Below are 144,179 nucleotides of genomic sequence, written 5' to 3' on the forward strand. Positions count from 1 at the left end.
ATATTGTAGTAATATAAACTTGTACAAAACATGAAGTCAGATTGTGGAATACAGGACAATCCTGTAAAACAATATGTCTGGGATAGAGAAAGAGATAGCAAAGAAGAAGAGAGAAAGAGAAGGAAGAGCATGAGAAAGTGAAATGATATGATGAACCTTTACCAAGCACAGTGTCACAGCACAATGGAAGCGTACAGTAATTTATTTTATTAAAAACATAAACTTGTACTTGATACAGAGTCTGAAGAAGACCTTGCTAGAAGGTTGAAATGATACGTTTAGTTTATGTTTTTAATAAAATAAATTACTGCCTTGGTCAGCATATTTAGTTTTTCATAATCATGGAAACAAGGCTTAATGGTGTTAGAATTCTTTAAAAAATATGTTAACTCATATACGGAGGATGTGTAAATAAATATACATGTTAACATGTTCTAAGTAGCCTGTACATAATGCTGTGGTGCTCTACAGGTATTACAAGTAAACTGTACATTAATTTATTTAAATGAAAGCAGCAGAAATTTCTGAGAATTTTGAAGGAAATAAAATAAGAGCCATGGTCTGGTAACACTGAAGATCAACACTATATTTTTCAGACTCATCTTCGGGAGAGGCACAGGATTGGGTGAAAGGCGGTGGTGGAATAAAGTACGCTTACACAATTGAACTTCCAGGCTTCAACTATGGGTTTGTTTTGCCAGAAGAAGAGATAGCAGGGGTTGTGGAGGAGACTTTCGAGGCTGTACAAGTGTTTGCCAACTTCGTTGCACAACAAAAGGTAGCACCATAACCTTTGGCTTCACTTAAATCAATAAATACATTCTGAGTTACCATATTCGGTGTTTTATTTCCATCTACTCTACTTTCCAGGACAAACTTTACACTATCACTATTTTAGAAAGTACAAGAACAATAAAAACATTTTTTGTGGTCTGATAGACGTGTACCAAATAATTGCGCATTACAACAAAATTCAACTCGATTAGTCTGAGAGAGGCAATAATCGACCTATTGATATCTCGGAAACTGATAAGTACGAAACTAAAATTCTCCACAAATGAAGTAAATACTAGTTTAACGTCACACGAATTCAATCTAACAATTGTGACACACAGTTAACACACAATATCTTTGAAACCTTTCGAATTAAAAATACGAAATTCGATGGGCTGAAATAATTGTCGATATCTGTCAATTGTTTGGAAATTAATGCACATAGAAAAATATAATTTCATGAATTTCATTAACTAAAAGAATACCAGTTGCTGGTATAGTGACGATCGATCTGTCCATCTGTCTCTCAATGTGGGTCAACCATTTATATCAATCGGCATTATAACGACCTTTAGGTAACCAATAAAAGAGCTAGAAGAGAGAGTATTTTGTGTGGTAAAATTCAGATAAGATAAAACGTGTCATTCAACATAAATTATTGATTTGGCTTTATACATGCAACAGAGACGAAATTTGGTATGGTGATGTTTAAATGCAATTATCCTCATTAGAGATTCGTTAGAAATGTATAACCAACAAACCGGGTGATGTACAGTGGGATACATGAGTATTACCGTGCAAATTATCCACCACCACGTTCGTGCACTTTATTTGACCCAATAAGAGCTTCGAGAATTAAAAGAAAACTCAAAACAAGCTGTTGACAACTTTTGCACCAGCATACAGGGTGGGAAATAACCTTTTGCTAGGGGTCTGCAGGAAAAAGTAACAACAATTAAGAAATTATGGTAATACCAAATGTTTACTATGACAATTGTGGTTAGAAAAACAAAATTAAAAGTTAGTTCACGACAAAGCACCTTGTTTCAAGGCAAATGCTAAAACCAAGACCTTCTTCGGCGAAGTGGCATTGACTTCTTCAATAGTTCTGAATGGCCGGGTGCATCACCGGACCTGAATGCAGCGGAGCATTTTGGGGCTATTCTGAAGGACGCAGTTGAGTCCTTGATGATAGTGGAACGCGGACCGGACCGCTATTCCCGGCCAACACTCCTTGCACATCTGGAACAAGTCCTCCGTGACATGGAATGGAATACGGACTGTTTGCGAATCTTCTGAGCTCCTACCCTGATCGTCTTCGTGCTGTGAGAGAAGCAAACTGCGGACATACTAACTTTTAATTTTGTTTTTGTAACCACAATTGTCGTAGTAAACATTTGGTATTACCATAATTTCTTAATTGTTGTTACTTTTTACTGTGGACCCCTAGCAAAAGGTTATTTCCCACCCTGTACATAAAAATCTATCGTTTAAAAACACATAGGATGTAAGAGAAAAATTAATGAAAATAGTCATGGACAATTTACACGGTAATATTCATGGATCCCACTGTAACAATGTACTGATTAGTGCAGGAGCGATTTGCGGTTAGTACATTTCGTCTATATCGTTAAAATTCTGCCTTAGTTGACAAGTATGCTAATTGATGCACACATAACCTAAGAAAATTATTGGACTCTAGTCCCAACTTTAAAGTGGATATATAGGCTATAGTCCTTAGTGTGTCTTCATCAATTTCTTTGAATCATCACTCATACTTAATTTGCCACGAATAGCCAAAACTTGCATGAAAGCTATAAAGCGATTCTTTAAAATACATTTGTTTGTTTGTTTGAGTTGGGTTTTTAAGACCACTGTATGCACATATAGGGTAATCGAGACTGGGCCTACGGTTTAAAGTGGGACACGAACCACTGTGCTATGTACAGTGGGATCCATGAGTATTACCTTGCAAATTGGCCATCACCATGTTCGTGCACTTTATTTGACCCAACAACAACTTCAAAAATTAAAAGAAAACTCAAAACAAGTTGTTGACAACTTCTTCACCAGCATACATAAAAATCCATCGCTTAAAAACGCATAGGATGTAAGAGAAAAATTAATGAAAATAGTCATGGACAATTTGCAGGGTAATACTCATGGATCCCATTGTACCTCCACCGGGTATCGAACTCGGGATCCCTTGATTATAAGGCGACGATGTTACCACTATACTCCATCAGGGAGGCCGTTTTAAAATACATGTATATAATAGAGCTCATATTGTTTCGTCTAGTTTTTGTTTAGGACAACAATGTTCATTTATGCTCCTTCTCAAAAAAGGGAGGAGATTTTCCTTGAAATATATGATTGTTTACTTCTCACACCTAAATCCAACTAACGATGGTGTGCGTCTCCAAAGCAGAGTTTAATTCACACTGCTTGTGCATTTCAATGCATCGTGCGAATTGCATGCCTGGAAGCAGACTCCAAACGATGAAAGTGGTTGAGAGAAGAAGAAAGTTCTCGTTTCCTCCCCCGAAGCATACGCCTGTAGAAAGCAACATGTTACTACAGCTGAAGGAAGCTCCCGATAAAATCAGCTCAGGCTTAGAATACATAACAAGACAGTCTCGGCCATCTTGTGTGCAAGGGCAAAAGACTTCGAAATCAAAACAAACGAAGATCGAGAGGGAAAAAAAGCACAATGTGGGAGGATATCGCGTAATCTGACTTCCTCCGAACATGCCCTCTTAATTGTGGTTCTTTAAATCGTCTACTCGGTAAATGCAATGCAATTGTTCAGCCTGCGGTGGGAAAACCAAACAATTGACTGCTAAGGTTGTGGTCCCACGATGCGAAGGAAGCTTTCGAAAGTGACCTAATAAAGACACGGTAATTCTCGTTTTCTTTCTTTTTTGTGTCACTGTGTTACCGGCTTCCACGACAGTGATCTCCAGCTGTGTATGGAAGAGTAACGTTGTGGTTGTGCGGTGTGACTTGTCATGGATTCACTGTTGTTTTTTAAGATCCTTACAATTTTCTTCTTTCCCATACTGGCTGAGTACAAGTCGTATGAAGGGTAAGATTCTTATTGTTATTTGTAGAAAGCATGCTGAAGGTTTAGGGTTGGTATGTTTTGAAGTTAAAATGTTTGTTTATAAACTTTACCGTGGCACATGTTAATGCAATGCAATGTTTGCGCATTAGCCACAGTGGCGTGTTTCAGAATAGCTATGATGGTCATTTTAGGTATCCGTTCCCCATTGCCTCGATCATGTGATGAGTTTTCGAAGGGCGACGACTACTCATGACGTTAACTCGCGACTTCCGGAAGACGTGATGGTGAGGGCCAATAGCGTACCCAGGATTTATTTTGGAAGAACTGAACCTGGGGCTTCATTATATCGTACAGAAAGCGCTTGTAAAAGTTTCAACGGTGTGTGTGATTCTTGTATGTTGGTTTGATAGATTGAGTTGGTGTTTTAAATCCACTTTATGCATAGTAAGGCTAATCGGGACTGGACCTACAGTTTAAAGTAGGATCCGAACCACTATGTGCCTCCACTGGGTATCGAACCCGGGACCCCTTGATTACAAGGCGACGACGCTACCACTGCGCTATCGGGGAGGCTCTTGTATGTTGGGTGGGAGGAACTGTAATTTTGTACCAACCCCTGCCTGTTCTGGTATGATCCCTACTGGCATAATGCCCGGATTAAGTGATAATCCTTTGTTGACTTTTGGTTACCTGGAGTCCATATGCTCGCTCTCTCTCTCTCTCTCTCTCTCTCACGCTGTGATAGCGTAAGAGTAAAAGCACTTTTCACAAAAAATGTAGACTATTGACTCCAACCAAAATGTTTCTGTTGCGCAATATCTTATTTTCCAAGATATGTGTACTATTTTAAATATAATGTATGCAACATTCCAATTTAAAGAAATGTTCATGGATTTGGGGGCTGCAGTCACTCCAGCCCATTCGTTAGGTACGCCCTTGGTGAAAACGGAAGCAACGTCTCGACATGGTGAGAGGAAGGGCGAATTTGAACAGTGAGAGTGAGGGAGAGGCTACGACGTGGGTTTGTGAGCGCTTAAGGTCGAGTTTGAGCGGAACGGGACAAGGTCAAGTCATGAGAATGAAGACGATGGAAGTTAAACCAGAATGAACACCTTCTTTTGTTCTTTTTATGAACTTTTGGGCGTGATAGTGTTCCCAGCGAACGAATTTTTGTTCATAAGTAAATGCCAACTAGTTCCAAATCTCAGAAGACACTGAAACAAGACTTGTGACAAAAGCAAAGAGATCGGAGTTAAGTAGCGTTATCAATTAACTACACGTTAATGCTGAAAACAAGAACTTTGTTTGTGAAAAGTTAGGCATAAGAGAACCCACTTTAAAAATAATTTTGAATACTTTTAGAATTCTTGGTCGATAATTCTCGACATAAAGACCTGATCAGCTCGGTGCCAAGTTGCAAAATCATATAATATAAGCTAAACCAGGAAAATGACAACTTTATGTAATTTTTCACTCGTTCACGATGCAGCTGACATGAATGCTACTCAAATTCGAATGCAGATTTTAAACCATCATCTTCAGAATTATTGATGATAAATTGCTTTTACGTACGCTTACGCAATGATGACGTGACAAATAAAATTGATATTAGATTAGAGGTCTGTAGGAAGGGATTCATAAAATTTGAACCCTTGGACTATCCTTTTAACAGTTTTGTTATCATGGTAATTCACCTCACAACAAAAATCAGTCTTCCTGCAACACTGATTTTAGCTCTTGCTAAGACTTGTTGGTAAATTTGCTTTAAAAGTTCTTGATGATGTACTGGAAGGTGCAGCAAGATAGGTCATTGATTACTACAGTCCGGCAGAATTAACTTGAGAGAAATGGTCGCTCTGTGAGTGATGCAACTGCGCTCGAATTGGCTAGAACCGGGGACTTCCCGCTGTAACGGGCCAACTGAAACTCTAATGTTCGGGCGCGCGAAATGTTACCAACTGTTGAAAGTGACTGGTGAAGCAAGCGAAGCGGCAGTGCATAGAGCCTCGGTGTTTTCAAATTACGGATTAAGGTAAAGAATAAACTGTTTATCCATTTATTGTGTAAGACAGAATACTTATAATGCTTATGATTTTCTTAGCATGTCCTCTCAATACAGTGATCTTTCCGTTACACAATGTACAATTTTTCAAATCTCCCATCTCCCGTTAGCTCATTGTCCGTGATTCGCGAGAGTCAAGCGTTCGCTGTAGGTTGGTACTCCTGCAGCGGCGCCGGCAGCCATTTGTCTCAAGTTAATACTGCCCGACTGTAGGTTCAACGTAATTGTAAAGTGGAAATATTGCCAGAGGCAACTTACAGATAATTTATAATAGCATTACATCATCTTTAACAAGCTTTGACAATGCTATCCATCAGAGGCGTCTCGTGAACACATGCGTGCGTGCTGCGCATGCGTCAATTGTGGGAAAAAGGACAGCTTGCTCTGCGACGACATTAATGAGCATTTCTACATTCTAATTTCTTCATATAGGAGAACTAAGCTTATATTACATTTCTAGGATCTGAAGTGAAAGAAAGTAATAATTCTTTTCCCACAATTGACGCATGCGTCACTTCAGAACCAAGAAATGTAATATAAGCTAAGTTCAGCGCTCTAGTGTAAAATAAATACTTCTCCTATAATGAAGAAATTAGAATGTAGAAATGCTCATTAATGTCGTCGCAGAGCAAGCTGTCCTTTTCCCCACAATTGACACATGCGCAGCATGCACCGCATGCGTTCACGAGACGCCTCTGCTATCCATTATTGGTAACAAGTTGCATTCAATACATTCGCGTTGTTCCTCTAAAAAGCTGATCATCTTAGGTTATGCTGGCATGTATGCATTGGTGGATTTAGTGGGAGGGGCACGGGGACTTGCGCTCCCCGAAATGTATGACTAAATATTTTAAAAATTATTGATATTATGTTACAACGAAGAAAAGTATTAGAGCAATCTCTTTCCAGATAGTAAAAATGTAAAACAAAGTTTAGAACAAATACATTAAAAAGGAATATATTTAGTGGGCACTTAAATAAATCGAACCCGGCACTTATTGATTACAAGGCACTGCTGGACACAAATCCAGTCTCTACTAGGTCAAATTTTGCCTTGAGGAAATAAATCATCAAAATATCACCTTCTGTAATCATTGTTAATACCAATGACGTAGAACTACTATTATTTCACAAAAATCTACTAATGCTTTCCCCTTGTAATCAAAATCGAAAGATTTTTGGAATCATTTCCTGGTGGAGGTACATCGCACAGTGGTTCGGATTCCACTTTCAAAGTCCAGTCTCGATTTGTTTATCTGCCTACAAATTGTATGTAAAATAAACCCTTATAACGCTTGTTCTGATGTTAATATTACATATCACATGTCGAAAAATGTGTTATATCTTATATGTGATACGTTCTAAGTTTTATTAGGCGTATTATTATTATTGTTAGATTATTGTATAATATTTGTTATTATGACGTTATATTATACTTATTAATAATAACTCAGTAATATTCAGCGGTGAACGATGATACTCGGTGAAGTACACAGACTCCTCTCAGGTACAGGGATAGTGTTAGGCAAAGACAATACTTCACAGCACAGAGTAATAAAACCACATTATTGCAGTAGACAAAACGAAAGGATTTATTATTTATTTATTGCAATTATATTCGCGATTAAAATTACCACCTGAGCGCTAGTGTCGCTTCCAATATGGCCGCTCTAAGTAGGATAAATCTTTCTTTACATTCAGCACTAGTACAAAATAGCAGCGTGTTGTCATGACTGGTATGGTTGAAAACGTTTAAATTACGCATTATTCTTAAATATTGCGAATGCGATGTGAATTCCTGGTACTCTAACAAACTTGAAACTGTACTGAGAACGAAGCATTTAATTATGATAGGCAAACATAACACGGAAAATGCAGACGAAACTAATGTATACGCACTGGTTGTCCAAAGCAGTACTGTATCATCTGCACGTCATGTTGTAACTGGGGTTCTCGGAAATTATTTGAAAATACTTTTAAAGGAATTGAAATTGACCTATACTTGAAAAGCTGGGACTGGAGAAAATTGCGAACATATCGTTGCAGTTCTTTCTCGAAAGAGAAATACTGGTTTAATAATAATATTCACGATTTCATGACCAGGCTATACTCACTGAAAAAGGACATCGTACTGAATGAAACAGTAACATTAGCATATCCACTTTCTTTTCTGGTTATATTTGACATTAATTCATTCTCAAACTATTTTCATCTTCTCTCTTAATCGACTTGCACTTGCACCAAATTTCACACATACGTAATACCGGTAATACATGGACGCATTGGGTAAGACGGTTCATGATTTCTCGAAAAAAAAGCTTTATTTATAAAGTACAATTTAAAACTTTACTTTCATGGTAATATATATTTATCTCTCGAAAAATAAAGTAAGCAGACTCGTGCATTCTTCGTAATTTCCTTGCCGAATTACAGTGTTATATCCCCCATACCAATCTTCTGTCAATTACGTTTTCCCTGATTTATTAACAAATTTCATTTTGTTGATTCCACGGGATGGAAACACATTACAACTTTTAATTTGTTCTGACCCATAAAACTATTTAGAGCAAAAAAAAAAAAACCTGAACAGTAGACCTTACTCTCTCGCATATTCCCCATGCTTTAAACGACTTCAACAAAACGTATCCTACTTAGAGTACTTCCTGAAAATCCCACCAGATGGCATATCTGTTAATTTTAATCGCGAATTATAACGTAGACAGGCTTAGTACGAAGGTGAGGATTTCGCTTTGACGATGTCTTGACTCAACTAAGACGCATAAACTCAATGCGTGGCTATCGGCATGCCTATGGTCACATAGGTTTAGCTTGCGCCCCGAACTACCACACCAAGAGATATGCAATAATAACTGAGCCAATGTTTGCTCTTTAGCCTTTTATACTAAATTAATCCTTAAGCTAACTTTATTTCTTAACGTAGAATGGTTGCAGAATTGTGCATACATCTTGGTATGGTAGTTCGGGCTGCAAGCTAAGCCTATGTGACCATAGATATGCCGATGGCCATGCATTGATGCTATGCACAATACTGCACCATTCTACGTTAAGAAATAAAGTTAGTCTAAGGATTAATTTGGAATAAAAGGCTAAAGAGCAAACATTGGCTCAGTTATTATTGCATATCTCTTGGTGTGGTAGTTCGGGGCGCAAGCTAAACCTATGTGACCATAAACATGCCGATAGCCACGCATTGAGTTTATGCGTCTTAGTTCAGTCAAGACATCGTCAAAGCGAAATCCTCACCTTCGTACTAAGCCTGTTTGCGTTATAATATAATTGCAATAAATAAATAATAAATCCTTTCGTTTTGTCTACTGCAATAATGTGGTTTTATTACTCTGTGCTGTGAAGTATTGTCTTTGCCTAACACTATCCCTGTACCTGAGAGGAGTCTGTGTACTTATTTATTTATTTATTTATTTATTTATTTATCGAACTCAACAGGTACATACCTAATTACAGAGCCCATGTGAAGGATACATAGTGAATACAATTACATATATTTCTGTAATATATATATATATATATATATATATATATATATATATATATATACACACACACACACCTACATAAAATACATTAAAATTATTTCCTATATATATATATACACACACACACTTGATCACATATTATTTCATTAGGAAATTATGTGTTTAAGCTTAGGTTATTGTGTTAATAGTGGCTTTACTGAGGTCCCTTAGGTTCATAGAAAAGATGTCAATGGTGTTATTCTTGATTAGCAATTTATTGTAACTGGTGCACATTCTCCATGGTACTACCCTCAGAAGAAATGCATACTTACCCCAAGCATTGTTAAAATAATACATTGATAGTTTACAGACAAGGAGATTCGAATCTTGCAATCGGTCAAGCTGACGTGACGACCACCCCAACCACAGACTAGATATGAACCGCCCAACCTCCTCACTGCATCGTCAGCTGTTTCGTACCCTCGGCGAGGCATCGTTCCGCGCCACCCAAGAGCTGGCCTAACCAAGTTGAAACACGTGAGAAGTCTCAGCGAGTAACATTTCCACCATGAGCCGGGAAGAAGGTGGCAGGGGGTGGTGTTAGCCAATGGGGTTAGCCCATAAGACACCAGCCGTGCCCGTTTTCGCTTTGGCACAGCGAGGGAACTTTCGCAGTGTTGACACAGTTGTAATCTTCAGAGATAAGTCGCTAAATACGACGGATTTGTAAGACCCGTTGGAGAAGTAATTCTTGAAATAGGTACTATCTACTTTTCTGCCAATTTTTGGAGAAACGAACCTAGTATTTTTCCAAAGTTAAATGAACATTTTGATAATAGATAGACGCGCCTAGAGGGCCATCCAGACTTTTTAAAAATATAAAAGTAAAAAATCCTATGGTGATGCGAGTTTTCTTTGGCATTTCGACAATTTCTTTTTACATCAAATGTCTAGAATATTTTCAACATCCAGTTGGAATACGTGTGCATGGGGGAGGAGAAGGTGAGAAGATTTGTTTTCCCTTCCTCTTGTAATTGTGTTTTTAGTGAAGTGTCCTGTAGTGTATAAAGATAGGTTAGTGAGTGAAGATGAATCGTATTAGTGTGTTATTACTTAAACCCATACTGTTTTCCACGTTACCAAACGAGGATAAACATCTTGGCCAGTGGGGCAACCTCAAGGAGGGAGCGGGAGCATTGCGGAAGTTTTTTTTTTTTCGATTTCTTGATCACGTTAGCACTAGCCATCATACTTGCCGCCGGCCGCCACTGATTATAACAATCCTTGTCTTCCAAGTTCACAGGAAATAAACAACCACCGCTTATCTTACAAGTGCTAAACAAATATATATATTCACTATTTTAGTACTTGGTAAGTTTTTTGGAAGGGGTCCGGACCCCATGGATCTCCCCTCAAAATACGCCCTTGATCCTAGATTCGCTTATGCATGCATGCTACTCCATTGAGCGCTGGAAAAGCTAGACAGTAGAGACACTTTCAGTAACATTGTCGTAGGAGGAAACTTGTACAGCCTACGCCCTCTTAAGCCTCATTATGTCTCTGTAAATAGCAAGAGGAATTTTAAAAAAAAACTATAGTGCTGTCGTAAAACTCTTTCCCATAAATGGCCTGTGATGATATAATCATTCTTCAGACACATTTCGTAGAACGATAGCAGTGTGTGTAGAAAACACGGAACTAAGTAAATAGTAGGACACTCAGCATTCTGTTGTTTTACGGACGCGGACCGGAAAGAAGCCACTTCCTTTGTTTAATGCTGCTTAGGTGCAGAAGCTATCACGAGCGTCTCTTCCTATGAGTGGCGTTGACAGAAGATTTTCTTGGGGGGGGGGGGGGTGGATAAAGAAAGCTGCTGAGATTCTTTCTGTCTTGCTCTCCTTTATCTTGATGTTCTTTTCGTCTTCCATTGATATTTTCTCTCGCTTTCCTTCCTTTTGTTAACCTCTTTCGTTTCTCCTTCTTCGTATTTTTCTCCCTCTTCTTCTCTTCGTCTCCTTGAGCTTTCTCCTTCTTACTCTTTTCTGGTTTATCTCTCTGTTTGCCGTTTGCTTTCTCATCTTTTTCTCCATTTGCCTTTATCCATCTTCCCAGTCTTTTTCTTTCTTTCTTTCACTGTATCAGTCCTTTTCTCTCGCTATCTCTCTTTCTACAAGTTCATTTATCTCTCTCTCTCTCTCTCTCTGTCTTTTCCTTTCTCTCTCTTTCTACTAGTTCTTTTCTTTCTCTTTCTCCCTTTCGATCAGTCATACATTTTATTTCTCTTCCTCTTTCTACAAGTCCTTTCTCCCTTTCTCTCTCTTTGTACCAGTTCTTTTTCTCTCTTTTCTCTCTCTTTTTCTACCATTCCTTTTCTTTCTTTCTCCTTCTACTAGTCTTTTGTTCTCTCTCTCTCTCTACCAAACATTTTCTTCCTGTCTCTCCTCTCTCTACCAGAATTTTCCCGTCTTTCGCCTTCTAGATCTAATAAAATATTAACCGTGGTATGAAAATAACTGATATTTAAAACATTCATGTGTTTCGATGGGTAAGACTTTTCATGGATTTTCATTAAGCATTGTGGATTTTAATAGAAAGTAAAGTATTAGATTATTACTTTAGAACGTCCGTAGATCAGTCCAGTTCATATAATCTGTGCTTTCTTGAATATCAGGCAATGCCAACAGTGATCATCGACAATATTCGTTGCGAGCAGTGGGCGTATGTAGGATTTTCTTTCCGGAGGGGGTTGTTGGAATTGTATAGATGGATGCTTTCTGTGGGGGCAGAATACACAGTAAGATATTTCGTGTATTTATATGTCTCCACTCTCAAAAATGGCAATCGGGGGTAATTTTGTATTGCATTTACCACTTTGGGGTTTCACGAGTTATTCACTGCTTTTATTTGAAAATGTTGAATTTTTCACAATTTCGGAGGGGGCTCTAGCCCCAACAGCCCCCCCTTCTGCGTACAGTGGTTCCGAGTAATTAGAAAAAATGAATGCATATTTGAGATTTTGAGTTTTTAAGTCTACCAATCGGGACTGCACCTTGAATTTTTCGTGAGATCGGAACAACTATGTGCCTCCACAGGATAAGATAAGATAAGATAAGATTTATTTCCATCCACTTGATCATATAAGTACAAATATCACTATGATAAGGGGTAGGTCAATTACAGGCATAATTTTGAGTACAAAAGAATAAACACATACTTATGCATGTTAAAAAATATAAAAGAGTATAAAATAACATAAAAAATAGAAGAAAAATCCAGGTTATGTCTATTAATGAAAAATATGATCTAAGTACTCCTCGGTGCTATAAAACAAATACTTCATTAGCAAGCTCTTTACTGTCATTTTAAATTTAGTTGGATTATGATTCTTCAATTCCTCTGGCAATTTGTTATAAAGTTGTACATCTTGAAATCCTGGGCGTAAAATCCTAGATCGAAACAGGGACCCATTGATTACAGGGTGCTGACGTTACCATGTAAACGTAGACGAGCTTTTGCTTCATATTTCGATCCACAATTGTCAGACATGCAATGGTGAAGTTCCCACCGAACTAATAAAAAATTGATGCGTGACAGTTGATTGATTTTTTGGTTCCTGAATCCAATATTGTTAAATCAATGGGGAATTATTGCAATACGGCACGAATATTTGCATAATCTGGCAGATAATTTTTAATTTAGTATGTATTATCAAAAATGTTCCGTCAAAAAGGCAGCCACCATCTACCGTACGACCGCGGAATAAGCGAACCGGGATGTAGGTACAGTAGGATACATACATATTACCACGCATGTTGTACAGTCACGGACACTGCCGGCTTGTAATGAATACATTGACTTTCAATGGAATCGTTACAAGCCGGCAGTGTTCGTGACTGTACATCACCACGGTTTTTCTCTTTGTACAGTCACGGACACTGCTGGCTTGTAATGAATACATTGACTTTCAATGGAATCGTTACAATCCGGCAGTGTCCGTGACTGTACATACCACACAGAAACTAAGGAAGTCCTAACTTCAAAACGCATGCTCCTTTATAACTATAATACCGTTTCTATTCTTTAACTAAAAGATAAGCAGTTTGGATTGCTAGTTTATTTTTAAAAAATAAATCTAAGGGTAATTTGATTTTTTACATGTACACAATTTCATTTTTCAAAACAAAACTCATTGCAGCTACCTGGTTACACATATTAATTAAGGAGCTTAATTAATCATTCTTATTCTTCAAACATGCCCAATTTTAATATAAGATCGGTAGAATGTTTACCAGAAAAATGTATGTAGATTGTGATGTTAATTATTTCAATATGTAATGAACCTGTTTTCTTTTTCATTGTGATAGGTATAAAGTGATTCGTGTTCCAGTGCGGGACAATTCGACAATGCAGTACCTTATGTCCATCTACTACGATTCGGATTTTGACTTCTGGACTGTTCCAGCCCTGGGGAGACAGGCAGACATTATGGTACCCCCAGAGCACTTGGACCAATTCCTTGATTACCTCGATCGACATAATATCTCGTACACTATAATGATGGACGACGTTCAGAAGTAAGTAATCTGTGATTCTCGTTCTGTATTTGGCCGGCCCACGTGGCAGAGTGGTTAGCACATCGCGCTATGAATCCTAGTCTGGGCATGGATGTTTGTGAGTGTCTATTCATCAATTTCATCATATCATCACTCATCCCCATCTTCGCAAATTAGCAAAAAGTGGCACAAAAGGCGAAGTAAAATAAAGCAAATCAATCAATCAATCAATCAATCGTTCTGTATTTATAGACGTACAGGGTCAACGAAGTTAGTAATAAGTTGTGTTTTATACAGCGTATATTGATACACCTGTAGATTGAATTGTATCTTCTGCAAATATGCTGTATAAAGAAACAAACTGCCGGAGTACTAATTGAGGCGAGAGCACATGAGTATTACCATGCAAATTGTCCATGACTATTTTCATTAATTTTTCTCTCACATTCTATGTGTTTTTAAGCGATGGATATTTATGTATGCTGATGCAGAAGTTGTCAACAGCTTGTTTTGAGTTTTCTTTTAATTCTTGAAGCTCTTATTGGGTCAAAGAAAGTGCACGAACATGATGATGGACAATTTGCACGGTAATACTCATGGATCCCACTGTACACTAAGAACAATGATAGTATCGAGATTTGGTCTCGCCTTCAATCGCGATATATATATATATACAGGGAGGTTATTTCAGTCGTTCACCGCCAGCGTGTCGGCCGTTCGGCGGACTCTTCATGCAACAGGTCCCGGCAAATTGCGTTCAGGAAGTCCGTAATAGAAACCGCTTGTTTTGTAATGTTTCCACTTTTCACAATTACAGTTACAATTACAATTGAAATAAGCACGTACCTTGTCGCAAGGATGCTGTGTGTGTGTGGAAAAGGTGTCCTCCCAAATACAAATATTTCTGGCACCTTATTTCTGACAGAAAATCTTAGATTAGACATCGTTACTTTATCGTCAGTTGTCAGAAAGGGAAGACAGCATCCCGGCGCATAAAGCAAACCGAAAGCGTAAAATGATATTTAAAAGTAATAATAATGATGATCACTAACCTCCTGTGTTATAAGAGATGTTGAAAATGAACTCCTTTAACAGCAATACAACACGTTTCTTAGGTTCAAGAGATCCTGTCTATCGTAATTCCCTGACCACTTTTCTGCAAGAATTCGTTTTCACGTAATTATCGTACATAAAAACTCTCTGTTCAAGACTATATTTGTTTAACGACATAACTAATGAATGAATAACAATTAACACACAATAAAGCACTGGCCATGAGTAGCACATTACAATAACACAGTATAAGCAACACGTGTACTGATAAACGCAAACAGAAGTGAACATGAACGTACACTGACGTCTGGTAGCCGACAGTGTTGCTAACCATTTTTCGGCAATGTCCCTACAGACGTAGTCAAAATGTCCCTACAACTGACCAAATGTCCCTACGCCAAGTAAAGCGACTAAAAAAATTATCACCTCATGAGCATGCAAAACAGAAGATAAAATAAACACATTTACTTACCAAATCTTTCTGCTCGGTGCTTCCACAATTAATGAAGGAGCGAATTTACATTTGCCTATCCTAACTTAACCTAACCGTACCTGGAAGCGGCCCCGGCGCCTACCCAGCGTCGAATAACATGGGTACCTGGGGGAAACCCTGGGGGGTAAAGGCGGTCAGGGGCGTGATGCTGATCACATCACCCCCACTCACGACCGGATCAAGAAAGTGTGGGGCGTTACCCTCACACCCCCTATACGCCTTCATGGCGTGGTGCTATGCACAGGGGAACACTTTACCTTTTTTGTACCTGAATGGTTCGTGGGGCTACCCGTTTTTCGAGCCCAAATTTTAACTATGTTTGCCTTGCCTAACCTAACTTAACCTAACCTTACCGAGAATGCTCAGTGGGGCTATTCCTGAATGGTTTTGCGGTAATTGTGATTACGAACCGATAAAAAATATTTTTTTCGTAGCACTTTAACATCATCGAAGACGCCATTTTAGTATCCTGTAATTTTATGATTGATGTAATGTTGCCAAATTTACCTGTAATCAAATCAGTTCTTCTACATCGTGATTGTCGCTGTCACATGTAAGCACGTTCTTTGGGCAATATACTGAAATGAATAAGTTTATTAATTAGCCCTCCTGCACACTCCACCTAACAATCTGTATAACATTAACAACTTTTTTACTGTTCTCTTCCGCTATTCTTACACAATCCATGCTCTCCAAGTATGAAATCAACAGTGTGGCAACGCTGTAGACAGCGTAACTAATTGTAATTTGTTCATATCAACAAATATGGCTACCATACTTGTATACGGAGAATCATTGCGAGAATTGAAATGCTTATTTTACAACTTCTACACGTTAATTAACATTTTTCCCCCTCACCCCAACATGTTAACTTGAGATAAATCATCACGAATAATTATTTCGTGAGTATAAGACGTAGCATAGAAATTACAGAAGGGTCCGGAATTGTAAATTCTTGCCTTAATGAATAATAGGGGTGTGCGGGACAGAATTTTTTGGGTCGGGACGGGATCGGGACGGTAATTTTTTTAAATCCCGACATTCGGGACTGAAAAATTTGCAATTTCCCGACCAAGTCGGAAAATTTTCGGGACGGGAAATGTTCGAAATTTCCCGAAGCACTGGAAATCTCGAATTTTACAAGTCATTTTCACTTTAAGTGATTGTTTTTGCATTTCTAGAATAAAAACTTACAATTTTCGATAAGTTCCAGAAACTTACAAGGCAGAAAACGTCGAGAATTAACGACTTTTTAAAGTAAAGGATCCCGCACACCCCTAATGAATAACGTTGAGTCGTTTACTGTTGATTATGTTATTTGAAGTCATACATGCTGCTGCTGTGCAGAGATAGATGTTGGTTGGTGATGCTGTATTTCCTGCAGTCTTCTTCACGTGCCTTAAGGGAAGAATTTATCACTAGCAAAGAATTTAACAATTCTGGTTTCATTATATTTATCTTTTTCTGTTTTTGTATCACTTAACATTGAAAATATTACTTCCGTTTCTGCGTTAGAATGTGGCAATGTTAGCACTATTTTCGCGAGAGTGGAAATGTTTTCAAAAAGGAACTTGCCTTGAAAGTTTTTGGTAACCGATAACATGTTCCAAAATTCTGATGGAGATTTGTTAGTTAGTTCTTTTTTCTCCTCTTCGCTAAAGTATCCACATAAACTAATTCATAAAATGTCATTTACCAAGATTGAAAAAAGTACCTACGTTTTCCCTCATTTGGCAAAATCTGTCCCTACGTTCCTACGCGGGCGAAATTTAGTGAAAAGTCCCTATGCTTAGGGACATGTCCCTACAGTTGGCATCACTGCCGACACGTGCAGTATGAAGCGCCTTCTCGCGGCTGACAACTCACCCAACCCCCGATAAGCTGCCGGCGCTGTCGCGACAACTGAGGATAAAGTAGCGATGACTAATCTAAGATTAGATGTCAGAAATAAAGTGCCAGAAATATTTGTATTTTAGAGGACACCTTTTCCAGCATCCTTACGACAAGGTACGTGCTTATTTAAGTTGTAATTGTAACTGTAATTGTGAAAAGTGGAAACATTACAAAACAAGCGGTTTCTATTACGGACTTCCTGAACGCAATTTGCCGGGACCTGTTGCATGAAGAGTCCGCCGAACGGCCGACACGCTGGCGGTGAACGACTGAAATAACCTCCCATATATATATATATATATATATATATAATGTAAACAATTCTTCACAATGGAGTTTTCTTTTTGCTCGATGCCTTATTGAGACCATCTTCACGAGTCTCGAAAGGGATGTTCTCGTTAATGTTTCGACGGGTCATTTCGAGACTTGTCGAGGTGGGACCGAGATCGAGATTGATGGGTGTAAAGTCCAGCGTTCCCGACTTTGGAGTGGTATTTGGAAAATGTACAGTCAGCAGCAAAAAAAAGGGTCATCTTTATCCTGAAATACTCGCTACCCTGCAATGCGTTATGTGTGTTGTCTATCTTTGCGGCGATAAGTAGATTCTAATAGCAACTTTTCAGCGGCAAATTATGTCATCCCCGTGGAGTTAGGCAACACACAACGCATTCCAGGGAAGGGAGTATTTCAGTAGGTGTCCCATTTCTATTGGCGGCGACTGTATCTAAACCATTCACTTTAATATGCGCCTTCTTCAGATATACCAAGCGGTTATCTACCTGATTATTATAGATAAGTAATATATTTTGTTTTACAGTAATCGCAAGGTCAATCAATTAGTGCTGAATTCGAGCCTGTTCAGTTTTGATAAAATGTCGTTTTCCGAGTGTTCTTAGCATCGAAAAAACGCTTCAAACAGGGAGAAAAAGGTATAGAGGATGCTGGGGCTCATTTGAACATTGCGAATTTTCTGGTAATACGTAGAAATTGTGCGGAGTTGACAGCAGTGGCAGTAGATGACAGAACTGTATGTGCGCTCATTGAGAAAAGCTGACCTCTGTGGCGTGGTGGTTAGCACAGCGCCTGACAACGTCAGGATTCAGAGGTTCGAATCCCGGAGTGGGCATGGATGTTCTTTGTGAGTGTCAGTGTAAGTTTGTATTTACAGAGAGCTATTAAAAATATCGAAATAAGCAATTAAGCAATGCAATTTTGAAATAACTACAACCATTCGGTGCAGGGGGGGACAACCAGCACTGAAGCATTGAAATGCTTCGATGTCGATTGTAGCATTTTGAAAGCTACAAACGTGTAACATATTAAACATTGCGTTTCCAATAAAATTAATAAAAACAAGACATTGTGCCCCATATCTGTCCAAATGTGCTCCATGCATGGGCAGATTTAAAATATTACCGATATTTTGTTTAACGCATTTAAAATGGAAGTTTTTGTTTTTGTGTGAAAAATATGTTTATATGTACTAGAAGACTGCTTTTGGTTGTTTTTCTATTCGAAAGCAATAAAACAATGTTGACTATGAAATAAGGCAATAAAATCGGTGGTGTTCAAATGTGCCTCAATCTCCTTTACACTCTGAAAGTTAAAGAGTTAACACTCTGTATAGAAAGTTTATACGTATTATATATTCTAGACCCGAGACGGAGTATTGTAAGTCGAGACGAAACCGAGTTGCCAAATCTCGTCTCGTCTTGCCTCGATACCATCCTTGGTCAAATACAAAAGATATGCAAAACAGTGGCGATTTCTCTGGGTGTGTAAGTCGTGTGTCAACGGCCAAAGGAAAATGAAATAAAGAAGAAAGTATCTGTACTTTTATAAATTACGATTTTGAGCGTTTTTCTTTAATTGTCAGTTTCGAGCGCCCGGTAGTTTACGAACGCGGCGCAGCGCGCAGTGGTTGTCAGGCAGGCAGATCGGTCCCAGACTGCCAGGACGTTGGAGAGGAAATACAACGTCTTACCACTGCCAAAACATAGGATGACCGCGCATGCGCATCCTGCCACCCACCACCATGGTTAGCTTCTCAAGGCGTTGTATTTGTTCCCAACGGTTTGGCTTTCATTCACCCCCGCGTTCCGCGTTGCTTTGCTCGTGATTGTTGTGCATTATTTTTTAAACGTGTGGTGTGAAGTGATGTGATTATTTTAAGATGGAGAATAGTGAAAGTGTGGTGCAAAACTATTTAAATTATTCGTTTTCTTCGCTTTCGTATTCAGAGAAGAAACAAGTGATTGACAATGGTCGACCATGTCCGAATCTCACGATGTCAACATATGTTAAAGGAAAAAGTGGTGCTGGAAAAGGTTTTGAGAGACATTTTCGAAAAGAACTCTATGAAATTTCAGACTGGCTTTGCGGGTGTGATGTGGTGAATAAATTTTACTGTTGAACATGTTTATTATTCTTAGGGGAGTGCGGGATCCCGAAAAGTCGGCACCGGGATCGGGAAAAAAATTTCCTGTCCCGATCCCGACTTCGGGAAATGACTTCCCGACTTTTTCGGGATCCCGAGCAGTCGGGAAATACCGAATGGTCATTGTAAAAAGTTGTTAATTCTCGATGTTTTCAGAATTGCAAATGTCTGGAACTTATCGGAAATTCTTAGTTTTTGTATCAGAAATGCAAAAACAATCACTTAAGGTGAAAATGACGTGAAGAATTCGATTTTTCAAGAGCTTCAGAAACATTTCCCGTCCCGAATGTCGGGATTTAAAAAATATCCCGTCCTGACTTTCGACTAAAAAAGGTGTTTGGAATTATCAAGGGTATGCGGATTTGAATCATCTCAATACTGCAGTGAAGAAACACAGTGAGCCTGAATTTCATCTTTCTAGTTTCTTTAAATTTAGTAGTTTTGTTGCCACCCCTACTAGAATTGACGGTCTTTTGGATACTCAACGAAAATCTGAAACAGAGGTACACAATGAAAAAGTAAAAAAAGAACAGGGAAATATTAAAGAGGTTGATTAACGCCGTCTACTATTTAACAAAGCAAGAACTGCCATTCCGAGGCCATGAGGAAAATGCAGCATCTCTACTAAATAAGGACAATTAGATGGAATTCCTTATTGCAAGTGTCGAGTTCGATCCCTCATTAAAAGAAAATTTATTAAATTCTACAGTTTTTCGCGGTACTTCGGCAGGCATTCAAAATTATTTAATAAATTCAGTTTCGATGTTCTGAGAGATGAAATCTACAATGAAATTCAAACACAGACTCTGTGGCTATCATTGTCGATGAAACATCAGACTTTAGCAATAAATCTCAGGTGTCAACGATGTTACGTTTTTTTTCGGACTCACAGAAAAAAGTAATTGAAAGATTTATTGGGTTTCATGACATGAGCGCCGATAAAACTGCAGGAGCTCTTTTTAGTCACGTGACTGAAATAATGGATAAATATAAGTGTGGGGATAAATTAATTGCTCAGACATACAATGGATCTTCTGTAATGAGTGGTCAGTTGAATTATCTCCATCGAGAAAGAATTACTTTATAAGCTGAGAGAAGGGGATAAATCCAAATTTTATGAAGCGGTGATCAGCGCATTTCTCTTTAAAGAAAGAATAATAGAGCTGGAATTCAAGTAACTGTAAGTAATGAGCAGTTAATTTTTCAAAATTTACTTTTTGGAAGGATAAATGAAGGGTAAGGGGAAAAACCGGGATTGTGCATTTTAGCGATTTTTCAATGAACGGGTCATTCTTATGTCCAGGGTGTTTTTTGTAGGGGTGATGGGAGTTCCACGAACCCCTCTGGTTGCAAACTGCTGCTTTAAAAATTAATTGTATGGCGAAGTATTGAACATTAATTTTCTCGTTTAAACAGTCCTTGCTTGTCCTTACCCTTCAAAAATATTAATATTTAAAATGAAGTATTTACTTCATTTTAAATAATTTATGTAATTTAATGTTTTTCTAAATATTTCTAAATTTGCACCAAATATGTTCGTAGAAAATGAGTAATATTAGGTCAGAAATGAGAGGGGGAGGGGTTAACATTCCTTCTTTGACAACGCCTTAAGTTCACGGTCAGGAGACGCCACTGATGCAAAATCTTATTTTGTAAAGCACTCCCGCATATTATTGATGTCCTAACTGCAATGTAAACGTTGAATGTGAAGATTGAAGAGAAATACAAATGTGCATGAATAAATAAAAATCCCCAAAATGAAATTGCACGTACAGTACATCACTGGCTAAGATAATTACAGATTTGTCAAGTGCTCGTCTACAAAAGAGTACTTTAAGCCGTGACTTCCTTAACAATGCTCTATTGTACTTCAACATTCAAAGTATTCATTGTCGTAGAAACAGGACAATGCATCACGAAGAGGAGTTACACAACTCGCAGTCATTGATTACGTCATTGAATGTTTGCATTAAATGCAATTTACAGACCTCATGTTGCGTGGGCTGTCGAGGGTAACCAACAACATGCTATTAAGGTAAATGATGATGCATTGTTGCTGATGCATTTTAATTTGTTGTTTCATTAGTTTAAACAACTTACGAAGCCTAAGTTTTAAAACGTAGCCTAATGAAAATATTTGTTACAAACATAACTACTTTTTATAGGAAGTAATATCAGTGACAAATATATTGTTCTAATGTAAAATGTACGATGGTTATTATCAAGGGGCGACCCCAGTGGTTAGCACAGCTTCTAACAGTGTAGATTTTCTCGTTTTATAAAAGTATTGTGCAGTAATTTACTAACATATTGGTATTTTAGCCAACAATAACAAGTACTTAAAAATCTTGAATATTTCTTGAAATAATGGATTTGGTTTATTTTTTACGTCCCATTTCTGTCACATTTGGCTAATCGGGAAGATGAGGTTGAGTGATGGTATGATGCAAGTGATGAAGAAACACTCACAAAGAAAACTCATGCCGGGCGGAATTCGAACCCGTGACCACTGGCGTCGTAGCGCATTGTGCTAACGACCCCGCCACGGAAGTCGGAACACATTTTGTTGTGAATGTAACAAAATAAATTGGACATTAACAACAATGTACATTAAGTGTGGAACAAAACTGTTTCATTAATATACTATTCAATTGTAGAAATGCTTTAAACACTTGAAGAAAAATAATCCGTGTTTTAAGAATTTATATAATTTTGTTTTAAACATGCCAACACTTTAACTCGATATAATATCTCCCATAAAATACTTTTCAAAAGATTATGTGAACTTTTCAAAAATTAAACTACGGTTTTAAAAACAAACTTCAATTACAAATGACGAATACAAAGAGAACTAAATGAAGTATGCTATTTAAATAAATCCTCAAACAGCTCTGTGAACACTAAAGGTCTCACGCACGCTAATCAATCAAAAAAAAGAAATACTATCCAGGTAAATGATAGAAACCCCAAAGCTATTATGAACATTATTTCTACTAAATGGTATCTTTGCAGAGCAGTGGATGCAGAAATGACACACCACACGCGTACAAGAACTCGTCAAGCATCTGGAATCACCTTTGATAGATTTTACAGCTTCGATGAGGTTAGTATGTAATATTATATTTTTGTATCAGGCCACATTTATTAATTTAGTTCAAACATTCGTGTGTTCGACATCGCTTTTCTATACCTCTCTAGATTAATCGTGATGACAAGGACGAATTATTGAAGTAGATGCATGGGAGAGCCTTCGACGAAATAGACTATGGCGTGACCTTGAGACGCGACTCTGTGTTGAGTGATTACGTGTGCCACAAACATGGACTCAGATGAACAGCGCGTATTCATTGGTCGTGAACAGTGAACACTGGCGAGCGAGCAAAGGTGATTTCGGAATACTTATGGCGAAGGAAGTAATATCATCAAAATTCTGTATTCACAAACTGATAAACTGTATTGTAACAAAACCTGACATTTAACATTTAAACTAGAGTACTCCATTGGACCTCTTTCGCTCGAAAATAGAGGACTAAAAGTGGTAAACGTTGTAAGTGCCAAAAGCGAAAGTGTTGATAAATCGCATCCTTCCGCACATCAGCCCGCAAGAACGTGCACACTAGTGACCTCTTTACACGTCCTTCGAACTACTTAGAAGGCTACCAGCCACATTTCACGTTTACCACATTATAAAGCATGGCACATTTCACAGTTTAACGTGGAAAACGGTGTTTGAATTATTGTGGCACTTACAGCGTTTACCAATTTTAGTCTTCAATACTCGATCAAATCTCCCACGCTCGAGCGTGATTCGCTCGACTATATATAGAATATCAGATATCATTTCAGTGGGACAATAATTGTACAAATATACGTGTAAAAATCCGTCCTGGTACTTTCAGCCCATAATCATCTATTCATTTTCATATATTGCTATGTATTAGTAAGATAGGCTAAATTACATTTTGACATGGAGATGTTCACTTTAGTTTGAATTTCACTTGGTCTATAACTTCACAATACATACTTGAGGGCACACTACTACAAACTGCGGTGATACGTGAACTACTGGGCTTCGAGCGTATACCGGTCGTTTGAGTGTTCGAGCGTTATTCGCTCGAGCGAGGAAACCGTCCATTCCGTAAGCCATCTAGCGTCATCCGTGCGAACTATTAGACGATCGAGAAAAAAGGATCGATGCAGCACTCTAATTTAAACCCTTGCATGAAGTAGAAACATTATACACCAATAATTTCTAAAATTAGTAATGCACGTGTGTTAATTGAAGTTTAGAAGTTCCAGACCGAAAAAAAATCAGATTACATGTAAGCATTTTAGATACAAACAGGTTAAAATTGACATTGTCCATAGGCGTTCGTGAGGGGGGGAAGCAATGGGGTTGGTTACCCATTCTAATAGTCTCACTTAGAAATCTAGTGTAGATATATCTTATTACCGTTATTAAACAATATTATTCTCTTTAAAAATGAAGTATTTTCAAACCTACGAAAGTTCCAAGCAACTACAGCGGGTTTATTTCCTATGTAATTGAACTATCTCACTTCGTTCTCCAGCAAATTACTTTTTTATTAAAACTCGCGTATTTTTTTGTTAGCCTAGTTCTGTTACACCTATGTGGTCGCAGAATAAATTGATCACACATTGGAAATTAATAAATTATGTGTAGTTGTTTTGAATCTGCTGTACGAAATCATGTTTATGTGTAAATTTGTTTGAACCACAGAGAAGGAAAATGACCTCCGACTGTACTTTTATCAGAGGGTCTGCGGTCACGCCTATGACATTGTTTTTTTTTAACCAATAAGTACTTAACGACTTTCATAAGGGGTGGGGCCTAAAGCTCTGCAGAAACATTTTGATTGCATTATATTCTTTGTCTCTGCATGACCACAGATCGCATCTTACCTGAAGTACTTAGCGATGAATTTTCCTCATCTCGTAACAGCCTGGGACCTGGGAAAGAGCGTGGAAGGACGCAGCATATATCTCGTGAAAGTATCGAAATCTGGACCAAATAAGCCGGCCATCTTTATGGATGGAAGTAAGTAGAAGTAGTAATGTAGTACAGTCCGTTCGAAAAGTAACTACGCACCTATAATAAACACGATTATATGTTGAGGGATTGCACTCCGTGCGCTGCGAGTTTTCTGCAAAGGTTGGTAATCCTGCGTTGCGTGCAGTTTGCTTCCGCGAGCCAATCAGGCTGGTGCTTTCAGACGAGAAGGTGTGTCTGGTTCTTTGTGTGTTCGTCGCATGACAGGTGTATAGTTACTTTTCGAACGTGCTGTATATACAACAGATAGTTCTAAATTAGAATAAAAATACAGTACCATGTTTTCTATAAGCAGGGAGACAAATTTATGGTAAATAAAAACTGAGGGTAGCGGTAAATAAAAGGTTAGATCAGCGGTATATACCAGCGGTGGAAAAAAAAATAGCACACACTTTTTCATTATGAGAGGAAACAACATACAAAAGAGCCATAAATTGATAAACTACTTCATTTTTATATACTGTACACATACACAAGTACTTAGCTGTCCCAAAAAGAAAACACCAACACAAAATCACTTCATTTCTAAATTGCATATCTCAAGTGATTTATTTATTGTATGTATTTAAAGGATATCCTAGCTGTCCAACAAATAAAATAATCACTACTGCACATACACAAACACATTTTGAAAATCACATGATGATAAACAAAATTCATTCATGACTGAACACAAATGACACCATTGTTTCCTTTGATGTGCGGGAACAGACTAATCTTATCGATGCTACAGCTAGCAAGTTCAATGAAACTGGAAGTTGAGTAGACATTCGGGGGAAGAAAGGAATGCAGCTCGACAGGGAGCGAAGTTTTCGAACTGAGATTATGTGCATGGGAAATCCCAATTTGCATCGTCTTCCTGATGTGATCGAAGATAAAACATTCTTCAGGTGCAAGTGGTAGGAAACTTTAGGCAAACGTTTCGTTACAAATCGACAGTTTGCGCGCACAACCTCACTTGCCGGTTTTTGTGTGTTTTCTACTTAATTGATGATATTTCACGGTTATTTCGCGAAAAAAAGTTCATTTCGTGGAAAAGCACATATTTCGCATTACTTCGAGAATAAAACTCATGCATATTTCATCATTGGGGTGTAGTTACGTGCAGAATGTTCAAAATTGCATCTGTTTCTCACATTTCGCGATTTCGCGCATCGCGAAAATTCAATGTCCCTATCTATAAGTCAATAAACACTGAGCATTTTCCTAAGACGAGAGACCAATCAGAACAGCCGAGAATCGCAATTTTAGAAACATTCTCGAAAACAGTTCTTGCTCTACTACATACGTTATTTTATCCGCACTTGTGCCGGTGTACTCTGTCCTGGGAATCTTTGGAGCGAGCGAACGAAAGCAAGTCTTTGCGCAAGTAGTGACGCGAGAGGGCTTGACCAATGAACACGTCCGTGGGAACGGGATTGCGTGGAGGGGAAAAAGCGACTGCAGCTACCAGCCTTTGCAGCACGATGTGTACTGCTCCGCTCCGCCTACTAGCTTTCTCCCATTCTTTGCCGCTATACGCGGCCTTGCTCCACAAATTCTTGGGATAGAGTATAGTTGTGTTGCAATCAGTAGTGTGTCCAGAATTTTTGAAAGGGTGCGGATTACGTATACTTATCTTGGTAGCCAGTCCTCATTTTGCCATCTTTTGTTGACTTTGACATTCTTTTTTAGGAATACTGGACCATATGGGGGGATGACCCCACCAACCCCTTCTTGGGCACGCCACTAATAGCAATTGTCTCTTGACAGAAAAATGTAGGATTAGGTTTCCAGTTCAGTAGCATATTATATTTGTGCACATATAAAATATCTGTAGTAAGTAATCTTGATGCCCGATTGGCTAATCGTGGGTCTTGGTTTCAAATCCTGGGTAAGCCATGGGTATGCCTGTTTATCTGTCCTAATGAACAGTACAGGGTGGGAAAAAGTCATGATCAGAACACGATAAAATATTAGTATTGTGAAAGAAAATGCAGCAATATATGCAGGAACTGCATTGAACTGAACAAGATACATTAAAAACGGCAATGTGAGAAGAATAGTAGTGACATTAATGTAAGTGAAGCTCTCAATTGCCGCACTGCTTTCTCGTATAACGTAAGCACACACTTTAACCTCAGAAGTCTTATCCTGGAACCGCTACCGCCACTCTGCGTTCTCTCGTCCGCTGGAAGACGTTGTCAGCCATCACGTCGGTGCTTCCACCCAATAAGAGGAGCGCTGGACACAGCACGTGCTTCGTACTCTGCCAACCAGAGCTTGCCGTTCCCTTTGCGAGGGAAATTTGAACACTTGTTTGCTACATACACACCGGAGGGAAGGGGAAGGCAACCGGCACATACGGATGTATTGTATTTCAGATGGCGAGAGGATAATAGTTCGCCCTTTTAGGGCTTTAATAGCTTATTGTTATCATTTGCTTTCTCATTTGAAGTCTACTCGTGCAACGATACTGTCATGTTTGCACGATGTCCGCAGACGACAGATATTTTCTTGACGGGAGCTGTACCAGAGCATAAAGTTTCAGCCTCTAATACGTTTACAGCAGATACCCCTGAACCTAGAAGCATGAAAATACTTATAAAAAATCCTTAACAGATGGGGCTACGTTTATTAAATTTAATTAAAGCAGGCGAGTCACTATTACTCACATATGTAAACGCATGGTGTTTATTATAATTTAATGAAAATAATTATTAATTTAATGGAAAACACGAATACAAAGTAACAGCACACTAACAGTTCATATAAGCAACATGTTCTAGAAGTTTTAGCCTATCTAGAATAAAGTGACGACAAAAGTAACTTGCCCGACCCTGTGGCCGAGTGGTTAGCACATCGCGCTGCGACGCCAAGGGTCCCGGGTTCGAATCCCGGTTGGGCTTGGTTGTTTGTGAATGTCCATTCATCAATTTCATCATTTCATCACTCATCCGCATCTTCGCAAATTAGCCAAGAGGCTCAAAACGCGAAGTAAAATAAACTAAATCAAATCAAAATCAAATCAAAAGTAACTTCAAACTAAGTAACAACTCGTATTTGCGTAGTGAGTTAGGTATATACTTTTGAAAATGAGTAACTGTAACGAAGTTACATTTTAGCATTACTTGTAAAAAGTAACTTTCTAAGATTTGATATTAATTCATCCCCACTCTACATTTCCAGAAAAATGACACATCACTTCACTTGTTTTCAGCCATTCATGCCAGAGAGTGGATATCGGCGTCCACCACCTTGTACATCATCCACCAATTGGTGGAGCGTTATGAGGAGAACAGAGACTTGGTGGAGAACCTCGATTGGTATTTCATCCCTGTCCTGAACCCCGACGGCTACAATTACACATTTACTCAGGTAAACATTACTGAACATTTTAAGCCAAAAGCGGCAATAATTAGGGACCTAGATTTTTCGGTGTTATTTTTTTCCAAAATTGGTGGATTTTTTTTATTGTAATTGATTTTCGCGTCAACTTCGTTTTTTGAGCACAAAATGAGTTCAAATTCCCTCACATTTTATGCCAAATTCGCTCTACTTGGCCATTTCGACTTACTGACTTAATCCCTGTTGCTAAATTTGGGGCATAGGGCATCTGTGAAACTTCTCCATCTGGTCCTTTGGACAGCCATCTTCTTAATTTCATTCCATGATTTTCCCATTTCCAAGGCTCCTGCTTCTATTGATTTTTTTTCCACGTCTGTCGGCCACGTCTTCGGTTTCCCTGAGGATTCCAGTCTAATGCAGATTTCTCTATGGATCCAGCAAGTTTCCGAAGAGTATGTCCAATCCATTTCCACTTCCTTTTTATATATGGATATCAGTTGTTTGTTGGTTGGTGACTTCCCATAGGTCTTCATACGTTATTATATCAGGCCATTTTATATTTAATATCCCCCGTAGGCATCTATTAACAAAAGTTTGCAGCCTATGCATAATCTCTGGATCACTTTCCATGTCTCGCAAGAATAGAGCAAAACCGACTTAACTGTCTTATTGAAAATGCGGATTTTTGTATTTCTGGAGATATTCTTATTTTTCCTATTGGGTATAGTTGTAAGAAGGCTTCATTTGCTTTTTTAATTCGACTTTGGACATTATGATCTACTTCACCATTTTTGGTGACTACACTTCCCAGGTATACAAACGAGTCGACCTGTTCTATCTCAATATTGCAGAGTTTTAGCCCTTCATTATTTTTGTTATTTAGCCTCATCTCCTTTGTTTTATTTACACTGAAGTGTAATACAGCTCTTCTTGCTACCTCTTCAAGTTCTTTTTGCCTCCTAGCCCAAAAATTCAAAGACATGGATGAAAAAAATTAAAACAACTTCGCGATTTCGAACGAATGGAAACTTTCTTCAGATGTCACTGCACATAAACACTTTTTCAGCAATTAACATTTTTCAGTGTTTTAACTCATACTCATCTTCGCAATTAGCCAAAAGTGGCAGAAAAGCGAAGTAAACCAATCGAACCAAACCAAATGAGGGGATATGTGTCTTTAATGCGTGTCTTCAAATACACAGATTTGACTTGGGTGAGCAACTCAACCCCCAAAGTTTTCAAGCTTATTAAAAGTTTACAATTTTTGTGTACTTTTATATCCTAGCACCTGAGGTTTACGTCCTGCCTCCTCCAATAGGCCCCAAGTTACGCCGATGTTCAAATATACTTACTTTAGTTTATAATACATAGATTAATCTGAAAAATTGATTTAACTTTATCCTCATTGTTTTATAGTTTATTTTCAGCGAACTTTTGTTGAGTTTCATAATGTAAAATGTCAGCCATATTTAATAAATCATCTCTAGTTAGCAGTGTTATTGTTCTTCAGGACAGGTTTTGGAGGAAAAACAGAGCATTCAACAGGGATTCGGATTGTGTTGGTGTAGATCTCAACAGGAACTTCGATTATCACTGGGGAGGTAAGTTCATATTAATCCCTCAATTTTGTTCTACCGAATTCTTATTTAACAACGTCCGAAAGAGGCAATGGTTTGAATCTCAACCGCCAGATGGCGACAACATACGCTCTGCTACTAGAGTGCGCGTCAAATCTCCTGCATATGGCGACTGCCAATGGCAGCGCACTGCAACGGTGCCATGTCGAAATCTCACACGGAAAAGGTACAGCGTGGTTGAGCGAAACGCCTTGTTAAGGAGAGCACGGCAACGCCGCACGTCTGTGATTCGCTGGTGCTGTTCAGCCGTTCAAGGCCATATGCAGGAGATTTGACGCGCACTCTAGTCAAACCAACCTTCAGTTACAGCAATGTTCCATCCATAGACAAAGTAGAAGTATTTTAGGCTTTCAATACTTGAGGGAGATTTCAGACCGAAGCGACACGCGACACATGTCGCTTGGTAACGAGCCAATCAAGAGGATGTTTCACGCCGTACCGGCATAAGCCACACAAGCCTGCGTTTGATTGGTGAAATACTCACGTGTGCGTGTCGCTTCGGTGTGAAATCTCCCTAAAACTCACATAAATATGAACAAGTGATAAGCCACGGAAAGGTTGTTAGAGTAAGGAGTATAAGCTGGATAGGTTGTATGGATTTTGCTTAAAACCCTACAACTTTTCAAAGGTCTCAAGTTAGAAAAATTAAGCTAATCGTGTCTGGCTGGCTGTTTGTAAATAGGTGTCATTCCCACAAAATAATATTATTAACTTGTTATTTGATCACTTCAGTCATCTCCCAGCAACTCTCAAATTTACTAAATACACAGCTTTTCATTAATTGATAGAAAAATGATTATAATTAAAAAATAAATACTTCTTAAAAGTATATATCTAACTTACATGAATTTGACAAATGTGTCAATTGTTTACGTTACATTTCTTACTATCATGCAAAACATAGTAATTCAATGTTTTGCATCGGTAAACAGAAAATGTTACACCTCGGTGCAACTTGTGATAATATGAAGCAATAGATACTATTGAAGAGATTTCGAAGGATGAAAACAAATCACATTCCAGGAGGAGAGAGATAAGGGGGGGGGACTTTCCTCCTTCATTTCTGTTTTTACCGTGTTACGCGAGTAAGTGGCTTATACTCTGTACCAGGAGCCTGTGGAGCAAGCGAACGAAAACGAGTCGTCTGCGCAAGTAGTGACTGCTTTGCTCCGCCTACTCGCTTTCTCCCCTTCTCTATCATTATGTGCCACTTTTCTCCCATCACTCTGGTCAAGTTTCTCCCTTCTCTCTGCTTCTTCTCCGAACACAGTGGCCTGGCTTCAGTGTTGCCAGTAGCTTAAATACATACTATTTATATTCATTTTACGGATTTTATATTAAACTAATATACAATATTTTATTCTGATTTTGTCGCTCTATAGCTTTTCTTGACAACCACACTGACGAATGTTTATTGTTTAATCAGTCGCTGGAGTTCATATATATCATTATCCTCCCCTCACATGAAAAGAACGTACAGTTGGTTATGAACTTTTGGATCCTTTTTTGTTTCGTTTTGCTTCTGAGAACTTTACAATTCTCACCCAATCAACTGTCTTTGTTACATAAATATCGAGGAGTTGGTACAAAAACAATAGACCAGCAACACTGATCCTAAGGCCCGCTTTAGACGAAAGCATTTTTACCTTAGCATTTTTCGTAACATTTATGCCATGGCATATTTCATGGCATTTCTCAAGGATAGGATCGGAATCCTATTTCCGTAGCATTTTTCGTAGCATAACCAATCAGAAGTGACCTCTAGGTCACGAGCGCAGTTGTGATGGCGGCCGCGTGAGATATTTATCACTTCACATTTTTAAAAGACGATAACTATTCAACCGAGAGGAATAACGTTTCGTATTAAATGGTTTTAGGTACAAAAGAATGGCGCTGGTTAAATACATACTGTTTACTGTAGACGCATGATAGAATATTTTAGTTTTTTCAATTGTAAACACCGTGCACTCTCCATAGATGGTGTAACCCGACGTGCCTTTCGTGCTGTATGTATTATACATTGTATTCGCGAAAGCTAACCGAAATGTTCCATGAAATGCTTTCTTGTATTGTACTATCTTGTATAAGATTTTTGGAAGCATTTACATAGCATTTAGGCTAGCAAAAATGTTAAAGGAAATGCTGTCATCTAAAGCGGGCCTATGTCATAGTCATGTCTACTGTCTTTGGGCTCGAGTATTGTGCAGTAAGGTCTCATGCAATATACAGGGTGAGTCAAAAGTCCCTTAACACCACCTTTACATTTTATAGGGGTTGTTAAAGGACTTTTGACTCAGCCTGTAGTACTTTTAAAGTGATTTTGTCGTGTAATAACACTTTCCTTGTTCTTTATAGGCACCGGTTCTTCAAACGATCCTTGCACTCAAACATACCGTGGACCAAGAGCATTTTCTGAGCCCGAGTCTCGGATTCTTCGAGATACTATTCTTGCTCTTAGGGGCAAGGTGATACTTTATATCACTTTCCATAGCGCAGCTCAGGTAGGTATACTCGAATGTATGACTATAAAAACTTAATGGCCCTAAATGCAAGAACGTTTGTGGAAAAAAATTGAGGTAATTGTTTGGCATTACTTCTTATACAAGGGGCAGAGTGAGGCTTTACAGTTATGAAAATTTATATTTTAACTTTTATTATTTTTATTATTATTATTTAACAAATCAAAGAACTGAAAATGAATGCAAAATACTTTGGCGTTGTTGACAAGTTCAAACTTTAGTCCACTATTTAATAGAAATAGAATTAGTTTTCCTTCTTTCTTTAAACATCTATCACTTTGCTGATTTATTTATTTAAGTTTGGGGGACCAACAGGCATTTAGCTGCCCAATTATAGGTCTCCGCTAATTACATTTAAAAGTTACAGCTACAAATATACATGTCACACACATACAAGTAAATTTGTGGTTGATTACATTATCAGAATTTGACATGCTAATCTAGAATATGCTCAGTCGAAAAAATCACATTATAAAAGTAAAGCAAAGAATTATTGGTATGTACAAAGAAAAAGAAAGAAATAGAAATTCACCACACAAATATAATAATAAATGATCATTATTTTTCTGACAGGAGATTTCAATTAATGATTGTTACATGTAATATATTCACTATGGTATATGGATATGAATATTGAAGTATATTAGAGTATATTTTGGATGCAATATTATCAGTGCAAATTAATGTATTCCGTGCTTCACATTCTGATGAATAATTCTTTGTCTCTTTGAAGTTTTTCATGATGCACAGATATTGAACAGGGACCAATTTCTTGATAGAAAATTTCCTGACGCATAAATTTTTTTCCGTCCGGAATGGCAATTTTTTTCAGTTCCGACAATTTCCCTTCGCAATCCAGTCTCGACCAAAAATGTTCTGTCCCTCACACCCCTATTCAGGCAGTGAATGATTCTATTGTCTGTGGTGAAAACGTTCTCTCGATTTCTTGTTGGACATGGTAGCTAATTGCTGTAACTTACAGTCTGTAAATCACAGATAACAATACTATTTATAATAAAATAAACACAGTCAAAAAAGTTTTGCATCATCCGAGAAGTGATGAAAATAGCGTCCGCAACATGCCGAAGCGGACAAGAACCGATGAAGCAGAGCTCATTGTGCGAAGTAACGCAGTCGACTTGCAATACCGATCACCACAGACGACTACCGGAGTCGGCAAGTGCATGCGTGTGTTCGAGCGTAGCACCACGGTTAAGGCGCTGTACCACGGTAGTCGGCGAAGGTTAGGTAGGTGTTCCTTGCGTCCAGTTAGCGAAGGTGAGCGAGTGCAGCCGTGTGCAAGGCATGCCTAGGCGTACAATAGTGCAGTTTGATTCGGCCAGGATCATCACGCTACTGTAGACTAGGGATGGCCAAACTGATCCGGATCCGGATCCAAAAGTTTCGGATCTGGATCCGGAACCGAAAATCCGGATCCGGATCCGGAACTATCTCAATACCATCATAATATTACCACACCTTAAAAGGTATTATGATCTTCGATTACAAAGAAATTTTTCATTAGTAAGTCCTACAAGATTTTTTTTCAAGTGTTGTTCCTAAAATACTTTGCTACGCATCGGCTAAACACACTCGTGCACAAAAATAATCTTACTTGTTTAACATAAAATGTCAGAGGTGATTTTGTAAATGCCATTGAAACGAATATGTATTCATTCGAATGTATTGGAAATGAAAACACACATAAATGTGAGACATTCCATTCCAGGATGAAACCTTTAACACACATAAGAAGATAGAAATGTTATACAAAAATTATGCAATTGTTCTACAGTTACAGTTTTACAAATTAAAATAAAACATTATAATATAGCTATGCAGTGTTATATAATTACAAAGTGTAAGAATAAGAAGGGAGGTTATCTAAGTGTCCCCCTCCGATTTCCACGAAACTTGGCAGGCGTATAGTCGGGCCCAAAAGAAGAAATACGTGTTTTTTTTTGTTTCGGCTAAAAAACGGTTTTAGGGGGCAAAACCCCCTCAAATGTCAAGATGAGGACAAATTGAAGTGAGGATCTGACCTCTGTGTCCCTCCGATTTCCATGAAACTTGGCAGGTGTATAGTGGGGCCCAATGAAAGAAATACGTGTTTTTTTTGTTTCGGCTAAAAAACGGTTTTAGGGGGCAAAACCCCCTCAAATGTCAAGATGAGGACAAATTGAAGTGAGGATCTGACCCCTGTGTCCCCCTCCGATTTCCATGATACTTGGCAGGTGTGTGTATAAACGGGCCCAAATGAAGAAATACGTGTTTTTTTTTGTTTCGGTTAAAAAAATGTTTTAGGGGGCAACCCTCCCCCCCTCAAATGTCAATATGAGGACAAATTTAAGTGGGCATTTGACCTATGTGTTTTCCTCCGATTTCCATGAAACTTGGCAGGTGTATAGTGGGGACCAAAGGAAGAAATAAGTGTTTTTTTTGGTTTCAGCTAAAAAACGGTTTTACAGGGCAAAACCCACTCAATTGTCAAGATGAGGACAAATTGAAGTGGGGATCAGACCCCTGTGTCCCCCTCCGATTTCCATGAAACTTGGCAAGTGTGTGTATAAACGGGCCCAAGTGAAGAAATACGTGTTTTTTTTGTTTCGGCTAAAAATCTGTTCTAGGGGGCAACCTCCCCTCAAATGTCAAGATGAGGACAAATTGAAGCGGGGATCTGACCCCTGTGTTCCCCTCCGATTTCCATGAAACGTGGCAGGTGTATAGAGAGGCCCAAAGGAAGAAATACGTGTTTTTTTGTTTCAGATAAAAACTGTTTTAGGGGGTAAAATCCCCTCAAATGTCAAGATGAGGACAAATTGAAGTAAGGATCTGACCCCTATGTCCCCCTCCGATTTTCATGAAACTTCGCAGGTGTATAGAGGGGCCCAAAGGAAGAAATATGTGTTTTTTTGTTTCGGCTAAAAAACTGTTTTAGGGGGCAAAACCCGCCTCAAATGTCAAGATGAGGACAAATTGACGTGGGGATCATCTGAACCCTGTGTCCCCCTCCGATTCCCATGAATTTTGACAGGTGTATAGAGAGGCCCTATGATCTCTGTTTCTTCCTATGCCATATTTACGTGGTTTCGGGGTCAAATCCCCACTTCAATTTCTTCTCATCTTGACATTTGAGGAGGGGGGGGGGGGCTCTATACACCTGGCAAGTTTCATGGAAATCGGAAGTGGAGACTTAGACCTCCCTTGTGAGTGTATTAATTAATTACAAATCGCGCACGCGCACACACACACTATATATATGTGTGTATGTATATTATATATATATATATATATATATATATATATATATATATATATATATGTGTGTGTGTGTGTGTGTGTGTGTATTGGCAGGTATATGGTATAAGCACATTCTTACTTTCCAAAGAAGCGCATGTGGGATGGCAAAACGGATCCGGATCCGAAAATTCTGGATCCGGATCCAAAAGTACCGGATCCGCGGAACCGGATCCGAAAAATTTTTGGATCCAGAACCAACCGGAACCGGATTTCGGATCCGCTAGGATCCGGATCTGTCCATCCCTACTGCAGACTGGCATGTCACAACGGGCTGTATCTAGGGCTGTTGGAGTGGCGCAAAGCGATGTCTGTAGGACCTGGAGGCGGTATACAGACACAGAAACAGTAGCAGATCGTCAACGGACAGGTTGTCCACGGGTCACACCACCAGCACAAGACCGCTATGTTCGACTCTCAGCTCGGTGACAGAATACCATGACGGCAAGGAACATCACTCATGCCCTCCAGGCAGCCTCTGCTGTGCGTGTGTGAAACCAAACTGTCTGTACCAGACTCCGAGGAAGTGGTTTACGTTCCAGAAGACCTCTCCGGCACCAGTACCTACTGCCACGACATCGGCGCGAACGTGTGCATTGGGCCCGTGCACATTGAAATTGGGTACCCTATCATTGGGCTCATGTGCTCTTCACCGATGAATGTAGGCTCTGTCTAAGGCCAGATTCACGAAGAGGACGGGTGTGGCGAGGCCCTGGACTGCAAGAAGGGCTTCGTGGTGTCCAGGGGGTCCATCAATACCAAGGAGGAGGAATCATGATGTGAGCAGCGATCATGCTCGGACGTCGAACGCCCCTAATTCCAATTAGAGGGACACAAACAGCTGTTTGTTATGTCAGGGACATTCTCCAGACGACTGTGGAACCATTTCATCAGGAAATTGGTGACGAATTTGTCTTGGTGGATGACAATGCCCATTCACACCGCGCACAGATGGTGCACGATTACCTGCAGGCGGCGAATATCCGTCGCATGCTCTGGCCAGCGCAAAGTCCCGACATGAATTGCATCTAATATGCATGGGCAATGCTAAAAAATGCCATTGCAAACCGTCCTGTGGCTCCCACCAATTTTCGTGAAGTTCTTCTTGCGGCACAGGACGAATGGGATCGCTTACCGCAAGATCACCTTGATCGTCTAATCCTCAGTATGCCACAGCGTGTTCAAGACCTTCTTGCAGCCAGGGGAGGACACACCAGGTGGTAGGCAATGTTTCTGATGGACCCGCTGTCTTCTTGTGACAGTTCTTTGTTTTTTTCGCCTCCATCATGATTTGTGCCATGTTAGTTTTAAAAACATTTCTGAGAAACTTGTACGTTTCTTGTTCCCTTTTCATTCAACATGTCTTGTTCTACATCTTTTCTTTTGTATTCCCACTGTCACTGTCAATAAACTTTGTGCTTCATATATATTTTGTCATTTTCCATCCTGATGCAAAACTTTTTTGACTGTGTTTATCACTAGAACTTCACCATTCGAATTACACGAACATTTCCTAGATACCTCACGGAGGGGACCAAATTCCTCCTCTGGCCCATCCTTGCGGGCGCCCATGTTGATATGTATTTAAAACAAGGGAGACTTAACAACACGCAGAAACAACTATTTTCAAAACTTATTGAAGTTTCGTATTATTTCAGATGATCTTGTATCCATGGGGATTTACAAAAAGCATGCCAACCGATTGGACCAAACTGGTAAGTGGAGAGGAGTTGGTATAAACAGTTTGCACATTTGTATTTCGTGTCTATTGTACGGTGGGATCCATTAGTATTAACGTACAAATTATCCATCACCATGTTCGTGCACTTTATTTGACCCAATTAAGAGCTTCAAGAATTGAAAGAAACTCAAAACAAGCTGTTGACAACTTCTGTACCAGCATACATAAAAATCAATCGCTTAAAAAAAAGTAACAGTGTTACAGCTTCTGTTCCTGACGGTTACTTGTAACTCGTTACTTCCAACCACTAGGTGAAGTGACACCAGCGAAAGTGGGAATTTTGTTTTCGGAGGGGGAGCCGAATACACAATAATTTTTTCCGTGATTATCATTTTTAACCTTAGTCTTGAAAGTTCTAGTCACAGGCAAAAAAATAGGATAGATAGAAATAAAAATAGATCCTGAAATTCTCGCTTCCCTGCAAGGCGTTATGTGTGTTGCCTAATTCTGCGGCGGTTGTAGAAGTAGCCATTGAAAATTTGCTATTAAAATCCACTTAAGAGTAGATAAGAGTTAGGCAACACACATAACGCCTTGCAGGGAAGCGAGAATTTCAGGATCTAGGTGTCCTAGTTTTATATGCTGCCGGCTGTAGAAAGAAGTACATAGTAATCGGGGGTCGTTTTAAGGGTAGTTTGCATTTACGGGTTTGGTTATCCCTGCTTTCATTTGGATATTTTGACTTTTTAATATTTTCGTTAGGGGTTCTAGAGCCACCAGCTCCCCCCCGCCCATTGCGTACGCCAGTGACAAGGCATAGGAATAATGAATGATAAACATATTGCCGTGAAACTTTCTTAACTTGCCAATCATCCAATGTTGCTACATACTAAACATTTTGTTGTCATTTTCCTGGCAATATTTGCTCTATACTCTGTCCCGGGTATCTCTGGAGGAAGCGAACGATAACAAGTCTCTGCGCAAGTAGTGACGCGAAACGATTCCACCACGCGAGAGGAAACGGGATTGCATGGAGGAGGGAAGGATTACCAGCCTTCGCAGCAGCGTGTACTGCTTCGCTCTGCCCACTCGATCCCCCCCTTCTCTGCCGCTATGCGCAGCCTTAATCCAGAGATAACCCGGACAGAGTATAAATATATGACTTTTTCTACTAAATCTGATAGTAATTTGGTATTTTTCTCTGTTACTGCAGAAAATATGATTAATAATATATGTTCTTGCTTTTCTTTAAGGATCGTCTGGCTCACAGAGTTGCCAATCAGATTGAATCTGTAAGAGGAACAAAATACCGAGTTGGTTCTTCAGCTGTAATATTAGGTAATCTTTTTTTTTTTAACATTATTGCCAAAGTTAACTGTACACACATGTAAACCAATGTGGTTATGTTGTGGTAGTTAGTCTTTCTCATGTTTCTGTAGTTGTAAGCATTTCATATACTTCTTATAATGTAAGTTGATTCTTATAAGAAAAGTTCTTAAACAGGGCTAGATATGATTTTCCACTGCATCTTTCGGAAAGAAAATTACAACTGTGTGTCACAAGATTACATTCTCTTTCTCTTTACTGCCAGTTTTACCACAGTATCTACCCTGTGGTTGTACTTTTAAGTACTGGGACTATTTCAGACCGGAGATACAGTATAAAGCGCCAAAGTGCTGCTATTCTTTTTGTTTCAGATCTTTTTCTTCAGCTGTGATCAATAGAGTCACAAAATGGCCAACCGAAATTGAAATATTCGTAACCGAAATGTGTTCTAAATGCGTGTTCTTCTCTTGCAGCACATTCGTCAGGATCGAGCAGAGATTGGGCACGAGGAGTTGCCGGAGTCAAGTATTCATACACCTTCGAGCTGCCAAGTATGACATTCGGGTTCGACCTGCCACCTCGCGAGATAGCGGGGGTCGTCGAGGAGACGTTTGAAGGAATCAGAGTGTTTGCGAACTTTATCCAGTTGCATTCCTTACGCAAGTGACGTGATTTACGCACAATGTAGTGTTTAATTTGTAAGTGTTCAGTTATTAAAGTATTATCCAATTGGAACGACAATCGAATCGATTCGAGTCGAAGAAGAACGAAGAAAGAACCGCGTGCATAGCATTCTGCAAAATACATATGACTGTTTGCAACTTCGACAACAGTATTTAGAACGTGTGTCACTTCTCAATTTCAAGAACAAAATACAAAAGCATGTGCTTTAGACACGTATACAATACAATCAGAAAGATAAGATCAACAATTTGACAATAGCCTAATTCGGTACATGCATAGACTAAATATCATGCTTTATTGCTCTCAGGATCATATCAATACCGAACCATGATTTTAAGCCTGTTAACTACATTCAAAGATTACACGTAAATATATCGGGTTATTGTATGGAAAGTAGTCATCAGGTATTTTTCAATGCAACTAAGATCTTGTTACACCGAACAAGATTTTTTAAAGATAAAATACGGATAGAACAAGAGTCAGATCAGTGGCAAGCCTTTTCAACACACGGAAACTTCCCTTTTGTACTGATTATGTCGTGCTTGGAAGTAACTAGTTACAAGTAGAGTTGGAAGTGGTAGGAAAAAAACATGCTTTTTGGGGGAAAAACCGGAGTTTTTTCCGTGGCTTTTTTGGTTGGGCTTTTTTTTGGGCTTTTTTCAGAAAAGTGTGTCAAATCAATGAAAATACAGGAGTTGGCAGTATTTTTCCTGTTCCACCATGGTTTTCGTTTATCTCCCTACCGTAAAATAGACACTCATTTCTACATATAAAATACAATTTCAAGAAAGCTGGCTCTTTTGAATGGGCGTTTCTTTCCGACTGTTATTTTCATATTTAGGTAGATTTGTTAAATATATCGATGTAGTATAAGCATATTCACATAACTAGAGTAGTTTTGTATGTGTTTCTAATGGAACCTAAAAGTATGATATGATTTTCAATGTATGAATTTTTTATACGAACACGTACATGAAGCAAAAAACAAAATACTGTTATACCTTTTGAAAATCTACTATCAAATCTCTTTACATTAAATTTTGTATTCAATAAAATATATTTGTATCCTGGCTTTCCAATACATCATGTATAATTTGGTTAAATGGCCGCTAAACCTGGGCACGGAGCAACTACTGACTGCTTGTTGCAGTGGTTCTCAACCTTTGTGAGACCTCAGCCCAGTAAATGTATTTCTTACAAGTCGATGCCCTGGTCCTAACAATGTCACTCATAAATACATTACTGATCTTTAAAGTTTATATGAAAATTAATATGCGCCCTTAATTAATATTAATACGTATATCAACTATCGAATAATCATAGTTCAATTATGTATCTTGCTGCCAAATATAAAATTAGATTTAAATTAGTCGTCAACCTCTGGATGCAACGGACCTTTTGCAGACTGGCGGTTGAAAAACACTGGCACTAAAACTGAAGCAGAAGCAAATAAGACTGGCAAATAATAATAATAATATCTACTTAAGAAATCTGGCCTGAACCTACAGTTTGAAAGGAGATCTGAAGCATTCTGCCTCCACTGAGGATTGAACCTCAGAGCCCTTCTTATTACAAGACAACAGCATTACTTTATGCCACTCGAGAGTCCCATTCATGATTCTGAAAGGAACCGTGTATCAAAATGCGAGCATTTTTTCCGACAGTACTTGCAATTTGTTTTCTGTAATTTACAGGCTAAATTAAATCTTAATCTCTGATGAAATAACTAACAATCTTGTTAAGTATAGAGAACATTCAGACCGAAGCAACACATTACAGTGGGGGTGTAACATTGAAGTGACAAGCGACATGGGCCCCTTCAGTCTATAAGCAAGCATTCACCACACATGCACAAACAAGACCGAGGCGACACAATGTGTGCCACTGAAGGAGCTTGAGCTTTCAGACTGAAGTTACAGATGACAAGCGACACAGTCTCCTTCAGTATAAAGCAAAGCATTCACCGTGCATGCAAGAACAACAGACCGAAGCGGCACGATGCACACCATTGAGAAAACAGCATAGTCCGAGAAACATGCAAGTGACATGTTTAGCTCGTTGTCGCACTTCGGTTCAAAGGGTTAAATGGATTACTGAGGGTCTGCTTCCAAGTGACACGTGTCACTTGTTGCTTCGGTCTGAAAGTTCCCTGAGAAAACTGTACAGACCAAGTGACAAGCGACACTTGCAGCTTATATTGCTTCGGTTCGAAAGATTGCATTTACTTCTAAGGATTGGTTTCGAAGAGCCACATGTCGCTTCCGCCTGAAAACTGCGTTAAACAGAATATATACACACATTCACGTAATACGTATACTTCCGCACATGTGTTGTGAAGAGTAAAGATTTTTAATTGTCCCGAAACACCAAATATTTTGATATTAACATTTGTTTCATATTTTATGACATCAACATTATTTAAATTGAGACACAAACATGTAAAAATCTTGTTTTAATTCCATTTTCATGGTCAGAAGTGCTCATCAGGACTATACGTTCAGTTTTAACCCTAGCTTACCCGTGCCATACGAGAAATTTACATACCAGGGGCCAGGCCCACACTTTTTTTTATCAAAATTCAAGAAACCATTTTATTATTGAATCTCTGCTTCCTTTGCTGATTACATAAGCAGTTATTTATTAATTATAATAATTACAAAAATTATTGTCATTAATAAAAAATAATAACCAATTATTGCATGTGTCTCACATAAGCTATATTTTATCATTCACTAAAACTCACAAAATCCATAACTTTATTAATGCTTTTTAATTTGCAGAAGTGTATTTGTTTATTAAATATAATAATTACTATAATTGCAAACCAATTATACACTCTCACTGGCATGAGTTTCTCGAATGAGACACATTCAAGGATGCTGATGGCGCAGTGGTAGCGTCGTCGTCTTGTAATTAAGGGGTCCCGGGTTCGATACCCGGTGGAGGCACACAGTGGTTCGGATTCCACTTTAAACTGTAGGTCCAGTCCCGATTAGCCTTACTGTGCATAAAGTGGACTTTAAACACCAACTCAATCAATCAACATTCAAGGATGGCGCCTGATATGCCCACCAAGTGCATTTTGCCTCCTAATTACATTTATGTTTTTATGAACAAAAGTAATAAAGAAATATTGGGAACATCCTAGGAAACAATGTAATTTATTATTTTCAAACAGTTGATAAAATTTGTAAAAAATAGAGGTGGTGGGTCTGAGAAGCTCCCCCAACTCCCTGGTTAGCTAGGGTTAAAATTATATCTGAACCACTATGCAATATGTGTCCACTGGGATTGGCCAGTATCTGTCTTTTGGCTGCTACATGATGTAAATTGTATTAACTAGTTGTAAAATATGCCACTACAGACCTGCAAACTCATAACGGTAACTTTAAGTGAAATAGGTTAGCTGTAATTGGTAAAAAGCCAAAAAAGCCAAAATTTCCGTTTCCCCCCCCAAAAATCCAGTTTTTATCGAAAAAAAACAGTCCATTAAAAAAGCCGGCTTTTTTGCAACTCTAGTTACAAGTAACATACTTTTTAGGAATTTTAACTGTAACTAGCCACTTTAACTGTAACAGAGTTACTTTTTGCAATGGAGGTAAGGTTATTAACAGTTACTTTGCAAGACTTAAATTGTTAACTTGACGTGAGGGACCTCCATTTGGCAACTCTGTTTCCAACTATGTGTCGTCTCTGCATGCTAAGGTAAAAGGATTTTCGTGGAATCTCCAAAGGCAAGGAAGCTGGGCTTCCTTTGACTACCAAATTTAGAACATCCAAGGTTATATTGCAAATAGCCATTTCGGTGTTCTGGGTGCATCGCTGCATTCGTTTGGAACGTAATTGTTTAGCCAGAAATAAGTCGTCGTTGAAAGAGAGGATCTTGTTGAGTTTAGAATGGAAGAGAGAAATACAGGTGGAAGTGGAATTGAAGCCAACACATACAAAGTACCGTGGCTGGCATAAGAACGATTTTTCGAATTAGAATCATTCAAGCAAAGCTGACTCATGATCCATTATTTTCATTTTGTGTAATAATTTAAATATGTATGGACATATGTACCTGAAACATAAAATAAAACAGTGTAAGCCTTCATATTAATGATCATTGATTGTGTGTACCTAATTTGTTTGCAAGAAAGTTTCGAGCAGAAGGTAACTGTAAAAGTAACTTACAGATACTCTTCAAATACCAGTAAATGTAACTTAGTTGTTATCTAAAATGAGTAAAGCCCCTATCACACGGAACTGGATTTCTAGTTGGAATGCCCTAGTTGGCGCTGAACTAACTTTCTAGGTAGCAATCATGGCCGCCTGCCTGACTGCTTGACTGGTTTGGAGGAATAGGACATGTTCTAATTGCTACTTGCTTTCCTCGACTCGATTCTGTGGAACAGCCAATCAGAGCAAAGTTTCGCCATGTGAAGATAATCTGTGAGTGTGCAAAGGAGCGTTTTTGTCTGTGGTTTCCGAGTGTTACTCCAGCAATGTATAACGTATACATCATGAAAGGCGCGTTGAGTTACACCATCTATGCCGAGTGCACAGTCCTTACATTTGAAACAGCTAAAATATGCTTCCATACGTGTACAGTAAACGTTGTAAAGTATGTATTTAAGCAGCGCCATTGTTTTGTACCTAATAACGTTTTATACGAAACGTTATTCCTCTCGGTTGAATAGTTATCGACTTTTAAAAATGTGAAGTGATACATTGTTTACATCTCACGCGGCCACCATTACAACTTCCCTCGTACGGGAACAAAAGTCTATCGACAAGTACGCTGATAAGTATCGTGTGAGGCGAAAACTAGCAAATTGATAGCAAGTCCAGCGCCAACTAGGGCATACCTACTGGAAATCCAGTTCCGTGTGATGCGGGCTTTACTCTCTAAATATAACTCAGCTGCATTTTGAACCAAATAACTAACTCGGTTACTTTTAAAAAGTAAGTTTCCGAACGCTGTGATTGGGAAATTTTGTTTATTGGTTACAAATAAGTGACGTTCGTCTGCGTCTAAAGAACAGTTTTCTAGATTGTACAGTCACGGACACTTTTGGGTTGTAATGATTCCATTGAAAGTCAATGGGATTGTTACAATCCATAAGTGTTCATGACTGTGCGTGAAGCCAATAACATGGCGACGAGCGTGAGCTTAACAGTGGATGTTGTCACTAGTGTACGCAGTGGAGCTGGAATTGTACAGTGTATTTGGTAATTTCTATTTTTAACTTTCGTTTTAAAAGTACTAAAATGGCAATTGGGGTCATTTTATGTTGGGTTTATATTTACCACTTTGGTTTCCCCCCCGAGTTCTTCAATGTATTCCTTAGAAATTTTGATTTTCTCAAAATTTCTGGATTTGTTGTAGCCCCATCAGATCCCCTCTGCCAAGGACGTGTTTAGGGGGGGTCCAACCGTCAAGTACTACAATTGAATAATGAAAAATATATTATTTTAGCCTTTGTTGTATAATTTCCTCTGAACTTATCGGAAGACAAGGATTGTATTAGGATCATACGGCTTTGAAGGACAGGAAGGACGAATTTTGGGCGGTCCAGGAGTGCGGACCCCCCGAGTGACTTATTTAGTACGAAAATTAAATATAATGAAAATATTCTGGTTTAGCCTTTGTTGTATAATTTCCTTTGAACTTATTGGAAGACAAGGATTATATTGGGATCATACGGCTTTGAAGGAGAGGATGGACGTATTTAGGGGTGCGGACTCCCTCTCAAAGACTTACGAAGTACTAAAATTAAGTAATGAAAATATTAGCATTTGTTACATAATCGATGGTGATTAATTTCCTATGAATTTTTTAGAAGGTAAGGCTTATATTGAGATCATACGGCTTTATTAATATATTAATCAGAAACTTACTTTGCTCAAACTGCATGTAACATCATTTTTGTTATTCGACATATATTAAATTATTCATCTATTTGACATTAATTCCATTGCCAGGGCACTTGTTTTATGTAAATTATTCGAATCTTAAGTACAGGTAAGCTACGTAATGAATATGCGCTATTATATCTTCTTATGCAGTTTTTTACCTATTCGTGTAATAATAATATAATATTAATTAATTCATGTATTGTAATTAGTATAAATTTGATTTGATATAATTATTTTAATTTAAACATTATTATTATTATTCTTGAGACACTTGGTTCGGACCCCCGAAACATATTTCTAGATACGTGCCTGCCTTCTGCGTACGCCAATGGATGTAGAAATGAAATTGAATCGTCCTGCGTTTCAATTGTTCAATTGTACTCTACAATTACAATGTTCTACTTAATATAAGATTGTGTGAAATATTCTCATGATTAATTGAAAAATATATTAAATGTTGCGTGTTTATTGTTCATATTTTTACTTTTTCCTCAACAGTCGATACTTGGAAGAGAATGCTAGAAGGTAAATAGAATTGTATTCATCTGGAAATGAACCAACCCAATTGAAAAACAGCACCAGTACCATAAGTTCTTTTAAGTGTAGTTTGTTTTCGTTGTCTAGTGGACTGTGTAAACTATAATACAAAGCAATCTACCTGTAATCTACTTAAGTTATATTCTACAACACTAGTTACAATGTACTTTGTGTGCCCGCTTCTTTTCTTTATGCTCAAGCGAAAATATTTTCCTTATTTCTGGTTGAATTCCTTATAGCTTCCTGACGTTTCGAGGTCCACAGGCGCCAACTTTAGAGGGTCAAGGCGCCTTCTGCCCCTTCAAAATTCCTCCAGAAGGACTTATATTGTACAATAGAAATACTGTTTATGTCAATCTTGTCTCCCACGCAATATTTTTTTATACAAAGTCAGCGCCACTGTCAAATTCGATTCTATGGATACTGAATAATTTCCTACATTCATTTTCAATGTAGATCAAGATTTTCTCTATGTTTATCCTACAGATTCCTCCATGTTTATTCTTTAAAATCTCTCAACGTAGAAAAAAATACGCTTCGTTTTAGTCAGTTGCGTGCGGTGGTAAATCAGACAGGGGAACAGGTCATCTGCTGCACTTGCCCCCATATACTTATATGAGGCGCGTTTATGACAATAATTTTAAATAAAATATGAGAATATAAATAAAACATTCAAAACAAAATTGTTGATATAAAACAAGGAGAAATTTAATAAAAGTAATTTATGAGTGACCACCAGTGGCGGCGATTAGGGGGGGCAGTTGCCCCCCTTCTTTTGGTACTTTTGCCCCCACATTATGCTAAATCTTATCTACAAAGGGAAATATACTGTCTTTCAATGGCGCAGGAACGTTTTTCATTTGGGGGTACAAAATTCAGCCTCCCATATATATATATATATATAAATGTCCAATCAAGTGTCGCAATAATAATAATTAGGATAATTATATTTAATTAAATTAATATATTAATTAATTAAATATGTACATTAATTAATATTGTATTGTTATTATTACATGAATAGGTAAAATATAGTAAAAGAATAGAAATATAACAGCAAGTATTCATTATCTAGCGTACGTGTAGTTAAGATCGCCAAGATTTGCACAAAAACAACTGCCCTGGCAAGGAATTTAATGTCAGATAGAAAAAGAATTGAATATTTATTGAATAACAAAAAAAGAAGTTAGATCCAATTAACGAAAAGTAAAGTTCCGGATTAATATTTTATGGATATTAACATTAGTAGTGTGCATAAATCTTTGGAATCCTTGAAAGCCGTATGAGCCAAATTCCTTGCCTTCCAATAAGTTCAGCGGAGAAAACCATCGAGTATACAGGGTGCAGCAGAAATAACTCCCGGATTTAATTCGTGAATAACAAAGCAACGATAGATGTTATGCAAAATTGTATTTCACAGTTGGAAAGAACAAGGATTACCATTTTGTTTCCCATATGTACCGAGACAACTCCACGAACGCCCCTACTTTTTTGAGGAAGACGGCATGCAGTTAATGTAACGTCTGGCCGTTATGTATGGATGTTACGCAACTTCCTGCAGCCGAAATCGAACGAACGTGGCAAATTGGCTGTGTGGTTCCAATAGGATGATGCCTCAGCACGCGTATCGATGAACGTGCTACGTGAAATGTTTCCAGGGCGTCTGATCTCACTTCGAAGTGACCTTCCCTGGCCAACTCGTTCCCCCGAGCTCGCACCCTGCGACTTCTTTCTGTGGGAGTACCTGCAGGCTAAAGTTTACCAAGGAAGGCCGAGGACAGCCAATGATCTGAGAGATGGTACCAGACAGGAAAGAGCGGCAATACCGACCAGACATGACTAGGAGGGTAATGCAGAACTTCAGGGCGAGACTTCAGAAATGCGTACACTGTGCAGATCGGCATTTAGACGATAACATTTTAAATCAAAGTCAACTATGTCACTCAAAATGGTGACTTGTGGCAATTTTGACAAAAAATAATTGGAACATTTTGTTCTTTGCAAATGTGCAATAAAATGGTAAACCTTGTTCTTTCCAACTGTGCAATAAAGTTTTGCATAACATCTATCGTTGCTTTGTTATTCACAAATGAAATCCGGCAGATATTTCTGCCGCACCCTAACTTGTAATTGTTACGCTGTTCAAGCATGGTATTGGCATTGATGGAAATTGAGTATAACAAATGCTAAACAATTATATTTTGATAAATTACTTTTACTACTTGGTAAGTCTTTCGGGGGGAAGGGGTCCGGACCCCCTCGACCCCCACAAAAACGTCCTTGATACCTAGGTATAATGTGAAGCCATGAGAAATATTCTCTTTTAGAACGGCACACACGAATGTCCTGTTATTTAATGCAAAATATGCATAAATATTTTACATTGTTTTTGTTAGAATTTAAGTTTTCAAAAAAACAAACAAAAAAAACAGATTTTAAAATCAGATAACAATTCTGAAACATATAAGTCTAAGCTCTGGACCTCATTCTGGGCTTATTTGGATTTCACTGAACGGAAAATCAGGAGTGAGGGGGATCTTGAGCCACCCCAACCAGGAATAATCATCTCCCACCCACTGGATATAGAAACTACATTATATAGAGTTCCACTTCCGTTCCGTTCATTCTAATTTTAAAAGTCCCATAGCTACGCATAAAAACATCTTTAAACAATTTATGGCAGATGTGTACCACATCCAAATGCCTTTTAGAAGCCATGTATTTGGTATTTTCTCAGACTTCTATAGAGCGTTGTATTAAAAAAGAAAATAAATTAGTTCAGATGGTTCCCAATCAACTCGTAAGAAGTCTAACTTTGAAATATTTGTGAAAAATTTGACAAATCATTTATTTGTAATATAATTAGCTGTACCTAATGCCGCTCTTCAAGTACTGAAAGTAATATCATTCGGTAGTGGGATCCATGAGAATTACCGTGCAAATTGTCCATGGCTATTTTCATAAATTTCTCTCTTACATCCTATATGTTTTTAAGCGATGGATTTTTATGTATGTTGGTGCAGAAGTTGTCAACAGCTTGTTTTGAGTTTTCGTTTAATTCTTGAAGCTCTTATTGGGACAAATAAAGTGCACGAACACGGTGGTGGACAATTTACACGGTAATACTCATGGATCCCACTGTACATTTATAAAACCGAAATCTTTCCGCTCTAAGAAGTAGCAAGGAAAGCCATATGCTCAAAAGTTTATTCTTTCTTTTCAATTTTTGGTGGACAATGTGAAGAGTCGGCCAAGGTTTATTTTCGTATGTAGTGGTATTAAATGCAGATACATGCGTGTGTTTTAGGATGACATGTCAATTTCTTGTTTATATGAAAAGGTAAACTTTAATATAAGCAAAAGCATGTGCGCCCATGGGTGTTATTTTTGAGTGTCCATCAATTTCATCATATCATCATCACTCATCCTCATCTTCGCGATTAGCCAAAAGTGGCAGAAATGCGAAGTAAAATAAACCAAATCAATCAATCAAATATTCCCATCGTACTCCCAGATACCTTGTAAATCCAACCCAAAATCTACCAATAGAACCTGCAGTGAGTCTCATTTATCTCGTGCATTTATCTGACTAATGTAATTTTCTTACAATTTGACTTTAGAGTTTAACATAAAATGGCGTTGTGTTTGTGTTGCATTCGATATCACAATTAGATTTTAAGCAATTAATGTCCAATTATAAGTATACCTAATACATAGGTAAAAAATAGTCCCCCCTCTGATAAAAGCGCAAATTGCACCCTGTTTAAATATCTAGGAAAGATTTCATTTCACCTAGGAATGATATCGCGATGCGATGAGTCGAGAATTGTCACAGCCTCATCTCGTCTCCTGTGTGGTGAGGTCCTTCTCGTTCTTGTTTGTGCTTATTTTTCTTTCGGTTTCCACTCTGAAGTTATGAAAACTTATTCCAAATTCACCTCATTCTCAGACAGGCTAATCGGCACACTATTTTTAAAAATATATATATATCTTAATATAGTTTAAGTATAGTTTTTCCAACACCCTCTTACAAATTTATGAAAAATATGGGTGAGGTACAGGAGTGCATTGTAACCCCCCCCCCCCAGTTGGTCTGTCGTGTCTCGTCTCGTTCGTGTAAGTGTTCCGTTTCGGAAAATTCCATTATAAATATTCAAAAGAAAATGGGGTTAGTCATATACTCTTCTGATGAAGATTTGTATCTTATCTTCGAATCGACGAAACCACTGCTTTAGAAATGTGTACCCCCCCTTACACAAAGCAGAGTGAATCTGATTCCAGCGTTCCACACACATTTTAAACAATTTTCATTTTCTTAAAGAGGTTTCCAAGAACATAGGTCAATGAACTAACTACTAGCAAGCACAATGTAGTATAATAAGTTTACAATTAAATGTTTTGAATTTCTGTGGTAAGGACTATAATGCTTAAAATTTATAAACAATAATACATTTTTTAATGGGCGAATTGATAATTGGTAATTTTAACAGTAGCACCTTCCGTCTGTTGTCAAATTACCAAAGGAGGGTACAGGGGGTACAACTCGATTTACGGATTTAGGGGGTACAGTACCCCCTTCAAAAATTTGCGGGGGTACAATGTACCCCCCGTTCCTGCGCCACTGCTGTCTTTGACCCCCACCCCCCCAGTTTTGGCACCTTGGGCCCCCGGTTTTGGATCCCAAATCGCCGGCCACTGGTGACCACAAAATTAATGTTTTGGCTAAACCTGTTTCGTCTCTTAATTTGTATATTAAGTTGGTTATCGAGTTGAGTATTCTTGTAATTCAAACGTTCTCAACGCAGTAATGGCATACAGATGACGTCTACCAATCAAAAACGTTACTGCGCCACTGCTTGTTACAGCTGACTTCATACATGTATATGTACTAAAGATGAAAGCGACGAACATTAGATATCTATGTCCATTAGTTTATACATACAGACCTTTTTTTTTTCTTATTTTTATTCAATTTATATTTTTATATTCATTGTTCATCCAGCTTACATATAATCAGAGGTATGTTCATATATTCCGTTGTTACTTTGTAATAATCACCCCGACAAGGGTCTATTGTAAGAGCGGCCCTCGAGGTCGGAACGCGTCGGCTCTAATAAAAACGATTTTATTATTATTATTATTATAACAGTATCATCGCTTTTGGGCTGTGGGGTGCTCAGGATTTTCGAAAGGGAGGGAGGTATACGCATACTTTATTTTAGTAGTCAATCCTTATTTTGCCACTCTTACTACCTTTGTCTTGCTTTTTTAAATTAGAAATACTGGGTCCAATTCCTTATTTTGGCACGCCACTGCCTTTGGGAGAGGGGTACGTGCTCCTATGCCCCCCTGTAATTCCGTCAATGGACACATTGTCCAGAAGATTTTATTTCTCCTGTTCCCCATATATTTTGACAGAACGTTTGTGGTTAATCCATAATGACAATAATTTCCCCCCGCTTAATTTCTCATACTCCTAGTGACGTCAGTTGAGTGTGCATCCCGAGTTTCACTTATCGCACACCATAAGGACAAACTGTTGTCGACAGACGTCAGCGTGAGAAGGTATCTTTGTTAGGTTATGTCTGTTAAGTTTAGTTCTCCTATAATAAATACACTACAGTTCTTCAGTTCTTTAGAACAAAGGCATTATTTTTGCTAGGAGCTCTACACCCAACATGTCTAACCTAACAACGATAGTATAGTATTCATCGTGACGTCAGTAGACGTCGGTGTTCGAAACTGTGTCCGATAAGTGAGTCCCGTGCATCCCTTGCAAGGAGCAGCAGACGATCGATAAGCCAGGCAACTTTTATCAGAAGAGAGTGGGCGTACGAGTACCTGAACGCAAGGTAAAAATGTGGAATCACAAGGTGGGTTATTATTTTGCATGAACTTAGTTACATATAACAAGAAAACGCAATCGATGAAGCTGTCAAGTGTTTCGAGATATTTTGCGGTGTATTTTGTTCGCCATCGGCACAGAAGAAAAATGTGACAGTTCTGAGAATTTGTGTTCTCGATTTCATTCATAATTTTCCAGCAGTTTTAGTGTTTGTGTTAGTATCTAGAAACTCCTTGCACGCTAAGTAATATTAAATCTTGCACAAATTTTCATATTACGTGAGGATGGCCTTGCCAGAAGAGAAACAGAAATGTCACTATTCTGCACGTAAATAAATTAATATGTTCATGTATTTATATGTGTGTGTGTGTGTATTACGAGATGAATGACTGGTTTAAGAAACAAACGCCTATCAATTACATGTTATAATACTAATCCAATTACGCCCTCCCTGATGACGTAGAGTTCAGAGCTGTCACCTTGGTCCCTGGTTCGATAACCGGTGAAGACGCATTCAGCTGTAGGTAAATTTGGCTCGGGTACCCTTTTCTACACCCTCGATTTTTCGCACATTTCAAATATTCTCCTTACGAAAATTAGTTCTTCATAATAAACGATGTTTCTAAATAGCGCGGAAAGTAATTTTTTTAGATCTACGTGCTAGGAAACTTACGTTTTTCAATATTTAGATTCCTTATGTAACGTCGAAACGGTTTTGCAGGGATTTGATCATGGCGCATCTTGGATTCATGTCACAGGCGCACGTCTGAACATTTTCTTTTTCTTCTTATCTTTGACTTGTGCAATGGGATAATTTGCGATTTCAATATATTATTTATGTAATTTATTGGCGGATTGGATATTTGAGACATTGCAATTGTTTTGTGTGACTTTAGACATTGGAATTGATTTGTGTGACATTGAATTAAGACAAAAGGAGTAAATATGAGATTGACACACGTTCAACGGATGAAGGACATAGAGGACTTTGTTCGACGAGACATACGGGACATTGTACTTGACTTACAAGGAGATGGTCTGCTGCCCCACGAACCATTGGCGCTAGGTCCACGAACCATTGACGCTAGCCTCACGTACCATTGGCGCTAGCCCCACGAACCATTGGCGCTAGCCCCACGAACCATTGGCGCTAGCCCCACGAACCATTGACGCTAGCCCCACGAACCATTGACGCTAGCCCCACGAACCATTGGCGCTAGCCCCACGAACCATTGACGCTAGCCCCACGAACCATTGACGCTAGCCCCACGAACCATTGACGCTAGCCCCACGAACCATTGACGCTAGCCCCACGAACCATTGACGCTAGCCCCACGAACCATTGGCGCTAGCCCCACGAACCATTGGCGCTAGCCCCACGAACCATTGACGCTAGCCCCACGAACCATTGGCACGTGGATAGGTTAGTTCAGTTAGGTTGAGATCGATAGTTAAAATTTGGTGTCGTGTTAGTATCACGATCTAGAAATTGGAAATAATTGCGAACCATTTCAAACGACAAAATTTCAACTTTAAACGGCTGTACAGTCGTAAATACTTCTTTCCGCGCTCCAATTTTTTTTATTCACAAATAGGATCAAATAATGTTCATAATGAAAAGATAATAATTTAAAAATTTGAGGGTGTAGAATAGGGTACCCGACCCGTAAATTTCTCGTATCGGACAAACGGCTGAAATTTGCTAGTTCATTTAATTTGAATATTCGTACTTACGTATTCTGCATTGAGAAACATTGCTGGAAGTGGCATTTCGCTTATTTCACGGAAATAAGCTCTATTTGCGACATATCGAGTAAGTTTTCTTCGTTTCTTTTTGCCTTCGGTAACACGCAAAATGGCGGTCACAGTTTCACTACCGTACTCGGCATGCAGTGTTTCCTCCCCACTGCACCCAAAAATACCTACGTAGCCCCACAAACCATTGACGCATAGCCCCACGAACCATTCATACATAGCCCCACGAACCATTTCCGGTAAGGTTAGGTTAGGCAGGGTCACTATAGGTTACAATAGTTAAAAATTGGTTTCGAAAAAAATATGCATAGCCCCACACACCATTGACGCATAGCCCCATGAACCATTGACGCATAGCCCCATGAACCATTGACGCATAGCCCCACGAACCATTGACGCATAGCCCCACGAACCATTGACACATAGCCCCATGAACCATTGACACATAGCCCCACAAACCATTTGCGGAAACGTACCTTCTTCAGTTACAAAAACACGTGTTTGGAAACATTGACCAGGATTACGTCATCACACACAGGCTACATCCACCTGGAAGTAAATGGATGCAAGAGCTTTCGTGCATCGGTCACACATTTATATCGAAAAATAGATGATTTACCAGGCAAAATTCAATGAACGATGCGAGAAAACACTTCCCCGAACTTCCACAAGTCTAAAGAAACTGCATTTGGTAAGTAATTTCTCCTGTAAATTTGAAGAAATCCGTTTGTCCGATACGAGAAATTTACCGCAATCTTTATTTTTGAAAAGCTTTGTTTCGTTTCACTACAATTGGCCGAAGTTCCTTTTGTTTTATTGCGATTTCATAATGGTACGAATGCAAGGTACTTGTTTACTATCCTTCGGACACATTTATTTGTTTTTACAGAAGAAACTACTTACCGTAATAAGTTCCTGTAGCATTGTCGAACATCGGGAAGGTGTTTTGTGTGATGTGGGAATGTTTCATAGCTGAAATTCATGTTGTTCGTTGAAAATTAATTTTCCGACGGTGAATAGCTAGCCCCACGAACCATTGGTGCGTGGATAGGTTAGTTCTGTTAGGTTAGGAAACATAGTTAAAATTTGGTGTCGTGTTAGTATCAGGATCTAGAAATTGGAAATAATTGCGAACCATTGGCGCTAGCCCCATGAACCATTGGCGCATGGTTAGGTTAGGAAACATAGTTAAAATTTGGTGTCGTGTTAGTATCAACAACGTTGATACACCTTCAGGAATGTTCCGCGAAGCAGATACGTAAGTACCAATGTCAAAAATTGACGAAACGAATAAATTAGAGGTGTCCGAAGGATAGTAAATTTTTACTGAAATGATAAAACAATCGGAACCATTACCGAAAAATGCCCCACAAACCATTCAGTTCTGAGAATTTGTGTTCTCGATTTTAGCCCCAAAAACCATTCACGGAAGGTGAGGTTAAGTTCAGTTAGGTTAGGCAAACATAGTTAAAATTTGGAGTCATATTTGATTTTTTCATCTTCTTGCAAAACAATGTCGTGGTTGGAAACACTGACAGGGGGTTACATCATGAACCACACGGAACATCCGCTTCACGTACAGGAAGTACATGGAAGAAATGGCAATTGCAATACATGAAAACATGAATTAACCGCTAAAAAAGATGAAACTATGACAAAAAATACATTCGGGAACATCAACAATGCTACAGAAAGTGATTTGCGTAAGTAGTATCTTCTGTAAAAATGAAGAAATCCGTTTTGACTAAACGAAAGTGTTACCGTATTTTCTTTCATCGTGGAATCTATTTGGTACCAGTAAGATATAGTGAAAACACATTTAACTATTTCCGAATTATTTACATTTGTACTTACTTTATATGCATAGCAGAACATTTTTCAACTTGGGATTGTTTTTTTCACTGAAAAAAGCGTAATTATTCACATTACAAGTATTTATTGGTCGTTGCTAATTCACTTTTGTTACACACAATATGGCGGGCAAATCTTGACTCACGTTGTTTATCGTCAGCTGATATGCAGTGTTTCCAAACTTATGAACCGAAAAATGCCGCACAAACCATTCACAAAAGGTTTTTAAGCGAAAATTGATCCACAAACCATTCACGGAAGGTAAGGTTAGGTTAGGCAAACATTAAATTGGGGGAGAAAAAATCCGCTCACACGTCATCTTGTAAAACTACTGCGTGGTTGCTACACTAACACTTATTAACTGAAAAATGATGGTTTTTAGGCTAACATTGATCCACAAACCATTCACGAAAGGTTAGGTTAGGCAAACAGAAAATTAAATTGGGGAAAAAACCCGCTCACACGTCATCTTGTAAAACTACCGTGTGGTTTCTACACTGACAGGGGGTTAGATATTCAAATGCACGGATCATTTGATTCACGAAGTAGACTGTAATGGTGGCACGAGCTATCTTGCAACGGAGATACATTAATGTTGAAAATGACATTATTTACCGGCCAAATAAGATGCACGAATGGAAAAAACACTATTCCCAGCTTCCAAAAGTCCACAGGACTCAATTCCGTAAGTACGTTCCCGTCATTTCTCCTGTAAATTTGAAGAAATCTGTTTTCACTATATCTAACTGTTACCATCTATTTTACCGGGAGAAATATCTCACCGACGCACAATAGTCATTGCTTTCATACGTGAACCGGATGCTCCATATGTTTGATGACGTAATTCCCTGTCAGGGTTTTCAATTATTTTTTTTTTTTTTTTTTTTTTAACTATGCTTGCCTAACCTAACCTTATCGGAAATGGTCCGTGGGGCTATCCGTCACCTACTACAATTTGCACAATTTGACGAACACGATAGTAGGTAGTTTCATCATGGAACATAGCAATTTTCTTGCATAATGGAGTTGGAAACACTGATATTCGTAAACAAAAGAAGTGATATCATTCACAAAGCAAGCGATAGCACTTAGGAAAATGCCTTATTTTAGTAGAAAAAGTGTTTGTTTTCGTATGAAAAGCATAATGGCACCTTGAACTATGTTCCACAATACACAATTGGTAAGTACGAACCATGCATAACACAAAACATCCGATTTTAATGTGTCTCCGATATAATGAACTGTTACCTTTTCACATGGTTTGATTTTTAAAGCACATTGAATGCTGCAGAGTTTTGTTACATATGGTAGATGCTACTGGACAGGACGTTTTACTAAACTATCAAACCGTACATTCTAAAGTAGTTACACATGCTTAAGAGAACTGGAAAATATGCATTTTATGATTTCGATTTACTTCTGTTAACACATACTGTGGAATTTTTGCGATTACGTAAGATTTTATTCAATATATGCTTTTGTAGTTAGGCAGGCCAGGTTTGGTTCTTTTAGCATTTAAATAAATTCCATAAATGCATTCTACTAAGGTTCCGATTTACTTCTACATTAATTCCCACTAGTTTACGATACTTACAGTCACTTGGCAATGGGCCAGCACCCGTGGCGGAGTGGTTAGCACATCACACTACGATGGCAGGGGTCTCTGGTTGGAATCTTGCCATGGGTGTTCGTAAGAGTACATTCATCTATTTCAGCACTAATCCACATCTTCGCAAATTAGCCAAAAGTGGCACAATATGCGAAGTAAAATAAAGCAAATGAAGCTTGTCCATGGGAAGCGTGCATGTTTGCATAAGTTGATTTTGACGTTTTTTTTCAACATAAATAACTTTTCTTGAAATCCAAACAGTCTTCATTACTTTAAGGAAGGTTCAAATTTCGTGTGACAATGATTCCCAAAATTCTACGATAATTAGTTTTCCGGCTAGGAGAACAATCGGAACCGTTACTATTACACATTCATTTATCTCTTTAAGTGTGCCACTTAACTGCTGAAAATTCTGTCTACTGTTTTCAGTAGATCAATAGGTGTTTTGAAACACCTACTGTGTCTAGATTTTCAAATAGATATGAAAACAAATTTTTAATCAGACGAATGAAAACTTAAATTACGGCCAACATGTTGAGCTAGATACACTACATGTAATATTGAAGAGACTATTTCATTTGTAGTTGCTCTACTGTAATGTACATTAGGCTTACTGATGGTGTTCAGTAGGAAACCATTGATATTCGGTAGATTTCCGAAAAACGCAGCAGAGTACAATGATAACAGTCAATTCTGTCTACGGTAAACAGTAGAAATTTCCATTAGGGTTAATCTGAACAAGATTAGAACAAAGAAAATGATTTATGACTGAACTTTGTAAAAATAATCATAGGAATAACCAATTCTATTTTGATCCTACTTCTAGTGCATTTTCATATCTACTCAGGTTGGTGTTTATGTGAGGTTTCCCTAGTCGAGATGCTGCATCACTTGGTACATTGCAAATTTTTTTTGCCCTTGGAGTTGTTACTTTTTATATAATTCCTCGACGTTTCATAAGAGCTTACTCTAATCCCTCCCCCTTTAACACACTGCATGTACTACCCTTTAAGGGATTTTTAATATTGTGAATTAAAAAACAACAACATTGATTTCGTAAATCTCAATATGTAAGAGCTAAAGCTACTTAGAACACCAACTTTCTTCTGATGCCAATTTGTACTCTTTTAGTTAGTATACATTATACGAGGGTCACTATTTATATTTTGAGCCTAACAATGAAAAAACAGGAATTTGGCATTGAAAACTGCTTCATTGTTTTTCAAAGTATTCTCCTTTATGGTCAATACACTTTTGCATTCGTTCGAACCATTTGTCAAAGCAGTTTTTCCAATCTTCTTGAGACACCTCCATAATATGGTTTTTGAACGCATCAACGGCATCTTCCGCCGACGAAAATTGTTGTCCACGTAATTTATTCTTGACATTCGGGAACAAGAAGAAGTCATTGGGTGCCAAATCAGGACTGTACGGCAGATGACCCATCAATTCGATTTTTTGACTGTTCATAAAGTCGGTTGTTAGACGAGATGTATGACAGCTGGCATTGTCTTGATGAAGAATGATCCAACGGCGTTTGTTTTCTGTATTTGACCGAAGACCTCTGGCAAACAAATTGTTGTGTACCATTCAGAGTTGACCATTCTACGTTCCTCTAAAGGCACAGTTGCCACATGACCAGTTTTCTCGAAAAAACAGGCGACCATTTGTTTCGATGTGCTTCGAGCGCGAACAACTTTTGTTAAATTGGGTTCATCTTGAAACACCCATACAGTCGACTGCTGTTTACGTTCCGGCTCATATGCATATATCCATGATTCATCACCTGTTACAATCTTATATACGTCTTTTGAAGCACCACGATTGTATTTATTGAGCATTTGTTTGCACCAATTGACGCGAGCGTCTTTTTGAGTTTTTGTCAAATTGTGTGGGATTCAACGAGAACATACCTTTCTCACAGCTAAATTATCATGTAATATTTTATATATGCTGGTGGAACTAATGCCTATGGTTGCCTCAATCTCACAGTATGTCACATGACGATCTTGCAGTATTAGGTTTTGCACAGCATCAATGTTTTCTTGAACAACAACTGATTTTGGACGACCTTCGCGAATCTCGTCGGTGAGCGAATGGCGGCCACGATTAAATTCGTTATACCAGCGTTTCACAGTGGCAAAGGATGGGGCTTCATCGCCAAATGTGGAAGTAAGTTGATCGATGCACTCTTGTCTTGATAATCCACGTCGAAAATCATAAAAAAATCATCGCACGAAAATGTTCACGAGTTAATTCCATTTTATTGTTGTCGCGCAATCTCCAAGGCAACATAAACAACACAAATGAAGGTATTGACAAAACATTTGAAGTACGTTATGGTCAATAATGCCAGACGATTCCGTGCAAACGTCAAATCGCACCTAACTTCAATCAGTGTTGCCAAGGCTCAAAATATAAATAGTGACCCTCGTAGCAGTACAATATTTACATCAAGTTATTCTCTTTTCAGATGACAGTTGTGTGCCTGGTATTGATAATTGGAACCATTGCCACTACTGGTAGTTTGCATAAAGTTGAAAAGAACAAAGTGTTGCACATAGGAGGTATATTTCCAATCAATGGTACAGGAGGCTGGCAAGGGGGTCAGGTAATTTGCTACAGCTGTTAGTAATTTTATTAACACTATGAATTTGTCTTTTTAATAGATATTATTATATTAGCAAAGGCTGAATTCAGTGCCTTCATAATAATGCTAAATGTAAAGTTTCTTTTTGCATTTAAAATCTGACAGTGTCTAAATTTTCATTTAGGAGTATTTGCAAGTGATTCTCTTTCCACAATATGACAAAATTAGATTATATATATTTAAGATGTGGAGGCCATCCCTTAACCCCCCCCCTTTTTCCTCTGACAGCCCTTCAAAAAATTTATAAGTAAAGTTACACTGCTGTGATTTGTAATATCATAAATTTTATCACAGCGTTAAGTTTATAATTGTAAATGAGTTTTCCCACTGGTTGTAATCTTGGTTAAGTAATTATTGTTTCTGCAGGCTTGCGAACCAGCAGCAACACTTGCTCTTGAAGATGTAAACAACAGGAAAGACCTTCTTCCAGGCTTCACCCTCAATTTACATTGGAATGACAGTGAGGTAATGTTGGGTTATTTCTACATTGTACAGTGTGTCCAAAAAGTCATGCAACCAAGATTTTGAATGAATGTAACTTTTTTACAGAAAGTGAGGGACAAAACTTACTCGGTATTAACTTTATGTGCATATTTTTTAAACATTAAAGAAGAAAATAATGGGTACTTTAGTGTTATACAGGATGCCTGGTTAGGTTAGGTCAAAACCCCTCGCAAACATGATTTTGTTGATCCTGAAACTGGGGCTAATACTCCTAACCTAACCAGGTAGTCCGTATAATACTAAAGTACCAAATAATGCTACATGAATGTTCAGTAAGCGAAAAAATTACCGTGGTGTGAGAAAGATTTTGTACAAAGTAAAAACAAACATGGATAAAATAAAGCTGTGGAGTTGTTTGCAAAAGTTTTCGATGTGTATTGATTGTGTGTGTGGATATTTATCGATTTGGTAAGGGAACGATAAGTTTTTATGCATTAGAGATGATTTACGGGTTTAATTACGAAGTGTACTGGCAACATTGGTTGTGTCAGAGGTCAGTACCAAGTGTACCCAACATTTGGCTGTGTTATTCCATCAATGTCCAGATGAAAGAAAAGATTTGAAATTTATCAAACAAAATGATTGGTAGCTTATCATCTTATTTGTTTTACATTGATTTTAGGTACCTGCATGTTTGTAAATTCCAACAGTATGGAAATCGTTGCAGAATTGGCCTAGTGCGTTTAGATCACACAGTTGTATGCAATGGGTAACATAACATCTTCAAAGAGAAAATTTATTCCATAACTGGTGTTGCTAACACAACACAAGTTCTTCATTTCAATTAATCAACCATGCTCAGATGCTACATTCTCTCTTTCTACAGTGTGAACCTGGCCTTGGAGCTTCTGTCATGTATAATCTACTATACAATCAGCCACAGAAGGTAATGCTTCTCGCTGGCTGTAGTACAGTATGCACGACTGTAGCAGAAGCTGCGAAGATGTGGAACTTGGTTGTGGTAAGTTTTAACATGAGCTTTTAAATTTCTACCAGTTCCATGATTAGAATATGTAAAGTTTATGAAGTAATCCAGGTGTGTGCACAACATTAGAAGGCTCCGATGCTAGAAGAAAGCATAGAGATTCAAGTTGTGGAAATCGTTGCAAGGCGAGAGGTTGGCTTGCTAGCTTAGTGGTGGAACATTGCCATGGAGTGCCACAGAAAGAGCTAGGTTTGATCCCTGTTTGAGCCACAGTGTTCATGTAACTTCTCAGTAAGTTATAAATATTTTGGGACTAGGACCCTATCGTCTGATAATTCATCAGTTTATGAGCAAATCTACCAATAATTGTAGCCTGTGTCTACAACAATTCTCTCGTTTAGTTACGGTCTTTATGAATATAAAGGAAATATGAATCTATATTTTTTAAAGTACATTTCTAAACATGTAGTATCTTTTCCTAATTCGATACCAGCTAGAGCACATGCGTTTAGTGAGGTGATAAGTATATCATTAAACATTTGCATATTGGTATGTGCAATTTTTTATTAATTCTCTATGCTAACTGCTTCTATTTATTTATTCCTTGTTGTACAAGGTGGCGCAAAAAGAATGCATTTTTTTTTGGAATAAGTGTAACGTCGTTGATTTGCAAGATACAAATGTTTGCTTATCACCAAGACCATTGGTAAGTAATGCAGTTTGGATAGATATCCAGTATGGAAGATGATGTCTGAAAGATGACTTCCTTGTTGCTGTACACACATTCGGAGCGTCTCCTCAAAGTTCCGTATTGCCCTTGCCAACATTTTGTCTGGCACAGGTGTAATTTCTTCACGAATGGCAACTTTCAGCTTGTCAACTGTACGAGGTTTGCGAACATAGACTTTCAACTTGAGGTAACCCTACAGAAAAAAGTCGCAGACAGACAAATCTGGGGAGCGTGGGGGCCAAGAGATGTCGCCGAAGCATGAGATTACGTCGTGAGGAAACATTTGGCTCAAAACTGCCATCGTAAGTCATGCTGTGTGAGCAGTGGCTCTATTTTGTTGTAACTACATGTCTGCCATGTTGACTCCTCGACATCAAAGTTGTGGACCTAAAAAATTGCAAGTCATGCCGACATAGCGCTCCAACGTCACTGTTACTGTAGCCCCGTCTTCTTTAAAAAAGTAAGGTCCAATGATTCCCACTTTCAAAATGCCGCACCACACTGTCACCTTAGCACTATGAAGAGGTCTCTGGTGTAATTCTCGTGGGTCGTCCATTGTCCAATATCGACAGTTTTGCTTATTGACATAACCATCCAAATGGAAATGTGCTTCATTGCTCATCATCAGCTGCAATAATTGTTGGCAAGGGCAATGCGGAACTTTGAGGAGAGGTTCCGGATGTGTGTACGGCAACAAGGACGTCATCTTTCCGACATCATCTTCCATACTTAAGTCATCACTGTATATCTATCCAAACTGCATTTCTTACCGATGGTTTTGGTGTTAATAAAACGTTTGTATCTTGCAAATCAATGGTGTTACACTTATTCCAAAAAATGCTACCTTTTTTGCGCTACCTTGTATTATAGTAAGAAATACATGCAATTCTCTCTCTCTCTCTCTTCTCTCTCACACACACAGAGATAGAGATTACATTCTGAATTTTCAAATGGAATTAGTGCACGTGCGAGTAAATTAAATTAAACATAACCATTTAAATATATAGCACAAACAGCTGAAATCTCTCTTATAATAATAATTCCATGTGTCTCGTAAAAATAAACTACTTGCCTGTCGATTTCAATGACACTCTTAGCGTCGTCGCCTTTTAATCGAGGGATCCCAGGTTCGATACCCGGTGAAGGCATGTAGTGGTTCGGACCCACTTTAAACTGTAGGTCCAGTCCGAATTAGCCTTACTGTGCACAAAGTGGACTTAAAACACCAACTCATTCAATCAATTCAATGACACTGTGTGACATTTTTGTGAAAACTGAGTGAGTTGCTGATTTTTTTTTGTTTCAAAGCAACTTGGAATAAATATATAATTGTACAACATAACCATTGGTTATTGAAATTTTTCATGATGTAAGTTATATTGCATAACAGAAACTATTTCTCTATTGCTACAGCTGTGCTATGGTGCAAGTTCTCCTGCTTTGTCAGATCGCAATCGCTTTCCCACATTGTTCAGAACACATCCTTCAGCAACTGTTCATAATCCAACCAGAATCAAGTTGATGGAGAAGTTTGGTTGGACAAGGGTGGCTATCCTACAGCAAGCAGAAGAAGTATTTATATCGGTAGGTGCTTGCTCACATTTCAGAAAGGATAATGTACATTTTAAAAATTATGCATAGTGAATGCTTAATTGGCATTTTTTGTTGCTAAATGACTACAATGTTGCTTTTTTGACCTAGAGTTATGCATTTTTTCCTAGCTGGTAATTTTAAGGCAACAATTATCTTAATTTTATTGCAGGAAAGAGTCTAGGTTAGAAGTATGTGATTTTGAAGTGTGTTATATGAAATGAAAGGAAAGTGGGATTTTTGTATAAAGTGAATGTGGTTTAAGTTTCTAATTTTCAAAATGTTCTGCCCACAAATAAATAAAAAAAGAGAAAAAAAAACTTGTAGAGTTTAATATTTTTGAAACTGTGTTAAATATAATCATTGTTTATGATGTATAATGGTAACAAAAAAATTATTGATTTTGTAAGTTGAATTTATAAAGAGTGTGCTAGAGACAATGTCATCATCATTATCCTTCACCGTTTCCTGCATCTATCTGGGTCGGCATAGAAGTCAAGCCTCTCGATTTTCTTCTAGTCTTCCTCTCTTTCGACGGTGTTCCAATCTTGTGATTTTCTCCTAACACTCTGCACTATCTGCTCTTTTCACCGACATCTTGAACTCACCTTTGGCCTTATTCCCACTCCTTGTGCATTGTAAGCTCTTACTGGTAGTCTTTCTGCATCCATCCTTTTCATGTGTCCGAACCATCTTATCTGTGCCTGATCTATCCTGTCCTGGAGCTTCACCACCTCCCACTGTCTGTCGGATCTCCTCGTTCCTTATTCTAACCCTTCTAGTCTTCCCCAATATACTCCTTAAAAATTTCATCTCCACTGCGTACATCTTTCTTTTGTCTGTCATTGTCCAAGTCTCTTCTCCGAATGTAATTATTGGTACATAGTATGTATTATATATTACCTTCTTGCATTTCATAGGTACATCCCTGTTCCATATTAGAACACTTCGATAGAGCCCACCTCCCATTTGTTCTCTTCTGTTTACCTCCTCATCTCTTCTTCCACTTCTCTAAATTATTCTCCTAGATATTTGAAACTCTCCACTACCCTGTCCGTGACCATCTTTATTCATGGTACATTTCTGGCTTGTTTCTTGTTGTTGTTAGCATCTCACTCTTTTCTGTGTTGAATTTCATTCCTGTTCTTTTGATTTCCTCATACCAACTACCAAGCTGTCTCTTCTATCAGTAGATGCAAAGATTTGCTACTTAATGTTTTTTTTAACACTTGACACTGAAACTCTAAGATTCCTTTTCATATACCATTTTTTTTTGTCATTGTCAGTTGAGCTACATTCATAGTGTAACTAATAAGGAAGCTGTACTGTTTATAGTTCTTCAGAATGACACGTGAATTATGTGAATGTTATGTAATTATAAACTTCAGAGACAGACATTTTTATTATTAGTTTTAATTTAAGGATGTTTAACACATTTTGCGAGCTACGTCACTGTTCATATCTCTACATATTACTACACGGCAGTGGTACTGTATTATTTTTGTTTTTTGTAGACTGTTGAGGATCTCGAGGCAAGATGTAAAGAGGCTGGTATTGAAATCGTGACTAGGCAGAGCTTCCTGAGTGATCCCACAGATGCTGTGAAAAACTTGAAGAGACAAGATGCTCGAATAATTGTCGGTTTGTTTTATGTGGTTGCAGCAAGGAAAGTTCTGTGTGAAGTTTACAAGCAGAATTTGTATGGGAGATCATACGTTTGGTTTTTTATAGGTAAATAGCTGTTTTGTTGGTTTCAAAATTGAAATAAATTAATACAAACTTTAAATAGAATATGCTGTAATGACGGCAGGCCAGTAGCCAGCTCCCTTGACATTAGGTAAAAGTATTTTGTATTCTAATTTCTTTGAGGTGAAGAGTGAAAATGTAGACAGCATATATTATTTTGTTCACAAGTTCACGAGGGATAAATTCACAGAACATGAACAGCATCTATTATATTTGTTCATCTTGTTCTTGAGAAGAAATCTAAGTACCAGCAAGTGTTTAGAAGATTCTCTAGACTTGAGAAAGATATTTCATAGGGGAGCTTCTTAATCTGTAACTTCCCTGCCCCTGTTGCAGCCTCTCGTTTGACAAATATCTGGGACTTGAACGTCATCATCATCCACAGCTGCATCAAATGCCAACAGATCCATAGTTTTGGGAATGAAGAGGAGTTTTATTGCTTCGGCCGGGGGACGGTAGGCACTATGATTGAAGTGATATGATATGAATATATATGATATAAATACCTATATCATCAAAAATAGTATAGAGTGTGTATTAAGGGATGGTGTCAGTAGCAGTCAATTAACATATCAATAGATGTTTTAGAAGATATAGAAAAAACGAGTATTTGCATGATATTTCTAAATTGTATGTTTTATAATAATATAATGCCCCCCCCCCAATTTACCTTCATTTAATACGGTTGAACTTTTGAAAACTGGACTTGGTTTACAAAGCCCCCCTGGAGATCAATTCTAGCTGCAGACCTGAATGAGGGTGTAATACTCTACATTTATATGTCACTTCTGGCTGTGGGGATATTTAAAAGATCGTGTCTATCAGGGACATGTCCGGTCTCTGCCTGATCTGAAGGCTAGCATACAACGACATGTCGCTCAGATTTCACCAGACATGCTGCGAGCAACCGTCGACATGCCGTGTTACGAATGCAGCATGTTGCTGATTTGGGAGGCCGTATTAAACAGTTCTTGTAACCATAGTTCCTAATAAACATGCCAGAACCATTGTTTTCATGTGTTTGATCTTTCCTGCCTTTTTCCTGTAACTATACCACGTTGTTACTGCTTACAGTGCCATTTTTTACCCTGGTGGCGAGAATTGGAACTTTTTTCTTGCATAATTCGCGTGCATATTGCTTCATTAGCATATCTACGAAGTTTCAGACTGCTACTCTCATTACAGATCGTGCTGTACCACTCTGAACACCGTCACTTTAATTATAACCACCTGGTATTACCAGATAATTCAAAGCTAATGAATTGTGCTACCCACTCTCAGATCACCCTGTTGACCTCGAAGATGCAAGAAGGTTTCTTTACACCAAAAAACTCAGTAGTGTACAGCAGCAATTGTTGCCAACCTGTGGTAGTCACTCAAGGTGCCTGTTCAGTGGCTGAGCACGTTAGGTGGTAGACTGTCAATTTCGTTTCCGTAGTTTCCGGGATTGAGACCCTGCTTGGACATATGTGTTCTTCGTGATTGTCCCTTCAATTTGATCTAATCATCACTCATGCTCACCATCACAATTAGCCAAAAGTGGTATATAGCAGGTGATGCTAAGTAGCAATAATATATCATCCAGGCAGGAATAAAACTGGCAGGAATGCCCCTACATATGATACCTGATTTGTCCTGCTATATATGTCAGACAGTGCATTAGATATTTTTCTAGAAGTGAGACTTTCTTAGACACCCTGTATACATCACTTACTGAAAACAGGATATTTGTTTATTTTTCTTAACACAATCACTTCTCGCTCCAATTATGGTCAGGTTATGAGCCAGAAAATATATTTTGAAAATTAATTTACATTTACATGTTCCCTTTAGCTTTTATTATAGAATTGCATTTGAAAAAATTGCAAATGTTAGCTACAAGTGAAATTAAAATATTAGAAAAACTTAAATGTTGGTTTAATGATCTCATGATTGTTTTTTATCTTCAGGTGTGAAATTGTCTTTTTGTCTATTGGGTCAAATGCTCAAAAGCAGTTTCGTCTCACATAAGTACTGTACATCTCTAACTGTATGCCATTCTTCTAGGTTGGTATGAAGACAATTGGTTTGAGACTAGGTTGGAAGAGGAAGGTATAAAATGCAATCAGACGGAAATGCGAATGGCAGCCGAAGGCCATTTAACAACAGAAGCACTAATGTGGAATCAGAATAACCAAACGACAATATCTGGCATGGTGAGTAGCTCTTAGGATGTTAGTTTGAACATGTTCTTTGTACGTTTTAACATTGAAACCCTAAGAGATCATTTACAGTGCATTTTCTGGTACCTCATTCTTTAAATATTTTTTAAATGCTTTTGATATCCAGTTTACTTTGTGAAGGAAATACTAGAAATTAATTAATGGCTCATTTCAAAGGCAATGTTTTCCCAGAATGGTAATTTTTGGGGAGAAAACGATATATAAATTATTGAAGAGCCATAATTAGATGTTTTGTGTGTGTGATAGAAGTAAATTGCTGCTGTTAAGAACTTATTGAAAAGCACCTTGAATTTCCTTGGACTTATATTTGGTCTAGGAATTAATTTGTGCAGTTCTTATGCACACATTGAAGCTGTAGTTCAAACACAAAATACATAAATACCTTAAGAAAAATATTGTCCATCGCGAGCCACCACTTTCGCCCATCTGTCAGGCAAGTTACGGATTCCGTGGCGAAAGAAGTCCTCATCCTTTGAAGCGATCCAGTCAGAGACCCATTTTTCGATATCTTCTGAAGAAGTGAACCGCTGTCCAATCAAATCGTTATTCATGCAATCGAACAAGTAGTAGTCCGAAGGAGCAACGTCTGGTGAATAAGGCAGGTGGGGTAAAACTTCCCATCCAACATTTTCTAAATAGGTTTTGACCGGTTTTGCAACATGTGGGCGAGCGTTATCATGTTGAAAAATAAGTTTATCATGTCTGTTCTCCCATTCTGGTCGTTTCTTGGCCAGAGCTTGCTTCAAACGCATTAATTGTCGTCAATAACGTTCTCCATTAATAGTTTCACCCGGTTGCAGCAGCTCATAATTCACCACACCTTTCATATCCCACCATATGCACAGCATAACCTTTGCACAGTGAATATCTCATTTCGGTTGTGATGGACCTGGTTTACCTGGCTTCACCCAGGCCTTTTTTTGTTTCGGGTTCTCGTAATGGATACACTTCTCATCGCCAGTAACAATGCGATGCAAAAACCCCCTTTCTTTTCTGTCTTTGAAGCAGCAATTCGCAAATGGTTTTTCGTCTTTCAACGTCTCTGTCTTTCAATTCATGTGGAACCCAATGTGACATCTTTTGAATCATTCCCATGGCTTTGAGGTGTTTGGAAACTTGTTTGATCAACACCTAATGCTTCTGCAAGTTCTTCCTGCGTTTGACACGAATCCTGATCGAGCAATGCTCTCAATTCTTCGTCTTCAAATTTTTTTGGCTGTCCAAGGTCGCTCTTGGTCTTTCAGGCCGAAATCACCACTTCTAAACCGTGCAAACCACTTTTGACACGTTCGCTCTGCTAGCACATGGTCACCATACACTTCCACCAAAATACGATGACTTTCGGTAGCACTTTTCTGCATGTTAAAGTAATGAAGCAGAACACCCCGCAAAAACACTTTATCTGGCACGAACTGCGCCATGTTCAGTTGACTACAAAATGCTGATGCGTCAATCAACTGCCCTATACTACGACGATGCACGCTGACAGGAGTTTTCAACGCATGTGTGGATACACGGAACTGTGGTACGATACGCTCGTTACTCCATCTCTTGTCCAGGCGCACAAATTAATTCCTAGACCAAATATCAGGGACCTTGATTTTTTGCAAACATGATAATACTGAAAAATGTTAGTTGAAAAAAAAATTGCATGTGCAGTGGCATGTTTTGAACACATTTTCCATCCATATGAAATGGTGAAATAATGCAAATTTGGCATAAAATACGAATTCTTGTCTTTTCGTGAAATTCAGCACATTTTGTGCTTAAGAAATGAAAAATACCCTCAAAAATCCAACATTCTTGTATTTTACGATTTAAAAATAAAATGTATCATATTTATGAACATGCACATTTTCCAAAATTTTATCCTAGAAAAGAACTATGGCACTTGTTATAAGTGGAATAATTCTCACACCTACATGAAACTATGTGTAAACAGGTGTTTCTCATGATTGTACACCTTCTATTGGACTGTTTTGCATCACTGATCAAAGTGGCATAGTTCCGATGGGAGATTGAGAGTGCATCACAAGGGGGCCGTAGCACCAGTATTTGTCATGCAAGAAACTTTCCATTTCACCAAGCAAAGTGTAGCCATTTGGGCAGGTATCAAGTGGACACCTACTGCCACACTGGAGCCGTACCCAGTGAAGTGGTGAAGTTCTGGTGGAGATCCAATTATGCACCTCCTGTCACACGGGATCCGTAAGATCGGCATTCATCATGTGACAAATCATCGAAAAGTGCTTTGTCATAATTTCTTTCCAACATACGAAACTGTTACAAACAGGTATAAGCATGTGTGACCTACATTTTAAAATACTAGTTTAAAAGCACAAAGAAGTTATAACTTTAGGTATATATGGTGAGAAAGTGTGCTGAAATATCAAAATTTGGAAAAAAAATAACATGCAGTTTTGGGAAAAAAGTAACACCGGAAAATTGAGGTCTGTACAGTGGAACCTCGATTTTACATTTTTCAGGGGGACCAAGCTTGAAGAAACTTAAAATGTGGAAAAATGTAAAATCCAGGAACGTAAAATTTTGGTTCCAACAGTGTGTGAATTAAGCTTTTTGCTTGGGGGCGGGGGTTTCCTCACTCGGTGTTGTAATTGTGATTTCATTTCATTTTTTTTCGGGGGTATGGAAAGTTGTATATGTTACCAGTCAGTTAACTCTGCTATTGCCTTTAGTTCTAAGTACCTAGGACATTAAATGTTATAACATTTATACCTGTCCCAGCTAACTAGAGCAAGGCCGCGCGTAGCATCAGAGAAGCGAAGGAAATCTATTGGCCAGAGCGAAGCAGTAGACGCTGCTGGGAAGACAGTCACTTTCTCCCACTCCACGCAATTCGGTTCCTCTCACGTGTTCTTTGGTGGAGCCGTCTCGCGTCACTACTTGCGCAGAGACTTGTTTTCGTTTGCCTGCTCCACAGTTAGCTGGGACAGAGTATACACATAATTTATAAACATTATTTTTTTTACATTCAAAGAAAAACCAAACACACGCACACAAAGAGTTATTGAACTAGTAATACCGAGAAAACTTGACCAAATATGTACTGCGCATTCAACTCAATGAAGACGTGCGGCAAGGTATGTGATTTACGTTCCTCCAATGAATAAAGCTGACGAAATTAGCTCTTGCCATGGCGGTAGGCTTACAAGTAATTTATTTGACAATTGACAGAGCAACGGCATTACTCTGGGAGCTTTTTTGTAAAATCTCTGCACTCGAAGATGACAAACAAATAAACAATGAGCTATTTTAAAATAGAACTTCAGACGCGAAGTAGGATGTAATTGTTTTAAAGTTTAATTAACTGTTTTCGCAAATGATTTTTCAGTGGTGTTGGTTCCATAGTGAAGAAATGGTATAATATACTTTCAATTCAATTTTCTCTGGCTGGAATAGAAACATCCCTGGCAGGGTTTACAAATTTTTTATTATGCCGGCAGGGATAAACATGTGTGTGTGTGTGTGTGTGTGTGGTTGGGGGGGGGGGATCCCCAGCATCCCCTCTGTTAATTTGCACACTGGGTTCCACTGTGCTTATACCCAACTGTGGATTGTGTAGTGCCTGTTGATTTTTACCTGGCTTGTGTGCCTAAATTTCAGGCATTTTTTGTGTTTGTTAATACATAACAGTGGCAATTTTCTCCTGACTGTACCATGTTCATTTGTGGTTTCTAATCAATAGGGATCATGTGCAGCACTAGACGAATTTGGCAATAGCAATTTATGGGCAAAGATTTAAGAGAATATGCTAAATGCTTTCTAGAGTTTTTCAACACAAGAGACATAATTTGAGTAGTGCCAGTGCAAAAATAAACCTGGCAATAGTCATGATGCCAAAGTGAAGAGGCTATGTTTTAATTTTAGTTTGAAATTTTAAACGTAAAATACTCTGAATATTATTTTCATTTTGTAGATGTAGAAGGCAGGAGTTACAAAATTCACGGCACATCACATCAAGCAAAATCTTTTATCGTTACTTAAAACTAGCTAAAAATGTTTTGGTTAAACATTAATCATTGGTAAGATATGTATAAATTTTTACAAAATATAATAAATAGTATGCTTGCTTGGAATTTTGGTTGGTCTTAATAGTATGTGAGATATACATCAATTTCAGACATCTGACAATTTCCGACTTAGACTGAATTCAGTGCTAAGAATCAAATATGATGTTGATCACGAGAGATATCCCGAGGGATATCAGGAAGCTCCACTGGCCTATGATGCAGTCTGGGCTGTGGCTCTGGGTGAGTGTAGACACTGCATGCAGATGTTTGAAGAACAACACCTGTGTTTCCAGCTTTTGTGCATGCCTGCTAGAACAGTGCAGTCACATAGCAATGTCCTTCAGGCATTCGGTGAGATTTCATTGGTGCCTGTTAATGCCTGTGTCACTGTTGCTTTTCGATGTTCCCCTCATCTCTTTGAATAAATTTAGCATTGAAAACAGCTTTGAAGTCTGAATTAGTTAAACCAGGGATCGCCAAACCGTCGATCGCGAGCTACTGGTAGCTCGCAGGGTCATTTCCAGTAACTCGTGAGGGGTTTGGCTAGAGTAGGTAGATAAGAGTGGCAATATTTGAGTGAAACTTCAGCAGAAATATCTGCTTTTACTGATAGATGAACATCTGGACACCTGATCTGATATTTGTGGCAACCCATTCACCCAACCTAACAAATATTGTGTATGAAAATGGGTGTCATCCTTCTCATTAATGTAGTAAGAAGCAAGATGATAACGATTTAGGGGCAAGTTTTTACATTTTACTCTAAGAAAAGTATTTACATGTTTTGAACTCTCTTTAAGAAATGACAGCCTCTGTATGTTGCAGAGAAGTTAAAAATAATAATTTGATGTGATTTGATTTTTTTTTTATTATTTAGCATCGCTTTTCTGCCACTTTTGGCTAATGGTGACTATGAGGATGAATGATTACATGATGAAATTTATGAAGAGGCACTCACATGCTCATGATGCTGGGATTTGAACCCAAGGCCCCTGGCATCTTAGTGCTGTGAAAATAGATCATTTATCTTAAAGTTTTTATAAGCCAACAAACTATCGTAAAAAAATTCAATTCACACTTAGTAGCTAGTCATGTATTTTCAAATCTGGGAAGTAACTCAATGTCTCAGTGAGAGGAGTGTACTATATTCATTTACAATTTCAAATTTATCGCAACCCACAGTCTGCCATTTGGCTGGTCATGATAATCACCTAGCACTTGTAACGTAACAGTGTGGTCAAACGCGATCGCTCAATGTACTTAATTGGAAACGACTGGGCTGCGATCGCGAACAAAGGTAAAAAAAAAACTTTAATGTCCACACTTCACGCTACAATTTTTTTATCTTCTTGTGTCGTACTTCCTGCTCGTACTGCGAGAGTTTACGGGCAGCAAGCACAAGAAGCACGAGACAAAAAGGGGACCCTGAAATAAAGAAACTTATGAATTAAGCACACTTACGTCATAGTTTCGAAGGGTTCGTCAGTGGATAGCAATACTTGCCTTCTCCGCTGTATTCTAGGTTTAATACTTGCGTTGTCCCGATGTAATATCCTTTCTCCTTTTCCAACGTTGCTAAATGTATAATCCAACAATTGTCTTTTAACGTTAACTTCAATTTCGGGCTTTCGACCAATCTTTTTATGTAAATCTAGTTGTTTAGAGCATGCAACCAATATAATTAAAAGATCTCCACGATTCAATTCAACAAATATATATATATATTCAAAGTTCCAAAATAGTACACTTTACAAGTACACACAATCCCACAAAAGACTAGAGTTGGAGTAATTTTAACAAGCAATGTGATATTAACAACAACCACGCGACCTGCGCGCTATTTCAATCTTCTCACATAAATTTTCATTTTTAATGTTAACAAATCACGAGCATGCACATAAAATGCAGTTTAATCACAACCTTGTTCTTGGCTGGGCGAGACACTAGAATAGTTGGCGAGCCCAAATTGGTATCTACAAATTACCTTAAAAAGTACAGTTTATAAAAGAAGCACCCCGCTATTATTATTTAGATTAAGGAATGCCTCTCTTTTATTCTTAATCAAATGCCTCTCTTTTATTCTTAATCAAATGCCTCTCTTTTATGCTTAATCAAATGCCTCTCTTTTATTCTTAATCAAATGCCTCTCTTTTATTCTTATTATTATTATTAGTTATCGCATCGGTAGTGCTACCAAAAAAGGTGGACAAGTAGGTTATTAAACTACTAGATGGTAAATTGGAACAAGACGGCAAGAATCGCGATTTTCTACTGGTTCGACTATCAAGGGCGCACGTGCGTGCATTTAACTTCACTGACACAACTTCTGGGCGATCAAAAAAATGATATGCTTCACTATCAATCTTTACACGCTGCCTGTGCGTGGATAACTTTATTAAATAGTTCAATTAAGCAGCTAGTCACGTTTTTGCGTTGGATGCTTTGAGAACATCAGATTATAAAAACGCGTCAGCAACATATAGTACAAGTTCACGCGTGCACACACACGCCTTCTTTCCTTGACTCCTTTGTTTTTTGTTTAACGCGCACTCGCCAATGTATGCATTGGTTACAAACACTTATCAGAAAGTTCATCGAGAGCGACAAAAAGGCAAAAAGGGGGGGGGGACAACTGAAGAAGAACTAGTGTTCGTTTTATAGAATTAGTTACTCAAGGTTCCATAAAAAGTCAAAACAAACTATCAATCGTTAGCACCGAACGGCAAGATCGCAAGATGTAATCACCATTCCCATATCACGGTCAAAGAGATTGTTTTTGTACATACCTCCACTAACGTTCAATACACACCAAAACCCACGCCATCCTTCCACTATACTCGTTCAACAGGCTTCTATGTGTTAACGGTTGGAATGGCAGGCTTCACTTCAGAAAATTGTGGTGGAGTAGTATCTCTTGCCGACGAAGGATTAGACGTCGTGCCCAAGGACCGGCACCTTCCGTTCGGAGCGGGAGTAGGAAGTAGCTGCGAGAGGCAAATCGCACACGTCGACTGGCTGGAGCAGCAAATTTTACAAGCAGGCCAGTGCGGCCGAAATCGCCGCTAGAGGCAGCACCAGAAGTCATCATGAGGTAAAGCGACCTCCGATGGCTAAAAAAAAAGGGAACGTCGCTTTTTCTTCACTTTTTTTTGAATGTGTAATGTTTGTAAAGCAAAAATAATGCAAACGTTACAAATACCCCCCACTAGAAAAGAGAAAGGAAAACCCACTGATATAGAGAAGGCAATGCAAATTACCAAGAAAAATGTTAGCAGGCAAGTATATACCCATTATTGACCAACAATATAAGAAATGGTAAAGCCATTAACACTAGTAAAAAAAAATCCCAAAAAATTAACAAAACACACAATAAGCACACTAAATCGTAATCACCAATCAGAGTTCAACTCTGACAATTTTTCATAATTAACACATAAAGTTCAAAATTTTGAAAACCAATTCTGTTGTCGATCCTCCAATTTGCAGAACATCGTGTACACCTCCCGGTCGAAACACCTCGATGTCTGACAAATTCAACTCTCTCCTGACTGAAACGTATCTGCTACGTTGTCATTCCTATGCATGCATGAAAAGGCTACGCCGAATTGTAAAGAGAGTTGTAACACTGAACCATTTCCCAAAAGAGCACCAGTAGTATCTCACGTCCTCGTAGGAGTAAAAACATAGAAAAGAAAAAAAACCAGGAATCAAAAACTAGAAAAGAAGGAAGGAAGAAATAAGAAATAGGAAAGAAGAGGAGGGAAATTACTACAACAGGGAAAAGGAAGGTAGCACTATTACAAAGATGCAAAAGGCAGGTATAACCATAGGAAACAACATATACAGAGTCAAAATTCAAGAGAGCATAATGAGCAGTATTAACAAACACCTTTACAAAGAATGAATAAAATCATTCATAAATACACAAAAAGCCTTAATTTTAAGAATAATACCTGAGTGCATAACAATTACACCATGGGACCAAAATACACGATATATATATATATAAGAGCTATCTAAGAAAAAGAGCTAGGATATACATCGGATGAACCAAGCACTACCACTTAAGAATATCAAAGCCTGTTATGAACAAGGGACGGGGGAAGATTGAAGCGTAACAGCAACATCTGAATCCGCTAAATCGACCGATTGAGGAACAACCTCCTCGTCACGAATAACATACGGCTTGACATGGGAGACATGAACCTTACGGACGATTTGCTGAGTGTCAGGGTCAACTTTTGTAAGAGGCCTTCCATCCAAATCTCTGTAAGTGGGGGTAAGGTATACTGTAGGACCCATAACAAAACAGACTCAACATCGAGCAATTCCAAATTAACAATCTTATGGAGTCTGAACATGAAATTGAACAAAAGGTGGATATCCCGTCCATGTAACAAAGGCAAATCCGTAAAAAGGAATTTGAAGGTATTAAAACGTACAAAATCACGCACGGGAGTATGTTGCTGGGGGTAACAATAAACTACTAACAAAATCCAAAGTTGAAGGTGAGGGTGGAGGTAAAGGGGACGGTGCATAGGGAGGCGGAATATCAAAGGTCATCTCGCTATCCCAGAAAAAAAACTAGTGAAATATGTAAACACACAGAAGTAGAACTTTCAAAAATATCTGTAAAAAAAAGGAGAATATTGAAAAAAAAATCGTAACGATGAAAGATCCAAAGAAAAAAAAATAGGGGGGGCAACTGAAGGGAGGGAAAAAATTACGTTACAATTGTAACGAAAAGTACAATGTTGGTTGCTTAAATCGAAGAAAAAAAAACAGTGCTAATTTTGAACTGCACCCAGTTACAAATTGCACAAAAGATAGTGTAACAAAAACAATATATGTTTAGGAAAAAAAAAAGACCCGAAAAGAAAAAAATCAATTACCCAAAAAAGGGGGAGGGTCAAAAACAATCGGGAGGGAAAAAAAATTGTCAGGTTATATAATAATAACAGTAATGATGCCGCAATGAATCAAAGAAACCATGCTCTGCTACCAATTTGTAACGTAACAGTGTGGTCAAACGCGATCGCTCAATGTACTTAATTGGAAACGACTGGGCTGCGATCGCGAACAAAGGTAAAAAAAAAACTTTAATGTCCACACTTCACGCTACAATTTTTTTATCTTCTTGTGTCGTACTTCCTGCTCGTACTGCGAGAGTTTACGGGCAGCAAGCACAAGAAGCACGAGACAAAAAGGGGACCCTGAAATAAAGAAACTTATGAATTAAGCACACTTACGTCATAGTTTCGAAGGGTTCGTCAGTGGATAGCAATACTTGCCTTCTCCGCTGTATTCTAGGTTTAATACTTGCGTTGTCCCGATGTAATATCCTTTCTCCTTTTCCAACGTTGCTAAATGTATAATCCAACAATTGTCTTTTAACGTTAACTTCAATTTCGGGCTTTCGACCAATCTTTTTATGTAAATCTAGTTGTTTAGAGCATGCAACCAATATAATTAAAAGATCTCCACGATTCAATTCAACAAATATATATATATATTCAAAGTTCCAAAATAGTACACTTTACAAGTACACACAATCCCACAAAAGACTAGAGTTGGAGTAATTTTAACAAGCAATGTGATATTAACAACAACCACGCGACCTGCGCGCTATTTCAATCTTCTCACATAAATTTTCATTTTTAATGTTAACAAATCACGAGCATGCACATAAAATGCAGTTTAATCACAACCTTGTTCTTGGCTGGGCGAGACACTAGAATAGTTGGCGAGCCCAAATTGGTATCTACAAATTACCTTAAAAAGTACAGTTTATAAAAGAAGCACCCCGCTATTATTATTTAGATTAAGGAATGCCTCTCTTTTATTCTTAATCAAATGCCTCTCTTTTATTCTTAATCAAATGCCTCTCTTTTATGCTTAATCAAATGCCTCTCTTTTATTCTTAATCAAATGCCTCTCTTTTATTCTTATTATTATTATTAGTTATCGCATCGGTAGTGCTACCAAAAAAGGTGGACAAGTAGGTTATTAAACTACTAGATGGTAAATTGGAACAAGACGGCAAGAATCGCGATTTTCTACTGGTTCGACTATCAAGGGCGCACGTGCGTGCATTTAACTTCACTGACACAACTTCTGGGCGATCAAAAAAATGATATGCTTCACTATCAATCTTTACACGCTGCCTGTGCGTGGATAACTTTATTAAATAGTTCAATTAAGCAGCTAGTCACGTTTTTGCGTTGGATGCTTTGAGAACATCAGATTATAAAAACGCGTCAGCAACATATAGTACAAGTTCACGCGTGCACACACACGCCTTCTTTCCTTGACTCCTTTGTTTTTTGTTTAACGCGCACTCGCCAATGTATGCATTGGTTACAAACACTTATCAGAAAGTTCATCGAGAGCGACAAAAAGGCAAAAAGGGGGGGGGGGGACAACTGAAGAAGAACTAGTGTTCGTTTTATAGAATTAGTTACTCAAGGTTCCATAAAAAGTCAAAACAAACTATCAATCGTTAGCACCGAACGGCAAGATCGCAAGATGTAATCACCATTCCCATATCACGGTCAAAGAGATTGTTTTTGTACATACCTCCACTAACGTTCAATACACACCAAAACCCACGCCATCCTTCCACTATACTCGTTCAACAGGCTTCTATGTGTTAACGGTTGGAATGGCAGGCTTCACTTCAGAAAATTGTGGTGGAGTAGTATCTCTTGCCGACGAAGGATTAGACGTCGTGCCCAAGGACCGGCACCTTCCGTTCGGAGCGGGAGTAGGAAGTAGCTGCGAGAGGCAAATCGCACACGCCGACTGACTGGAGCAGCAAATTTTACAAGCAGGCCAGTGCGGCCGAAATCGCCGCTAGAGGCAGCACCAGAAGTCATCATGAGGTAAAACGACCTCCGATGGCTAAAAAAAAAGGGAACGTCGCTTTTTCTTCACTTTTTTTTGAATGTGTAATGTTTGTAAAGCAAAAATAATGCAAACGTTACACACTCTACAGGAGGATGTGATCCACCTACAGCTCAGTATTTTCTCCTGTGTGCTAGTGGACACCAAGGACAAATTCATCAAGGAAAGGTACAGTGGCAATGCAAAGCAACATCACCCTGGACAACAGGTACACCCAATGGCAAAAGAAATAGTAGGTGAATTGTCCATCACCATTTTCATTCAGTCTGTTTTCCACAATGTGATCATCATAAATTGAAGTTAAAACGTCAACAATCACAGGAGAACATCTGCTTCACATCAACAGAATTCCGCATTTTAAAACAACACAGGCAGTAGAATAAAAAAAGAATTGTGGGACAATTTGCCTACTGATATCTTTACTGTTAGGTGTACATAACGATATGGAAGTAGCCATGGAACTTGCAAGAAACACATTTCAGCACATTAAAGATGAACAAGCACCTTAAGATGGGGGTGGTGTCTGCCAGGTGGGTTCCCAAATTCCCGACTGGAGTGCATGTCAGGACATGAGCAATAATCTCCTGCAACACCATGATCAGGATCCAGTGGGCTTCATGTTCAGGCTTGCCAGAAGGAATAACTCCATTACAATGAACCAGACACCAAAATCCAACCAATGCAATACAAGCATAACGGCCCTCACGGACATCATTTTACAGCATCGAATAATGGTGTGTGTATAATGTGCTCTGCGAAAGGGGCTCCACGAGGGTCTAGAGCAGCTGCACCACAGCAAAAAGGAAGGTGGTCGTATCTGCAGAGTTGTAAATGTACACATGCAGATCTGTTTCTGTGGCGAGAAGAATTGTAATTGAATATGGTATGCCCTTTTATTTCTTCATCTAATGCTCAGCACTATAATAAGTGGAGAAACAAACTTCCCTTCGTTCTTTCTATAATGATGAGGATGAATGATGAACTGATGATGGGCCAAGCATAGTGAAGCATGCTTACTCAGGGTTCAAACCTGGGACTCATTGACATTTCACCCCTCCTCAGTGGCCAAGTATATTGAATGATTGACTAATGATCTCTCTGTTCAATTGCAGATTCTAATCTTATCATGGTCATTAATGTTTCTTTCCAAGTCTCCATGAAATCATCATTCATCCTCATTGCCATCATTAGCTTAAGGAGGCAGAGAAAACAATGTAAAGTAGGAAAAATGTAGAAAAGAATTACATGCATGATACATTTCCTCTTTTGAAATTTTGCTTCAAGTCAACTTTATGCACAGACTGGCTAATCGAGGTTGGATCTACAGTTTAAAGTACGATCTGAACCACTATGTGCTTCCACCAGGTATCTAACATAGGACCTCTTTATTACAAAGCAACGACAGTACTACCAGACCATCGAGGAATCCCGTATACATTATTCAAAAACTAATTGTAGGAACCCTCACCATGCTCATTCACGTTTATGGTTACCGTTAACACTATGTATTTGATTACGTAATCACACAAACAAAATCAGCACCGGAACACTAGGCTTCCTGCTATAATGCAGAACGTTCAGTATTGGTTCACCTAAGTAAGAAATGATACCAGGGTATCCAGATAGTATTTTGGTGTTGACACCCTATTTATCTTCCTTTGGTGATTAATTTCAGCTGTCTTCAATTGAGACCACAAACCCCTGCCAGCAGCAAGAATTAAATGTTTGTGCATGCATGTGTCTTATTTTAGTATTTTTTCTGATAATTTACATTCCCTGCTTGTGTGTATAATATCATCTGGAATTTATGGATTATATAATACAGGGTGGACCAAAAGTCTCAATACACAGGAAAAATAAATATGTTGTGTTAAGAAACAATGTATTCATATAATATGCTCTACGTGGTTACCATTGGTTTCTCCCACTCTTGATGAACATGCATTAGAAAAGAACATGTTAAAAAATAAATAAATATGGAAACTTAAAAACAAAATTTTATTTTCCTATGTATCGCAACTTTTGGTCCACCCCGTATTGTAATATGAACTATTTGTAAACAACATTTGTTTGCTTTCAGCATTCAATAAGACAATGGAGAAACTGAGTAAGCATGGCAAAAGTTTGGAAGACTTCACCTACACGAACAAAGAGATAGCTGATGAAATATATTCCGCAATCAACACAACACAGTTCCTTGGGATATCTGTAAGTACATCATCTTATTTTTTCAATTTGCTTCAAATGTACGTGCACATGTATTGCCTTCTTAGGTGAGATGAGGGATAGTAGTGATTAAGGCAGGACCGAATGAAAGATTACGTATAGACATGGCTGTCCGTGTTGAGACAACTAATATTTCTGGGGTCATTTCATACCTTTTATGCACACCACCTTTCCTCTTTATCCCACATTGTAAGCAAATGTGATTTTCTCTAGTTAAAGGTTAGCGATTAGATCATATACATCTTTCACATGATGATCAGAAATATATTTTTTGTCAGGTTTGCTGTGGTGGTAGTAATTTTTTATCTCAGATTTTTTTGTTTAAGGGTTTCGGTTAGTCCTATAGGTGTACAGTCATGGAAAGAAAAAAATCCCCCCCATAAGACTACTGGTATTAAGGCTCTGTGTGGCTTGAATTAAACACAGGTTAAAAACAGCAGAAGCAAAAAATCAGGCAAAACCAGAGATGATTAATTAGCTCAGTTGATAGAGTATTGGCATAGTAAGCCATAGACCTGGGTTCAAGTCCTGGTTGAGCCTGCATTTCTTCAATATCTACATAGTGCATCACCTATGTATGCTAGATTATAAGGTTAAACTGTTGCTTAGTCTAGGGGTTTCCAAATTCTTTCGTTTCACGGTGCCCTTAGTGTTTGAAGATTTTTTCATGGTGCCAAAGTCAGAATGTAGGTCTATCTAACACTTGCAATGCTCAGTATGGTTAGGTTGCTTGCCTTAAGTTAAAAAATAAACATCCATTTCAAATTCAGAAACATTTTATGTGTAAAAAGTACTAAATAAGCACATATTTGGAACAATCATATCATTGATTGAATATATTGGAACATTTCACGGCACCCCAGGGCACCATGGTGCACATTTTGGGAACCATGGCCTTGTCACAGTATCCACTTTGCCTGATAATTTTAACTTGCAATTAATGATAGCAATGCATGCAGATCGAAAGATACCAAAGGTGTTGAAAGACAGTGTAACTGGCAGACTGTAACATAGATGTGCATTTTTTTCTATTTTCCAGGGTTACGTGGCTTTCAGTTCAAAGGGTGACCGAATAGCTCTAACACAAATTGAACAAATGATAAATGGATCATATGTTCGCCTTGGTTTCTATGATACACAGAGTGATAATCTCTCTTGGCACAATGCAGAAAAGTGGGTTGGTAAGTTACATACAATGCTAAAATAATTGTTTCAGATAACTAACAGTAGTCGACATAATTTGGTGAAAAGAAAATGCTAAACTGTAGCCTATGGAATCATGATAGCAAGGCTACCCATTGGTAGCAGAAGACTTTGAAGCATTTTTTATTTATTGAAGGAACGAGGTTTATTGGAATGTAGGCCCCTATCCTACAAATGTACACGGTCCAAAAATATATTGAGAATTGTTGTAGTTTTAGTAAATATTTAATGGTATAAACAGCACAAGCAGTCATGTTTGCAAACTTGACCCTGTGGCCAAGTGGTTAGCACATCGTGCTGCGACACCAAGTTTCCCGGGTTCGAATCCTGCTCGGGCTTGGTTGTTTGTGAGTGTCCATTCATCAATTTTATCATTCCATCCCTCAGCCCCATCTTTGCAAATTAACTAAGAGGCACAAAGCACGAAGTAAAATAAACTAAATCAATCAATGTTTACAAACTTGTTGTTCAATTACAAAGAAATGCTAAAAATGGAATTAGATTTTAGAGGATGGCTGGTACATACATGTACCACTGCCAGTATTCAGTTTTGGCAGCACCACGTGGCAGCAATTAATGTGCCATTTCTTCAAGACAACACATGATATTTCAGTTCTGCCTATTTTGTTCTTTTATACATATACAAAGGTATGACATACTTTTGTACCGTTACAGCTATCACAGAACTAATTACAGCATTGCATTTCTTGGAAAATTCTAATGTGTTTTGATACCCCACATAACCCCCTTGCCATTTGAAAAAATGGACCTTGATCCAAGGTGGTGGACATGTCCCGGAAGCATCCTCACACATGGCCCCTTACCCCAATGTACCCAGGTGAAGTTGGATCTGTCATCCAACATCCGTTTCATAGAAAAAAGGCGTGTCCTGGGACTTTTGAATCACCCTGTTATCCATTAGCAAGTGGAGTTTGAAAAGTCCTTTGTTTCCTTTGTTGTATAACAGGGGTTTCCAACTGGCGGCCCGCGGGCCGCATGCGGCCCCCGTTGCCTTTTTCTGCGGCCCGCGAAGCCAGTTTGCAAAATACATTAATTTTATTTATTTTTATTAAAATACGTTCTTTTTTTACTGAAGGAACGGATGCTCTGTGAAGAAGACAATATCACAGGTAGAATTGATTTTGCAGTCAATAATGATAATTAGAAGAATCTAAAATGACGTAACTTTCTCTTCACACCATGCATTCCATCCCTTCGCTATGTGGAATGAACTCGCCTGCTTCCGCGAAGGCTTTACTCTTTGTGTTCAGAAAAAAAACTGCAGAGAGGCGCTATAGAGATCTGTTTTACTACGCACGAAGTACGAAGAGATATCCAAAGTTCCGACTCGGATTGTACTGTGACTGATTGTTAAAGTTTGTGCAATGAGCAATATCTCCAAAAAACGTAAGATTGAAAATTAAAATAGCTTCTCTCCAACTTGAATTGTGTGATTTGCAAGGCGATGTGTTCCTTCAAACTAGGCAAGAAAAGGGGCCAGAGTTTTTCAAATACCTTTCAAATGAACGCTTTCCAAACCTTCGTAGCTTTGGGCAAATATTGACATCGATGTTCGGCAGCACATACACGTGTGGAAGGGTTTTTTTCTTCAATGAAGTTCATCAAGAACCGCTACAGAAGCAGACTGGCAGATTCTTCACTGCTTCACCTTCTGAGACTTTCAAATACAGAAATTCAAATACAACTTTAATAAAAGAAGCAGATCGGGCTCAATTTTCACATTGAACACTTACTATGAAAGATTCTTATTTGAATGGTGTGTCTATAATTTCTTTCAATTAATCAATAAGTATTGGGTTTTTGTGAAATAAATTGTAATTATACAATTTTGATTTGTAATTCCATTGTTTTATTGCCTCATTTTAGAAATTAGGTCATGCGAAAGTACTACATTTTCAGTTCAGTACTTACAATTTTTGTAATTTTTAATCCCCTCCCCCCCCAAAAAAAAAAATGCTGCCCGCCTATCAACTGCTGGATATGATTTTGGCCCTCGGACCTTTTGAAGTTGGAAACCACTGTTGTATAAAATGGGCTATAACTCTCAACCAGCTTTTTGCTTTATTCACTTTTACATGTAATAATGAGAAGAAAATAACATTTTAACGATGTGCAACAATTAGAGGCCCAGGTGCACAGGTCCAATTTTTAAAATTTCCCCAAAATTAAGACTTGAAAATTTGTAATTTGCTACCCCCCTACTTTCTTTCTTCAGAATTGGGGGCGGTTGCATTTCTAGTTCAAAAACTAACAATTTCCGATAAGTTCCAGACATTTACAATGCAGAAAACGTAGAGAATTAACAACTTTTTAAAATGACCATTCCGCATTTTCAGACTGCCTGGGATCCTGAAAAGTTGGGAATTTATTTCTCGAAGTCAGAATCGGGATGGGATCCTGATCCCGGTCCAGACTTTTCGGGATCCCGCACACCTCTAGTAGTAAGGGGACAGGACTGTCAACAGATGGAGGGGATGGGAGCAGGTGGCACTCGTGAGGGATGCTCATTAATCTCTCACTGAGTGAAGTTAATGTCCAATATTATGAAATAAAATACTAATAATAAATAGCTACGTAAATATTTTAATATGATATTTACTCGAATCATTCAATCATAAAAGCATATCACTTTCTTTAAGAATTCACTTTTCTCTGCCAGCCCTGCTAAATTTTCACTTTTCATCTACTGATTTATACGAGTGCCCAGAAAGTAATTTCCAGTTAGTAGAGACTGATTTTTCGCAAACGCGAAAACCGTGAAAAATGTTAATTGCTGCGAAGTTGTGTTTATGAATGTGCAGTGATGTCTGGACACATTTTTCGCTTGTTCGAAATATCAAAATTTCGAAATTACGCGAATTTGGCATAAAATGAGAATTGTTGGCATTTTTTGCGATTTTTTTTTTTTGAAATGTCCTAAAACAACGAAAAATTCCGTGAAATCCAACATTCTTGTCTTATCTTGGCTTAAAGAAACAAAATGTGCCATATTTGTGTACATAGAACATACAAGTTTTCCAACATTTTATTCAAGAGTAAACTATAATGTTTGTTATACATGAAATAATTTCGACAGCCACATTAAATCATGTATTTCCCACGATTTTTTCAACTTCTGTCAAAACAATTTGCATCACAGAGCAAAGTGGCAGGGTTCTAACAGGAGATCTAGTGCGTATCTACCATCACATGGGAACCGCATCTTCAGTATTTGTCGCATGAAATGTGTTTTAAATTACCAAGATAAGTGCGCACCATCGGCAGTTGTCGAGTGAGAAATAATGGAGCTCAGTTGTCAGGGCATCTGACTACCATACAAGAGACCCTGCGGGGGAGAACCGAGGATCTTTTCCACCTGTTCAAACTTCTCCGGCACCCACCCAGCGTGGTATCAAGCAGGTACCTGGAGGAAACTTTGGGGGTTAAAGGTAGCCAGGAGCATGGTGCTGATCAAGAGAGTGTGGGGCCCTAACTCCACACTCCCTAGATGCCTTCATTGCTTGATGCTAAGCACAGGGGAGCACTTTACTTTTACTTCGTCAATAATCTGTTCCAAACTGTCACGAAAATACGTAGACGATGTGACCTATAATTTAAAATAATAGTTTAAAAGTACAATGGAAGTATAAAGTTTTGGTGTATTTGGCAGAAAAATGTTCTAAAACAAAAACGCGAATTTTGGGAAACATAACACTAACAAGTCAAAAAAAAAAAAAGATAATGCCATTTTTTGGTGCCATAATGTATCGGTATCTGTCAAGTGAGATTGATTGATTTAAAATTTTTGGGTGCCTCTTCACTTATGGTCATTATGCACCCTTCAGTATATGCGAGGAAAATTCCATTATGTAAAATTATAAAGGGGGTATGGAAAATAACTTTCCCAAAATAACTTCCAAGATATCAAACTCTCACAAAGAGGCATAGGCCATGTGACTTACAATTTGAAACAGTAGTTTAAAAACACCATTAAGGTATAATTTCAGTTATTTGCCAGAAAATGCACTAAAATGAAAATTTGAATTTTGGGAAAAATAACACCGAATAGTAAAAAATAAAAAAATCGCCAATGTGAAAAAAGAAAATCAAGGTCCCTACTGATTAGGCATAAATAAAACAAGAATATCAGTAGTAATTTATTGCATTAGTAACAGTGAGTCGTAACCTAATTTTAGGCATAATCACCACCGTTGTTCTGGCATTTGTCTTAGCATGGCACTAAATTTTGTATGCCCATGGTATATGTGTCTGACAGCAAAGACTGGAACTATCTCTACTGCAGTGTAGCTGTCAAATTCTTGTCCTGCCAGAAACCTCTTCAGTTGAACAAATAGATGAAAGTCGGTACATGCAGGCCAGAGTTGTACAGGGAGTAGTCCAAGATCTCTCACCTGAAGTCATGCAAAGGGCCCACGTGTACTCAGCTGTATGGGGTTGTGCACGTTCGATTGGCCTTGTGTGAATTGTCTGCACCATGGTCTGACTATACTATCACTCACGACATCTGGTCTGCACACCTCACACGATTGTTGATGGCTCTGTGCCAAATTCTGAGCATGCAAAAATGTGATTACTACGCGTAGGCTACATCGAAGTCGGTGGGAAACTGTATGAGAGCTGCAATCTTTAACCTAGAACTGTCCTAAAACGGCTGTATTGCGACTTTACCAGATAACAGCTACATGCCACTTCTTCCTGCCCACATGTGTGTCTCTCTCCGACCACTAGTGCTGCGTACAGACACTTTTGGAGCTTTTTTCAGGATGCCCCTCGTATATGATCTTTCAGAAGCTGTTATTAACAGTGTGTTCCTGTTTTAATGTTTTGTTAGCTAAATCAGCTAAATTGCAAACAATGCCATTCTATCAAGTGCTTGCGTTAAATTTATAATACCTACATACCCTTTTCGTCAGCAAAAATGGTATAACTGCATGTTGTCAGTTTCATAGTACTTCACTTGGATATACTGTACTGAAGCAGAAATCCAATTGATAATGTAAAGAAATATGACACTTTCTTTTGTACAATTCAATTGTTTCACTTGTATGAAAGAGTTAAGTTGTTTGCTTTACAGAGAAGAGAGAAGTAGCTTTATGCATCAAAAAATGAGTCTGCACTCATGGTTCTTGCAAGCAGAGGGTTCCAAACTTCAGTGGAAATAGCAACATATAATACCGAGAATCGATAAGGAGACTGATAAATTACAAAATGTATTTCTTAATCAATCACTCTTCACTCTAATCTCATTTAGTCGTAACTTTATAAAAATAATCAAGTATTTTATTTTAAACTTACTGTGTATGATAAAATTCTGTAATCCTTCCCTAGCTTGTGAATTGTAATAATTTTCCAAATTCACTATTTTGCAGTTTGAATTCAAATCATAGAGAATAGAGAAATTAAGTCAATTTCATAGAAGATAATATTGGTACTTAACAAATCCATACCTGGATCTGTATGAGTTTATTATTTTCATTTCCAAAAACATCGATTTACTATAGTTTGTAATTGTCAGGGAAAAATATAAATTTTGTCCTGGAAAACCTGGAAAAGTCAGGGAATTTTATTTCTGCTTTTTTGTAGCCACCCTGCATAGATGTTAAAGCAAAATTATTAAAAAGCTTTTTGTTTTTACAGGGGGCAAAGTGCCACAGGATCGAACAATTGTGAAGAGAGTTCTTCGAACAGTTTCACTTGGTCTTTTTATTTCAATGTGCACCGTTTCTGTTGTTGGGATCTTGTGGGCTGCAGCACTCATCATCTTCAATATCATGCACAGGCACAGAAGGTAAGAAGGCAGCTATGAGTTGATTTGTCATTAGGTCCTAAACTAACGAAGGTCACAAAACTCCGCATTCTAGCATAGGAAAATGTCAGTACAATATATACTTGCAGCTTGCTTAAATAGTTTTATTGCGTGTGTCTTCACATTATAGCATGACAGGCACTGCTTTGTACTCAGCAGTAGCTTCCTTTAAGGAAGCTTTCGAACTGAAGTGACAAGCAAAATGTGTTATGTGGAAACGAAGTGACACGACAATCTGCACGTGTCGCTTGCATTCCTTTCAGACTGAGCCTTCTTCTCAATGATGTGCATAGTGGAGTGTCACCTCAGTATGTTGATCATGTGTGCATAGTAAGGTTTTTAACTCCACACCTCCTATACTTCTTCATGGCATGGTGCAAAGCACAGGGAAGCACCTTACTTTTTACTTTACATGCTACATCATCTAAACTAAGTTCAATTCTGCTAACTAAAGAAAATTCGCAGGTTGACTTTGACCTCAGTGCAACTTTTATACAGCACAGAATCAGAGTTCAGTGTGATTGCAGATAAATTTTACTTGCTAATCGATGATCACCTGTTTTGTACAATCGGCCTTTAAAATTGTATCTGGTATCGGTCAGTGGCATGCCCAAAATAGCCCAGTATTCCTAAGAAAAACATTAGATGCAGGAAAAGATGGCAAAACGAGGACTGACTAATTAAAAAGTATACATAATTCCCTCCCTCAAAAATACTGGGCATGCCACTGGTGTCAGTACAGGGTCAAGTATCCGTAAATTTGATATATTTGTAGTGTATTGGAATTGGCAAAAATTTTGTATCAGTCGATTCACAGCATCAATATTATCAATTACAGTGGAACCTCAATTTTACGTTTTCCAACACCAACCTGATAAAACTTAAAATATGGGAAAATGTAAAATCGAGGAAATTTTTATAACATTTTGCTGTGTCGGGACTATCAGGATTGAATGTATAATCCAGGAGGATGTAAAATACGGGAACGTAAAATCAACGTTCCACTGTAATTTTTAGCAGCAGATGTGTTAAGACAGTGCTTTTTCGTAGTCATGAAACATGCTTAATTTCCTTTTCTAGGGTGATACAATCTTCGCATCCAATCTGTAACACAATCATGCTGTTTGGGGTGATCATATGTCTGTGCAGCATATTTCTGCTTGGTTTAGATGGCAACTTTGTGTCAGAATCACAGTATCCAATGGTATGTCAGGCTAGAGTTTGGTTACTCTGCCTAGGGTTTACGCTAGCATACGGTGCAATGTTCAGCAAGGTATGGAGAGTTCATCGTCTCACCACAAAAGCCAAGTTGGAAACTAAGGTTGGTTTGTATGTTTGCTTATTCAGTAGCACTACCTTATAAATCACTAGTTGCATTTGGTACTTATGTTCTTATGAAGTAATTTATAAAAATAATGAATTTTTAAAAAATGGTATTTTTTTAAAAAATAAATTACCATAATTTCTACCTAGAAAGTGTCATATGAATAAACTCAAAAGTTCTAAATCACTCCACAATTCTGCCACACTTTGAAATGTCAATTCTTTTATGATATACTAGGTTTTAACAGATTTATTTTCTGGCATATAATCTCTGTGATACTGAATGAAGTGGCATGCTCAGGATTTTTGAAAGTGAGGGGTTTTGTATACTTTTTCTTGGTAGTCAGCTCTCATTTTGTCATATTTTCCTACCTTTGGCATTCTTTTTTTAGGAATACTGGTCCAAAAGGGGGGGGGGGGGCTCCCTTGGGCATGCCACTGACTGAAAGAATTTCAATATATTTATGTCTAGGACTGAAGTCATACTGATGTGAATGTAACAATATTGCAAAGTATATGTTGAAATTTGTTTAGGTATAATTATCCTGGAAAACAAGCGAAATTCGAAATTTCATTTTTTGTCACCAGTATTGTGTGATGAAATGGATTTTGTGACCAAATAGCAACTATTTAAATATTCCAATGTAATTCTTGGAATATTATAAAGCAAAACACTAGTAAATTGATGTGGTATAATTGCAATGCTACAAGAATCTATGGTGCAACACCCCTATGACTGCCTGATCTTGCCAAGTATAGCCTGACAAGTTAAGTCCCGATGTGCGCAGATCGCTGCGGAGCACTTCCTATTACGTCATCCTCCCCACCACTCTTCTATGTACTGGTCTGGCCTTGAGAGTACGAGTGGTGCCAACTCAGCAAAATTAAGCTAAAACAAATATGACAAACGATTTTTATTGTGTGAATTGACGGTGCCGGCTCATATCAGTTTATCAGTGGTTCATTTGATTTAATGCGGTTTTTGAAAATGTGTGCGGTGCGTGGATCGTAAACTGTAGTATTACTCACGCACGTTAAGGTTTATAAGGAAGAGAAACTTCTGGGTGAATGACTTCATTTTCTGAATGCGACATCGAGCAGTGGCCTGGTTTTTTTTTAAAGCCGAGTGGGGTGGGCGTTCTTTTGTGTATCGCACAACAATCACTACGAGAAGGCAATCTGATAACATGCTTGCCTGTGTTCTTTTTTAAAGCATTGAAATGTTCTTGCTCTTTACTCTTGGCTGCATATTTTTGAAATGCAAAAATCAAATCATGCCGGGTCCAACGAAATCCACAATCTGCTCTGGAAAGCCCCGTAGAGGATGATGTTGTCGAGTCCACAAGCACCGCCACGGGAGTATCTAAATGGATGGTTTCTCAAGTTTTAAAAGAATTGGATTGGATTGATTTGTTGTTTTAAGTGCACTTTATGTACAGTAAGGCTAATCGGGACTGGACCTACAGTTTAAAGTGGGATCCGAACCATTATGTGCCTCTACCGGGAATCGAACCCGGGACCCCTTGATTACAAGGCAACGACGCTACCACTGTGCCATCAGGGAGGCCAAGTTTTAAAAGAAGGAAGAGAGTTTTTGGCGAAAGTTGAGCTGAATTTCTGTACTCCGACAAGTAGAAAACAGCCCAGGAAAAAGGGAATACAAATTTCGTTGAAAATCCTGCTCCCTCCAGGTTGCAACACTGCGAACCAACGTCGCTGTGGAGAATGTAGTGGGGAAATGTGGTGTGAGATGCGCAACAGCTATTTGCAGCGTTTTGTTTTTAAACTTGTCAAGTTATAACTTTTTTCGTTGGGTGGTGATTGGTCAGTGCACAGTCCCATTGCCACAGGTTTCAGGCTTTCGAGGCTGGAGTCCTCTTCTTCTTTTCAAGTAACTCCCTAATTATTCTCTCGATGCTGGGTCAGTACCAATATTTGTATGGACTTCCACAGAGGATCAAACCTGAAACCTCTCACACCAAAGTTGAGTTTGCTAACTGTTTAGCTATGCAGAAGGCTGTATAATTTCAATGGTATTATGTGTTAATATCAATCAATATTTTTTAACAACTTTTAATTGATAGGGACTCCTGCTTTGCCAAATTGTTAGCTCTTTTGACTGGTGCAAATGGTCCCAGGTTTGATTCCAGGTGGAAGCTCAAAACATTTCAATGTTGACACATCATCATGAGGACAATTGGGGAGCTACTTGAAAAGAAGAAATAGCAGCGGCTGGTCTTGAAAGTCGGGAAACAGTGGTGATGGGACTCAATGCACTGACTTCATCACCCAATGAAAAGTCACTTGGTAGGCCTTGGCTCTCAAGGCTGTTGTGCCACAAATTTTTGTTTTAGTTTTTAATTGTTATAATAAGCATCAGTATCTGTCAGAATCGAGAAGAGTATTGAGTGTATCAAGTAGTCGTGTCATATTCACAGTTTTGAACACTGAATTGAATAACGATTGTAAGATACTATTATTCCTTGAAAAATTAATGATACGAGCAGGAAAAAATGCACAGAGATTTCGACTTATTTAACAAATCTAGTCTGAGAAATGCATCCATAGAAGGTGTGTGGAGGTTGGGTGTGCTTTAACGGTATTCCTCCATTTCTAACACTCCATTAAGATAAAAGAGTGGTAGAAATCAGTAAATATCTGGTCACTGCTGGGGTGAGCGAGGTGTGATTGTGGAATACGGACAGAACAAAAAGGGACAGTAGTGATCAGAAATGGGATCAGATTAGATCAGAGCAGAGCTGGATCAAACATGATTATTTTAGGCCTATTAATGTATTAATTTTGATCTGGTCAGGTCCGTACCTGAATCATAGTGCTTGGGGGTGGACAAAGATGAGTGTGTGCCAAGCCGTTAGGGCTGTGACACGAAATGCTATAATATCACAGATGATTGCAAGGACCTTTGTGATGCTAATGTTGCTACACATTATTTACCTTTTACAGAAAGTTGAGCCTTGGAAGCTGTACCTCATGGTTGGGGGATTCGTAATAGTTGACTTTGTGTTGCTGTTGAGCTGGCAGCTGAAGGACCCGTTGCAGAGGACAATCAAGATATTCCCGTTAGAGGATCCAGTGAACACAGATGATGATATAAAAATCCGTCCAGAGCTGGAACAATGTGAAAGTGAGCACCATGCAGTTTGGCTTGGTAAGTTGACCACCACTGAGTGGATATTGTAATGACAAAATGTGCATGTTTTTTGCATTTTCAAAAGATCAACTTGTAATGTAATAATAGGTTAGGTGTTACTGATTTAACAGGATATAGTACATTGTAGGTAATCAACAGGGAACAGATTTATATATACAGTAGTAAAAATTTGCTAAATATGTAAATACATATTTAGTTATTTTCACCAAAATATGGAGTTATATATGGTCTCAAAATTGTAAAAATTTACGTTTTTAATAATATACGAGCTACATAAAATACAGTCTCAGCATTGTAACTATTACTCTGACTTGCCAAAATAATGTTTGTAACAACCAGGAGCCAATGCTTGAGCCCTCATTCTCTATTGTTGACAACAATTGGAAATAAACAAGAATTTCAAGTCTATTACAATAGCAAAAGCAAACAGTTGGGAGGTGTAAAAAAGAAGGAAAAAAACATCATTGTTTAGACAACAGAAAATTTGTAATTAACACAACTAGAGGGTATAAAAAAGGTCTTAAACTTTCATTTGTTTAACATTGCTTCGGACTCTTATTCACAAGAAATTCATCCAACTCTTTCGGTCACATGGTAGTTATTGTGTAAATATGGAAATAATATGTAAAAATAACTAAAACATGTAAAATATGAGCTAAAACCATGTACAAATATGTTATTTTACTTTTTCTACCATATACATTTTACCATCCTGGTCCCAATAAATTGATTAATATTTGTTGAGTTAGGATATTTTGCATCACCTTTCTGCCACTTTTGGCTAATTGTGAGGATGAGTGATGATGTGATGAAATTGATAAAGGGACTTACAATGAACACCCATGTTGGGATTTGAACCTGTTGTGGTCCCAATAAAGATAATTGCTGTCAAATTTTCCAAGATTATACATTTTCAAGCAATACTCCCGCAATGAGCATATAATTTAGGCTACACTGTATATCTATTTTTTTACATTAAAACAAGCAATTTGTACATAAAATACATATAGTTATCACTAGGGCTTGGAAGTTGAGGAAATATCCTTTTTTTTTCCTAGTGTCCGAAGACTAGGCCCAATGTAATATATGTTCATTTTGGGTCATTGTAGGCCAGAAAAAGGTGGGTTTTATTTGTCCTTTTTTGCCTTTTTCGGCATTTTTTGGCTTATTGGTCCTTTTTTAGCCTTTTTTAGGTCTTAACGGCTTTTTTTTGCAACTTCACCTTCTTTCGACTACGTTTTTACTGCCCATTTTCAATTCGAATCATCATCAGATCATCACCATCACCTCTTAAACATCCTTTCTGTAGTAAATAAATAAATAAATAAATAAATATATTTAAACCATCCCTGAAACGAGAGAGAAACATTTTTGGACGACTGAAGCAGGTACGGTACGAGGTCCTTTAACCGTAACTTGTCTGGAAGGTCACGCTGTAAGTGGCAACTTTCTCTTGTTTTGAAGCTTTCAGCATGGTGTATACGACCATATACATTAATTATGTAATTAAAACTGAAGTTATTAATTAATTTGGATCACATTTATACGTCCTTTTTTCCGTTTTAAGGTCCTTTTTTGATATTTTTAGGTCTTTTTTTTGGCAATTTATAGGTCTTCAACTTCCAAGCCCTAGTTATTACTCTGCCCTTGAGATAGCCAAATCTCAAATTCAGTCTACTTCTTTCTCTTCTATTCTAGGTGTTTTGTATGGTTACAAGGGACTCGTGCTGATATTTGGCCTATTCCTAGCCTACGAAACACGAAACATAAAAGTGAAGCAAATCAATGATTCAAGATACGTTGGCATGTCAATCTATAATGTCGTAGTCCTATGCCTCATAACTGCCCCAGTCACCATTGTGATTGCTTCGCAGCAGGATGCCAGCTTTGCGTTTGTTGCCTTGGCGGTCATTTTCTGCTGCTTCTTAAGTATGGCCCTTATTTTTGTTCCTAAGGTAAGTTGTGTGTATGTGTTTCAAGATTATTTCTTTTTTAGTGGAATTAATTTCTTGTTTCCCTCAGTTGCAGGGAAGTAGCAGACAGTGGGAATAACGATAGGGAAAAAGTTAGTGAGCACCCTTGCCAAAGATGCCCGAGAGATACGAGGGTCACTATTTATATTTTGAGCCTTGGCAACACTGATTGAAGTTAGGTGCAATTTGACGTTTGCACGGAATCGTCTGGCATTATTGACCATAACGTACTTCAAATGTTTTGTCAATAGCTTCATTTGTGTTGTTTATGTTGCCTTGAAGATTGCGCGAATACAATAAAATGGAATTAACTTGTGAACATGTTTGTGCGATGATTTTTTACGATTTTCGACGTGGATTATTATCAAGACAAGAGTGCATCGATCAACTTACTTCCACATTTGGCGATGAAGCCCCATCCTTTGCCACTGTGAAACGCTGGTATAACGAATTTAATCGTGGCTGCCATTCGCTCACCGACGAGATTCGCGAAGGTCGTCCAAAATCAGTTGTTGTTCAAGAAAACATTGATGCTGTGCAAAACCTAATACTGCAAGATCGTCATGTGACATACTGTGACATATATAAAATATTACATGATCATTTAGCTGTGAGAAAGGTATGTTCTCGTTGGATCCCACACAATTTGACAAAAACTCAAAAAGACTCTCGCGTCAATTGGTGCAAAGAAATGCTCAATAAATACAATCGTGGTGCTTCAAAAGACGTATATAAGATTGTAACAGGTGACGAATCATGGATATATGCATATGAGCCGGAACGTAAACAGCAGTCGACTGTATGGGTGTTTCAAGATGAACCCAATCCAACCAAAGTTGTTCGCGCTCGAAGCACATTGAAACAAATGGTCGCCTGTTTTTTCGGGAAAACTGGTCATGTGGCAACTGTGCCTTTAGAGGAACGTAGAACGGTCAACTCTGAATGGTACACAACAATTTGTTTGCCAGAGGTCTTCGGTCAAATACGGAAAACAAACAAACGCCGTCGGATCATTCTTCATCAAGACAATGCCAGCTGTCACACATCTCGTCTAATAACCGACTTTATGAACAGTCAAAAAATCGAATTGATGGGTCATCCGCCATACAGTCCTGATTTGGCACCCAATGACTTCTTCTTGTTCCCGAATGTCAAGAATAAATTGCGTGGACAACGATTTTCGTCGGCGGAAGACGCCGTTGATGCGTTCAAAAACCATATTATGGAGGTGTCTCAAGAAGATTGGAACAACTGCTTTGACAAATGGTTTGAACGAATGCAAAAGTGTATTGACCATAAAGGAGAATACTTAGAAAAACAATAAAGCAGTTTTCAATGCCAAATTCTTGTTTTTTCATTATTTGGCTCAAAATATAAATAGTGACCCTCATATCAGTAGAAGTTGAAGAGAAGAGTGCCTAGTCACATAGTTTTAGGGTAGTAATTGTAAATATGAAGAAAATATCTTTTTGTGCTGGTCATGTCCATCTGTCAATCTCCAAAAGTGTTGCCAGGTACAAAGACAAAATGTAATTTAGGATCTAGGAAATGCACTACTAATTAAATAGATTGATTCTTCTGCCTGTCTATAGGAGTAGAATAATAGAAAGTCAACATCATTTTTCACATTGCAATATCATCAAAACTATTTGAGGTATAAATGTGGTGTTTCCTGAACTAAGATATTCTTCATTTTCTTCTCGATTTGGGTCTTCCATTGGACTGTTGCATTCAACAATCAAAACTGATTGATACGTACAAATTATTCAGAATTATTAGAGATGGAAACAAATATTGGCATACTTAAAACTATACCCAATACTATCATAATGCAATATAATAATAATAACCTTTGCTGCAACAGCTCTTGAGGGCCTAGAGCCTGCCTACCGATCGCTGCCCTCACTTCCACATGCTTCAGCAGAGGTGGGCGATCATCCAACCATTTACGGGGTGACGTATGGTCAGCACGACGTATCCCCAGTCATTGTAAGTTTTTTGTGACCAGGTTATGCTACTCGTTTGTTGCTCCCCGTACACTGGCAAGATCTCAGGAGAAAAGTTGTTATGCTTGAGAGACTCGAACCAGTGCACATCTCATAACCTGAGCCCAAAGCCTCATAACCATGGGGCAGGACATTCTGAGTGTCCATCTTTGTGTAAGTTAAGCAATACTACGTCAAAGTTCAGTGTGTCTTGAACCCTCAAAATGTCAAACTAATAAACCAAAGAACATATGTACAATAAGCATATCTAATATAGTGGAATATTTAGAATCTCAAATAATCTTTGTCTCTGTATGTTCGTTGCAGTTGGTTATAACAGCAACAGTTTCATAATATAGGGTTTTCCAATAAGAACGATATGATTTTACAATGAAATAAAATAAAAACTATTTCAGATATAACCAAACTTTTTATATTTTTTGAAGCATGATTTATTACATTATGTTTTGAATAACACATCATTTAAGTGTCCACCTCGACTTCGTGCACATGATGTTCAATCTTAATGCATCAAGGGTTCGTGGTCTGTTTGCATAGACTATAGATTTCAAATAACCCCACAAAAAGCAATCTAAAGGAGTTAAATCACAACTTCTTGAAGGCCAACTAACAGTTGCATTTCTTGAAATTATCCTTTCACCAAACTGTCAATAGTGGCATTAGCAGTGTGACATGTGGCACAGTCTTTTTGGAATCACATGTTCTCCAAATCAATTTCATCTAAATTTGGCCACAAGAAATCTGTTAACATCAATCGGTACCGCTCACCAAAGCTGTAACTGCATCTCCTACCTCGTTTTGGAAAAAAATGGTCCGATGATGCCACCATGCCATAAACCACACCATACAGTGATGCAAGGGCTTCTCGTGAATCTCTTGTGGATTGTTTTCACACCAAAAACGACAATTTTGTTTGTCAACATATCCACTTAACCAGAAATGAGCTTCATCTGAGAAGAATATGTGGACCATATTTTTCACGAAGTGCACGTTGAGTATTCACAAAATAATGCCTATTTTCATAAAATTTTTGGATAATAACCAAACGTTCTTGAAGTGTGTATTTAGCCATGATGAATTGTCACAGTATACTAAACACAAATGACAACTAGTGACAGTTATAACATTTGAAGCATAGTTGCCAGTTCATTTCAAAATCATATCATTCTTATTGGAAAACCATTTGCAATAATTTGCTCAAATGTTTTCAAAATTTCTTGCCATTTATTTCAAGTTAACATTATTTTACAGAAAGTATCTTAAAACTTGCTCAGATACCCAAGAAACATCCACACAACAGTTGTTATTTTGTTCATATAATAGTATATTAAAGTTGAACCAGTACTCTGTGATGCCATTGTGACTTTTATGACCTGATAGTAGTGTGATGTTAATATCGGCATCCAGCAATATAGCCAGTGTAAGTTCAGTCCTAGCTGGGCTTTACATTCTCATTGTTCTGTGGATTATTGAGTGTGGTTAATTCTCATGGGTGATTCTAGGTACTAGAGGTGATCCAGCAGCCAAGAGAGAAAGCCGAGTCAAAGTACAATCCTGATGTTGGGATGTCTAAAGAAGACGAAGAACGTTATCAGAAGTTAGTTGCAGAAAATGAAGAACTTCAGAAGCTTATAGCTGCAGTGAGTATATGAACTTTTGCAGATTGTCAATGTGTCGTATAAGTAGAGGCACATGTTTTTGGTAAATAAAAATGCAAAATTTTGGTAAAAAAAAACAGTCTATTTCAGGTTCAAATGTGGTAAATAGAATAAAATTTCACTGTTATAGCGGTGAAAAAGTTGTATATAAAATGACATTTTGGTTTTATAAAATGTCAATATTCCAAATTTGATTTAAAAACCACTTACTACACAAAATAAACATATCCCTTCTAATAGCACGTTTATGTAGTTATTTTCCTGTAGTTTACTGTTTTCTTATGCTTGTAATAACCGTAAACTACAGGAAAATAATTCTATCATGCAAGCAATGCGTACATACAAGAAAAACGTTTATGTAGTTACCAGAGTATTAAGTTTATTCCTGTATAAAGGGATCTATTTTTGTTTATTAAATATTTACAGCAGAACTAATGAATTTTCTGTGAATTGTATAACTCAGGATAGTTCTGACTTCAGAAAGAGCCGCATCAGTAAATAAACTCAAAATTTCGTGTTTGAGTCTATTTCGCATTTTGCAGTTCATTTCGCATCATTCCGTGACAAATTAGGGTAGGAAAATGCACTTCTCACTTTTCAGGAACGTGAAAAATTAACATTTCAATGTGTTATTTCACCTTTCGTGTTTTCGTCAAAAACGAAATATGCATGCCTCTACGTATAAGTAACTATATCTCTTGAATACTCAATATGTACACACACATTTCACAGGTCATTTTCAAGTCACGTAAAGCATGAAATGTAATATCAGTTACAACACATAACAAGTGCCAATTGTTAATAAACAAAAAATAAATTTAAATGTATAAATTTTCCATGCAGCACTCTGTATGTAACTTTTTTAAATGTGCAAATTCGATTTCATGGTAAATTGCGATGTGGCGAGGAGAGCCGCCACTGAATAAGCTCAGCTACTGCTGCCTTGCAGTAAGGGGAGGGATCCCCAAAGGCTAAGGGAAGGAAAACCCTAATGGCAATCTTCCTAAGGGAAACAACCTGAAAAAAAATTCTTGGTCCTCCAAAGTATGGGGGGTTGGGTGCGAAGCCAGCACCATAAAAATACCACCCGCTAAAAATTCTCAACCATGAAAAGCCGGACAGATTCATGGATGCCGAAAATAACATGTGAAAAGGACTAGGAATACGTTAAACATAGGAACTTGGAATGTAATGACTAGAGCCCGGAAGTTTGGCAAAATGCCTCTTTTTATCTACTGCATATATTGATAAAATTTTTCCAGATATACGTTTATGTTGTTTCGAATGTTTTGGAAGCCTTTTCATTTTGCCTATTTTGCCTATTTGGAACCCCACTGCCTATTTTTAATTATAATGCCTTTTTTTTGCCTTTTTCAATGAAATTTGACATTTTTTTTAAAAAAAATGTATATAAATTATTTTTCTCGCAAAAAACGTTGTTGGCATTTATTTTTCTTCCGTTTATTATGTGAATAATTTTCGCCTTATTTAAGTAATATTGAACTCACGCATGTTTGAACATTGCTGAAGGAGAAAAGTGTGAGAAAAAAGTATTTCATGCTGAGTCAGGATATTGCCTTTCGGTTAACATTTCTTGTGCATGATTGACTGCTGAGGTGGACAGTTGATTTCGAACACAAAGAAAATATTTCTGAAATCTCCCTCTCGAACCCGAAAATTTCAGGAAGTTGCGATTGAGCTTAGTTTACCTCAGCAACCAGTCTTGACGAGATAGGGAACCTGGATATCAGCAGCTATATATTATGCTAACAACCTTCAAAAAATCAGTGAGGTGATCGATGCTCTTCCAGAAAATGAAGGGGCTTCAATTCGTGAAGTGAAAAAACTCCTGTGCTATTCAAGTTTACTTTTGCACATTATGGTGCATTGCCAGAGACAATTACAATTATAGCATCCATGAAAATCTTCGAGGAATCTATGCAGCAGATGATGGAGAAAAGGGGTGAGCTGTTGCGGAAAAGCGCTAACGGGTAGTGAGTGCAAATGAGGACTTGAAACAATTGAAAACAATTTGTGATATTCTAAAAGGTGAAAATGCTGTTACCAAAATGAGTCCAGCTACATTAGCTTGTTATATGTATGCTCCAATAACTTCTGTCGAAGTAGAAAGATCATTTTCTATTATGAAAAACATTCTCTCTGACAGACGACTATCAATGAATGTTTAGAACTTAAAAAGCACCTTGTAGTTATGTGCAATCAAGACGGAGAAAATTGAAATGCTCTTCCCAATTTAAGTTTTAACATTTTGCCTGAAATTATAGATAAAAGTAAGCGACTTCTAAATGTGCCTTTTTTCGGTTTATTTTGCCTTTTTTTTTTCATTTTTAGTGCCTATTTACCACATTATAAATGCCTTTTTGCCTGCCTATTTTAACGAAAATAAATGCCTGAACTTCCGGGCTCTAGTAATGACACTCCTGAAACCAGGAAAAATGCAAGAATTGTCTGAACAAATAAAGAAAACACAAATTGAAATAGTAGCTTTGCAAGAAACTAGATGGAGTGGATATGGCGTAATAAACAAAAAGGACTATAGAGCATTCCATAGTGGTGAAAAAGATAAAAGAGGACTGGCTGGAACAGATTTTATTGTACAAAAAATAATACAAAACCACATAATAGGATTTGTACCTTACAACGAAAGATTATGTAAACTGAGAATTAAGGGCAAGTATAACAATATAACCCTAATCAACACATAATCACCAACTGAAGATAATAAAATAAAACTTTTATGAAAATATCCAAAATGTGATAGACAGTGTTCCAAAAAGTGATGTAATGATTATATTAGGAGATTTTAATGCAAAGCTGGGAAAAGACCAAATATATAGTAAAATATCAGGTAGGCACACATTACATGATGTAACAAGTAAGAATGGAGAAATATTGTGTGAATTTGCAGCTGAAAATAACCTGATGGTTATGAGCACCCAATTTCAGCATAAACGAATACATAAAGGGACGTGGATATCACCGGACCAAAGCACTACTAATCAGATAGACCATGTCTTGATTAACATCAGCAAAAAGGATCTGATAAATGATGTAAGATGTTTAAGAGGCCCAAATATGGACTCTGACCATATATTGGTGCGAGTACTCCTAAAACAGCAGTGTCCATTGAAATGTAGGTGAAAAGTACTAAACAATCCAAGGTGAGGGTGTCGGACTAAATGGCAGAGATCCTGAATATGCAAGGCCCTACCTTGACACCCCACCCCCTTCCAATGTGCCATCATGGCATGGTGCAATGTCCAAAAGTTCATAAAATATAATTTTGAAAATATATTTAATTATTTGATCACAAAATCCATTTTACCCCATAGTGTTCTTGCCAAAATAATGAAAATTATATGCGTAATTCCCAGGATATTTAGATACAGACAGTTTGCACAACATATTTGAAGGGTCAGGGGGGAAAACCAGGTAAGTCAACACTCATCAAGCTCCATAAAAATGGATTTTAATTGCAAAACATGACTAAACGTGTAAATGAAAAGGTAAAAAAAAAAAAAAAATGCTTTCATGAATAGAAGTGGCAAATCTATGAAACAAAAGAATTCATGTTGTAAAGTCTAGGACAGCAGGAAATGACACCAGTACCTCGCTTACTACAGAAAATTGACCTTTTTTTTTTTACCTATGATATTCCAGGAATTTTGAAAAGGTATTTGCTGGTATCAGTGATTAAATCTCAACCAGTCCTTTCCCATACAGGCTTCCCTGGTGGCGCAGTGGCAGAGTCGTCACCATGTAATCAAGGGGTCCCAGGTTCGATACCTGTTGGAGGCACATAGTGGTTCGGATCCCACTTTAAACTGTAGGTCCAGTCTCAATTAGCCTTACTGTGCATAAAGTGAAGTTAGAAAACCAACTCAATCAATCAATCAATCAATCAATCCTTTCCCATACAGATACCTATACAACAGCTCAGCCCTAATATACAGTTGAACCCGAGTTATACGCATGTCAAGGTGAAGAGAAAATTATATGCATAACTGAGAATTACTTGCAAATCAGATTTAGATACCATGTCATATCATTATTAAAATACTGTAATTGCATCTATTTTTTACAACATACAGTATAATACAGGTCATTTCTGTCATAAAGTGGTAAATTAATGAATCTAAAAGTTTGTTTCTTAAGTACATTACATTTGCCACTTTAATGATTCTATGTCAATTAGTGTTCACTGCCCGTATAAATTTTACTTTCTGGTCAAGCATATAACTTTTCCTCTTTCTGTTCTGCATGGCGGACCAGTAGCAACCAAAAACTTTCACTGAAGGAACCGCTGTTCTGTTTTTATCATGAAACACAGCAAACCTCAGCTATCGGCATCTTTTTAACGTGTATGCTTTCACATTGCGATTATGTACAAAATAAAATTGGTATCATGTTCTGAACAACTGCAGCAAGTCTTTCTCCTCTGACAACTTCATGCTGCCTCTCTGCCGCACTGCACGCATCTTTCTTGTAACTTGAAACCGACCGCCGCCATGTCCGCCTATCCTATTTCGTATTTGTGTTTTGTAACAACAAGAATGTATAATTCTGTGACATTGTTGTAGCTTGATTATGTACTAATCAACTGTATTTTATGAAAATTAGTATGTGTATGAGGTGTGCTGGTTAATAATTCTTAATTGATCTGAAAGAAAACAAGTGTATCAGGGGAGAAAGGTAACAAATGCTTTATTCAAAGTATGCACCATCACTAGCTATACATTGTGCCCATCTTTCCCATCAAATTGTGGATGCCCTTCCAGAAAAAGTTCACATTTTGAGGTGATCCAGTCAGCAAGCCATTGTTCGACATCTTCGTAATTGTTGAAGTGTTGCTGGGAAAGTGAGTGAGACATCGATGAAAACAAGTGGTTGTCAGAAGGGGCTAAGTCTGGTGAGAATGGCGGGTGGGGCAAGAATTCCCAGACAAGTGCAGAAATGGTGTGTCTGACGCCTTTCGCTGTGTGTGATGAGGCATTGTCATGCTGCAAAATCACTTTTCTGTGTCTTGTCGCCCAATCTGGGCGCTTTTCGATCAATGCATGGTTCAAATTGATGAGTTGTTGACAGTAGCGAACGGCATTCACTGTTTCACCTGGTTTCAGAAGCTCACACCCTTCTGATCCCACCAAATGCACAGCATTGTCTTCCTTGTGAAGCGGTTCGGTTTTGCGGTCGATGTTGAAGGTTGTCCTGGGTCAACCCATGACTTTTTGAGTTTTGGGTTATCTAAGTAGATCCATTTATCGTCCAGAGTCACTATCCGATGCAAGAAAGATTTTCTTTCATGCCGAGAAAGCAACACTTCACACACCGTTTTTCGCTTTTCCAGTTATATTTCAATCAGATGATGTGGGGCCCATTTTCCTGCCTTCTGGATCTTTCCCATGGCATGAAGACGATCAGATATGGTTTGGCGACCAACATTTAACTTCTCTGCCAGTTGTTGCATTTGCATATCGTCTTCGTCCAACAGTGCTTGCAATTCGGCATCTTGGAATTTTTTGGCTGGCCCGGGCAATCTTTGTCTTTCAAGTTGAAATCACCACTTTTGAATTGTCGAAACAAACGCATACACTCGTCTTGCATTAGGACATTGTCACCGTACGTTTCCACAAGGATACGATGGCTTTCACTCGCGTTTTTCTTTTGATTGAACAAGAAAAGCAGGACGTGCCGCACATGCTCCTTATTTGGTTTGAAGGGCAACATGTTTCCCACACAAACCCAACATCACGATCACTCATACTCGGTTGCACATCCACGGCATTTTAACAGGTACTGTCCTGGCAACACACTGACGTATGAGTTGAGACTGCACCAACCCTTGCTTCTAGCGCCATCCAGCGACAAAATTAAGAATTATTAACCGGCACACCTGGTAACACAGAATTACGTATAAATGCATTACGTACAAATAAGGTTTAATGAATAAGTTTTTAAATTATAATTTCTGGTACCTACAGTAATTTACGTATAAAACAGAATTATACAGAGTTGCATATAACATCAACCGTGTACCCTTGTCTGTTGTTTTATTTTCAGAAAGAAGAAAAAATCCGCTTGCTGAAACTGAAACTACAGGAACGAGAAGCAATCAAAGGAGGACAAGGCAACAAAACCAAGTCTACCGACATTAAAAAAGATGCAGACCCAGGTTCAAAAGGTGATGTCATTACCTCCGATTACATTACTGGAGAAGGGAATTCAGATTCTGCCATTGGAGCAGGAATATCTATTTACACTCGAAGTTCACGAGCTTCACAGTCAGATTTTGAATTTTCAGAATCTTATCTGTGATTAATCTGTAGGCAACAATGCATTCTTACCTCAGGCAACTGCACATTGTTGCATTTGGCTTAATTATTTTTGCAGTTACTTTGTGTTTGACAACTTTTTCTTTCAACGCTTTTAAATGTGCGTCATTGATTTGAGGTACATAGCATGATTCTTGGCATTTTACAGAAGAAATTATATTTATAATAGTTTTGTATTACTGCCTATATAATTTTAATTGACAGGATGAAGCTTACATTGCATTACTTAGTAATAATGCTGCAAGTAATTAATGTGTTAATATGTCATCTTTGCATTATTCAGCTGTAAACAAACTTAAAATGACTGATTTATCTATGAAAATATTATATTTCTAATCTGATTTGCTTTGCTCAATGCACCATAAGACACACAATTGCAATCTCACCGAATGTGTTCATTGACTTGCTCATCATATGTTGCAGAAAAAAAAGAAAAACAAAGAATAAATCACTCATCAAAAATCCATAATTGATATTGCTTTTGTCATAGTTGTTGCATTTAATTTATACTTCTTCTCTGTGATTTATTTTTAGAAATATATATTTTAATTTATTTAAGTATTGTTCTGTCTGCTGTTCAGTGAACATAAGTGTGTGTGTGTGTGTGTGTATTTTCTTCTCTATTATGTTCAGTTTAAGGAACCAAGCTTTTGCATGTAGATAATAATAGTATGCAGTTGTATGTTATGTATGAATGATGAGTCTTTTCTGTCCAGTTATGTTGGTGTGTATGTATGTGTGGATTTGTGTTGTAGGCATATCGTATACATTAGAAAGTATTAGAAAGTTTGCACTTTTTTGTGAAAAAATGTAGTGAAATCTGATAAAGTGACTGGAATTGAGCCAAAGAAATCAGAATCATTTTTGCTTAGCTTCAGTTAATTTTGACAACTCTATGATGAGAGAATTAACAATTACATAATCACTCCAGTTGTTCCAGTTTTAATGTTTTAGGGTGTGTGTTGGTAGAGTATTGTGGGAGCAAATTTTTAAGGGAATGGAATGATCACGTTGGATCTTTTTTTCTCAGCGTAAACACCACCAAAGGTGGTGTGGGTTTCTTTGTGGTTGTACATTTCTCAGAGTCATTTTACCAGCATTTTTTCTCCACTGCTGATTAACCAAACGGGACAGAAAAGTGATAGACTGAGCAAGGTGCAAATACAGCTTTTATTCATATATCTTGTAACTTATTGAAATGTTTAGAGAAGTATCACATGTGTGCTCTGTAGTCCAGGTTTTCGCAATGTAACTTTACATACACACGTTTAAAACAACACAGCAAAGCATGTTTCATCCCAGCAAATGAATTGTCCAGTTCTGATGTAACAAGTAATGTAACATATTACAATCATGTAATGCAAGTACAAAAAAAAAAGTAACGTCACATGTGTTATTTTATTCCCAACTCAGAATCTAGGGCTGTGGATGTGGCACGCTAGCTATGAGGGGCGCAATGCTACATCATCGAAATAACTGCCATTTATATCTTTATAGCCTTATGCAAAGTGGCTCACATTATTATTACGGTATTTATTATTGCAGTAAGGTAACATTTATGTTTACATAAATATTCACAGCAGATTTATTACCCCATACATCAGAAAAGTGTAAAATTAAGATTGACATGTTATATGCTGTACAATGAAGAAAGTCTTTGAAAGAAAGTATATTAGTAATTTCTACTCATATAGGACATTAACAAACATAGATATTGCAGCTGATGGCAGTTAAATAAGGATACAGTGAAGCATCAGTTCTTCATTTTCAGGAACCAAGGTGAAAAAAACTTAAAATGTGGGAAAATGTAAAAGGAGGGTTCCGTTTTAATCATATTACACACAGGCTAATCAAGACTGCATGCTGGACATGTCTACCTCCACTGAGAATTGAGGAGCAGATTAACGTATTGCATGAACTATAATAATATTGCTTTCAGTTGAAATTTGGGAGTGTGAACATGAAAATAAGGAGTATACAAGTGCCACTTCTCCATTACTTCCCCCCCTCCTCGTACTACATGTCCCCATGAGTGTCACAGTGTCAAAACACTTGACACACACAAACACACACACAGGAAGCACACATTGCATACCTATGTATATCTAATGAATATTAATAATTTCTATGAGTTTGCTTTTGTAGTTTAGATATATTCTTTACATATAAAAATCTCTTTGGTGTGGTGTTATTTTTTTCTAGAATGTGAAATGGTAAGTAATTTGGTTACTGTTATTAGATACATTTAAATTAGCATTTAGTGAATGGTGAAAGTTTTTGTGGCATCTTTTATTATCGCTGGACATTACTTTATCAACATTTACTTTGGTTAACACGATAGATAAAAAAAAACACACACTCAGTAGCTCGTATGACACTTTTTCCTTAGCATTTTAAATGTAAACATCTCCATTCTTGTATGGGGAAAATTTTGTAGTATGTGAAATGTATGAACCAGTTTAAGGATATAGATAGGCTAATCAGGACTATATCTACAGTTTAAACTAGGATCTGAATCATCATGCTATATGTATACGCCAGCAACAACTTTACACTATCGGGGAGGTCCAACAATGTTGTTACTGTATGAAAACTATAGCACTGCCTATTAAGAAATAAAAATAAATGCAGCCACCGCAGTGACAAAAGTCAGTGCGAGTGGTTGACCTACGATCTTGATACTTTAAGTCCTGTTCTGTTTAAATGGCAATCAGTGTTGTCAAACAGAACAAAACTTTGAATAGAAATATAGTAATTTAATTTGTTGCAGAAGAATTATCATGAATTTAATCTTGTGGTTTTCAATTAGATGTCTTGTGCATTGCGCGTGCTTGATAACATGCAACATGAGGTACCTTAAAGTGTATATGTACACATTACAGAGAAGAGCATTTTTCACTTAACTGCTGCAGGAAATTTAATAATAGAAATGTGACAGAGGTGTGCTATCACGTAATATATTCATGTCAAAGTGAAATCACAGTATCTCCCAGCATGTAGGACTTGCCTTTCTGGCAGTGACCCTCTGTTGCCACATTTACCTACGAGCAACCTTTCAAACGTCCTGCCCGAAGCAGCCATTAGGGAAACAGGATTTTGTCAAAATAACCGTTCACCTCTGTAATTGCACACCAGTTCCTGGCTTGACACTACTGTAGAATATCAGTTTCTTATTAAAATTGTCAAAATTTTCAATTCCAATATTTCTATAAATAGTCTGTAGTTTTCTGCAAATTTATGCCACTTAAAACTTAATACGAAAGTACAACTCATATGCCCTGACTGTGTAACGTAAATATCTAAATACACAGTTTTTTTTCCCAAGAAAACACCTATTGCATTACCTTTATTTAGAGCAAAGAAGCATTTAGTTTTTTCATGGAATATTTCAATTTCATCGATCAGGAGAAAGTTTGCTGTCAGTAAATTTTATATTGGTATGTTATCAATATGAGCATGGCCATATTTAAGGGGAGAGTTGAGTGGGTCCATAATGGCTTAGTGAACATTTTGCATTAATCTTATAATAAAATGAGCAGGAACGCAAGAACTGGACAAGCACTACAATGTTCATGAGAGCTCTGAAAACTTTATGTGCGATTTTTTAAAGTGACCTATAGATATACACATCAGACATCTCATTATACTTCAGGTTTTGATGCCAAATTTGCCTTCGAACCCCATTAAATTGAAAATTCATTAAAAAAAATAACAGTGTATATTTTCTATTTCAGTTGGGCAATTTCATTCACAATCTCATGAATATATACACACATCTGAATGTTAATATATTTTGATAAACAATTCTTATAATTTAAAAGTCCAATAAATAAATATTAAAAGTAGTAAGAAAATTGCTATGCACATCTGAATTAATATTCATCAAAATTCAATATTTAGATTCACAGTACTTAGAATTATTTTAACTTTAACCTCAATAATAATAATGCCAACACAGATGAACAACAGATACTAGAATTTTAATATTTTTGGAGACTGAAAACTGAACTCCTTCGATCCTTTATGGCAAAATTTCACATCAGTCCGTCACGAATTTATATTAAAGATCAAACTAATTGACTGATAGTGGCTGCAGGCTGATGATGGTGCCGGGATTTGTAAAAAATAGCCTTTGAATTTCCTCTACCAGTCTGCATTTCTAAATGTTAATATTTTCTTTTTGTAAGGTAATACTTTACCAAGTTCTTTTGTTACAGAGTGCAGCATTTCATTCCTAAACTTGCATTTTTTTTTGTCAAATCTGTACAGTATTCATAATCGGTATCAACGTATTATATATTGGTTAATGTAAAAACTTTTTTTTTGTTAAAATAATCAATGTTAGAATTGATTCTTTGTTCTTATTTATTGTAAGAATAAAAGGTTACAGGTTGTTATATGTATGTGCGTGTGTATTACTTGAATTGATATTTTGTTTTGTTCATTATGATACTGGCATGTATTTTCCTGCATTTTGTTTATTTTGCCTTGTTCTTTTAAACAGTGTGAAGCCACATGGTCTTTAGCCTTCCGAGTGCCAATTCTTGCGTCTGAGTAAATAGGCGAAGACATCAGTTTGTGTTTCCGAGGGTTTTAAGCAACAGGTAGCTCCTCTAGTACATTGTCTTTTACCTGGCCAGGCTACTTTTTTTAAAAAAAATCTATACATATATATTGTATAACAACTGCCAGATATCAACGTCCATTCAGAGAATGCCATTGTGATAGGAAGTATACCTAGAAGTCAACTCATGCATGCCTAGCTGCTTTATATTTTATGGATGCATATTCTTTAGTGTACTACAGTTTTATGAGCGTTGTTATTTATATTGCCTAAGGTATTTGTAATATGTCTATGGGTGTTCCTTTTTTAAAGATTGAGTGAAAATGTAAGCATGCTGTCAACGCAAAATATTTTTGTACCCATGGGGAAGTTACATGGCATTGCAATTGTGCATTTATTTGTTCTATCGCATTTAGACTTCTTTGTATGTTTTTTTATAGTATTTTGTTTCCCCTGCGTTGCTGTGTATAATGAATGTATGCCTGTTTATATCTTGTGCATTTATTTTTTTAATATTTATTGTTTATTCTTGACAGTTTTCAGAAGTATATAATATTTTATACAGTGTTCCCTTGTTTCAAGCAAAAAAAGCATGTCTTAGAAAATGGCTTTCTCGCAAGCTAAATTGAGAACTAAATAAATTAGAATTTCATTTAATGGGTCATGATGGCAAAGGTAACAGATAGGGGTTCGAGATTGTTAACTTGGGTATGAATATTTTCTTTGTTTCTAATCAGTTCATAACTCATTGTCATGAAAAGCTTTGAGAAATAACCACATTTTTAAAAAATGCAAGAGAATATCTTGTGATATGAAGGGAATGGGGATGGGGGAGAGACATTGACAAAAGTTAATTTGTTGATAGTGGAGAATGAGCAAAATGTCTTTGGTGCAGTCAGTAGGCCTTCAGACCAGGTTTGACTCCCATGGTGGGTGATGTCGAGGTGGGAATCTTTATGAAAATGTTCCGACATTGAGTGGCTCTTGCGCTTACTCAGCAGAATGACCGGTACCAGGGTGGGGTGGGGACAACCTTGGGAGGTAACGTCAGCCAGAGCATGGTGATAGTCACATCACCTCCAGTATGACCAAGTTTGAGAAAGTGTTTAGGGTATCTTTACATTTTAAAGAGTGTTAACCAAATATACATTAGTGTCAAGAACTTGTTTTAAATATACTCTCGAACTCTGTTAAGACTTGCCTGTTTGCGTGAGAATTTATAAAACTTAGATGGAGATACATTTGTTGAGAGATGTTGAATATACAAGACTAAAATTGGCGGTATAGTTTTTACTGCAATAAATAATATTAATCTGCCATCCAAATGATGGAATATAGTGGGTGTTGTAGAAATAATTGAGGGGTTACAAAAATTTATTGCAAGTAAAGTATTTAACATACATTAATAAAACCAGTCCAGAACGAACGTGGGGCTGTTTTTTTTTACACCTATAAATGTTCAATGTGTGCACCATGGGTGACACAGCACAAATTGACAAGATAGTCTAGTTCTTGCAACACTCGCATCAACATGGGCCTGTCGATAGTGTCTAGGGCTGCGATATCATGCAGCATCGGTGAGACAAATACCCTGTCTTTGATGAAACCCCACAAAAAGAAGTCTCACGGTGTAAGGTCCGGTGATCTTGGGGACCAAAACATTGCACAGAACACTGTGAGTGAGGTGGGTGATTTGAGTGTCACCTAGCGGCAGGAATATGAAATATCAGCTTAACAAAACGTACACGCACAAACTATTGCGTTCCTCGATCGTTCTGGACTGGTTTCATTAACGTAAGTTCAATAGTTTACTTGCAATAAATTTTTGTAATTCCTCTATTTATGAAACACCCAATACATACCATTTAAGAATTACTGTAATTGTTATGCATTTCTTACAAACAGGTGCACTATAAATTACCAGTATTGGTAAATTTCATGTTAGTATTGAAAAGAATCCCATTTAAATAACACATAAGGAATAATTCATACTTTGCAGATAGGCTAATATCACCAGTATTGTAAATGGCTTCACCGTCCTTACATACCCGATAATTTTGCTTTTAAATCTGGTTTCTCACAAGCTTTATTAATTATGAATGTGAAAAATCTATCACTGTATCAAAAGCAGTGCTATAAATTTACTCACAGTATGACTATATATCTAAACAACCTGCCATGTATTATTCAATTATTCATCAATTAAGATATACTCTGAAAACTGAATAATTTATATAGTTTTCTCCAATTTGCATGGGACTTCTAATGAACAATATTTCTACAGTTTCAGATTCTCTCTCTATTTTTCTATTTATTTTTTAATTAAAGTAGAATATTGTTATTTCTCCAGCACGCTGTTATTTTCAAATTTTAAAGTAATGCCTTTATATTTAAGAAAGGAAACAGTATGTTTCTTAACCCTTTTCCAATTGCATACTTCTATCATCATGCTGTAAATTGCAGAACTTATGAGAAGAGAGTTTCTGTGAAGTGTATGCATGATAAAGCATGGCGATAGAGCCAAAGCTATTGGGAAAGTGTATTAACTATACAGCATGATGTTCTTAACAAAATGTCAATATTTGTGTTATAAATACATGGAATCTTAGACACTCATTTTTTTTCAATTATTATTTTTTTGAGATTTGATTTTTTTTAAACATTTTATTTTGTGTTATGGAAGGTAAAGATAAAAGTTATTTTCTAGAGAAAAAGTATTTTAAATAGCTGTTTTCTTATATACACTTGCAGTTTTATATAAACCATTTATGTAAGTGATAATATTGTCGTTGCAATGTGTTTTTTATACTGAAGATTATGCTAGGATTTTTGCTGGGGGTTAGGCCTCTTCCATTTCATAAAATTGTTTCATTTTGAAAATTGAAGCTGAGATTCCAAATTGCAGAACCTCCTTATGTGAGTATTCATGGTATTCAATAAGAGGACTCCTGAACAGACACCATTTTTAGAATTTATCTTGATGGTATGTTTTTTTTTTGTTTTTTTTCAAAGCAACAGTGTTTGGTTATTGTTCTTACAGACTCACTGCTTCCTTTTCAAAGCTAAGAAACCATTAACAAATAGGTAATGTACATAAATTCAGGAATTTGTTCATGAGTATCGCCACTGTTAGCTCCCATATATTTGAATGGTTAACATTCTTGTCTTTGACGCTAGAAGTTCTGGGTTAGATCTCTGGTGGTAGTCGGAAAAGATCTGTGTGGGCAATTTGGTAGCTGCTTGAAAGTAACAGCAGCAGATTCCAGTCTAGAACACTAGATGGCAGTGCTGATGGGACTTGATTCACTTACTGAGTGCAGGGTGGCTACTCACCGGGAAGGAATTATGCATGAATTATTGGCATCTGGAAAATGAATCAGAATTCTCTCAATCAGTCATCCTTTGCAGAGTAATCTATCTGACAGACAGAAGATTATTGCAAGATAAGATATTTTGGAAGTTGATTAGGTAAATTTGAGTTTGAAATTCTTATACAATTAACTATTTTTGTAGATAAGTATATTCCATAACATTTGTGACTTGTGTTTGTAGATGTATTTCAAGTATGCGAAATGGCAAATATAAACTCGCGCACCTTAAATTAAATATTTTAAATAATTAATATACTGTTTAATTGAATTGCAATTTTTGGATACATTGGAAGCACACGGACCCATTATATTGTTAATATGTTTGTGTGTGTCTGTAAGTGGGTGGTGAGTGGTGATAATACGTAATGTTGAAATAGAGCAAATATCTGCTTGGACCTTGATTTTTGAAACGTTTGCCTTGAAAACCGGGGATTATACTTGAATTTTGACATCGTCGTAGAATGGCCACCCTGGCGTGTCACCCAACAAAAGCAGCTCAGCAGGGCTTGAGCTTCAATGGGCTGTTACACCTTGGAGTAGTGTTTTAGTATTGTTAAAGAAGTTCATAAGAAGTTTTTTTGGGGAGTCCTGGGTCCAAAGAGACTTTAAATGGTAGAAATGCAGTTACTGAGAGTAATGGTAACATTACATGGAGTTTTCCGTGTGGAAACTTCGGATCAGATTGTTGCGTGGAAAGTTTGTACATCAGTCTACTCGGAAAGGCAACATCAGATTTGTTTAATGCTGAGCCGATGCAATGTTGAATACCAATATTGATACCCTCATTTGCAACTTGTAACAATTCACAAGTAGTTCAGAATTTTTATAAATTTTCCACTGCTTTGAAATATTCGTATTTTCACATGAGATAATAATGTAATCACAAAATACATTTCTCCCCACATTAGACTGCAATGTAAGAGTATTGCATAGCATTTTAGTAGACTCCGTGAAAATACTGAGTTCCAGAAAAGTATCAGCCAGTATCGGAGATTAAATTCTAGTAGATACTTTTTTGGTATTGGCTCATCGTAGATTTATTTGATGTATTCAGATAACCACATGGCAAGTTCATACGTGTAAGAAGGTGTTGGGTTTTCTCCTGTCAGATTGTTGTACTGTGCAGGTGCTGCCACATTGCCTTGTCAACAGTACAACCCATGTGGGGTGACTACAACTTTTAACTTTTTGCTCAGACATTTCAAGCTGATACACGTAAATAAGTTCTTGCATTTGCACTTATGTTAGTGAGCTGAGAATTGTAGAAAAAAAACATTTCAAATGTCTACAACTCAGTTCACTAACATAGCGAAACTAGACTTTTACTGACAAGAAAAATTGAGCTAGTGCACCTATTTCAATAATTAAGTCAATGAATAGTGTATAGAAAATATTTTTCATTGATATTTAAGTATCTAAAATATGATCTGGTGTAGTCCGTTTCTTAGAATATATCAATAATCTATGTGCTTAAGTGCCAAAAAAATCTAGTCTTTTTTGGATTTCTGCATATCTTACCTAATTATAATTACTTTGAGGAAAAAGATTCAGGATTGTGACACAATACTTTGGGACAAATTAGTCTGCTTCTTTTGACTAATCTAAACTTTGATCTATTACTTACAGTATACATATTCTATATAAAGGGTGATTCCCTCGCTAGAGGCCCCAAATTTTTGTCTATAAAACTGCCATTTACTTAAAGTTTGTATTGAAGATTTGTATGCACATACATTAAACAATGTAAAACAGGACTCATATGCGATGCTGAAAATGGTCCCCTTCCACATTCAAGTACTCTTGTACACGTCTCTCCAAATTCTGGAATACTTTTCTTAAAGTGGCATTTTTCATGGTCTGTCAGTTTCAATTCTTGGACACATGGTAAGCGTGTAGTTTAGATTTTTTTTTGCAGCTTTTTGACACGTGGAACATGGGAGATAAGTTTCTTGGGAAAGTCTTCACAATGATTTTGATGCTGATGCCAGTAATTGCTCCTTTACATCCTGTTTTGTCTCTTCAGACATTTTCCGGTCTCCTGAATGCTGTGTGACAAGACTTCCCTTTGTCTCTTTCTTACCAATTTCTGGATACAACACTTTGAAGGTAAAGTCTCACACGAAATTCATTCTGAAATACTCTTTGACATGCTTTAAATGAACCAGTTTGCCAGTATTAACGAACAAGGAACACATGCTCTTTGATTGTGTACATTGTAATCCCTATACATTCAAGCCAACACTACCGAGATGCATTGTCGCGGAACAAAACAAGTGAAGGTAACTGGAAGAGTCCAAACCTATTGCAAGGGGTTAGATCCTGTTTTACATTGTTCAAGGTATGTGCATACAAAATTTCAAGACACACTTTAAGTAAATAGCAGCTTTATAGACAAAAAGTTTGGTGCTTCTAGCGAGGGAATCTCCCAATATATAGATATAACTAGTGTCCATATCTAGGATTCTTGTGGTTACTGTCTCGCCACCGGAGGTACTGAATTTGCACTACCCTGGTCATTGGTGTTGTTTTTTGAGTATCTCTCCATCAATTTAATGTAATCATCATTCATTATCGTCACTGTGATTTGTCAAAAGGGACAAACCAATGTAAATTAAAATATTTATACTATAATTTATACTATTTTTATGAACTTGCCCAACAGAGCCCTTGACTTAGCTTTGTACAAATTTTCTTGTATACTTTTATTTGTGCATAAAAACTTCTTCAAAAGCCTCAGTGAAATTTATAAATCTGGACAAAGTCTAAGGATTCTTAAAATCTATAATTGCAAAATTGGTCACTATTTTATTAACTGTACAATTGCTCCAAATGGTTTGGTGTTAAAATTCCAGTATAATACTTCACAACTGAGATGCACACAAACTTTGAAAACCATTAATACTACATTTATGTATTCTTGTATTTCTCAATATAATCCCCTAGGGGTCCAAGGTTCAAATCCTGGCCTGTGCATGGGTGGTGTTTGTCCCTTCATCAATTTCATATCATTCAACCTCATCTTCGCGATTAGCCAAAAGTGACAGAAATGTCAAACAAAATAAAACTGGTCAGTCAACCCGCAGCATAAAATGCACTGGTATGCTGCTCAGCCAAATTTACACCTCACATTCAATATTTTCATTTGCAAAACACTTGCTGCCAAAGTGTACTGATTACATGACAAATGTTCATACATCATAAACAGGAAGTATTTCTTTATGAACACCCTGTGCTGGAAGTCCTTTTACTCACAACATAATGGTTGTGAACTACCATTCCTGCCATCTACCAGCGTCTCATAACTATCATGATCAACCATCCTGTAACTGATTTCCCTTGTGTTTGCATGTTTAGCTCACCATAAAATTCAACAAGATGGTTTCTTTTCCTGAAGGGAAAAGTTGCACAATTTTTATTGTTTGATTCCACAGTACTGTTTTTTTAATGTTACGTATGCACTGAGTTATTATTAGTGAAAACAATATTATCACTTTGTGTGTTTTTTAAGCATTGTAAAAAAGCAACAGGTCACCCACAATGCATTTCTTTATATACTTCCTACCACAATGAATTTTTGTGTTTTATGTTTATTATATATTTTTAGAAATACAGCCTTGGCCATAGAGTTGCAAAAGAAAAATGAACTCAATGTAAATAAGGTTTAAGGCTTCATGCTGTATACAAATTTTTTCCCCATTTTATCTCTGCTTACTCAAGTTTGAAAAATTTTGTTGCCTCATTGTTTTTGGTAATTTAATTTGCTTTTTTAATTGCAGTAAATGAAGCGTTAGTTCCCAAGGAGTCTTCATCATGACCAAAATATCTGCGGACAAAATTACATAGTTTACTAACATTTTCAAATAAAACACTTAAGAATTAGTTTTAGATGCTCTTTTTTTATGCACAAATTGAGAATCAAAATTTTATTGGCACTAGTTGCTTCATTAAGTTGATATTTTTCTAATTTTTCTAAGAACATCTCAAACGTGATAGGCTGCTGTAGTTTTCTTGTACAATTATTAAACACTTTTTAGGTTTGAATTGAACCCTCTTCTTGTGATAGTCCATTTCAAAGCTACATGTGCTCAAATTGCCCATCTCCATATTTGTCCTATTTGTTTTGTGCTATGTCAGGTACTATGATTGAAACATCTGTCAACATCCTAACCAGTACAAATCTACCCCACATAAATGTCTAGGATGAAAGATTTAAAACGTAAAAGTTTGTTTAAGTCCATGTTATGCTCAGATAGCTTAACACATTAACTGCCAGGGTGGCTTCGCCAATGCCTTCCTCCTGCACCAAAGTGATTATTGGACTTCAGTTCGCAAATTCGCAAAATTCGCTTTTTTTCCTGTAAAAAAAATAGAACAACCAAAACACTTTTATGTTCACTATATACCCCGCACCTAATGTGCCTCATTGTTATACTCCTGAGCAGTGGCGGCGATGGGGTTCCAAAACCAGGGGTCAAGATGCAAAACTGGGGGTCAGAGAGAGTATATTTCCTTTTGTAGATAAGGTTTAGCATAGTGCAGGGGCAAAAGTGGCAAAACGTGGGGGGGGGGGGCAACTGCCCCCCCATAATTGCCTCCATTGCTCATGACCGATGACGCTCTAGGAACAACAAAGTCAAGCCATATGTTTCAGTCATGATGACCAATATGGTGTGATTGGTGTGTGCCAGTTTCGGTCATTATGACCAACATGGCTAGAGAACTTGTTAATGGGCACTGGACCTACAGTTCAAAGCTGGATCTGAATTAACTCCAACAGTGATTGAACCTGGCACCCCTTGTTTACGAGTTGGAGTTGTTGTTTTAAGTCCACTTTATGAACAGATAGGCTAATTGGGGACTGGACCTAGAGTTTAGAGTGGGACCTGAACCACTGTGTAATGTGCCTCCACCGGGTATCGAACCTGGAACCCCTTGATTACACCTTGTTTACGAGGCCACAGTATTACCACTAAATCAACAGGAAGCTTACTGTAATATTGAAGTGACTGCAAATAGTAATCGACAGTTTGCATCCACATAACTTTGTACAGTCAACGGCAAAGATAATGGTAGGCAAATTGTCCACCGCTATTTTCATTACTTTCTTTTTCCTACATCCAGTGTTGTTTTAAGGAATTAAACTATGTTGGTTCGAAGCAGGCATTGTTCTCTGCTTATCGAAGTCATCATTTGAATTCGTTGTCATCATATTGTGTAATTCAGACCGAATGAAAATGGTGGTGGACAATTTGCCCACTGTTTCTTTTGCCGTTGGTGTACCTGATTGTACAACTGGCCTTTGAAGGGCAAGATTTGAAATGTGGATTTTCATTCAACAATGTAATTGCAACTTCCATCATCAGTACCAAGAATTGAACTTGGATCACTTACTCAAAATGCAAGGTAAATGCAGGTTTCCCATTGCTTATGCACATAGAATACACCTACCTACAGTTGAAAATTGATGCACCTTGTATTTTTTGGTCAAACACTACGGAAGTCCTTCAAGGAGTTCCAAATTCACGAAATTCCATTCTCTCTCAGACTTTTCTCTATTGTAAAGTAGCGTTTCGCATTACCAATAAAATTTTACTTCTCATAAGGACCTCAAGGACAAAACTCTTTGCTACCAGTCTGAAACATGTAGTAGCAAATTGATAATTCCCATCAAAAAATGTATTATTGAAGGTATTGAAGGTTTTTGCATATATATGGATAAAAGCAAGGAGGGCCAAAAGGGCTAAGTAAAAATCAAAGAAGGTAAAAGGAAACACTCACTCCGGTGAGTGTTTCCTTTTACCTTCTTTGATTTATATATATATATATATATATATATATATTAGTCCACAAAAATAAAGCACATATATTTAATAAAAGTATCATTTAGAAGTTTAAAATCGTGTACTGAACTTTCTTTTTGGAGGTTTTCTTTTTGACTGCATATGATTTTGTTGTGGTGAGTGTTCTGTGTGAGAGAGCAAAAAAGAGGATATACAATCGTTACTTGTGCATTCAACATTCTTCAATTTTTCCTTCTTTTTTTTCAGCATGATATGCATGTTCCTGGTAATTATATTTTGTGACCATTTCATAATATATCATCTAGTGCATGAGACCATCTTACCATTTGATTTATCTGCTAGTGAAGCATCAGTGAATTGAGTGTTTATCCTTTTTCTTAAAAAGAACCAATGCCATGAAATTACCCCATTTTGTCTGTAGTTTTAAAACTGTAAGCATAGACAATTATAGGAAATATGATACAGTAAACAAGGTGTCAGATTGTAAATAAAATACTCAAGTGCATTGATTGGGTGTTGGTGCCTTTGGGCCTTCAAATCCGAGGTAATTCATGTACCTTCTACCATGTTGCTTCAATTTTTCTGTGTACCGTGAACAGATTCTAACTGACAATTGTTGACTCGCAAGACCTGAATGTAGAAATGCGCTATTTTTCTGATCATTATACCTTTTGAATGCAACCTAAAGGTTGTGTCTAACTTTCCCTCAGAAGCCAATGATTTAAAAGATTTTACTGTTGCGGTGTGTGCAGAAATTGCACTTCTGAGATAGTGAAATTGTAATATATAAGAACGTGTGGTTAATTTGTTGAGTGAGTGAATCCAGAATCAATTTATGGTGGGGGTATGTTGTGATGCATGAAATTTACCATTTACGTTGTACTTGTGGGTAATTTTTTGAACAGATTCCGATGATTGTATATTAGGGATGATACAGATTAATAAATCTTATCTGTATTGGCTGGTATAGGCATAATGTAAAATTGTCAACAATTTTACAGTTCTATTATTACTATAGATGGCTTGTGACTTGGTGCAAAATACTGCCATTTTGTTATTTTTTTAAAAATATAATAGTGTGATTAATATACCTTGGTTCTGAAGTTAGGTACATACAGTAAAACTTCTCCTAACGGACACCTCTAAATTATGGACATTTTTAAATTTCCCGGCAGAAATACATGGGGTTTAAAGGCAATATTACTTCTTAATAACGGACGCGGACACTGAAAACTACCTCCCCAATGCAAATAAAACCTCTTAATAACGGACAGCCTGAAAGAAAACTGTCGCAATTCGACACAACAATGGCCAGCATTTCGAACTAGCGCACATTGTTTCATGTTACACCGAACGTATTTCTTTTTAAAAGTGCAGACAGTAGACAGTATTCTTTGTGGTTATCTTGAGAAGTGTGTCTTTTTGAATGCAGTAATTTAACAAAGGATTACACTACATGTACTGTATTTTCTTTTTTGAAATTTGTAATGTATGTAGGGATACTTTAGTAAATATAAATTCACCGTATGTAGTACAGTATTTTGTTCCTTGAATGTAGGAAAAAAATACATTATGTTCGTAAAGTATGTACTGTAATATGCTTATCCTATTGTGTAACATCCTACACTTTTTTCTGAATAGCGGACACTTCTTCGTAACGGATGTCTATTTTTCCCCCAGGCCTGTCCGTTATTCAGAAGCTTAACTGTACCTTCTTTGTACAAGGCAAAACCTTTTCAGGCACCTAGTTAACAGTGAAACAAGGCATGACATATAGCAACATGAAGTGAAGCATATCAGGAGTGAGGTAGCCCCCCTCCCCACACATTAACAATCAAGGCCACCCGCAGAGGAGCCCCCCCCCTTCCCAGAGATATCTATGAAAAGTACATATAATTCAAATGGTGAAATTATAGCAATATTTTATTAAAAATAATATTGTTTCTGTGATTTACAGCAATTAACTGCTACATAAAACAAAATAATGAGAGAACGTTTTCAGAGACATTAAAATCCTGTTAACTGTCGCAACTAGGGGTGTGGGGGGGACTGTGGAAAGTCAGGAACTGTTCATGAATAAAGTGATAGATGTTTTATCGAAAGGAAGCAAAGGCAAATGTAGTTTCTATTTGAGTATTGGACTCAAATCCGAACTTGTCAACAACAACAACAAAGTATTTTCAATTTCAATTTTATTATTTGCAAAATAATAACAACAACAATTTGTACCATTTGAAAATTAAATATGCTGTGAAAGTTTCTGTTAATGTACTATAAATATATTCAGAGACTTTGAAGTTGTTGCAGAAACAGCAACATTTCAAAATCACTTTTCCCATTTGTATCTTCCTTTAGAACATAAAAACATGCTAATGTATTATAGTAGTAGGTCTTCCTTTTATCAAATTATCAAAGGTAAGATATTGAATATGAACATAGGAGTTAATTGCAATGTTTGGAATAGTGGATGCTATGCAAATAATAAGGATTGATGCTTAATTTTTGATAAAATTCCTAAATATTGTTTAAACTATTTCTATGCTTTTTATTTGAAGTAATGATTTATTTTTATATCCAGTTTCTCTCCAACCAGTGCTTTTTTAATAGTGATATGTATAAAAGTTACAGTATGTGTCAAATTGCATTTTTGTTGTATCATATTGTTAAATGGTATATTTGAATTCTTTTAGAGGCAATGGTGAGAAAAAATCTGGTTGATTTTTACTAAGACAGACAGTTTTTATAATACCTTCATAAAATCTTTGTATAATTTGCACATGTAACACTTTTACTAAGTCATAATTGAAGGGCTCTGGTGTAAAACATGGTAAGGGACATTTTGGTCAGTTCTGAGTTCATTAAGAGAAAAGGTTATTATAAGCTATACTGTAGATAAATTGTTTTTGTGTTATGTTTACCAATATCAGAAGGTTTCATTGATACCAATGCAAATTGCATGACCAAAATGTCAGTTATCATGCTTTACACAGAGCCCTTCAATTGTTATGGTCAACAATTATGGATATAGATTTGAATCCTGGCAAAATATAGTTTTTATTGTCTTAATCATTTGTACTGCAGGGTATAAACTAATTCTACAGTAGTTTATTTCAAATTATTAATGAACAAACCATCAGAAAGTAACTCCAAAAATGCAGTTTTCAGTTTTGTTTAAATCAACTCATCTGAAGATCTCCATCTGGAGTGAGATCGCCATATCCCCCCTCTTCTAATCCTTAGCAGCAAGGTGGAGTCTCATATCTCCAATTCACCGACTCTTTTTAAGAGTCCGACATATTCCTAAGAATACAATATTTCCTCTCCCCTTTAAATATGAAAAATTGGAGTTAGTCCCTCTTGTTCTCACTTGACGAAACAATGTTTATGATAATTTGCGAGTATATACCTATAGAGCTACCACAAGGAAAAAAAAAACCCTGGATGAAAAGTTCCCGTGCAGCTTTCCCTTCTTCTGTTCAGCTCCGGCCATAAGGAAGCATGGTCCACTATCCACTCCCCCTCTTCGCGGGAGTATGGTGCACAGGAGTCGCGGGTCTGCACAGGTTTTTTTTTGCTTGTGGTTACACTTTGATATGTTTTTTCTGTGTACAAAAGAGAGCTAGATGAAGTTGGCAAACCGATCGTTGAAGCACATACCAATTTGTTATTTACAATTTAAACTAACGTGTTTCTCATAATTTTACTAGCAATTTAAAATAATTCTATTTGCAAGTTGAATCGGGTGTTAACAAATTATACATGTAGAATTATCCAAGTGCAGAATGTGGAATACCAATTGCGATTGTACTGTGTTGCAAGTTTACCCTTGCAACTCATAATAAGGAAAAGTAAGTAGCCACTAGGCCATTGGAAGAACTTTCTCAGTTTTACATAATGGACATCAATTTTGAACAAACTACATCACAAATTTTTAGGTGCTTTGTTACATATTCATCATTGTGTGAAGACATGCATGTATATGTTTGAGCATTGTGTTACAATATGGAATTAGCTTCAGGATGTTTTTGTTTATAAAAACTATTTTTTTTTTAACATCTAAAAGTATGTTTGTAATTAACTCCTTGTTGCAATGTGTACATATTGTTGCGTTGAAGTACAGTGCAAATGTTTATGTAAAATGATACTTCATACTTGTAATTGCTAACATTAGGTATCAATTGCAAGAACAGAAATACTTTTGTTCTAGTGTTGTGTAAATGTCAACACACTCCTAATATATTTAAATGTTTTGTCTGGGTACACACACGTTACTGGATGTACTACATGCATGTTCTGTTTAATGTTACACAATGCAAATACAAATGGTTGTTTAAAGGTAGTATGATTATTGGTGACTAACCTAAGTCTGTTAAGATATCTTTAGAAATTTTAACACTGTTAGAGAAAATTATGGAATGTTTTTATATATTATTCAGCAAGCTGTTTGTTGACATGTTTGGTGTTCAGAGCTTTGTGTGTTAAAAACAATTATGATTGTGTTTGTAACCGTTAATAATGTGAGATTTGTGCTCAAGTGATGAGATTTGTCAACTGAAATTTCTGAAGTTCACGGCCTGAAATTTTATTACTTGTTTGTGTCTTGTAATAACTGTCTGGTAACAACAGGAAAATAACTGTTAATGTGTTCTGTACAGTGTTGGAAAAGTAAAAATTTTACAAAAAAAAAAAAAAAGAAAAAAGTTCCTTTTGCTGAAACCCTTGTATTAATTTTCTGTTATGGAGTGGGATACATACACCCACCGCAAAATGACTTCTGACCTCATAACAAAAGCACAAAAAATTTCATCTTTATCACAGGCCGGAGGCTAAGTTCCGAATCATTGACTTGTTGATAAAAGCAAGAGACTTGGTAGGATTAATTGTTCTATCATTAAAGATATTATCAGTCAAGTAGAAAATCGATATCTGCGCTCCGACGGCCGCCATCTTGAAACTGATCTGCCATATTTGATATTTTTTTGATTTGATATATCTCTGGAATGGTGTCTCCTATCAACGTCCAGTTTTCTCAGAAATGTTCCAAATAATGTAAACTTTCATAATAAATCAATAAATCTATTTTTGAAAATAAGAAATAGAAGTTTTTCAGAAAGTCTTAATTAATAATTCTCGAACCAAACAATGGCATTTTCTATTTTGTAAGATGACTTAGTGTTTGTTAGAAGTCTTTAGACTGATCCCCTATTTTTTCTAGATTTATAAATTTACCTTAAATAACATTTTAAGGGAAATACAATTTACAAACATGTGAACATAAATTTTGAAAAAAAGGATCATTGTTAAGACTTTCAACTCGCAGTTATTCTCATAAAATGTTTTGTAGTTTTTCTGAAAAACTTCTATTTCTTATTTTTCAAAAATAGATTTATTGATTTATTATGAAAGTTTACACTATTTGGAACATTTCTGAGAAAACCGGACATTTAAAAGAGACACCATTCCCGAGATATATCAAATAAAAAAATATCAAATGTGGCGGATCATTTTCAAGAAAAATATTTTTAATAATAGAAGCAAGAGACTTGGTAGTATTAATTGTTCTATCAACAAGTCAATGATTCGGAACTTAGCCTCCGGCCTGTGATAAAGATGTAATTTTTTGTTCTTTTGTTATGAGGTCCGAAGTCATTTTGCGGCAGGTGCAAGTATTAGGCCATCTGTACACTTGATTCGACAGGGCGTAACGAGTCATTTTTGTTGCAAACGACTTGCAGAAGGTTTAAGCTGAGGCTCTTATGGGCATCTGCACACCGGACAAAGCATTTGACTTTAGTCACGTTGCGCCTGTTTGCAACAAAACAATTTGGAAGTTTTGGAATTTGGTCACGCAAGGAGAAGCTTGCAACAAAACAATCTCTACAAGCGTGAATCCATTCAATTCAGCCACAGACTGGACACAGGGGTAGCCTGAAGCCAGCAATTAAATGTAGTCATTGAATCTCACATTAAATGGTTAATATCTTATTTTCTAATCAATTATTTGCTAGAAATATTTTCAATTCACAACATATAAATTGATACGAGTATATCAGTTCTACATACCCATTGATGCTGATGTAAACTATTATACTTGTAATGCATCTTTACCCACTTTCAAAATTCTAAAAAACCGACCTAGACCTATTGCGTACATGGACGAAATCTGCTATGAGATTTTAGCTAAGAAACAAAGTGAGTCGCCGTGTTGCGTTGTGTCACCTCCTGTTATGTTGGATCCGGTGTGCGGCTGGCCTTACCAGAATAATTACCCATCATCTTTATTCTCTTTGCTTTATGCAATGAGAGCCTTGAGAATTTAAACAAAATTCCAGACAGGTTGCTGACAACCTGTCCACTCGCATACGTAAAAGTGTTGTCCTTAAAAACATGTAGGATGAAAGTAAATGAATATAGTCATGGACAATTTGTTGAGCAGTACTTGTGAATCCCACTGTAAAATAATCAAGATTGTGATAGACTAAGAAAACTTGGAAAACAATCTATCAAAGAGAATACTGTGGAAATGTCAGGGAATTTGACTTCATAAAAACACAGGAATAATTTCAGTTTTATATGTTTACATCACTGCTCTTGCCAATTCCAAACTGGGATTAAAAACGAGGAAGGGAAGGAGTAACACCTTAAAAAAGACTTGAGCCAGCTGATAGTACCTTATAAGTCCTCCAGCTAGAGTTACAGTGAAGATCTCAATGTGAGATGCAGACTGCTGTCATCACGCGAAGTGGAAATTGTTAGCTGGGAGAATGTTCCGATGGTTTAACCCGTAAACAACGAACCATGTGTGCTGGTGAACTACGACGTGTTTTCAGAGGAAAATTTAAACTTCTGCATGCTTTTAAATAAAATCTTGTATCTCGAACTAAGAATGCTAGAGTTACTAATTATACCTTGTTTTATTCAGTATACAGTGGGCTATAAGCCTGCAGTAGAAAGAAAGAAATTTTCCATAATCAGAAGAATAAAGAAGACAAAACTATATTTTTTCATGACATTTGAAATTCATCGGACGCCCATGCAGGCAATGCCAGGACATAAAGGAACAAAAGGATACCTTCAAATTACCTCACATGTTTTCCATTACCGTGGTAAAAGAACTGTGCACTTATTGCTTTTCCTTGGTAAAAATGTGTTTCCCAACACCAGAATTGAGAAAAGAACGATGTTGTCAAAATCGATGAAAAAAAATTGGACAATTTTCAGGACAGCCCCACCCCCTCCCCAAGTATAGCAAGAATGAAACTAAACTATACTAATTACGTTCCTTAAGTCTCATGCAAAACATTTATCTCTGACCATTATCTGAGTCACAGTATGTCCTAAAACTCACACTACAAGAAAAAGCTCCCATGTTGCATTACGGAACAAGCTGTAGTTTAAGGGTTAACATGGTGACAAGGAGACAGATGGGGGAATTACCATATCCCTACACTTCAAGCACTGGATACAGTAGGAGTCCCTTGAGTATGGTGCATATGCCATGTGGCTAAGATGGGTTTTCAAAGGCTGAGAGACATGGCACGAAATGAGCATGCTTGAAGGTCAAAGATAGCAGCCATATAACCAAGATCACATGTCATAAGTCAACAACGTATACACCTTAAATTGTCATGCTATAAAAGGTAAAGTGAAACGTACCAAGATATATATGCTTTGGAGGCAACCTTTGACAAATATTGAGAAAGCTAGTGAGAAACTAGGTGTGGAGGACAAAATTTTTTAGGTTGGGATGGGGAAAGTTTGAATTTCTGAAAATATTTTATCATATTTGCCTTCTGAAAATATTTAAATTTTTATACCATAACTTTATTTAAATTATTCATGCTTTTGTTTGCATTTTCTGCTTTCTCCGATTTTGTTTTCGGTTCTTTCGATATTTTGTCAGAGTTCATGATATAGAGTTTCTTTATTGAACTTAGCATTAGAAATTAATTATTGGATCTCAACAATGCATGCATACTCTGTTGCTAGGATATTTCTGAGACGTTTAAAATCCACCAAGTAATACTGACATTGTAAACAAGACATTAAGAAATATACTAGCACCCTGAGTCAAAGTGATCATCCTATCTTTCTTCATGTTCAGGTATTCCACACAGTGATATGTGTGGGATTTTGCAAAATTGACATTCGCAGTGTAGCATACAGCAAAGGTTCATTTAATGCTAATATTTATTTCCTGGATATTGTATATTAGAACTTAATGAGCTGTATTGTCAGTTTTCCCTCTAGTTTAATGATGATGCAGCCAAATAATTCCTAAATATATTAATTGTACAATACTATTTGTGATTTTTTAAAGTTGCCTACAGTCTTGTGTGTGGATGATCCATGTTCTTACAGTGATGGATATACTATGTGTTAGGTCCCTATATTCTATATCAGTATTTTGGAACCTCTTGAACTTGATATTATTCAAAATGGTAGAAAATAAAATAGGTATACCAGGTGTATAAGCTTAAATCTGCTGTTTTGTAGTTAGAAAAAAAAATGGTTTGGTCATAGAAAGCAACAAGAAATTTATTCAAAGTACTTGCCCTCGCGAGATACACATTTTGCCCACCTCTCGGGCAATTTTTGGATACCACGCCAAAAAAAGTAATTCTCTTTCGAGGCAAACCACTCATCAAGCCATTTTCGGACATCTGCATATGAATCGAAGTGCTGCTCAGCGACGACGTGGCCCATCGACGAAAACAGATGGTAGTCGGAAGGGCCCAGGTCTTGTGAATAGGCGGGATGGGGTAGCACCTCCCAGTTGCGTGTCTCCAAGTAGTTTTGGACCAGTCTTGACGTGTGCTGTGGGGCGTTGTCGTGGAGGAAAATCAGCTTGCCATGTCTTTGTTGATAATCCGGCCTTTTGTCACACAGAGCACAGTGCAATTTCATCAGTTGTTGGTGGTAGCCGTGGGCAGGGACAGTTTCACCAGATTTCAGCAGCTCAAAGTAGACGATACCCTGTTGATCCCACCAAACACACAGCATCGTCTTCCGGCTGAAGCGATTTGGTCTCGACGAAGATGTTGATGGTTGGCCGGGATCAACCCACGATTTCTTGTGTTTAGGATTCTCAAAATATATCCACTTTTCATCGCCAGTCACAATCCGATGCAGGAAAGACTTTCTTTTATGTCTGGCAAGCAAGATTTCGCATGTGTTTTGGAGTCTCTCCAGCTGCCGATCGGTCAATTCATGCAGCACCCATTTTCCGATCTTTTGAACCTTTCCCATGGCACGTAGACGCATGGAAATGGCTGCTTGAGTAAGACCCAATTGCTCGGCAAGCATCTTTTGTGTTTGGGTATCGTCCTCGTCCAAAAGAGGCTGCAATTGATGGTCCTCAAACTTCCTGGGCCGATTTTCACACTTCTTGTCCCTCAGGTCAAAATTGCCATCTTTGAACCCACGAAACCAATCCCTGCACGTTGTTTCCGATACAGCACTGTCACCATAGGCCTCCACAAGCATTTGATGCGATTCGGCAGCCAATTTCTTCAAATGGAAGCAGAAAAGCAGAGCTTCCCGCATATGCTCTTTTTCTGGCACAAAACTAGACATGCTTACCACAGGAACACTGTCTGTTGTTGTCTGCACATGGTGACGATGTGCACTGATTTGTGTTGGCAGATGTCCAACTCATACAAACACCAGGTATGGCGTGCCCATGGTAGCTTCATACACTCACTAACGCCATCTATGAGCAAACAGCAGATTTAAGCTTATACACCTGGTATTTAACCCTTATAGGCTGTTTTCTGTGGTAATAGTCTCAATGTTGCGACTATTTTCAGCAAAAAAATAATATGTACTAATATAAATTGTTGTTATTAACTTCCTAGAAAAACTATTTTCAATGTATTAAGAATTAGAAAAGCAGGCTTTGTATGTAGCGAAACAATGGACGTTTCAAGAAATTAAATCATATTTCTATGCCAGTGATGCAGTCAATCATGGCACACGATGTCTCTCATTGCAGAAACCAATCCTGAAAATGTAAAACACCCATGCTCCTCACTACACACACAAACTGGCAGACCATATATTCCTGCATAAAATAGCTAAGGGGAACATCAGAAGTGATCACCTTCCCCAGGAAATTCACGTTTGAGTAGGGGTGTGCGGGACAGAATTTTTTTTGTCGGAACAGGATTTTTTTTTTAATGCTGACATTCGGGACGGGAAAAATTCGCCATTTCCCGAGGAAGTCAGTAAATTTTCGGGACGGGAAATGTTCGAAATTCCTGAAGCTCTGAAAATCTCGAATTCTACACGTCATTTTCAACTTAAGTGATTGTTTTTGCATTTCTGGAATAAAAACAAATGATTTCCGATAAGTTCCAGAGACTTGTAAGCAGAAAACGTTGAGAATTACAACTTTTTAAAATGACCTTTCAGTATATCCTGACTGCTCGGGATCCCAAAAAGTCAGGAAGTCATTTCCCGAAATTGGGATGGGAAATTTTTTCCTGATCCCGGTCCCGACTTTTTGGGATCCTGCACACCCCTAATTTTGAGTGCCAGCACACATGGGAAGCACTCAACTTTTTGCTTGTCAGAAGTCAAGATTAGGCCTCATCCAGCATTCTCTGTTCCACAGACAACCATCCAATACAATAATTTAGCAAACCAAATAGAACTTTTTGAACATTAGGCATTTTAGAAGGCCGTTGTATAGTTACTGTAACAGTTGGGCTGAAAAGTTCGTAGGCTAACATAGTAAAAAATATTTTTTTGACAAAATTCGATTTTATTATTCAACATAGTTTCCTTTGAGGGCGATACAACGATTATAGCGGTCATACAATTTTTCGATGCCATTTTTATAGTACGATTTCTCTCTAGCCTCAAAATAGTTCTCAGTTTCGGCGATTACCTCTTCATCAGTGCTAAATTTCTTTCCAGCGAGCATTCTTTTAAGGTCTGCAAACAGGAAAAAGTCACTGGGGGCCAGATCTGGAGAATATGGTGGATGGGGAAGCAACTCGTAGTCTAATTCATATAATTTTGCCATCGTTTTCATTGATTTGTGACACGGTGCATTGTCTTGATGAAACAGCACTTTTTTCTTCTTCAAATGGGGCCGTTTTTTCGTGATTTCATCCTTTAAACGCTCCAACAACGCTATGTAATAATCTCAGCTATCTCGATCAACTTCACTTTACGATCATTTAAAATTATTTTGTGGACCTTTTTGATGTTTTCGTCGGTAACAGCCTCTTTGGGGCGTCCACTGCGTGCGTCGTCTTCGATGCTCATTTCGCCTCGTTTAAATTTAGCACACAACTTCTCAACGGTTGATTTTCCTGGTGCAGAGTCCGAATAATGTTTATCAAGCCAAGCCTTGGCTTCAACAGTATTTTTTTTCGCCAAAAAGCAATGCTTTATTAACACACGAAATTCTTTTTTATCCATTTTTTCACAATAACAAAAGCTGCTTCACTCACAATGCTATATCTCACGAACTAATTATCCGGCAGCTGTGAAATTTATACACGTATCTTTTGAAGGTTAGTACTAAGTAAAAATCACATGGATTTAATTCTAGTAACGCCATCTATGAGTCAGCCTACGAACTTTTCAGCCCAACTGTTATAGCATGTAATATTAGTTTATCTGTTGTTAGTACAGTCCAGCTTAAAATGGCTAATGGTGTATTCGGAATCCTCTGTTAAATAAATAAATAACAAAATCATTTGAATCAATACAATATAATTGATACACAGTATGGTTTCAAAGTCCAGCATGGGTGTAAATATCAGAAACAACTTGTGAAATTTAGTAGAAAGAGCAACATACCAATTACTACGGGAAATTGATAACCGAGCTTTAAAAAACTTTAGTACCATTAGTAAATGTTAAAAGGAAATATGAGAATATCTACTGAAATTCTCAAATTATGGCAGTATACAAACTGAATGTTGCAATATAATGGGTCAAATGAAATGTCAAGGCTAGAAATGCATACACAAGAAATTGTTATAGGTATTTTACTAATTTAACTTAGTATCCCCAAATGAAAAATTCTGGATAGCGCCGTGCGAGGAAGGAATTCTATTTTGTCAGACACATTCACTCTTTGAGTAACTCCATTACCCTATCATTTCACATGTCAAAATCACTGAATTTCACTTTAACTACAAGGTAACCAAAAAAGTTCTTGCCGTTTTTAACATCACATGGAAAGAAGTGATCACTGATAGGAAAATATGTGTGCCACGTGCCAGAAAAGTGGTCAGGGTGGGAGTGGGAACATTGGTCTTGCCCAATACAGACACATTGCACACTCATAGCAGCCATAGCTTGAGCAGGGGTGAAGAGAAATGGAAGTGTTGAAGCAGCTCATTTGGGGTTGTCTGCTTCATGACTTTAAGGTGGCTTGTCCAGAGCAGAATCAAGTCATTGAATATGTCAAGCCTTTGGGGATAATGCTGTGAATGAACACACCAATAGGAATTGGTTCCAGAACTTCAGGTTGGGAGATCTGTCACTTTGTGATGAACCCAGCAGTGGCAGACCACAGGTCCTGGATGATGAGGCCCTGAAGGCAGCCATACAGGAGGACTGCAGCCTAAGGTGTGGTGAGCTTGCCAACCACTTCCAGGTTTCCGATAAAACAGCCAGACTGCACCTTCATCACATAGGAAAGACGTTCAAGTTGAGCAAGAGTACCTCGTACGCCGTCAGAAGGCAAGAAGCAACAACGAGTGACAGCCTGTTTCTTGTTGCTTTCTTGGCACAGCAACACACCCATATTCGGTCCAGTGCTGACGAGTTACGAAAAGTGGGTCCTATATGATACTCCCAAGTGTGCCAGACATTGGTTGTCAACACGGGACTTTGTGCCTCACACCACAAGACCACCTTCACACCCATGCAAGATCATGCTCTGTATTTTGGACTAGTCGCCAAGTGGTGCACTATGAGCTGCTACCAACGGGCCAAACCATCACTGGGGACCTCTACTCACAGCAGTTGCAACGTGCGCAACAGGCACTGAAGCATAAGGAGTCAGCATTAGTTAATCGCAAGTGTGTACTTCTTCTTCATGACAATGCCAGGCCACATGTGGTGCAGGTAGCCAAGGATACCATACAGTGACTAGGCTGGGAGATACTGTGCCATCTACTGTACTTCCCAGACTTTGAGCCAGCAGAATATTACCTCTTCCATTCCCTGGACAACCTTTGTGGGAAATCCTTCGCAAATGAGGCAGACTCGCGGCAAGGACTCACAGACTTCTTTCTGTCCGAGACCCAATATTTATCGCCAGGGCACTGCACAGCTAGAGGCATGTTGACAAAAGGTGCTGGATGCCGATGGTTATTTGAGGACTAACAGTATGTGACATTCTTTGCATATCTTTTTTTCCTGATGATCAAAAACCGCAAGAACCTTTGAAAATGCAGGTATACCATAAGTTTCAAATTGATATGCTGTTCCACTTTCACACTTAACATTTTTCCTATGGAGCACAGATGTACGGTTCACTTCGTCCACAAGCTACAGTGGAACTGAGCTCCGCACACCCTGGAAAATCACACAGTCGATAGGCAGGATATCACGTTATACACTCATGCACCGCTTGACCTTGACGTGCTTGTCGTTTGTCGACAGCAACATCAATCCGTTTTTTTTTCTAGCCACACCTCGTAGTTCCCATAGTTGTTGAGACACTTGTTGTAGTGGTAGATGAGCTGTTGTAGACCCTCATCAAAGAAATCTGCCACCAGGCCATACAGCCAATCTGTCACTGTCTGGCTTCATCGGCGCTGTTGAATCGCTTCCCAGCGAGGAAAGTCTTCAAGTGGAGGAATAGGTTATAATCGCTAGGGGCAAGATCCAGAAGGATCCAGAAGATTCGAAGGGTGGTCCATCCGCTCCAAGCCAAATGAGTCAATGAGTGACTGTGTGGCAGCTGCAGTGTGTGGCCGTGCATTGTCGTGCAGCAACATGATACCGCAAGACAGCATTCCTCGTCGTTTATTCTGTATTGCTTGGCGAAGTTTCTTCAGTGTGTTGCAATACACGTTTGTTTGTGCATTCGGCAGAAACTCAATCAGAAGCACCCTGAACCTGTCCCAGAAGATGGTGAGCATGAGTTTCTAGGTGGAGGTTGCTTGCTTGAACTTCATCTTTTTGGGGGATGATATGTGGTGCCATTCCTTGGATTGTTGTTTTGTTTCGGGGGTGTAGAGGAACACAAATGACTCGTTCCCACTGACGATATGGCTCAACAGTAAAAAAAAAGTAAAGAGCTCCCCTGTGCTTTGCACCATGCCATGAAGGCATACAGGGGGTGTGCAGTTAGGGCCCCACACTTTCTTGATCTCGGCCAAGCTGAGGGTGATGTGATCAGCACCATGCCCCTGGCCACCTTTACCCCTCCGAGTTTCCTCCAGGTACCCACTTTATACGATGATGGGTGGGCACCGGAGCTGCTTGAACAGGTTGAAAAAGTCCCGTGTTCTCCTCTGCCAGGGATCGAACCCGGGTCTCTCGCATGGTAGTCAGATGCCTTAACGACTGAGCTACCGTGGCTACCACTTGCCACACTCGGTGTGATTTTCAATCACCTGCACCACTTCCATTGTCCAACACAACCACACCAAGGGTTTCACAATGTGCAAATAGTATCTGTTTACATGCAAGGCATGTCGGTAACTAACGTCAAACATGCAGTGTTGCCAACGTGAGCGCAAAACGGCCCCTAATTAAAAAATAAACCTCGTAATATTGTGAAATTTGTAGGGTTTGCAGTAACAAATTTCTTCGCTCGACAAATGCATATCTAAAGAAAATGAAAAGATAATAATAAAAAAATAACAATCTTATAATTCCAGAACATAATAGAATTTGTCTGGGATACCGCGAGACTCCTGACCATTTCGGGAGAGTTGACAAGCCAACCTGTCTGTACCCATAGATGTTCTGTAATTTTTACAGTAATGTTTGTTATTAAAGCAAAAGAGGTTTTTAATGGAGAATTCAGACCAGAAAACTAGACTGTTATTATTAGCTTTAAGCTTGTAGTTACACCGATCATCAGTGATTCAGTTACATTAATAATTTAGGGTGGATTCTTCTTTAATTCCAAATATGTGACTTAGTCATTTTGAGATGCATGGTGCTAATATGTGCTATTATTTTGTATTTAACTAAATTTTATTTTTTAAATAAATTATAAATGTTCAGAATTTTTTTCAGCGAACTCTGTGCAATGGTACACTGGCATAGCTAGAAAGGGCTCACAGATTGATCCATCCCCAACATTTTTTCCAAATTACACTGTTCTAAATTAAACTTTTACAAAGTCATAGCTGTACTTCATAAATGATGGCGTGTTGAATTTCAAAATTATATTAGTTGCTGTTCATTGTCTCTTGTTTTCATGATGTATGAGGAAGTACTTGTAAATGTTGTATCATTTGCCCTACAAATAGGCAACTTATTTTTAACGATTGTGATAATTCTGAAAATCATTAAGTGTTACCCAAAATCGTTTGTAAGAGGGTAAAATTATAGGCTTAACACATTTTGCATTCAAAATAAGTAGCAAAATCATTCGGATTTACTATTTAACATGATTTTAGTATTTCTTGAAAATTTCACCTTATTATGTACTAGTTGTATGATACAGTACTGACGCACATTTCGTATATTGCAAATTCATGGGTGTCCACAGGATTATTTCCAGGGAGGGGCAAGCAAAGTATTTTTTTCCTGGAGGGACAAAAAAGGCCCCCCATGATAGTGTTGTCGGCTCAAAAAACATTGCTTGAATTTGAATTTATCACGTTCATGCAATAATTAACACATATTATTGTAGCCGAAATTAAGTTATATGTGTGAAATATATAATTTTTGGTTGATTTTTATTTTCCAGAGGGGGCACCGTGGCCCTTTCTTCTGAACGGCCACGTGCAAATTTTTAATTCAGTACTCTTTTCTCACAACAATTTCTAACTGGAAATTTGTGTTTTATCAAAGGTTGTTCAAACCTGAAAGAAAATTCTGAACAAGCAGCACTTTAGTCCAGGCTAAAGATATATTGATTCAATAATACTCTAGAAAGAAGGCCGAGTCTGCTGCCACGCACGTGTCAGCAGTAAGAATAAGCATCAAATTTGCTCCTGCCATGTAATTCGTCTGCTAAGAAGATGTTACAAATCTTAAGAACAGATGAAGACGAGAAAAATGCAAGTTTATGACTAGTGGGCATGAATGTACAGGTAATTTAGAACCTTTTTTTTTTTTTTTTTTGAAAGCATTTAGCGATATTATTTTAATGCTAACAGAGCCTATTCAAGGAATAAACAGACAGATTGGATGAATGATATGTAGAGAATCTGTACAGTAGAAATACGAACATGGCGGGAAAATATGCAGAGAGACAGTAAAGCGGATAAGCAATAAAACTCTTCTGGTATTTCGGACATTTCTGATAAATCAAATATCCGGAAATGAAATCTGGATAGAATATTATCAGATATCCATATCCTTATTCGGGAGACCCAGGGTACCAAAGGAAAGCAAGCAGCAGGTGGAACCACAGACAAAAGGAGGACCTGCACAGAACTGCATGTTCTTTGGTTCGTACTCTCACATGGAGGAGGGGGAATAATGTGGATCATGTTTTGTTTTATGGCCAGAGTTGAAAGGGTGGAGGGAAAGATGCGCAAAGGCTTTTGTTTGTGGTCACTCTATCGTCTTCGTACAGAAAACTGAATTTCTGGCCGGGGGAGTGGTCTCAGAGCGAAAATAGCTGATTTGTCACGTTCCAGAAAGGCGGAAGAAATACTTAATTTTTCATTGTTGTGGGTACACATCGCATACTCAGATTGCACGACACTGCCACATATGTACCCATTTTACAGTTTACAACAATCCTAATATCATTGTTTTTCTTAAAGCATTATTGGAGAGATATCTGTTGTTTTCAATTCAGTTTCTTACCTTTGGTCAAAACTTTGCATTTTAAAAGTTGAACCCTGCCCACCACTCCTTTCTTTTATTTGTTGAAGCCACCGTCAAGACATTTGAAGAGGTGTTTATCTTTCACTGTTATGGGTACTTTGCAGACGCGTATCCATGGGGAGGGGGATATATTATTATTCCTAATATTTTTATAAAACATTAGAATGCTGACCAAGGCAAACTTTTGTTGTGAAGTTTTGTCTGATGAAAACCCTGTTAGAGGGTGGAAACGTTACGTTTTTATGTTTATTTTTATACTAAAAAAAGTTTGCCTTGGTCAGCATTCTAATGTTTTTTAACATGGAAACAACAGTGTTACTAATTTTTTTGAAGACTCAACTGTTCTGCCTTTTATCAAATGTAAGACCACTTTTTGCTCATTATAGGCTAATCGGAGCTGCAACTACAATTAAATTTGGATCCAAACTAGGGATGGACGATATCGGAATGAATATTGCGATATGTCATCACAGAGGGTACGATACGATATTTATTCCGCATCGTGATATTGGCGACACGATATATATCGCCAATATATCGTCTAGTTGATATCACGTGGACAATATTTTTTCAATATCGCGATGTATCATCTGGATCTGGATGATATATCACCCAGCACTAATCTGAACTTCTCTGCAGTCTGAGTCAGAAAGGGACCAAACTCTGAGATCACTGCAGTGAATGGATTTTTGTATCTATGTTCATTAATTTGTACTCCTCATATCTGATCGTTCAGTTTACCATGACAATGTGAGGAATCAGGGTTGTTAGAGGTCCAGAAATTCAATTCCGGTCCAGGAGAGAAAATCAGCAAGCGTAAATGGGTTCTGGACCGTAAAGAACCTTTCTATCCGTAAAGTATTTCAATTCTGTCCAGGAACCCTTTTTCCGGATCAATGTAAATATGATCCAGGCATGGACGTCCGCAGGATTTTTCCAAGGGAGGGCCAAACAAGGTATTTTTTTTTCCAGGAAGGGTTGAACGAGGCATATTTTCCCCCATAATAGTGAAGCCCCCTCAAAAAACAATTTCAGTCTGAAATTATCATGTTCCTTCAATGCACTTATAATAATTAACATAAATTACTGTGACTGAAATTAAATTGTGTGTGAAATATATAGTTTTTAAGTGGACATTCATTTTCCAGGGTGAAGGCCGTGCACCCCCCTTCCAGACGTCCATGGGTCTAGTAACCTTTTTCCTGGATAAATTTAAATATTTCCCAGGAGCCTTTTTTCCAGATGAATTTACAGTCCAGGAACCTTTTTTCTGGATGAGTTTAAAGTCCAGGAACCTTTTTTCTGGATGAATTTACAGTCCAGGAACCTTTTTTCTGGATGAGTTTAAAGTCCAGGAACCTTTTTTCTGGATGAATTTACAGTCCAGGAACCTTTCTTCTGGATGAGTTTAAAGTCCAGGAACCTTTTTTCCGGATGAATTTACAGTCCAGGAACCTTTTTTCTGGATGAGTTTAAAGTCCAGGAACCTTTTTTCTGGATGAATTTACAGTCCAGGAACCTTTTTTTCCGGATGAATTTACAGTCGAGGAACCTTTTTTCCAGATGAATTTACAGTCCAGGAACCTTTTTTCCAGATGAATTTACAGTCCAGGAACCTTTTTTCTGGATGAATTTACAGTCCAGGAACCTTTTTTCCGGATGAATTTACTGTCGAGGAACCTTTTTTCCAGATGAATTTACAGTCCAGGAACCTTTTTTCCGGATGAATTTACAGTCCAGGAACCTTTTTTCCGGATGAATTTACAGTCCAGGAACCTTTTTTCCAGATGAATTTACAGTCCAGGAACCTTTTTTCCAGATGAATTTACAGTCCAGGAACCTTTTTTCCGGATGAATTTACAGTCCAGGAACCTTTTTTCCAGATGAATTTACAGTCCAGGAACCTTTTTTCCGGATGAATTTACAGTCCAGGAACCTTTTTTCCAGATGAATTTACAGTCCAGGAACCTTTTTTCCAGATGAATTTACAGTCCAGGAACCTTTTTTCCAGATGAATTTACAGTCCAGGAACCTTTTTTCCGGATGAATTTAAATACGGTCCAGGCAAAGACGAACAAGGTAATTTTTTCCAGGAGGGGGGTTAAATGAAGCATTTTTTCTCCCATAATAGTGAAGCTCCCTAAAAAAGAACACTTTCAGTCTGAAATTATCATGTTCCTTCAACCCACTTATAATAATAGACATGGATTACTGTGACAAATTAAATTTTGAAATATATAATTTTTAAGTGGACATTCATTTTCCAGGGGGAAGGCTGTGCACCCCCCTCCCTTCCAGATGAAATTTTTCCGGATCAATTTAAATACAGCCCAGGAACTTTTTTTGTGGGATCAATTTCAATACGGTCCTGGAACCTTTTTTTCAATGAAACAATATGCACCTTGGACCAAATTTAAATTGTGCGAGAAAGAAACATTCCAGTCCTGTTGAGGAATCCAATAGAATTTATGGATTCCTGGACCTTTAATAACCCTGATTTAAACTAAGAGTTTACTGTTATTTTTATGTTATTATGTAAGTATTAAATAAACACATGCCCACAATAAACATGTTCTTTAACAGTAATATTTCAAGCATTACCGATACCTTGCAAAAAAAAAAAAAAAAAATTAACAACATTGAAAATTATTTAATGCACTAACTCTGACACTAAATCATTTAAATTGTGAAAATTGCAGATTACATAAACAAATAGTAGGAAGGAAATATTATGTCCAGAAATCATTCCTTAAGTTAAAATTAAGTTAAGCACATAATTCAATGTAATCACATACACTATCAAAATTCCCATATTTGAAGTAGAACAGCTGTAGTATGCACTAAAAAAAATCCAGAATAAACATTACTTTCATAAAGGTAAAAAGAAAGTTAAAAGTTCCCTGTGCATAGAGCACCGTGCCATGAAGCCACATTTAGGGCCCCACACATTCTCGACCTCCGCCATTTTGGAGGTCATGTGATCAGTATCATGCTCCAGCTGCCTTTACCCTCTCACCCATTGAGCCCCGGAGCCACTTTATGTTGGGACAAGGCTGGAAGAAATCCGATCTTAGATCACCCACCCTGGATCTCTGGCATAGCAGTCCCGCACCCTACCGATTGTTGTAAGTTGATTTGGTTTATTTTACTTCGCTTTTCTGCCACTTTTGGCTAATCATGAAGATGAGGATGGATGGTAATACAATGTAATTGATGAAGGACACTCACAAACACCCATACACAGGCCGGAATTCGAACCTGCATCATAGCATGCTGTGCTAACTAATCTGCCACAGAGGCCGGCTAGATGCCCTTCTGACTAGACCACCATGGCTTAGATTTCTCTTAAAGTTCTCGGAGAATCTTTTCATGTATTTGTATGCTTTATGTAAGGATACATTGCTCTGAATGCTTGAAGGTATGAGTCCCCTTGCCTCTGAATATTTTCACGCCTCACCCACAAACACACTCAGTGTATTTACCTAGCAGTATATAACAATATGCCATACCAGCATTTTTCTTTAAAGTTGAGGATAAAAAAAATATAGTTGCTTGTGTTAGTGCTATATAAATAGGTAAGAATGTACAATTGTTCATGAATAAGTACAAATCCCCTTACAGCAGGATAATTGTCAGGTATCTTTACTCATCATTCTTACATACAAACTACTTTCTGTTCATATCCTAATTCAGGTCCGTATCCAAAGGAAGAGGAGGGGGGGCTCTGGGCTCACCTTGAACTATGAAGTGACCTTATCAAAATCTATGAAAAATAACTTTGGCAATTTTTTGGCAAGAATTTCAATATTGACCTTACATAAATAAATGGTTTGTTTGTGGAGACAGGCAAGCTCCAGAAATCTGTAATATTTGGTAATTTTAATTTTATAACCATTACAATGCTACCAGACTTCCTGATTTAGTTGGGACAGTCCATTCTTTTTAATCCCTGGCCCTAGTTTTTTTGAACTGCAGTCGTGATGCAAAAATGTCCTTTTTTTGTTAACTCGGATTCATACATGTTCTTCATTGTAAGAATCATTCCTAATATTTATAGATTAATTTATAAAAATATTTTTTTCTAAACATGCAATTCTCATGACTGTTTGGTGGTAGTGGTAAAAGAAAACTGAAGGAAATTTGAAAACAATATTCATTTGTGGAATATGGAAATATTCGAATACCTCTGAGAATTGAATGTAAACAATAAGCACTAAGCCGTATGCAATGTGACAGCCTTTGTCTGTATGGGACTGTATTGTTATTGATTTTCATGTCAGTTGAATTTTTCTGTAACTTTGGACCATAATATAATAACTCTACAAGTGTACGTCTATCTGTAATACAGTAAAACCTCGTTAATCCGGACTAATGGGATGGATAAGTTGACCGGTGTAACGAAAATCCAGATTATGAATTAACCTAAACGAACAGTATAAAGTGCATTAAGACTCCATTTATAGCAACAAAACAAGTTTATTATGGTGTATTTAAAGAGCATAGTCCTAAATACACTATACAGTACAAATTCTCCAGGAAACAGAATTTCATCAGTGGTTAACTGCCTTTTTTGGGGGGAAGTTCTCTTGTTGACTTCTAGCCACATTTATAACATTGCATTCTGCTTTTTTTTTTTGGCCTGTTCAGATTAAGTGAAGTTCGGCTTATCGGGGTCCGGATTAACGACGTTTTACTGTACTACCATAACATTGGTGGTTGCATCTAATACTGCAACAGCATTTCAAATCATCTCCTTCTTTTACATTTTCGGATACACCCTCCACCCTCTCAAAATAATTCTTGGTATGAGCCTACCTTGATCATTGGGTCATCTTAATAAAAAATCACCAAATATTTTTGAGTCATTACTCCAATCACAGCAAAGCATGCACTAAAAGCAGGCGTATGTTCTCCAAAATTTCAAATCTAGCAACTTCTATGTATCTGGGCAGTTTTTAGTGCTTACAAATAATGTATTTTTGTGTGTGCATTTTTGTTATTTACTGTTTTTTTTAATTGCGATGATGTGGATGAGTGATGATTGGGTGGAATTGATGAAGGGACACTCACAAAGAACATCCACACCCAGGCTGGGATTTGAACCTGGGAACTTTGGTGGTGAGATAGAATGACAAGCACTTAACATGCTTGGCCAGCAAGCCACCTGGAAATAATGACTCTAAAGAGTGACCAAAAATAATGGTTACACTTTTTGAACATTAATAAAAGAGAAACTATTAAAATATGACTTGACTGGACTTTCTCCATTTGAAGCTGCAATATCTATGTTGAGCATGTGTGTGAGAAGATAGGCTTTCTTTTGTTTTTAGCCCCGTCACAGCCTGCCAAGGGGTAGTCATTAGTGTACACAAAATTGCATAGGTGACAAATTTTGAGAAACGTAAGAAGAGTCTAATATCCATCCAGATCTTCTGATTTAACAGTTAAATTACTACCTGTGGAGAACTGTGATGAATGCTGTGTACGCCACAAAGCCAGACACACTGAGTGACATGGGACATGCAATTAAAGACAACCTATGCTTACCTTCCTGCAGAAACCATATCTGCTGTTTATCGATCTGTTCAGATTGCACATGATGCAATGGTCATTTTGAACATCTATAACTTTAAGGTGTGCGACACCAAAAAAGGTTCGTACTTGCTGTTATTAGTGTTCCTGTTTTTGACATTGAAAGAGTATAAGCACTCTTTTTGGACACACTGTACTTATAACTGCATTATATTGTTCGAACGTTGTACCTATATTTCAGCACACACAAGAAATTAATGGCTAGAAAATAACCCTAATACACCTCACATACAAATCCTTTGACAACACAATGAATCTTTATGAAATAAAGATGCTTGGGTAATTTAAGTACATAAGTATTTATTTAAAAATTGGGTTTTCCAAGCAACATGACACTAATGAAAACACTACAAGGTACAACTTATAAAATCTTTACAGGGAAAAATAAACTATATCCCAAATGAAATTGCTTTAACAGATAAAAGCAGTTGAAATTTATTATATGTAAACAGTATGTTAAAACAAATAAAATTACTGTTTTAAAAAAAGTTATACCAACAAATTCCAGAAATATAGTTCAACATTCAAAAAATATCAAATATCAGTAACATTATTGAATATATAATTATCACCTAACATGAGCAGCATAAGTTTGTATATGAATCTACTCTATCGTTACACTCAATAGGAAGAATTTGGAAATCTACCTAAATGTTTCTCTCATTTTTTTTTCTTGTTAGAAGAAAAAAACCGGAGTATTCTCTGCTTCTTTCTGGTATCATTTTTCAGTCTATGCTATCAGTCCTGTAAGTAGACGTCTTACAGATCCCAGACAGAAGGTTAGAAGTACTTGATTGGCACCAACTTACGTACAGTGTATGCTGCTTTCTGTTAACTCGGTGATGTATACAAGAGGTCTACAGGCATGCATATTAAATTTTTAGAGTAATTTTTACCCTCTTAAGATATCTATGCTCGATTGAAAAAAATTATCGATATGAATTCATGAAAGAAAAAGGTTGTTTATGGCCAATTATTTACAATGTAATATATATATATATATATATTAATTCTATATACATATGTTCACACTACAATGTTGCATAGACCTCTATGTTCCACTTACAGCAAGCACTGTTAAACATTTATTAATTAGGATTGGAGTTTCACACACGCATCAAAAGTGAACCATATTTCTGGACGATATAAACCAAAAAGAAATATTTGTGCATTATAAGACATAGTATAAATTACTAATAATTTGTTCTCTTATTTCTTTGTCAAATACTAAGTTTTGTTTTTCTTTTATTTTTTTTACCTGCCAAAAATGATTGCAGTTACAAAGCTTGGGACGCAATTGAAATCGTCTTGAAACAAGACACAAAAGTCTGTCAAAAGTTAAAAAATATGAGAATTTGAAATGGGTCATTAAAGAAGTGGAATCTCTTGAAAATTCACCTAAGTCTACAATGTTTTATGTTCCAATTGTAAAAGGGTACTTGCTGTGTGCGGGTTAATTCAACTATCCCCTGTAGTAATTTTACCTGAAACTTTGGTTATGTAACGACAGGAGGAGAAATTTAATAGGAGGGAAAAAATCAATCAAATACTTGGTTAGTAGTGAATTCCGTTAATATATTCTATTAATATGGAGCGTGTCTTGGCACACATTGTTATCAATATCATACCCTTAAAAATGTAAAATGTACTTTTTTGAATTTTTATTATATTTTTCATTGGGGGATACATTGTTGCTTTTCAAAAAGAATAGCATTGTTTAAGCGGGTATGAGAGAGAGGAAAAACTAGGAGTTAACCTACGTACAGTATAGAGTATTGCATGTATGCATCATCACCACATAATAACAGGAGTTAAAAATACGATCTCCACACACTTGTTGTAACACACATAACCATTCACTATTTTATCATTATAAAATGTTTTGATTCTTTATGAAGATAAATAAAAACACACAATTTATATAAGGCATCTTTGTCACACATCATATATTGAAAAGTTAGCACAAAAGCTTCAAGAACTAGCAATCAACTTACATTATCTGTCAAACCAGCCTCGGTAGAGTTGACTAGCGTAAGCTACCTTATAGCTTTATTATACTGAACCAGTTCACAAAGATAGTTGAAATTTACTACAGCAATAATGTACCCCTTTAAAATCAGACAATGCAGATCACCGTTAAAGACAAGTAGAAAACTGGATATTTTAATCCACCTCTGCAGTTCAATAAATGTAAAGAAAAAAAAAGTCAATCACAATCAGTCTATAATTCAGCATTAACATTTGGAATGAAAACATTGAATCAATCTAGTGGCCTGTTATTCATTTCCTTTTATATTTTTTCCCACAATATGGATCTGATTTTAGGCCTCAACACAACAATTCCACTCACAAGTTATTTTTTAACATATATATAGATATATTTGTATATATATGTCTGATTCAAACATTGCATATTCTTTATGCACGAGTAGCCATCTCACCAGACTTGGTCATAAGCTCTCTTTAATCCAACATACTGGTACATCTTTATGATCAAAGATGGTGTGAATATTTTTTTCCATATTTTTTAAAACTTTTTTTTTTATTTACCTGTGAATAAATAATCTAAAGCTGAAAGTCAACTAGATGCATTGATCAAGGTTACGTGACTGTAGATAGGCAATGACTTTTCAAATCTTCTTTCTTCTCTATGTACAGACTTCTGCAGCAGACCAATACGACTTAGCACAGAACTTCAGGATTGGCAGATTTTGAACTGTGAGCACCAATGAGATTTCCTGTTTCTTTGCCATGGTTTGCTTGCTCTTCATCATGCTGACTATCACAGATAAAAAAAACGCACATACTGTAAAGCACTTGAGGGGATGTAATCTGAGTGAGGAAAGGGGTTAGCCTTACTGAACCAGGTTGACCTATAAAGACTAAATCTGGCAGTATTCCTGGTATCTGTAAGATGCTGTCTTCACAGCCACACAGTTGTGCCCCTTCCCCTTTATAATCCCCAGTCACAGTTTGGGGAAACTTAACTCACCATATTAAAATAGTTTTGATAACCGTTAACGATTGGCTAGCACCAATCGTCTTCGTCAGAGTCACTATGTCTAAGTCCTGGTCTTCGTTGATCACTAATTTCTCGCTTTTCCCGTAAGCGTTCTCTTTCTCTTTGTCCAGGCTTATAGCCATTTGGTACTGGTGAGGGTAACTGTCTACCGCAACTCCCCCTTCCAATTGCCATAGCTTGTTCAAAACTAAGAGGTTCTTCATACCTAGCTAGCCGATCACTGTACGGCAGTTCACGGTCATGAGGGGCTAAAGGGGGCCGTCGTATAGGGGGGCGACTAGTTGAAGGCCCCCTTATGTGAGGATGGGAATGGGAAAAAGGAGGCGACTGCCTTTCTCTAAAATTGGAGGCCAGGTCCATATCTGGCAGTGGCATATCCGATTTCGGTCCATGCGTGGGAGAGGCATTGAGTTTGGGAAAATTGATGTTAGACGGTGGTTTGTTAGCCGGAACGGTTGGGGATCTATTCAACTGGGGGAAATTAACAGGCTGAGAAAGATGAAGGGTCGAAGGCTTGTTTGGTGTGGGAGGCAGGCGCCGTTTACCTCCACGATGCGTTGGTAACATTGGGTAACTATGCTGGTTTGGTCGACGTGGTACGGGCGACGGGCTCCGAGATCTCTGCTCCAACTTCGTCGTGCAGTAGGCATGCCGATGGTGCCTGGGACTTGGGCTCCGAGATCTGGCATCCAGGTGTGTTGCCATGAAGCGATCCGGACTATTCGAGGCTGATCGAAATCCTGTAGGAGAAATGCTTCTCAGTTGCCGTGGGACACGACGCCTACTCGAGCTTCGACCATGTGCAGGAGTCAGGAGATACTTATCTCCTCGCAGTTTTGCTGTGGAGAAACACACACACCCTCAGCCAACTACGGAACATGAACTACAACTATTCAGGCCTTGAGATGAACTACTATATGAGTCATGCTTTA

At 37.6% G+C, this 144,179-nt stretch overlaps 4 protein-coding genes across 8 annotated transcripts in view; 3 read left to right on the forward strand and 1 right to left on the reverse strand.

Annotated features, from left to right (window-relative positions):
* The window catches only part of LOC146005347 (carboxypeptidase B-like), a 54,959-nt gene extending 54,161 nt beyond the window's left edge, over positions 1-798 (forward strand). The window contains exon 10 of the mRNA XM_083144538.1: positions 597-798. Within this exon, the coding sequence (XP_083000664.1) occupies positions 597-790 (194 nt within the window). The 3' untranslated portion in view covers positions 791-798. The remainder of the gene's footprint in view (positions 1-596) is intronic.
* A 2,919-nt stretch (positions 799-3,717) lies between these two features.
* Positions 3,718-42,968, forward strand: LOC146005389 (carboxypeptidase B-like). Of its 2 annotated transcripts, XM_083144619.1 has the most exons (10): positions 3,718-3,859; positions 13,759-13,968; positions 22,836-22,926; positions 24,735-24,882; positions 28,094-28,251; positions 29,732-29,822; positions 32,214-32,359; positions 37,333-37,389; positions 38,609-38,693; positions 39,155-42,968. In XM_083144619.1, exons 1-10 carry the CDS (start codon positions 3,783-3,785, stop codon positions 39,346-39,348), a joined length of 1,257 nt encoding a protein of 418 aa, XP_083000745.1. In that variant the 5' UTR covers positions 3,718-3,782; the 3' UTR covers positions 39,349-42,968. The 2 variants fall into 2 exon arrangements, with proteins under 2 accessions (XP_083000745.1, XP_083000746.1); XM_083144620.1 differs by lacking the exons at positions 3,718-3,859; positions 13,759-13,968 and adding an exon at positions 21,727-21,858.
* An 8,618-nt stretch (positions 42,969-51,586) lies between these two features.
* GABA-B-R1 (gamma-aminobutyric acid type B receptor subunit 1) lies at positions 51,587-117,596 on the forward strand. 4 transcript variants are annotated; one of them, XM_083109980.1, is made up of 17 exons: positions 51,600-51,676; positions 59,337-59,474; positions 59,880-59,978; positions 60,844-60,978; positions 63,086-63,256; positions 64,777-64,993; positions 67,055-67,203; positions 71,372-71,501; positions 80,245-80,372; positions 81,430-81,571; positions 87,252-87,402; positions 88,501-88,741; positions 91,708-91,912; positions 93,614-93,870; positions 97,397-97,534; positions 103,634-103,754; positions 108,410-117,596. In XM_083109980.1, the coding sequence occupies exons 1-17, from the start codon at positions 51,662-51,664 to the stop codon at positions 108,412-108,414; spliced, it is 2,442 nt and encodes an 813-aa protein (XP_082966106.1). In that variant the 5' UTR covers positions 51,600-51,661; the 3' UTR covers positions 108,415-117,596. The 4 variants fall into 4 exon arrangements, with proteins under 4 accessions (XP_082966104.1, XP_082966106.1, XP_082966103.1 ...); XM_083109978.1 differs by lacking the exon at positions 108,410-117,596 and having other exon boundaries at positions 51,587-51,655; positions 103,634-104,370; XM_083109977.1 differs by lacking the exon at positions 108,410-117,596 and having other exon boundaries at positions 103,634-104,370.
* Positions 117,597-140,514: 22,918 nt separating this feature from the next.
* The window catches only part of LOC145977695 (voltage-dependent calcium channel type A subunit alpha-1-like), a 3,870-nt gene continuing 205 nt past the window's right edge, over positions 140,515-144,179 (reverse strand). The window contains exon 1 of the mRNA XM_083109918.1: positions 140,515-144,179. This exon is cut by the window's right edge and continues 205 nt beyond it. Coding sequence (XP_082966044.1) covers positions 143,254-143,952 — 699 coding nt within the window. The 5' untranslated portion in view covers positions 143,953-144,179 and the 3' untranslated portion in view covers positions 140,515-143,253.

This window comes from Lepisma saccharinum, chromosome 23 (assembly GCF_977018435.1).
Source record: "Lepisma saccharinum chromosome 23, izLepSacc3.1, whole genome shotgun sequence".
Lineage (NCBI taxonomy): Eukaryota > Metazoa > Arthropoda > Insecta > Zygentoma > Lepismatidae > Lepisma > Lepisma saccharinum.

Excerpts from the sequence above, each read along its gene's own strand:
- LOC146005389 (XM_083144619.1), top strand. The coding sequence starts at position 3,783 with ATGGATTCACTGTTGTTTTTTAAGATCCTTACAATTTTCTTCTTTCCC. Across the intron at positions 37,390-38,608 it reads CAACCGATTGGACCAAACTG|GATCGTCTGGCTCACAGAGT; the intron begins GTAAGTGGAGAG and ends CTTTTCTTTAAG. Across the intron at positions 38,694-39,154 it reads TTCTTCAGCTGTAATATTAG|CACATTCGTCAGGATCGAGC; the intron begins GTAATCTTTTTT and ends CTTCTCTTGCAG.
- GABA-B-R1 (XM_083109977.1), top strand. Across the intron at positions 87,403-88,500 it reads ATCATGCACAGGCACAGAAG|GGTGATACAATCTTCGCATC; the intron begins GTAAGAAGGCAG and ends TTCCTTTTCTAG. Across the intron at positions 97,535-103,633 it reads TTCAGAAGCTTATAGCTGCA|AAAGAAGAAAAAATCCGCTT; the intron begins GTGAGTATATGA and ends TTTTATTTTCAG.